This window comes from Trichomycterus rosablanca, chromosome 18, assembly GCF_030014385.1.
Source record: "Trichomycterus rosablanca isolate fTriRos1 chromosome 18, fTriRos1.hap1, whole genome shotgun sequence".
Taxonomy (NCBI): Eukaryota; Metazoa; Chordata; class Actinopteri; order Siluriformes; family Trichomycteridae; genus Trichomycterus; species Trichomycterus rosablanca.
In genome coordinates this window covers 5,961,516-6,090,936 of record NC_086005.1, presented here as the reverse complement: position 1 = coordinate 6,090,936, position 129,421 = coordinate 5,961,516, and the positions used below count along the sequence as shown (strand labels likewise).

The following is a 129,421-nucleotide window of genomic DNA, read 5'->3' as shown; positions in this document are numbered from 1 at the left end:
GCCTTAATTCAATCCAGACTTTTATTTGACCTCCCTGGTCAGAAATGCAGTCTCTCCAGTAATTGTGTCATGTTTTCTGTATCAGCTTACATAGCCATGTGCTGGGTTCATGTGTAGCTGAAATATTTTTACCATGACCTAAAGTCATTTCCAGTTATTTATCCTGGAGATAAAACCCAAATAATAAATACATGTAATCAATTAAACAGGGCAGAATACATAAAACAGAAAACTTTTCTTTTATATTCCACATGTTGTTTATGTAAATCAGGGTGTTTATTGCTTTACTGGGCTAGTTCTAAACCTTTGCACATTTCTGTTTACAACTGTTTTTGCCGTTATTGAGGAAAATAAAAAGGAACAGAACAGATATTTAAAAAAAAGTATTTTAATGTCTTATAAAATAAATTAAAATATACATGAAAATTAAAATAAATCATATATGAAAAGTAGATACACCCAATAAACTTAAACTAAATAACACAACTTATTTCTACATTCTACATTCAAATTAACAGATAATCTTCCAGATCCACTTCTCATTTTTGCTGTCAATTTATAACTTACAACCAAATCAAATGTTTTAATGATAAAAAAAGATATTTATTTATTATAATTATATCTTATTTTGATTCCTATTTTAGTTCTAGATGTACTGTTTTTTGAACATTATTTTTCTTACTTTTCCATCCTGTATTTTAGGCTTCACCACAGCAGATCATTTTGGTCCACATACCTGATTTAGTGTAGTTACACAGGATGTCCCTCCTGATGCAACCCTTCATATTTTTATCTGGGCTTGGGATCGGCACTTTCAAGTGCATTTTCAAGTGTACTTTCAAGTGCACCTTTCAATGGCTAGGTTGTTCGGCCATCCCCTTTAGACATAGTCAATCATGTCTGTGTAGATGACTGGCCACTAGCACTGCTGAGATTGAAACCGCATATCTCAGCAATAGTGGGCTAGCCAATTTTACCACTGCACCACCACGGTACCCAATATGATTCACTGGAGTAAATGTATGTACTACGTACTACAGTAACTGGTATACAGCAGGACGTAGTCTGTTCTACTGTCTTTTAAAACTAAGATTCCCAGTCCAAATAGCAAGTGTCATACTTAAGACTCTGTTACTGTCTTCATGTTTGTTTTCAATTCAAATATACAGATTAAGACTGTGAAACACCAACACTATTCCTATTTTTATACATTCAATTCTTTGGGTTTTGAACAAATATTTATATACTTAAATAAGGAAAAATGCAGAAACCATGGCTAAGCTAGATGTGTCATTGAGTTAAAAGATCTGTTCTATATTAGTTTAGATCTGATCTGGTCTACATTATTTTAGTCATATCACATGACTTGTTTATTCCGTTACTCTCTCTTAATCTCTCTCTCTCTCTCTCTCTTTCTCTCTCTCACTTTTGGACCCTCCTTTTCACTTTTTAATTCGTTCTTCCTTAGTTTTGCTTCCATCTGATTTCCAGAAGAAATACAGAAGGCTCCCACATGTGTAATAGTGGGAGAGAGAGTGAGAGAGAGACAGTGAAAGAGAGAGAAAGAAGGAAAAGGAGAAAGTGGGGATAGGGGTATGCAAGATAGAGAAGTCATATGCTGTTGGGCAGAAAGACTTTGGTAGAGGAGAACTAAATTACATTTTTTATCCAGTAAAACATGGCATTTTGTCTCTTCCTCAGCCTGCTTTTAGGTGAGTACAAAGCATGTTTGTTTGGACCTCTTGGTTAGCTAGAGAGCATGTGTGTGTTAACATAAGAAAAAGAAAAAAAGACAAATGTATAATTTTGTAGCTTTTTTTACAATTTGATCATCTGAATATTTTCTTTGCCCTTGCCTACATCCAGCTGTTTATTGTGAAGGTGTAATAACATATAGATGCCACAAATACTTTGAAAAAGGTGTCAGTAATTTTACCCTATTGCCACAATGTTCAAAGGTTTGATATATTTAGATTAGAACAGCTTCAGTAAGATATACATTCATATAATTACATTTACATGATTTGAGTTTTAGACACTGAAATGCTTTATATTGTTTTTAAAAATCAATTTTAACACCAAACCTTACACACATTTTAGTGTATAAAGTTAAGTTTATAATTTTTTAAATTTTTAATTAAGATTTAATTAATTAAGTTTTTGTTCTTCTGTGGCAGTACTGTTTCACTGTGAGCAAACAAATACCATAATACATGTTGTGTACTGTGAAATCATAGTATAGGATATACTGAATATATTTTTTCCAAACTATTTTCTTTTCTGTTGCAGTGGCAGTAAAAGCAAAGACTTTGCCGGGCTCATGCAGTTTTCAGGGAAGTACTTGTGACTATATAGCAGATTCAGCCTCCCTCAGTTGGACTATCGATCCCAATAGTAAGGAGCAAACTGAATACTAGAAATAAAACGATTACACATTGAATCCCTAACTGATTCTGGAGAAACAAGAAACCTCAAATTGCTTCAAAATATTGTGTCTCCAGATGCTCTTAAGTGACACAGTAGAAAAGCATTTGTCCTACTTTTGCAAATGTTCGGGGTTTACACTGCAACAGCCATAGTGCATTCTGAGCCTTTTTAAATGTTTAGGAGAATATATGACTGGCTCTTCTCTCTGTATGAAAATGGCATTTATTTTTATTCGGTCTACACCTCTTTATGAATTAATTATCATTTAATTCTGCTTGTCTAGGGAAAGTTTAATTTCTTGCAGCTGTTTATTGTTTACTGCTACAAGCTTAAATGCTTCTGCATTGTACTAAACAGGAAATAAATATGATGATTGAGACCATAAAGGCTGGCTAAAGAAAACATTTAACCAGACTATGTACATTCCAGTGGTTACATTCTAGTGTGTGATTCTTGTTTTGAGCTAGACCAACATTTTCACAAGATTTAACACTAACGATCCGAGATGTTAATCAGTCAAGACATCTTTAATACTTGCTTTTTTACTTTTCTTTATTAAAAGTGTTGATGGTTTGTACCAAATATTTACAATCATGTATTTCATTACAATACATAAAAAGAGTAACATAATCAGAATACAATTTAAAAAGTCATATGCACACATACAGTTGAAGTCATAAGTTGTGCATACACTTGTAAAGAACATAAATTGCATGACAGACTTGGGATTGTTTCTCGGGATTTCACTGTTTGGCTACAACTGATGACATACTGGAAGTTAAACTGCAAATCAAACAGTTTCAGTCTTGTAAATATTTAAATACAAGCAATTCCTGCTATTATTAAGTTGTTATAAAATGAGATCACATACTTTTACAGTAATGTTGATGTAAGAAAATGTGTGTTTATTTATAGAAACCAAACATCTCAGAAGCAAACACTGAACACCAAACTTGGCTGTTCAACTACAACCAGAATAAGAAGAAAAAGTCAGTGTCTTTATATGTTTTTTCTCCTTTTTCTTTCCTGAGAGCATTATATCACAGTGGAGGCAGATATGCAGGGAAAGGATGAAAAGGCCGTTTTGTTGGGTCCAGATGTGGAGCAGCAGGACTGGAGCTGTCTTAGGCTGGTTTATCAGCTCAGCGGAAGTGCTTCATTACATATTCACACCCGTTCTGAAGGAGAGAGTTTTGACCACACGCTGTGGTCAGCCAATACCCCCTCTGATAGTTGGATCTTTGCAAGTATAGACCTAAAGAACTCAACAGAACCATACAAGGTAAGAGAGGTACAATATCTTTTTGTGTTTTAATGTCAGGTAAGCACTCCTTTTTGCTATTCTCCAGACAGATTTTTTTCTTCTTTTTAGCACTGGATTTTTCTTAAACCATGACACATTGTTCTGTAGACATTTAAAGGTGACTGCTTGTTTTGTTTTAGAATACATGCGATTTAGGCTGGCCTAAATCAAACCTGTCTGTGTTCAGTTGAAGATAAATTGAAACTGTACTGACTTTAAACATAGCTCATCTTCATAATGTTATTTTTAATTAGTAACATGTTGCTAAATGGTTGCTATGGTGTTGACAAATGGTTGCTGTGGTATTCTAGGTGGTTGGCAGAGTGTTGCTAAGTAGTTGCTGTGGTATTTCAGGTGGTTGGTAGAGTGTTGCTTAGTTGATACAGATTTCTAGGTAGTAGGTGGGGTGTTGCTAGGTTGTTGCTAAGATATTTCATGTGGTTGCTAGGTTTTTGCTATAGGGTTTCTGTGGTATTACATGGGGTTAATAGGGTGTTTTTAGTTGGTTGCTATATACAAAAGGCAGTTGGTAGTGCAAATATATTTTATATATTACATTAAATTACAATGTGTCCTAAACCTGAACTAAAATTAAAAATATTAATTAATATTAATAATTAATAGTTTTTGTTTTAAAGGTTTTTGTTCATCAACTATATTTACGTAACATTGTCAGTGTTCTTCTGTTCATTTGTTTGTGGCTTGATGACATAATTGTGCCAGAAGTTATGTTTCTGTGTTTTATGTGTTATTTGTGTTCTTGTTGTGTATAAAAATGTGTCTTTATGCTTTGCAGCTTGTTATTGAGGGCAGACCAGGATCAGCTAAAGGCAGTAGTGTGTCAATATTTGAGATCAACATTTCAGATCAATACTGCATAGGTTAGAAGCTTTTACACCAATTCAATTTGTACTGTAAAATCTGTATGTATGGTTGCCAAGTCTGCACAATAACAAAACAGCCAATCAAAATGTCCAAACTGATAACAAAACCAAAACAACTTTCATGAATACATTATTCTTTTCCTGCCCCCCAGACTGTGATTTTGAGGACACTAATCTGTGTGGCTACACTAACCAGTGGAACGGCAATGTCAACTGGTACGTGGGAAGAGGAGCTCCAATCAACCCTGCCAACAGCGATGGGCCAGGTAAATGTGTATAAACATTCTAAAATCTTTTTATTTAACCTTGCATTTTATGACCATTGAATACGTTTACCTTTTCACTCAGGGCTTAATAACCAGTTCTCTGCCCACTGTACTTTCTATTTGCTACACAGTTAAGAATGTTAACTAGCTATACTTTTAATCCATGATGAAATGTAATGTATTTTTTTCTAGAAAGTCTTCCTTACTGACCAAAAAATGCTTTAAATTTCAGGTCATTACATGTATGTAGATTCAATCCACTCAAAGAATCTCAAGGAGGTGGCCAAATTGATGTCTCCTATGACCACTGTGCCCATGATGGGCTGCTTGAGTTTTCAGTACCAACAGGACCATGCAGAGGGTCACCTGTTCTCAGTGTACAGCAGGGACCAGGTCGGTCAGTACAAAGAGTTGTGGAGAGCCAGTGAGCCTGAGAGTAACCAGGTAGAGGTGGAAGCAAAAACTAAGGTGTGGATTCCTGTTCAAGCTGCTTTGAGAGCCCCCTACCCTATACAGGTAAGCCTCTCTGCAGTAACCCACCATATTGCATTTTTATTGCTTTTAGCACAGCTAGTGTTGGGTTTTGTTAGTACTTTTACTTGCACCTTCATGCCACTTGCCATAGTACACTGGAAGCATATTAAATAACAAAACAAAAAGTGGTTTTAGTTTTAACTTTTAACGTTTGACTGTCTACACAAGTGAAGAATTTAAACATATACCCAACTGAGTTTGTCTGAGAACTGTGATTTGTTTAAAAGATACATTTTAATGGTGTACTTGTTTTGTTTGTCAGGTGGTATTCGAAGCATCATTCAATAGTCCAAGAGGGGGCCGGGTTTTACTTGATGATATTTCCTTCTCTTCTGAGCTCTGCAGTAAAGAAACAGGTGCTGTCTGGGTTTTCATGTTATATAAATGTATGTATGTAATTATTGTAAAGTGACCTTTGGTAAAGGGGCTATAATTTTGAAACATTATTATTATTATTATTATTATTAGTAGTAGTAGTAGTAGTAGTAGTAGTCATGGCAGCAGTAGTAATAGTAATTATATCTGGTTTACAGAGCCCACAATCGATCCAGTGGTGGCAAACTGTAACTTTGAGCTGGGCTTTTGCCAGTACACTCAGAAAGGGACCAACAGTGAACTGTGGAAAAGAGTTTCAGTCCGTCCCAACATCTACAGAGCAGGAGACCATACAACAGGGAGAGGTAACATAGTTTTCCTTAAACACTAGGTCCTAGAGTGTGTAAATGTGTGGGTCTGTTGTGCCTTGAGAAGTGTAAATTCATTTTATTATTCATATTATTATTATTGTTATTATCATCATCATTAATGTAATTATTGTTATAAGTAATTGTTTGTAGTCTGTACTATACTACTAAAACATAAAAAAAAAACCTTGAGGAAAATAGCAAATGAGATTAAGGTCCCTGAATTACACATCTGGGTTCGAATTCCCAGTTGTGGTATTGGCTGTGTCTGAGGGGGGTATGGCTAAGATGGCCCCGTGATTGACTGGCGTCCTGTCCGTGCTGTGTTACTGCACTGTGCCCAGTAATTGGACCCGCAGCAATCATGACCAGGATAAAGTGGTGGTAAAACATGGAAATGAATGAAAATGAAAAAATACCCATAATAATACTAACAACTTAATCCAAAATTAAGGAATAGCTAATATTTACTTATTTCCTTTAAAACAGGCTTTTTCTTGTTGGCAAATTCCTGCTTTGCATTGCAGTCTGGCTACATCAGTCGACTTTATGGGCCTCCACTTCCTGACAACCAGAAGTACTGCTTAAAGTTCTTCTACTCTCTCAGAGGTTTCAGCAAAACAGATCAGACGTTATCTGTTTATCTGTATGATAAAGCTGAAACAAAACAAGAGAAAATATGGACACAGAGTGACAGTAACAGAGATGTCTGGATACAAGTAGAACTCACAATCCAGAGTCAACATACATCCCAGGTATGACTGTTTAATGCTTGTGGAATTATCCTGTGTGCTTAAGTTTTCATTGTTGTTAAGGACTAAAATGCAGCTTTAAGTTTTACCCAATAAATCCATGCTTTCCTTTTATAGTGATTATCTTATCTATATAACATACTGTATTTTTAAAGAGTTGTGTTTACTGTTTAAATCCAGACAGCTTGAAACATTACAGATCAGCAGTGGACTGAAATACATCTGCCATCACTTAATTTTCTTTTGTTTCTAGCGGTGCCATATAACATCTGTATGCAAGATGCACAGCCCCGTATGTTCTTGCAGGATTTGTGATAAATGAGCAAGGAGTATGATAGGAAAAATAGGAAATGCCAATAGAATGCTGTTTGTCAGCTGGGGAACAACTGGCAGCAACAGGGTCTAAAGCTTGTCATGCAACACAACCAAAAATGACAAATAGTAAAGAAATGTAGGCCACACACCCCCATGTATCACAGGCCACAAACAGCCCACAGGCCACAGGTTAGGAATCCCTGTCCTAGCGTAATGAGGCAAACATTAGGGCAAATTAGGGCTACGGAATGTAGATAAAGGTGAAAAATTAAGTCTAGAACAGAAGTGGGACCCCATACTGCAATTTTCAAGAACTAAATGAATCTGATCTTAATTCATGCTGAACAATTTGACAATAAAGCAATTAATAACAAACCTGTGTTTTATTTTTATACCCTTGAAAGGTGGTGTTTATTAGTACATGTAAAAACTTTTGGAATTGTGTCTCTGCTGCCATTGATGACATTAGCCTCAGACTTGGAGATTGTGAGCAACAATTAGGTAAATATTTAAAATCTTTAAAATCTAAAAACAGTTGAAAGTGTTACTAGTTTTTTACCTCCCTGGTCTTGTTTGTTACAGGACCATCTCCATCTTTTTCTTCTTTCTGTGATTTTGAGAATGGGCTGTGTGGATACACTCAGGATGGAAAGAGTGACATAGCACATTGGGTTCTAAACAGAGGGCCAACACCAACCTCTTACACTGGACCTAAAGGAGATCACACAACTGGATTTGGTTTGTTGATCTTTATTTTTTCAGATTGTCCAAAGACATGACTTGTTAAAGAACTCAAATGTTAAAGAAATTGTTTAACAATGAAATCACTGTATTTCAAGCCCAATCACCCCAAATTGTTCAGTTTTTGCAGCTAGTTTGCAACCTTAGTTTTGCGCTAAAGCTCAATCACATTAAGCTATTTTATATCATGTTCAAGTAAACGGATTGTCAGATTGAAAGTATAGTGTGTGGTTTGATATTTTAGTTTAAATTGATACTAACATTTTCAGCTCTCTGGTACAATTACACTTTAAATGGGTGGCATTTTCTGTAACTTGAATGGTTGGAACACATTTAAACACATTTTAAAAATGACATATTTGACATTTGAAATGCTGGGTCAAAATATATACATTCTGATCAAGATATAATCAACACAACAATTTTATTCTGGCTTCCTGTCACTGTCTTTGAGGAGTTTTGCATGTTTTTCCCTGTGTATGTGTGGATTTAAATTGGATACTTTTTCTCTCATCTCCTAAAAACATGCAGCAGGTGAATTGGCTAAAGTAAACGGCCTTATGTAAGTAAGTGAATGTGCAAGTGTGTTGCTCCACGATGGTCCAGGGTGTGTTCTTGCCTTGAGTCTAGCTTTTCAGAGGGGAGCTAGATCTGCCATGACCCTGGCTGGAAGAAGCAGTAAGTAAAAATAAATGAATGAATGAATGAATTAGGATTTTATGTGTCTGTATCACTCTGAATTCATTTTCACTGTCAGTAAATCTGAACTGGGGTTGATTGAGTTTTTATATATGATGTGCATCATGTTGTTTCTAAATAACTTCAAAGTGCAGGCTGAACCATTCCTCCAGTACAAAACTAAGAAAATAAATGCCTGGCACCAAACATGCCATAACAATTAATGGACAGACAATGAGTCTAAATCAGGGACATCTTTTTGTTTGTTTTTATTAAGGTCATTATCTGTACATCGAAGCCTCCCAAATCCTGCCAGGTCAAAGAGCTCGGCTGGTGTCCATCCCCATTCGAGGTTTTAAAGGAGCTCAATGCCTGCTTTTCTTTTACCACATGTACGGCTCTGGTACAGGCCAGCTTAGTGTTCTGCTACATTCAGAGCTAGAAGATAAAGACAGGGTGCTGTGGGAGCGTAATGGAGAGCAGAGCATGTCCTGGCTAAGAGCATCACTGACCTACCAGTATGATCATTCACACCAAGTAAGTAAACCAACAAGTTAACTGATTGTATCCGTCATTATTAATGATTTTTAAATAATTTTTGTAAATGGCTGTTTTCTATTGATTTAGATTGTATTTGAAGCCACCCGAGGATCATCAGTTAAAAGTGATATTGCGATTGATGATATTATATTTCAAAAGGGACTCTGCGAAGGTATTAATGTGCACTGTGGAAATTTATATATATTAATTACATTGTGTAATCTGCTACAATTGCTAAAGTAATAAAGCCATGAAGTCAAATATTTTTCTGTTTATTTTTTTTCCACAGATGCTGTCTAACCCGACCAGCAGATGAAATTACACAATGTGCACTGCACATAAGCACACTTAATAAACCATACCTTGAAAAACGTATTATGAATAGCTAAAACAACTTCAAATGCACCTAATATTGTTACATAATCTCTTATTGCTTATATTTTCTTTCTGTATCAGAACTCATTTTGCACAATTCTTTAGCTCTTTGATTGAATAAAAATTAGTTTGCAGTTGAATTCCTGCTTTATACAGTTCATGATTGAGTAACGTGTGGACAGTGAAATCTGTAAACATGCCTTATAAATTGATACCGGTGGTTTTGCAAGTTTGGACGTTTATTTTTTTCAAATACTATTTAATTACATAAATAATCAATGTCATTCGGTTTTGCAGAATATTCTACATTATTTTGTGGTAATGAATGAGGATAAAATATATTAATCCCCGAAAGAAAATTATAAATCATATTGTAATACACAGTATAGAAGTAATAAAATAAAATACACATAAAACATAATGCATAAAACATAACATTTGTCAAATAGAAATATTCCCCACTATCCACCAGGCCCTGTAATGGATTGGCGTCCTGCCTGGGGAGTGTTACTGCATTGTGCCCCGTGATTCCGGGGAATCCAAATCCAAAGTTTTAAGGTATTTTTTTCCAATAAGGATGTATAGGAAACCTGTTAATGCGTTTCATGGTCCCGTGCATCTATTTTAGGCTATTGTAAAATAATGGGGTAGTTTTTGACACTCATACACTGAAAGAAATATATAATATACAAAAAACACTGAAATACAATTAAAAAAACAGTTAAATACAATAAACAATGCTTTTCACCTTTATTTCTTTATTGTTTTCTTATTGTTTTTAATCGTGAAAATGCTTGATCTTGGAATACTGCATTCCGTTCAGTAAAAGCGCATTCGCATGAGAAGCGGCAAAATCACTTTTGCGCTGACTGTGCCGCTATTTCTGATAGTGTGGCAGCGCACACGTGCTTAACGTGACTTATTGTACTAAAATGAGCGAGGAATTTCATTAATGAAGAGAACGTATGAGCGGTAATAATTAAGAGAGATTTAGTGTTCCTATGTCATTCTTTTAATACATCAAGCTTTTTTTTTTAATGATAAGCATTTTAGACTCTCTCGGAAAAGCTGATTCTTACCATTTCTTAGCACCATTTCCTGAGCTATAACACAAGTATAAAAGTGAAACAGGAGGAAAATCCAGCTAAACACAGATCAGATCAGATCAGCTTTCAGACTAAATTTGATGGTTATTGTTACACAAATTCAGATTCATTTCATATTCACACTTTGATGACATTTTACCGCACCGGTCAAGCCAAGTGCTAAATAAAACAGCAGTCGCTCCCACGTCGAGCTTAAAGTAAACGTCAAGTTTAAGGGTCTAAATTTCTCGACGAAGATCGTCGTTACTTTTGCTAAATTGATAAAGTCACTGTTGTCACATCATTTTAAAAAGAGAATGAATTTGGAAGCGCCTGGCACCCCCTACAGATGTAAAGTACAGTACAGTACAGAAGAGTAAAGTACAGTACAGTACAGAAGAGTACAGTACAGAAGAGTACAGTACAGTACAGAAGAGTAAAGTACAGTACAGTACAGAAGAGTAAAGTACAGTACAGTACAGTAGAGTACAGTACAGTACAGAAGAGTAAAGTACAGAAGAGTACAGTACAGAAGAGTACAGTACAGTACAGAAGAGTACAGTAGAGTACAGTACAGTACAGAAGAGTAAAGTACATTACAGTGCAGTACAGTACAGAAAAGTAAAGTACATTACAGTACAGTACAGTACAGTACAGAAGAGTAAAGTACAGTACAGAAGAGTAAAGTACAGTACAGAAGAGTAAAGTACATTACAGTACAGTACATAAGAGTAAAGTACAGTACAGTACAGAAGAGTACAGTACAGTACAGAAGAGTACAGTAAAGTACAGTACAGTACAGAAGAGTACAGTACATAAGAGTATAGTACAGTACATAAGAGTAAAGTACAGTACAGTACAGAAGAGTACAGTACAGAAGAGTACAGTACAGTACAGAAGAGTACAGTACATAAGAGTATAGTACAGTACATAAGAGTAAAGTACAGTACAGTACAGAAGAGTAAAGTACATTACAGTGCAGTACAGTACAGAAGAGTAAAGTACATTACAGTGCAGTACAGTACAGAAGAGTAAAGTACAGTACAGTACAGAAGAGTAAAGTACATTACAGTACAGAACAGTACAGTACAGAAGAGTAAAGTACATTACAGTAAATCTCTCTACCGCAGCCATCCACATGAAAATGAGTCACTTGGCGAGTCACGTGGTAAAGCTGAGCCAATCACAGCTGGACGTGTCTGCAGCAGCGGCGCGAAACGAAAGCTAGTAAACAAGAGGACTGAGAGACATGGCGCTGGAGGCTAAAAGAAAACGAATCAGTCATGTTTTATCTAACTCACAAACCTCCAACACTCAGTCCACTTTATCCTCTTTTAGACAGACCGATGTGGGAAATGAGTGCAGACCGCGCCTCGTGGAGGGATCTATTGTCCGCATCGCCATGGAAAACTTCCTGTAAGTTACTATCTAGCATGCTAATGTGTCAAGGTAGACGTTTGGTTTTTATCCTACCCGTTTTACGTTCATACCGTCTCGTGTTGACGGATTGGCTAGTGGGATTGCGTTCTGTGCTCTGATTGGCTAATAGTTTACATTACCCGCCGTGTTGAGTGACGTCGCGGGATTACTAAAGAGCCGGCCGTGTCGAAAAACGGGTGATGAAAAAAATACTTGCATAGGTGGAGATACAGAGTACATACATGAAAAAGACAATTTTTTTTACACTAAGTTTATGCAACATTTTCTAAACGATCTAAAGATTGATTATTAAGCAGTGTACATTTATTTGTAAACACATTTTGCTAATTTTGACTGATATATCTTATACTGAATGTGTGACATTAATGTGTGACATTATGGTTTATCTGTGTAATATTCAGTATTGATATGTGCAATATTCAGTATTGATATGTGCAATATTCAGTATTGATATGTGCAATATTCAGTATTGATATGTGCAATATTCAGTATTAATATGTGCAATGTTCAGTTTTTTCATATGTGCAATATTCATTTTTCACATGGGCAATTTATAATAACGTAAGCATTTTAATTATTTAATTGTGTGTATATAACTTTTTAACTTTAAAATTTTCTTCTTTTTTCTTTGTTTTAAGAGAGTAGAGTGTTTATTATTTTGACATAAATGGGTGCTACTGTAAAAAACTGCAATTTCCCTCTGGGATCAATAAAGTATTCTGATACTGTAACAGCATTGTTGCATATTTTTACATTTCATGTGTGCAAACTTTGCTAGAATGAATTAAATATGAATGCACACGCATACTTACACCAACATCTGGATAAGCAAAATGAAAATGTACATTTTTACCTATATGTAAACATCCTCTCCAAAATAAAACATTTAAAAATACAATACTGCATCCTTATATGTTTTGATGGTCATATTTGCATAAATCCAACAAGCACAAGTGGAGTCAAAGTTTTAAGAGTAAAGCTTGCTCTACTGTGGGCAGTCATCTGAGTTCTAGCAGCATCTAATGTATGGCAGCCTGTATTGTGGTGATTCTGGAGTTCATCTAAGCAGCCAGACACATTTTTCCGAGTATAAAATATATAATGCTGGTTAAAATAAAACAATGTGATGTTTATCAGGCAGGATTCACTATTGTTATCAAGTGCTTAAACCAAACAGATACTAATTATTAAAGTGCAATTAATCAGCAGTTTATTTAGAGACAAAGCTGTATACATTGCTAGATTTAAACTAGATTAAACAGTAAACAGTTTTAATACAGGTCGTCACACTGCAATCAGATTTTGGACTGACTTTTTCCAAATAATAATTTTAAAGTGTATGTGAGTAATTCGATTGTAAAGTCTGATTATTGTGTGTCTTTAAATGCACAATGTAAAACCCAATAGTAAAGGAAAACTGTATGAAACATCGTAATGTAGACAATACTGAGAAACTAAATAAATAGATTTTTTTTTTTTTTTTTAAGTAATTAGAAGATGTTTTAGCCAGGTAGCAAATTCTATCATATATCAGTGTACAGACATATATCAATATGCTTGCTTAATTTGATGATTGTTTGTTTGTTTGTTTGTTTGTTTATTAGGATTTTAACGTCATGTTTTACACTTTGGTTACATTCATGACAGGAACGATAGTTACTCATTACACAAGATTCATCAGTTCACAAGGTTATATCGAGCACAGTCATGGACAATTTTGTATTTCCAGTTCACCTCACTTGCACGTCTTTGGACTGTGGGAGGAAACCGGAGCACCCGGAGTAAACCCACGCAGACACGGGGAGAACATGCAAACTCCACACAGAAAGGACCCGGACCACCCCACCTGGGGATCAAACCCGGGACCTTCTTGCTGTGAGGCGACAGTGGCTTAATTTGATGAAATGTGATTGATAATTAATATTATACTACAGGAAGTGATTAAACCAGTGGAATTATGAATGGAACCTATTTTTTGTAATCAACCATTCACATAGACTTGTAATTATATAACAACTTACAGAACGCCTACGTCTATTTTCAAATATACAGTGTATCACAAAAGTGAGTACACCCCTCACATTTCTGCAAATATTTCATTATATCTTTTCATGGGACAACACTATAGACATGAAACTTGGATATAACTTAGAGTAGTCAGTGTACAGCTTGTATAGCAGTGTAGATTTACTGTCTTCTGAAAATAACTCAACACACAGCCATTAATGTCTAAATAGCTGGCAACATAAGTGAGTACACCCCACAGTGAACATGTCCAAATTGTGCCCAAATGTGTCGTTGTCCCTCCCTGGTGTCATGTGTCAAGGTCCCAGGTGTAAATGGGGAGCAGGGCTGTTAAATTTGGTGTTTTGGGTACAATTCTCTCATACTGGCCACTGGATATTCAACATGGCACCTCATGGCAAAGAACTCTCTGAGGATGTAAGAAATAGAATTGTTGCTCTCCACAAAGATGGCCTGGGCTATAAGAAGATTGCTAACACCCTGAAACTGAGCTACAGCATGGTGGCCAAGGTCATACAGCGGTTTTCCAGGACAGGTTCCACTCGGAACAGGCTTCGCCAGGGTCGACCAAAGAAGTTGAGTCCACGTGTTCGGCGTCATATCCAGAGGTTGGCTTTAAAAAATAGACACATGAGTGCTGCCAGCATTGCTGCAGAGGTTGAAGACGTGGGAGATCAGCCTGTCAGTGCTCAGACCATACGCCGCACACTGCATCAACTCGGTCTGCATGGTCGTCATCCCAGAAGGAAGCTGACGCACAAGAAAGCCCGCAAACAGTTTGCTGAAGACAAGCAGTCCAAGAACATGGATTACTGGAATGCCCTGTGGTCTGACGAGATCAAGATAAACTTGTTTGGCTCAGATGGTGTCCAGCATGTGTGGCGGCGCCCTGGTGAGAAGTACCAAGACAACTGTATCTTGCCTACAGTCAAGCATGGTGGTGGTAGCATCATGGTCTTGGGCTGCATGAGTGTTGCTGGCACTGGGGAGCTGCAGTTCATTGAGGGAAACATGAATTCCAACATGTACTGTGACATTCTGAAACAGAGCATGATCCCCTCCCTTCGAAAACTGGGCCTCATGGCAGTTTTCCAACAGGATAACGACCCCAAACACAACTTCCAAGATGACAACTGCCTTGCTGAGGAAGCTGAAGGTAAAGGTGATGGACTAAACCCAATTGAGCACCTGTGGCACATCCTCAAGTGGAAGGTGGAGGAGTTCAAGGTGTCTAACATCCACCAGCTCCGTGATGTAATCATGGAGGAGTGGAAGAGGATTCCAGTAGCAACCTGTGCAGCTCTGGTGAATTCCATGCCCAGGAGGGTTAAGGCAGTGCTGGATAATAATGGTGGTCACACAAAATATTGACACTTTGGGCACAATTTGGACATGTTCACTGTGGGGTGTACTCACTTATGCTGCCAGCCATTTAGACATTAATGGCTGTGTGTTGAGTTATTTTCAGAAGACAGTAAATCTACACTGCTATACAAGCTGTACACTGACTACTCTAAGTTATATCCAAGTTTCATGTCTATAGTGTTGTCCCATGAAAAGATATAATGAAATATTTGCAGAAATGTGAGGGGTGTACTCACTTTTGTGATACACTGTACGTTGTTGGTTTTTTTTACTCTTTTATTTATTGATTAAACTTATTGTGCTGTGACAGAAATCATCATTTCTTCATTCATCATTCTTGTGTCTCAAATTAAATAATAATTCTGTTACATTTTGTATCGGTCTGTTTATTTTTCAACAGCACATATGATCACTCAGAAGTTTTTCCTGGACCAAACCTGAACATGATCGTGGGAGCCAATGGCACTGGCAAGTCAAGCATAGTGTGTGCCATTTGTCTTGGCCTGGCAGGAAAAACAGCTGTCCTGGGCAGAGGTGACAAGGTAAGTGGAACCACTTTCATTTATCACAGCAAAAAGAAAAATAGCAGTGTTTTCTTCCTGTCCCTCAGTCTTCATCTCATTTTATCAGCTTTTCAGAGTATCTAACAGTAATGTACAATGATTGTTCAGTTTCAAATATTGCACTGTGTCTATGAATTTCTTAAATTGCTTGTTTGACTATTTGATGGGATTTTTACACTGGGATGCTCACGTGCAAAAATACAATTAAAAACAAATATGTTTAAATTTGTAATTACCTCCCAAGTATTTTGTCCATATTTACATTTATTTCTGAAAAATCATTTATATTGTTCAAATCCACAATTTTGTAAATGTTCTGGTTATCTCAGATTGCACATGGTCATATATTTAAATGTAAAAGAATCAGAGTAAAAACAGTGCACACATGCTCACAATCTTCATACACAGACTTACTCAGAATGTATATTTCCCTTTCTGATCAGCATCTTCCTTTGGCTGCTCACATTAGGGGTCCCACAGTGGCTCATTCGTCTCCATCCTGCCCTGTCATGAACATCCTCCTTAATATGCTTCATTATTATAAACCCAACCATTTAACCCAAACTGTTGAGCTTAATATGGGCCTCACTGGCACACCTATATGCTAAACATCATTTTAATTAAGTTACAATTTAAATGATTAAATGATTAAAATGATTGTAATTGGTTTCTCTTCTTTAGGTTGGGCTGTATATTAAGCGAGGCTGCACTAAGGGCTCAGTCGAAATTGAGCTGTAAGTATCTGTTCATACAGCTTTGTTCCTACTGTTAATTTAGACTTGAGTATTCATTATGCTTATTGTACTGTGTGCTTAGATACAAAGCAGCTGGAAACCTGGTGATCAACAGGGAGATTAATGTAGAAAATAACCAGAGTGTTTGGATGATCAATGGAAAACATGCAAGTCAGAAAAATGTTGAAGAAGCCGTGAAGGAGCTGCAAATTCAAGTTGGAAACTTGTGTCAGTTTCTGCCTCAGGTCGGTCACTGTGTCCTTACTTGTCAGTGTTTCGAAGAAGAATCTTGTTTACACTTGTCTTGACTTTATCTGGTGAATTGTTTGGTTTGGTTTTGGTTTTTGATGTGTTACTTCAAACAGAAGTAACAGAGTCATTTATAAGAATGCAGTCTAAAATCATGTTCTCATCAGACATGTTCTGGTATTAAATCACAAGTTTACAGACACTTGTGGGGAAGTTGTAGATCATGGCAGTATTGGGACTTCAATAATTTCTGCATATATACATTTCTGAATGATTTAATTAATACCACGTTGTCTAAAAAAATCTCATGACTTTAAGTGTAAATGCTTAATTTGATCCCAAAGTTTACTATATTCTGTATTTGTACAAACAGAAACATATTTACCTGATGGTATTAGAAGTAAATAATAACATTGATGTGTATAGGAAAAGGAAACATGGGAAAAGAAATGTTATGCTGTAAATTAGTGATTATCCCCACATGCCTTTTAGTGATTAACGTCTTAGTAACAAGTCACTTTGACTACACTCAACAGGAGAAGGTTGGTGAGTTTGCAAAGATGAGTAAGACTGAACTTCTTGAGGCCACTGAGAAGTCTGTTGGACCACCAGAAATGTATAACTTTCACTGTGATCTGAAGAACTGCCGCACCAAAGAGAGAGAGCTGGAGGTAATTTCATTATAATTATAATTTTTTACCATTACAAGTTATTAAAATTAAAGTTTTAACTTATTTATTGAAGGCATTTAAACTTGTATTTGTAAATAAAAAGACAAAAACCAATTACACAACTGTGTTCTGGTAGTAACACCAATCTTGTTTTGTTTTTGCAAGCTAAGACAGAATGTACTAGAGCTTACAGTTTGTGGTGTATTTCACAGAATCTGTGCAATGAAAAGGCAAAATTTCTGGAGAAAAACAAACAGAGGAACGAACGCAACAAGGCAGATGTGGAGCGGTATCATATGAGAAGAAGACACCTGGATAGGATCCAGATGCTGGAGAAAAAGAGGCCATGGGTGGTGAGTTTGTTTTAGATAAAGTTCGGTCAGGATGGTGATATTACTGTCAAACAAACTATGGAGGTCATTATAATCAATGATAATCAATAAATGAAACTAAAATTAAATGAAACATTTTTTTAATTAATCTGTCTGTTGCAAATTGGTGTTCTTACTCTGTACAGTTCTCTAGCTGCACTGTCAACTGGAATCAATACTGGGCAATTAATATAGCAACTTTCTCTTTTTGTGGTTTAGGAGTATGAGACAGCTCGAAAAGAACTGGAGGAAGTAAAGAAGCAGAGAGAGGACATGAAAAAGACAGTAAAGTCACTAAAGGAAGCACAAAATCCTCTGCTTAGAAAGATCCAATCTATAGAGAGTCAACTACAACCCATCGAGAATCAGATGAAGGACAAGGTGCGGAGGAAATATTTAATCTTTCCTGATAATTTAACTGCAGAATATCTACACTGGCGTTCACATACTCATAACCACCTTTGTTTTTCCCACAGACTGCTAAAATTAGAGAGGCATCACAGAAATGTAAACAGAAACAAGACCAACTGGATTTCAAGTACAAGGAGGTATGATGCTTGTTTTTGGCCTCAACCAAATCCTACGTTTACGTGTGGTACTATGCTGTAAACTGAGTATGATTTTCAAGCTTTATGTTGCACTATTCAGCTTAACAGTTCAGCAATATAACATTAGTTTCAATGCCTTGTAGTTTTATATAGCTGCATATACTGTGGTTTTGTTGGATTTTTTAAAAGGCTTATATGTTGAAGAGGTCTCTTTTAGGAGAGGTGTCACAGAACTTTGCTAATATAGGGCGTTTACCTGCCTGTGTCCCGAGCATAAATTTTCATAAATAAGTGTATATTCTGATAGGATATGATCATGTTTGTGTCTGTCTTGCACAAATATAAGAGAGTTCACATGTTGTGGGAGTAGAGACGCTCATAGACCATTATCCTAGATTTAAAATGCCATGTTCAGGGGTGTTGTGGGTTTTTTCATTTATATATTTATTTATCGCTCCTTTAGATTGATGACATCAAGCAGCAACTGAGCCTTAAGCGAACTGAGGAGGTGGACCGTCAGAAGCGCATTGAGAATACCCAGCTTATGATCCGGGACCTGCAGGCTGAGCTGGACAACATGGGCACCCAGGAGGATGTCACCCCCAAGATTGAAGCGGTTAATGCAGATCTCCGGAAGATCCAGGAAGAGAAATCCAGGCTAGACGGAGAACTGCAGGACCTTCGCCGGGATAAAGACGAGGCCATTGGAGAGTTAAAACGTACGATTTACAAAATGTTTTAACTAACAATGACTTGAGTGTGTATATTAGGAAGACAAAACTTTGTGCTTTCTCATGGGTCACAACCTACTTTTGTGATCAGCAAGCAATGAAATGTAGGCATAAAAGAAGGATGTGAAGGTTCCAATACGAACCTCAAACAACTTTATCTGACTCAATGCTGTGGACACAGAACGTCCATGTGTACATGAGGCACATTTAGCCTTACAAATGTTAAAATACAAATTTGGTTGCAGTTGCAATGTGTGGTTACGGTTACTGTGATACTGAGTGTGTACACATGCTCACTAATAATCTAAATAAACTCCAGTTCTGCATGTCATCTGTATATATAAAACTTTGCCCTGCCGTGTTTTAAAGGTCTGCAGAATCGTCTAAGCAGCCTAAACAACATGATGAACAGGAAGGAGGAAAAGCTGAGAAGCCATTATCGTGACACTCACACAGCCTTGCTATGGTTAAGAAAGAACCGTCATCTTTTTGAGGGAAATGTCTATGAGCCCATGATGCTGGTGGTAAGAGTTTAGCCACTGGATTTAATGTGAATTAGGGGTGTATAGTAAGACTTGTTTTATTTAGTCTTTGATTATGTTTTCTCCAGATCAACGTAAAAGATCCACGTCACGCCAAATATGTGGAGAGCCACGTTCCTATAAACGATCTGAGAGCATTTGTCTTTCAAAAGCAGACGGACATGGAGAAGTTCATGACAGAGGTCAGGCTTATAACTATATTATAGCAGGGTATTACTCTTACTTTTTTGTTTTTAGGATGGAACATTTTTAAAACGCATGTTCTATCTTCTCTAAGGTACGAGATGCGCAGAAGCTGAGAGTGAACAGTGTCATTGCACCCCCTCAGTCGTTTGCTAACAGGCCACCCATGCGGCCTTTAGACTCTCTTAGGTAAGCCACTTTTTTAATATTATGTAACAAAGTAATAATAATGTATGTGTGAGTTTTAAATACTAGGTCTGTGCATATTTAAAACATGACTCAACTTAAAAAATATATTATGTTTTCAAGTCTCTTATTTTATATTGTGCTCCATTCGCTGTGTGGCCCATAGCACCGCAGGGGATTAGAACCCTGGATCCCAGTGGTAGTGGGCTAAAGTAATTTATCACTCTGCCACCCAAGTGATCTAGAACTGCTTTCTAATGTTGATCAGTACCTCAAAATAACTTTTAAATAACTGCGGATATCAAAAGTGGGATCACACTTGAAATCAATTTATTTAGGTTTTGTTATCAAGTACCATTGTGTAAGAATTGTGTTTCTGTATTCATCAGTCTTTACATTTTATGCTAACAAGTTATATTAGTAATGTGTTTGAAAGTGTAATAAAACTTTTTAATTGTGATTAGGGACTCCTTCAGCTTTCATTTTAATCAGTGTGTTGCTTATATTACTGGTTCATACTGAAAACCCCAAACCTATTTTATGCATCTTTTTTGCAGGCGCTTTGGGTTTTTCTCTTACCTGAGAGAGCTGTTTGATGCACCAGAAGAAGTCATGAGTTACCTGTGCTACCAGTACAAAGTCAATGATGTTCCTGTGGGGACAGAGAGGACCAAGAACATGATTGAGACGGTTTGTTCACCTCATCAGCACACATTCATATACTTTAGGTTTAAACAACTGCTTGATATACCTCTGCGCCACCCATTTGCTATTAGATATCATACGAACTTGAAAGAATTTATAATAAATAAAGTTTTTTTGTGGCTCTAAACAGAAATGGTATTTCTGACTCCTAGGTTATAAGAGAGTCTCAGTTGAGGATGATCTACACTGCTGAGGAAAAGTATTCAGTGAAGAAGTCCACATATTCCAGTAAAACCATCTCCAGTAACTCTGCTCTGCGCCCCTCTCAGTTTCTCTCAATGGCAATTGATCCTGATGAAAGATGTCAACTTGAAGAACATCTGAGTGTGAGTATCTGCACATTAAGTGTTTTCACACTTTGATGTTTTTATCAGTCTTTGGTCTTACAATGATGTCCTGATACAGATTGTTTACATCAAGCTCCACGTAAAGCTGATCCACATGTAGTCCTGATACCCAAGCTGGAGAGCATTAAGTGCGATTTAACCCACAAAAATGTACAGATGTAGTCAAATGCAAACTGACAGGACTGACAAACTGGCATTTTACATACTACAACTCTTATACTGACACTTTTACCCTGTATTACATATTAAAAAACAGATTTTTATTCATAACTTCAATAGCATTTAAAGTATTCAGCATATTAATAACTTCAATAGCTTTTAAAATATTCATCAAATTGCTCCAAAACAAGTTGTATTTTATCAAGTGTAACCCACATTACATACTACAACTCTTATACTTGATAATACTCTTATATTAATAACTTCAATAGCTTCAACTGTGTAAAGTCTGCTGTAGTAGTCTAACTGACAAAAAGATTACGAACCACTGCCCTAAATTTCAAATGTGCTTACACACACACAGGAATAATGGGCCTGAGGTACAGAAGGGTGGGCCACATATAGGCAGTTCAGTGAGTATCCCTGTCTTCTGTGCTTCAGCTGTAGAATTTGCCTTTTTTGACTCCTTGAAGAATTGGAGAAGCCTTTATTCCTTTATGATTTCTCAAAATGTTGTACATAGACAGTAAGACCTGATAATATTGATGCTTTATTAGTCCACATTTACAAATGTCTTTTTACCACATGCTAACCATGCATCTTTAATTAGGCTGCCATATTTTGTATAACAAGTGATAACAAGCATCACCACGTTTTTTATACTTTATTTTTCAATTCGGATGGCACGGTGGCTCAGTGGTTAGCACAGCAAGAAGGTCCTGGGTTCGATATCCAGGTGGGGGCGGTCTGTGTGGAGTTTGTATGTTCTCCCCATGCAAGTGAGGTGAATTGCAGATGCAAAATTGTCCATGACTGTGTCTGACATTAAACTTGTGAACTGATGAACCTTGTGTAACAAGTAACTACCCTTTCTGTCATGAATTGTAAGAATTGAAAGTGTAAAACATGACTCTGAAATGACCAGGCATTCCAAGAGTTTTGGATTCTGTTTATATTTGTTGTTTTTTGTCTTATCTATCAGGACTAAACATTGATCAGGGATATCCCAATTCTAAACACACTAGTGCCAGTGTTGAGGCCTTTGCGATTATTTTTGTTATACACATACACTTTTTAATGCAGCCTGTCGTCTGCAACCTAAAACGATTCAAATTCATGTGTTTTGATTCTGCTTCTTTTCCCACTCAACCCCTCCTTATTGCTACCAGTGTCGGAGTAAAAATAACAGACCTAAACATGTGAAGGCATGTTTACTGTAACCTTTGACCTCTCCAGGCAGCTCGTCAGCAGGTTCAGAAAATCGACACTCGTATGAAAACCAATCAGGATGAGCAGGCCAAACTGGATCGCCGTGACAATGATCTTCGCGCCGAAAAGAAGCTTCTGTCTGAGCTGAAAGGCAAGAAGAGACAGCTGGAGCAGAAAATTATCACCAAGCAGGATAGGTATAACACACACACACACACACATGTATACACATCTGGATAATTCCCTCTTTTTCTGGATTTTCCCTATTTTCCAATTCCTGATTGTGAATCCACTGGTGCTTACACAACCCCCACTCTGACCAATAAGAGCCAGATCACCACTCGCCCTCTCCTACATGAGTCCAGTCTGCCAGTGTTGGGTTCCCACACAGAGGCGTTATTGCGTACATGTGCTTTCACAATTAACTGGAAGAGACCTCGTCCGACCTTTCCCTTTAAAACACGGCCAATTGTTTCAGACAAGAAATATTTACACCACTTTGCTCACAGAAAGATCAGTCTATCTGACAAGAAAATACAGTGTAATGTTTCTAAACCTGCCACAGACGGTTATCTTTGTTATGTAACGTGTATTTAGTGAGAGCAAGTCGAAGCCTAGTGGTTATGGTACTGGACAAGTAATCTGAAGGTTGCTAGTTCAAGCCCCAGCACTATCAGGTTGCTGGTATTGGGCACATGAGCAAGGCTCTTAACCTTTAATTGCTCAGACTGTATGCTGTCACTGTAATGTAAGTCGCTTTGGATAAAGGAGTCTGCTAAATGCCACAAATGTAAATGGTGAATGGATAGAGTAAAAATTTGTCTTGTGCCTCTTTAAGTTAAGCTCTGTGTAATTACATCATGTTTAAAATATGGGTTTAGTGTGAGGTTGTAACCACAGTCTAATGTTTGCTTCACTTTACACACCGTGTTGTATTTCTTGTAGCCTAAGGCAGATGAGACAAGGTGGGATCAACCTGCAGAAAGCTGAGGAAGAAGCTAATGTCAGAATCTCAGGTGTAAATGACAAGAAAGTGACTATAGTGGAGGAGTTTCTGCACTATATGAAGGTTTGTGTGCTGCCGGACCTCAATCTCTTTACAGTTTCAAGCCCTGAGCTGTTCTTTCATTTATGATGTGTGCTTGTATAGCAAAGAGCGAAGCTGAGCATGGAGAAAGTGTACCTGACCCTCGAGTCAGCAGGTCTCTCAGCTGAGAAAACCAAACTGGAGTCAGACTGCAGAGAAGGATCAGCTGAACTCAGGAGAGCAGAGGTCAGAGGTCACAGAGCTTACATTTTAAATTAGAAGTGTGAAGAACGCCACAGTGCTGTGATCCTCTTATACTGTAGTGGAAAACTTTAGACATAGTTAAACTGAACATTTTTTGCACGTTTTTGCTACAGCAAGCATTTACTGAGCTGGACCGGAGGAAGACAAGTCTGTTGGAGACGTGTAAGAAGTTGATGAGGAGAGCCAGTGAGATCTGCAACATGAACCCTGGAGAAACTGTAGTACCAGAGAATTTACACACGGTCAGAATCACACAGTTTGCCCACAGCTGTTCACACTAAATGTGTTTATATGTGCACCGGTAATCTGGTCAGTAACTGATGATATTATTTGAGTTCTCAAAATCTCAGTGTCTTTTTAAGGTTGTTTATGTTGTTTAGCCTGTGTAGAAAATGTCAACTGTTATCAGTTATTCTCAAATAGTCATGTGTGTAAAACCATCACAAAAACAATCACTATACACCACCTGAACACAAATGTTAGCAAATCATTGTTTAAAGAATGGTGGCACCCTGAGCCACTGGTTAGCAAGTAATGATATTATAACACACATTTAGTTTTGCAATGATATTATAAGTAAATGATCATATGTTTCTGTGCTTGTTTATTCCTAGGTTCATGTTTTTGTTTATTTGTTGTCTTTAATGTCAGGCTTTTAGTGAGCTGCCGGATACTCTGGAAGAGATTGATGACATGTTGAATGAGGAGAAAGCCAGAGCAGAAGGCTTTGCTGATCTCAGTGAAAGAGTATGATGCATTCACACTGCAGATATGTTGCACCAACACAGAAATTTAGGATGTCTTACACTTGCTTTGCACACTTTTATTCTGAGCTTTTTTAGTGTTTGGTATTTGTGATTTATCCGCTGATAAAGCAGTGTGTCTCCTGCCAGTGTAAAACCTGAACACAACACGTTAGTTTCTGTTTCATCAAATCACATTCATGCAGTATGGGCCCCAGACACTCGCATTAGGCAGACCTGAGATCCTCGAGCATATACAGGCTCAAACTGCCCAATAGTACTAAACTTGGAGTCAAAACTTAGGTTTAGAACCAAATGTGCAAGTGTGAAAAGGTTTACTATGGCTTAACTGATCACCAGACACTAAATCAGATACAGCAGGACACACCACAATTCATTCTTGTGCTGCTACAGGTGGTAGAGGAGTATAACCAAAGAGAGAGGGAAATAAGGGAGCTGGAGAATGAGCTGGAGGAAAAGACAAATGCTCTAAACACCTACAGACAGAACATCACTGAGGTCTGATGTTTATCCTAAACATTTAGACTCTTTTTTTCTTTTTCTTTTTGTGCTGTGGAGCACAGACTAATGCAGATGATTCACATCAATACTGATTTTTGTGAAACAGGCAAAGGAGCGGTGGCTGATCCCCCTGAAGCAGTTGGTAGAACAGATTAATGAAAAGTTCAGTGATTTCTTTCGCTCCATGAATTGTGCTGGGGAGGTTGACCTGCACTCTGAGAACGAGGTTAGTGCTCTTAAATCGTTCAGTTACAATTATCTGATACTGATCTCTAGTGATGGGCAAAGCCGAAACAGTGATTCAAGGCAGGTGGCCAAATCAGATGATTTTAGCCTAATAAAGCATCAGTTTGTCATATTACTTTTAAGTTTTAAGTTACTTTTAAGTTTAATCACTGACAGGTGAACCAGTGTCACGTGTAATGTACTGCTGATCTCAAATCTGTTTCAATAACTTGTTTAAATTACCCTGGTAAAATAAAAAGGATGCTGTATGATTTCTGATCTTACTTCCTTATAAAGGTTATCTCCAGTTTATTAAAGAAAATAATCTGATTGGTGATGTTAACTTGCATCATATTACAATTACTGATGCAGTTCCAAAAACACATGGCCAGTGTATCATTGTGTAAATCTGTGCACTGATGATTTATTTGGCTCAGACGCTGTACATTTAGTCTATGTGCTTTGGGATGCAGGAGGAGTACGATAAGTATGGGATCCGGATTCGGGTGAAATTCCGCAGCAGCACTCAGTTACATGAGCTTACTCCACATCATCAGAGTGGTGGTGAGCGCAGTGTGTCCACCATGCTCTACCTCATGGCCCTGCAGGAGCTCAACCGCTGCCCATTCAGAGTAGTTGATGAAATCAACCAGGTATGTCCTACACCTGCACTCGCTTTTCAGTATTCTTAATTAATCAGAACAATGCATTTCTGATGAAGTTAAACCCTTGGTTCAAAAGAAAAGGGTTCATAATTGAGCGCTGAAGCTCAGTGTGGCTGATTGTTTTACATGTGCATGTAAGTTTTGCACTGGAGCCTACAGTAAGTGTGTTTTATATAAAGTATATGTATTCGCTAAGCTTTGCAATACTATTTTAAATAAAAAGTCATTTAAAAGAGCAGCAGAATTTTTATTTTACACTGATGACTGGATCAATTCAAAAAAATTGTAAACATTAATTGAAGTACATTAATTTCCAACATAATAGAAAGCAGAAACAGTTCAGTTTACTGGGTCTGTTATTTTATAGCTGTTTAAAGGTTTGTTTTGGCACTGTGAACAGGGCATGGACCCGGTTAATGAGAGGAGAGTGTTTGACATTGTGGTGAAGACGGCTTGCAGTGGAAAAACCTCTCAGTATTTCTTCATCACTCCTAAGGTAAATTTAGATTTAGAGTGTAGAGCCTAATAATACATCTGTTATACAAGTGGTGTTTTCATATGACATTGTGTAACTCTGTGTGTGTGTGTGTGGTGTCTGTGTGTGTGTGTGTGTGTGTGTGTGTGTGTGTAGCTCCTGCAGGATTTAAAATATGCAGATGAGATGACTGTTCTTTGTGTCCATAATGGTCCCCACATGCTCCCACCAAACAAGTGGAACCACAAGGCCTTCATCAGACGAGTCAAACGCAGGAGCAACCAGTAATCCGTTTTTACAAGTTTTACAAATGTACACAACTTGTGTGTGTTCAGTTACGACAGAAATATCATAGTACAACATTTAAAAGCATTTTATGGTTTTATTTAGTGTTTACACAAATTAATTCAGCTCAGCATAGTTGAAGTGGTAAGAGTGGAGCTGTAATAATGTAGACACTGTACCTATTTTAAAGAATATTCTACTCTTTAGAGAATTCATTACTCTAGAAAGAACTCTCTGTACCAAGAATCACATTAGTAGCCAACTCTGCATACAGTAAATGTTCTGATGACCTTTCTAATATTATAGTGGCAGATTTTTCTCTCACAATTTTTCAAAGATCGTTTTGCCACTATTTATGACGTCCACGATACTCATGTTCCATTAATTATTTGTACAAATTTGCATTTGTAGAAAAGTGAGAAACTAAAAAAATGAGCAATTAATAAAGTTTGTTTTGTTTATGCCAACAAGAACGACTCCATTCTTTTGTCTGTGTGTTTATGACTGAGCTAATCTAGGTAACTGTCTGCAGGTGTAAATCACAAGTGAATTCATTTAGTCGAAACTTTTGGTCTCCTGACATTTTTGCTTCCCAATATAAGCGCTCATTTAAGTCTGTATTTTAATGACTGATGCCTAGTTTACACCACACGATTTCTGCCCTGATTTTCGCTTGCCGACAGGTCGCTAGATGCACCAACAAGGAGGCAGAGCGGCATTTACTCAGGGCTTGAACATCGCCTCTCAATCGCTATGTATGAACAGTTCAACAACTCGATCCGAGCAGCTCGCCGGATGCATTGGGTTGGGAGACCAGACAGACTTGTCTGAGATTCCTCCTGATGATGGATTGTGTAGGGTGTGACCCCCTATCGCCGATCAATAGTGTAGTGTAAAAACCACAGAGGCTAAAAGACTCCCGATTACAAGCGATCAAGTTGTGTAGTGTGAACTTAGCATAATTGACTAATAAAATTGGAATTGCTGTATTCTTATTAAAATTCATGTTGCAAGTCCACTACCTAACACTCATTTCATTTTCTTTTCATGTTTTACCACCATTTTATCCTGATCAGAGTCGCAGTGGGTCCAGTTTCCCCAGAAATCACTGGGTGCAATGCAGTAACATACACTGGAAAGGGCACCAATCCATCACAGGGCCTTGGTCATCATTCACCCTCTGTTACTACCAGTCATGTCTGTATGCAGATGCCACAGTGGCTGAACGCAGGACCTTCTTGCTGTGAGGCGACAGTGCTACCCATCGAGCCACCATGCCGCTTGGCCAGTAAACTGTCTAATACATTTCCCCTTGTCTAAGGTGTTTCTTTAATATGCTCTGGACACACCACCACCCTGATCAGAATAAAGTGGTCACTGAAAATAAGTAAAATCTTACACATGTAGCATTGTGTTGTTTGGCAAAGCAAAGTTCCATGTTGTTGGAACAAAATGGCAGGTATGAATTTATCCCCCGAACTAAACATTTTTAATTTATTTAGCCTTCACCAGCATCACAATATTATTTCGCTCTAGGTTGCAGTGGGTCCATAGCCGACCCCAGAAACATGCATGTTCACTTATGCTTAGGGGCAATTAACAGTAGCCAGTCCACATTCTACTTTGTAGATAAGAATAGGAATCAAACGTGGGGTCACTGAAACAGTCCGGTCATTTGTTGTTTACAAACACAACCAGATGAGCTCGTTAGATCTCTGTACTTAATTTTATTTACATGATACAATTTTGTAATGGAGGATAAGAAGATTAGATGAGCAATACATATAATAAATATAATAATGGTTGAGTTTTTCAAACTTGCAGAACTAAATCTTAAAAAGACAGACAGGTGTAAACAGAACGAGACTCCTACAGAACGAATACCTGCAGCCAGACTATTCAGGTATTCGACTAACCAGGTATTCACACAAACACTCAATACTCAGACGTCCCTTCACACCACAGTGGGGCAGTTAGAAATACCGTACAACTTTCAGCACCTGTGTTTAACATAACACGTGACACTCACTCCACATTACACACAGAAAATAGCAAATCACAAATAAAAAGCTAAATTTGTTAAAGAAGTGGGTTATTGATAAAAAAAAAGGATGTTTGCCAAATTCAAAACAAAATAATCCCTTAACATACTTAGTAATTTCACTAATCATGCAATATTCCCCTTTAAAAATTCAAAACAGCCCCGCAATCATGTTGATACCAATGTAACACCAGAATACAAAGCCGATCTGACACATGGAACTGCAAAATGTAAATGTTAACCAACCTGCATTCACAACACTCAAACATACTGAAAACAAAAAGCTTTAAAATGAACCTGTCCACTAATTACAGGGAAAAATACCTCACTCAGAAAACAAAACAGCCTGATACTTGAGAGTGGGAGGCCCAAGCAAAAAAGCCAAGCTTAAGTTGTAACGGTTAAAGTCTAAGTCCTTTGGAGCATTGCCTCGACCCACTTTAACATGAGCGTCCATTTTGTTTTCTTTTTTGTGCTACATGAGCCAGCCATGCACTGTTGCCCCTGCAGCGCTCAAAACAGGGCAATAACAGTCATCTGAAGTCCTGTAGGCTACAGCGTGTCCATCGTCTGCGGCGTTACGCGAGAAAAATGGGCAGTCACATTCACAATGTTTCAACAATCACAATCAGCCTTTAACACGACAATCAGGTCAAAGTCTTCCGGAGGAAAAACAGAAACAGAACCAGACAGATGCAGAGATGCAGGACTTATGGGTCTGTGTAACCCAGTGTAGCAGCCCCACCCTTTCCCTCTTTTAAATCCATGCACTGGCAAAAAAAATCCCCCAAACCATGTACTTAAAAAAACTAGTCCTTTAGATCGCAGGGTAAACGCGAGTCCTTTTCATATGATATCTCCCGGAATTGTGGGTTGAAGGTGAAAGCCAAAGGAAAAAAGGTGTTAGATTTATATTCTCTGGATCTTGTCAGCAACCACTACAGGATTCTCTTTGCGGATCCTGGCTGCAGCCTCAGCTTTGTAATCGTAGGGGCAGTTGTGCTTGTCTGAGTAACGGTGGAGTCCACAAAACAGGTTCCCACAGCGGCAATCAAACCCTGATGATAAACAGAGAAAAGAGACATTAGCATATTGAAATGTTTTAGTGATGCTAATCAGGGCTGTACGATGGTGTATTAAGGTCACTGTAAAAAAAAGTCTTGATTTTAAGAATAAAGTCAAAATCGTTTCAAGGACAAAGTTGAGGACGTTGAGGATTTGGTCCCTTAAGTCTGTGCTTCTCTAACCTGGCAAGCCTATGGCGGCCCTCGTATCAGACCATTTGGTCAAAATATTTTGACTTTATTCTCAAAATCGAAACTTATGCAACTTTATTCTGGAAATCATTTCGACTGTATTACTGAAATCAACTTGTATGGTGGAAAACAGTGGTCCTGATATGTCTTCGTAGGGCTGTACACTTGATTGATGTTTTATTTATGATTAACGGTTTTTATATTTTTACTACACAGTTAAACAATCTTTTAAAAAATCTTTTTTTCTGCCTCAGTTCCAGAAGCAAATATTTACTGAAAACTACTAAAACTACAGAATGTAAAGTTAGAGAGACAGCCTTACTTGTAACCAATGAAAAAAAACAAATCCAAAACAAAATAGCTGGATAATTTGGCTTAATATTAAAGTCTTTATTAAAGGATTTTCTGGACCACCCATGGGAAAAAAATGAATGGAGGGGGATAAAAAAAGTCAATTATTCTTATTAATTTATTTGGGATTTTTATACCATGTTATCAATTATTCTTAAAAAGTTTATTTGTATATCTATTTTATTATATGTTAATATCAAACATACAAAATGAAGAGACTAAATAAAGGTGAGAAATACTGAGCAGTGAAAATGAGCCATTGCTGTGCAATATCACTATAAATATAATAAGCGGTCTGGCTCACCTGTAAGGCCGACCTTCTTGCGACACATGAAGCATCTGTTTTTCTTAGGTTTGAAGGCTTCTGGAGCTTTGGCCTCCTCTGTGACTGCCGTGTTTGCAGAAGAAGAAGCAGTGGGCTGGGTAACAACTGCAGAGACAATAACAGGTATTAAATAATGATTTTCTGTTACACAAGTTGAACAGTTACTTGTAATCCAGCCAGTTTAACTACAGTTACCTAGTTTTATCATGTTAGATCAGATTAGATTTTAGTGACTTGGGTGCATTTAGACAGAGGCTCAATGTTTGTTTTTTGAACATTGTCTTTATATTATATTACCATGTTATTTATAAAAATAAAAATAAACAAGTTTATTGCACTGGCCTTTAATCATGCAGTAAATATTTCACTTTAATTATAGTAGTGAGGTAGCATCATGATTATAATTATAATATATATTATCGTATGGAAAACATTATCAACTGTTTTATGGTCTTCATTGGAAGGTCTCGGCCAGCCCGGCAGAAATCTTGGCAAATGGTTTCAAAAAACATATAATTCACCACAAGACATGAATGGAATGAGAAGTTCATGTCTTATAGTAAATTATATGCTGTTCTTTGTAAACATTTACAATATTTAATATTTTTGATATTTAACAGAAAAACAACATGACCTCTACATTCCATTCGAACTGTTGTTCTTTAATAATTCACCCAGCATTTTATACTGAGCTCATCTTAATCATGTAGCATCATATCACAGACATCTACTTAATTGTCCCTTTAAAAATAGTTTGACACTAACCAGGCTCAGGAATTTCTACTTTAGGCACTGCAACTTCCTCTTCACACGAAATACTCATCTCGGTCATCTGCTGCGTAACAGGAAGGGCTGCAGCGGCTCCACTTGATGACTCGGCTTCACTAACAGAATTATTTAAGCTAGCTTCAATGATCTGGATCGCAGAGGCCTCCGAGGTAGGACTACTGGTTACGCTGCTAGAACCTGAAACACAAAACAAAATTTGTAAACACTGCTGAAGTAGATCAATCACATGAAATGGAACAGAACAGGATGTTTCAGAGTAATCAAACTGAAATTATACAATTCAGAGATAGAATAAACAGATTCTTACCCATAGTGCTAAGAGGACTGACACCTCCATTCTGTCTCGATATGTGCTCTTTGTAACAAACCGAGCACATGCCATTAGTCCTAGGGTTTCCATAGAAGCCACAACCAGTGGCGCAGGGCATGGGTCCGGGGCTCTGGTTGGTTTCCTGGGCCATTTTTTCAATCTGCAGACAAATCACATAACCACAGGTTAACATGAGTACAAAAGACTGACCAACAACACATAAAACACAAGAACAAAATACATCATCGTGTTTTAAACAACATTAGTTGTGGTCAATATAGCAAAAAAATACCACACAGCAGTAGTTAATGTTAATGTCTTAATGTCTTCATTCAATTCTATACAGATCTTTTATCTTTTAAGATGGGGTCTGAATATTTCCAAATGCAATTATATCAACATTTTTGGACTTTATTCCAACTGAATTTTAAAAACATAATGGAGGTTTTGTTTAAAACAGCTTGATTTAAAGACCAGAAATATGCCATTAACCTTCATATTAACATCCAATCAGCTGCTTGTTGCTAAGACTATTACAGTGGATTTGTATACTCCCAAAATATCTTCAATATTTTCAGAATCATAACAATGAGTTGATAATGTCATATTATACTGCTCACCATTGAACATCTAAACTATTAAACGTTGGGACAGATTTGTCTGTACCAACACTACACTGATTGTGTAACAACCAGGTCACACAGGACACAGGCCGTTCCAAATCGTAAAGGGTTACGCAGATCTTAATCAGTGCTTTGGCATGTGTTTCACCGCACGCCTGGCACTGAATCAGCTCATTTACACCACACAGACCAAGCTGCATTTTTTACAGATGCCTTACACACAACTCAACAATTATACAAACCACTGCCTTCTATAAAAAACAATCTGACTATATTTAGATTTGGTGTTGGGTAACGACTTGTTTACCAATTACTACCACAGCAAACAGCGCTTTAATAATAATTACCCGTCATTGGTTGTTTACCAGGGATGAGAAAGAACTACTCTCAATGTTTTTACACATGATGTCTTGCCAGCAAGCGACAAAGGTGAGAACATTTGGCTGGAGGAATCTGAACATTCTGTGCAGCTGAGCCAATCAATCAAGTTTTAGTCAGACTGGCATTGTGTGTGGGGAAAAGGACTTAACACAGTTTTTGTGCCAAGATATTTAGTGCTTTCTGCTGTTTTATAGTCTGTTGAAAGGTACACACATTAATACACTTTAAATAAACAAATCAGAGCAGGGCAGGGTAGGATAGGCCCAGGTTTACAAATCTTTGAGAGAACATCAATGCAGTGCATTATTTTAATGTTTATTTTGGGAGGTGAGTTCTTTGTTTTTTTGAAACACACACAATGATGTAATTGGTCCAGTATTATTCTGGGTAGAAAGATTTTTTCTACCTAGTCTTTTGGGGGAAAATCAATTTAAAAGCAATTACCTTTACAGATTACAAACTAACCATTCCTCCTTGAAAGAAACAATGGTAATATTTGCAAACATCAGTCTTACAGTGTATCACAAAAGTGAGTACACCCGTCACATTTCTGCAAATATTTCATTATATCTTTTCATGGGACAACACTATAGACATGAAACTTGGATATAACTTAGAGTAGTCAGTGTACAGCTTGTATAGCAGTGTAGATTTACTGTCTTCTGAAAATAACTCAACACACAGCCATTAATGTCTAAATAGCTGGCAACATAAGTGAGTACACCCCACAGTGAACATGTCCAAATTGTGCCCAAATGTGTCGTTGTCCCTCCCTGGTGTCATGTGTCAAGGTCCCAGGTGTAAATGGGGAGCAGGGCTGTTAAATTTGGTGTTTTGGGTACAATTCTCTCATACTGGCCACTGGATATTCAACATGGCACCTCATGGCAAAGAACTCTCTGAGGATGTGAGAAATAGAATTGTTGCTCTCCACAAAGATGGCCTGGGCTATAAGAAGATTGCTAACACCCTGAAACTGAGCTACAGCATGGTGGCCAAGGTCATACAGCGGTTTTCCAGGACAGGTTCCACTCGGAACAGGCTTCGCCAGGGTCGACCAAAGAAGTCGAGTCCACGTGTTCGGCGTCATATCCAGAGGTTGGCTTTAAAAAATAGACACATGAGTGCTGCCAGCATTGCTGCAGAGGTTGAAGACATGGGAGGTCAGCCTGTCAGTGCTCAGACCATACGCCGCACACTGCATCAACTCGGTCTGCATGGTCGTCATCCCAGAAGGAAGCTGACGCACAAGAAAGCTCGCAAACAGTTTGCTGAAGACAAGCAGTCCAAGAACATGGATTACTGGAATGCCCTGTGGTCTGACGAGACCAAGATAAACTTGTTTGGCTCAGATGGTGTCCAGCATGTGTGGCGGCGCCCTGGTGAGAAGTACCAAGACAACTGTATCTTGCCTACAGTCAAGCATGGTGGTGGTAGCATCATGGTCTTGGGCTGCATGAGTGTTGCTGGCACTGGGGAGCTGCAGTTCATTGAGGGAAACATGAATTCCAACATGTACTGTGACATTCTGAAACAGAGCATGATCCCCTCCCTTCGAAAACTGGGCCTCATGGCAGTTTTCCAACAGGATAACGACCCCAAACACAACCTCCAAGATGACAACTGCCTTGCTGAGGAAGCTGAAGGTAAAGGTGATGGACTAAACCCAATTGAGCACCTGTGGCGCATCCTCAAGTGGAAGGTGGAGGAGTTCAAGGTGTCTAACATCCACCAGCTCCGTGATGTCATCATGGAGGAGTGGAAGAGGATTCCAGTAGCAACCTGTGCAGCTCTGGTGAATTCCATGCCCAGGAGGGTTAAGGCAGTGCTGGATAATAATGGTGGTCACACAAAATATTGACACTTTGGGCACAATTTGGACATGTTCACTGTGGGGTGTACTCACTTATGTTGCCAGCCATTTAGACATTAATGGCTGTGTGTTGAGTTATTTTCAGAAGACAGTAAATCTACACTGCTATACAAGTTGTACACTGACTACTCTAAGTTATATCCAAGTTTCATGTCTATAGTGTTGTCCCATGAAAAGATATAATAAAATATTTGCAGAAATGTGAGGGGTGTACTCACTTTTGTGATACACTGTATATGACTAACAGTTTTGAAATGTCAATGCTAAACAAACACAGTCCATCAGCTTGGCATTCACCAATACCAAGGCTCAACCACACATGGGTTTCATTATGATTTACAGGCTTTGTGAACTTGTTGAATTGGTTCACAAAGTCCAGTGACGTTTTTCCTTACAAATATGGCTCTTAAAATACAATAACAGGCTTTTGCATGAAGAACGACTGCATATTACCATTTAAGAAACTTCAACAATTTCACCTTTAGACCTGGGCTGCCTTGCATAGGGGGTAACGACTGCTGCCTTGTTTCAGTCAGTTAATATTTAGAAAGGTCCAGTGCTTTCCACCCACATGTTTTTCTTGAAAGAGGCGTCACAGGTTTTCTCCTGAAAGCCCCATCACGTGTAAGCCTGCTGACTGCAGCACACACTAACAGAGGACCTTAGATTTCTCCTGTCACATGGGTGTAATGTGACAACCTGCGCTTAAAAAACACACACACACACACACACACACACACCACACACACAGCCTCTCTAAACACTAAATTCCCTGGCTAGAGCTATTTTTATCCTTGGCTGATGCCTCGTCGTGACTTGGTTACATCAATATGCGAGTGTGTGTAGTGACCCCTCCCTCCTTTATGGAAAGCCTGCTGTTTATTTGGATACAAACCAAAATGGCGAAAATCAACCAGGTCTTTGGGTTCAGGAATTCTATGCTGTATAAGCATAGACAAATTGATTTCTGCTATTGGCCATACATGTTTTTAATTCAAATAAATAACTTATTTAAGACTGGAAGAGCAAAAACCAAACTGATAGGCAGACGGAAAACACGGTACAAAAATAGATTAGTGCTGTCTCATTCTCAAACAAGGGTGGCATCCCTATCTAGAGTTTCTCAATAGAGCAAATCAACATAGATTATTAATAAGCAAATTGTCAAATACAATTTATATTATTGACTTATAGTTAGCAAATGTCTGGGAGCAAATAATTGTTGTCTGGTTTAGCTTGGGACTAAGCTATTAACATGCACTGCTATTATATAACCTTACAGACAACAATCTCACAGACTGATGAACATCGACAATGTCCAATTCCATTGCATCTTATTAAGCAGCTGATTGAATGTCAGTTTACTATTACATCTGTACTTGATTTAATACTCAGTTTGGACTTTATCAATATTTCAGTCTTGCATTTCCATTAAAAAGCAATATTAAATCTATTGATACAGCACTGACATACTGACAATGTGTTGCAGTGGTATACTGTATTTATGGGAACAACGTCGCACAATTTTAAAGAATAAAAGTCACCAGTGGAAAAATATGTCAAACTTGATCTGCAGGGGATAGTAGAACCAAGTACTGGATCTAAACAAGCTTTAACTTTAAGACTAGAATAGCTGATTTTGTTTTAAAATGAGTTTCAATGATCTTGTAACTAAGTCCTAGAGTAAGGTTTTTAAGTTTACAAAAACATTAAAAATCTTTAGATACCAGTCATATCAGTGGATGCATTAAATGCGAGCTCCATACTACTGTTTTAACTGCTTATTTGGTTGAACATTGCTATGCATTTATTAATGTATTTATTAATGTTTATTTAGTACAGATTGACAACTGAAAACCGGACAATAACATTTAGTTTTTTTTTACTGAAAATAATCCACTGCAATATTGGTGATTGTTAGTTTTGCTTATCTATTAACAATAATAACCAACTTCTTTTGTACTCCACTTGCATGTCACACTGTATAGTCAGTACAATAAGTAAAAAGCTTACGCAACACCTATTTAAAGATGTAATTACCTCCCTAAACTTAACCCACCATGTTACCTTTAGCAACAACAACAAAGAACAAAGGTTTCCAGTGACTGGAGAACAGTCTTTGACTTGTTCGTTTGATTTGGGTTTTTTAAAGGCTCTTGGATAAGTTTCACCCCTGTTCCTAGTGTTTATTCGGAGATAACCTTCCTCACTGTGTTTTACTTGTGACCCAAGGCCCTAGAAACAGCTTTATGACCTTCTGTTGGGGTACTGTGCTGCTTATAAACACTTGTCTGCCCTACATTACTTGAAAGGCTCTAAGATATCAAGGAACAACCTTTATTAATGACAAAGTTTACATGTAAAGGATTACATGCTTACAATACATTTAAATGAGCCATTTAAAATACAATAAACATATTTTTGTAATACGTTAAACAGTCTTTAGTCATTGCATTAGCCTGGCAAGTCACAAACACAAGGAGGCCTCAGCCTCTTTGAATCCACTGAGTCATGCTAACCAGAGCAAATACAGGCTAACAATGCCTTCATGTCCTACAAGATTGCTCCAAAAAAGCCAAAAGAAAACAAAAATTAACAGCACATATCCATTAAAATGTCTTCGGTTCAGAACTTATCCATTATACGAAGGTAAATGTTGTAATATATGATTTATTCGGTCTGTACCAGCGACTGCTTTTGTCTTTTCTTTGTTTCACACTCTTCCTGTTTTTTTCTTTCATAAATAATGTCTCAACGAAACGAAGCAACCCGCATAAAAGGGAAAAAACACAAATTTAAAGCAATTTATCAGAATCCTGGGGAACAAAAGGCAGATTGTTTATATAGAGAGTATTTATGAGTGTTAAAAATAACCTTAACAAATAGCCACCACGTCAAGCCATGCATTTGATTGATACCTGATCTGTATTAGGTTGTAATGAAGCTGTTTGTCTAGTTTTAAAACGCTTATATTTTGAAAGTTATATACTGTAGTATTTCACATATATATTTTTAAATGAGTCAGTCATAAACACATTCATATGATGACCAGGCGATGTTTTTTTTTTCAGACTGAACAACCAACCACCGATGGGGAATTTCTCGTACTAATACTAGTTCGCATACTACCGTACTAAACAGTATTCTAATCTTAGTAACGACATCAAATTCTCACTTGTCTGACATTTACTATTTAGTACGTTAATATACGGATTTGGATCCAACCAAGGTTAGTACAAGCTGACCATATTTGGTTAGCACCGTTGCTAACTTGAGCTAAAGAGGAACTTCCACCTTTTTTCTCTCAACAGCAACACATTTCAGTTTGAATTCGTACTTTACTCAAACTAAAACGCGATAAATATCGAATAGTTTTTTGTTTCGCCATTTAAACCCCAGCATTTTCGCCCGAGATGGCAGACTATATGAGTGCGTTCCAAACCGCGTTTTATCTCACTACGTAATGCTACACATAACCCGCGCTATATCGACTATGTAGGCTCCCTATCTAGTACTTCAGTGTGCAATTCGGAACACACAAAAACTAGATGTTTTTCCTTTTTCTTCTTCGTTTTACTTACCTTTTTTCAAACAAAGCACCAGCAAAGAATGAAGTCGTAGTAGAAACTGAAATGAATGATAGAAATCCACAGTAGAGCTTATATTTCACTTGTTTTCACAGTTTGATGAGCAGCAGCAGCACATTATCCAGCTCACTCTTCTCTAATCTGCTGTCTGTCCTGACCAGTTTGTTGCTTTCTTTAGTGGAAGAGGCGTGGCGAGTGACGTCAGCGCAGAACCCCGGGCTCTGATTGGCGGATGATAAGGAGGGTGACGCATTTAGACTAAGGCGGATCACAATGTACCAGGGGGTTTACTGTACATAACAACACGCTTCGAGGAAATCAGCATACACACATGTTGCTACCTGATCATGGATTTCCACATTTGGATATTATTATTGTTATCATTATTATTGATATTATCAGTTCTAGCTTAGATGTTAATCAACTGGGCTACTTGACAGGTCACTGGTTCGAGCCCCAACACAGCCAAGTTGTCACTGTTGGGCTCTTAGACAAGGCCTCAATAACCCTCAGTACTTTGCACTATATTCGGTCACTATCGAAAGTCATTTTGGATAGTAGTGTCTGCTAAATGCTGTAAATGAGGGTCACCGTCCTTTTGGAATAAAACTTTGCAAGTCACTGCAGGTTTCAGTTTCTTCCCACTTGGAGTATATTTCAGGGTCTCTGTGTGGTGACAGTACGCCAAGTACCCAGCACCAGTCTACTACATACACTTACTCAGTGGAAGACTAAAAAGCATTGCACACACAGAAAGCCTACTGTTTATTTGGATAAAAACCAAAATGGCGAAATCAACCAGGCCTTTGGGTTCAGGAATTCTATGCTGTCTGAGCATACACAAGTAATTTTTGCTATTGGCAATACATTCTCAATAGATTAAATCAACATAATTATTAGTAACCAATGCAATTAATATTACTGACTTACAGTTAGTAAATGACTGGTTTAGCTTGGGACTAAGCAATTAACATGCATGGCTATTATATAACCTTACAAACAACAATCTCACAGACTGATGAACCTCGACAATGTCCAATTTCATTGTGTCTTATTAAGCAGCTGATTGAATGTCAGTTTACTATTACATTTGTACTTAATCTAATACTGTTTGGACTCTTATCACTATCTCAGTCTTGTCTTTCCATAAAATAGCGATTTTAAATCTATCGATACAACACTGACACACTGACTCTGAAAAACACAATTGCTTCTCTGCAACCATCCAATTTGTTTGCGGTGCACCACACAATTATAAAGAATAAAAGTTACTAGTGGGAAAATACATTAAATTGGATGTGTGTGTGATATCAGAACCGAGTACTGGATCTGAAATTTAAGGCTAGAATGGCTAAAAATAGTCTAAATAAACTTGTAACCTGGAAGACTGGAAAGTGTAGCACACACAGACACAATGAAAACATACCAATGTTCACACAGACTTCAGTGAAGGCAAGGATCCAGGTCACCAGCACCTTAGAGCTGTGCAGCACCCACATTACCATAAAAACAATCATATAAAAACTATACACACATTGGCTGGTTGGATTAAGCATCTTGCTGGGTCAGGGACTGGTCAGATATTGAAGCTACAATTTTTCCCCCACAGTGTTTAAAGGGTTGAGCTCAGGGCTCTGTGCAGGCCACTGCTCCACATCGATGGCTATGTCTTTCTGGACGTCACTTTGTGCACAGGGGCTCATTCATGTTAAAACATCTAAGTGCATCTGTAAAACAATTGTCCCAAAGGAAGCATATAATTTTTTTTTTATAATCTATTTTATTTATGAAAGTAATGGGTGTGGCTAAAACACCTGAAATCAGCAGTTAGGATGGATGTCCACATACTGCTGTCCATGAAGTGTATGGAGTTTCCTCATTTATGACATTAAAATTGACAGAGATAATTTCTCAACTAAACTTCCTACATGTTGCCCTTTGTCTAGACATCACTTCCTGTTTTCGCAATAATTTCCTGTCCTGCTCTAGTTTGAGATTTTAGTTAGTTCTTCACAATCTGTCAAGATGACTGGTCACTATTATTTTAAAAAGCTTAAGGCAAGACTACTTTGCTGGATAAAAGTCTGATATTAAGAACAGCAAGAGAGATCAGATTATACTTGTACCAAACTCATTCTATTCCGAATAAGAAAAATTAACATAGAATAATTAGGGTTTTGTTTCTTTCACTTTGACAGCTGTACCATGCAGTTTGTTCTGAAATTCCCTGTGTTATATATAGAAAGAGAATTTGAGATGAGACAGACTGTCCATACAAACACACTCATGAAAGAGCCCGTTCCCTGTCTGGTTCCTTTTTCACAATTACCCCAAACAGCATGTCTTCCTAGAATCCATTCACCAAAAACACCATAGATTTTAAGGTCTGTCTTAGGGGCAGATGAAAGGGGAAAACCAAGCAACCATTCAGGTTATGAACAGGGACTGTTATATATGCATACACTATACAGTGGTGTTAAAAAAAATAGCAGTCCAACATCATTAATCTGATAAATCACTGTTTTTAGTAGAAATGCTATTTCTACATAGCAAAAAAATGTACTTGAAAGTGTAGTAGAGTAATGAAAACAAAACAAACCCAACAATTAGGACATGCATGCCACTCATTCTGAGTAATCGAAGCATTGATTGAAAGTGGGTTGTTCAAAATAATAGCAGTGAGGAGTTCAATTGGTGAAGTCATTCTGCAGAAGAACGGGTGTCAATTTTGGCCCTTATTTAATTTAGTAGGGTGGCAAATGTTGCACAGGTTGGTCAAAGAATATTACCTTCTGAAATACTGGGTAAAATGGGTTGTTCCAGACATTGTTCTGATGAACAGCGTACTTTGATTAAAAAGTTGATTGTAGAGGGAAAAACATACAGAGAAGTGCAGTGAATTATAGGCTGCTCAACTAAAATGATCTAAAATGCCTTGAAGTGACAAAGAAAACCTGAAAGATGCGGAAGGAAGCGTGGAACTACTGTTCGAATAGATCGAAGAATAGCCAAAATGGCAAAGGCTTAGCCAATTATCACCTCCAGAAAGATCAAGGAACATCTGAAGTTACCAGTGAGTCTCTCTGGTATCCTTCCGTCTTCGGGAGACGATGGTGCAGCATCCGTTGCGGGTAAATTTTTATTTGCATTTTCTCGAGTGGCTGTACAAGCCAACCCTTGAGTGGCAGTCCCGGCTACAGTTGCCGCAGACAAATTGAGTCGCACGTTGTGGCTTTTTTGTCAGCAAGATGCTTGAACCTGTCCTCCTCTGCTTTCTGAGTACCCCGTCTAACAGCAAGTCGCCAGGCTGTACGGTCTTCAGTGCTGGATTCCCACGAACTAGGGTTGATGCCGCATAATTTCATGTCCCTCTTGCAGACATCTTTGAATCACAGTCGGGGGCGTCCAGTCAGCCGTGAACCCTCAGCCAGCTCACCATACAGAAGATCTTTGGGGATACGACCTGGATCCATTCTTCTAACGTGGCCAAGCCAACGGAGACGCTTCTCACAGAGGATGGCAAACATGCTGCTCGTGTTGGCGTGTTCCAGAACTTCTGTATCGGGTACTTTGTCCTGCCACTGTACACGCAGGATGCGTCGCAGGCACCTCAGGTGAAAGCTGTTTAGCTTCCTCTCATGCCTAGCGTAGGTTGTCCAAGTCTCACTACCATAGAGGAGTGTGCTTAACACGCAGGCCTGGTAGACACACAGCTTGGTTTTTACAGTAAGGTTGGAGTTTTGCTGTGAGTACAGCAGATGATTAAGTGAAGCCAATTTACCAGCAAGAACTCCTTGCAAAGTCCCGTTGTTAAGAAAAAGACACGTCCTGAATGGGTTACAATTTGCCAAGGAACACATTGACTGGTTCAAAGAGAAATGGCTTAACATTTTGTGGACCGATGAAAGCAAAATTGTTCTTTTTGGGTCTAGTGGCCGTAGACAGTATGTCAGACGACCCCCGAGCACTGAATTCAAGCCAAAGTTCACTGTGAAGACAGTCAAGCATGGTGGTACAAAATGATGATATGGGGATGTTTTTCATACCATGGTGTTACGCCTATTTATCGCATACGAGGGATCATGGATCAATTTAAATATATCAGAACACTTGAGGAGATCATGTTGCCCTATGTCGAAGAAGAAATGTCCTTAAAATGGATGTTTCAACATGACAATGACTCAAAACATCTTGATTGCAGACAAACAAGACTGAGGTAATAGAGTGGCCAGCCCAATCCCCTGACTTCAATCCCAGAGAGAACTTGTTGGCTGACGTCTGAAACACGTTTTTTTGAGGCAAAACCCAAAATTGCAGAAGAACTGTGGAATGTAGTCTAATCATCCTGGACTGAAATACCTGTTCAGAGGTGCCAGAAGTTGGTCGACTCCATGCAACACAGATCTCGGAAACAACTGTTATGCCACTTAATATTAGTTCAGTAATTTAAAGTAAAGTGAAAGCTCAAACATTTTTTCATGTTATAGATACATTTTTTGAGTTTTTAAAGAAAAATGCTGGCACTGCAATTTTTGCCTAATATTTTGCCTAAACAGCCTAATATTCATTTTTCTTAACTTTCTGTAAAGGATTAACACAAACTGGCTAAATTTTGTTAATGTTTTGAATTAGAATTGAAAGTGTATTTTTTTTTCAGTGCATTTGCATTTATGGAAATAAAAGTTATTCTAATGAATTTGTGCTTTATTCACTTTTTTAAAACCACTGCTATTTTTTTGAACACCACTGTACATGTGGACACTGCTCCTAATTATTAAATTTAAGTGTTTAAGCCACAAACACTTATAACAGGTGTCTAAAATGGAGATTATGTTAAAGTGGTGGACAGCTATGGTCAGTTATAAACAGCGAATAATTCAGCACTCAGGAAATATGACATAAACCTGCACCTGCCAGCAGAACAAGAACAAAAGAACTGGAAAATATCTTCAGATGTAAAGATTTGATCCCCAAACAAAAATCAGAATTGTTCAGACTGTGGTACTCTATGTGGTTCTTTCAACAGAAAGAATGTCAATGCCTTTGAACTTTGGTGCAGGAGATGAGCTGTGAGAGTAACTTGGACAGAAAAAAATAAAAATAAATTGATCCTTAAACCTCAGACCTAACATCTCACTCGAAGGCAGGCAACCAAACTGAAGTTCACACATTACCATTTCACAGAACCATTTCAGAGAAAAAGACAATCATGACTGGAAAAGTTGATAATAACAGAGAAAGAGGACGGTCAGCAAAACACCATCCATATGGCTACCAGGAGTCGGAAATGACTTGATGGCACTTCTAATCATCATAATTAAAGTGCTCCCATCTATATTTCCCTTTGTTAATTAACTGCATTGTTTCACAATCCTTAAGCAGATATTATGACTGTTGTCTGACTGGTTAAGATCTGCAGTTGAAAGTTAATGTCATCATGGAAGAGACCACTGAAACCAGACTGGAAATGCTTTATTATAATTATCAGCTGATTAGTTGATTAGTTGACCCTAAATCGCATAAATGGAAATTTTACACTAACTGTTAGGCTGGATTACTGAATGAATGAGTACTACTTTAAAACCATGCATGTGACTAAGCATAATAATAGCAGTCAGCTAACAGCATTGATATGTTAAATTCCCCACCTTTAATCAGGGCTTTCACTATTATTGTGTCATGATTAAAAGATAAAGGCTATTCATGTTAACAAAGGTTAGTCGTTATAGCAGGATGATTCAGCAGTTTTGTCCCAACTAATAAACCAGAGGCAATGAGCCTTACTTCCACAACAAGATGACCTTGTTTTATACAGTTAACAGTGAAAAGCATTGTTTGATCAATGTCATACATTATAAAAAATAAAACTATTAAGACTTTGATAACTACTACAGATGAATTTTTTGTTACTAAACAAAATTAAACAAATTTTGCTTCATTAATTTTAGGTGGATTTATGTTGTGACCTTCAAATATAGAAGCAGCCCAAGGAAAATTTGACTTAATATGACTGTCAAATGTTTTTTCAATCATTTGCAAGCTGAGGACACCAACTGTTATAGTAGTAAAAGAGGATTTTATTACCATTCTTGCTTAATATAACACTTCATCTAGCAAACCAGTGCAGAGATCTCAAGCTTTCAATCTCAGGTGATGCCATCAACCTGGCTGGGTATCCAGACACTATTGGCTGTGCTTGGAGGTTTGAGTGTTGAAGGTTTAACAGGCTTCACTGACACTGTAAAATTGTGATCTCGACTGTCTGGTCAAGACAACTGCACTAGTGGTAGGGTGTTTGAGGTGTTCATAGCGTGCCTCTCCGTATGTGTCTGTCTCTCTGTGTGACTTCTCACTGGCAGGTAAAAAGATGTAGCTGGAAAATGCATGCAGCAGGAAATTGCTGTAGGTGAACAATGATTAGAATATGAGAAATATGGGGAAAATAGAAAATCCACTTCAGCTGCTCAACAGGACAGGGTATCCATTGTTGGACATTGTGCTTATTAATGTAACAGACATTTTCAATAGGAGACGAGTCTGGATAGAATCTCAGCGTTTCTAATAGCAGATTTTTGCTCTCTATCAGAAGTGCTTCAACAAATCACAAAAAAGGCTTAGTGGAATCAAGAAAACATAAAATGCAGAAAGAAACATGATCACAACAAAGTTTGAAAGACCATTAGTTTATTTTTTTGTTTGTTTTCCACAGGATACCATGGAACCTTAAATTATATACAAAATCTGGAATGTAGAATAAATGCATACCAGTCCTCTTTTTGTTGCAGCTTCCAAAGAAACCAACATTAAAAAGAGTTGCTGTAATGAGTTATTGCTGGTCTTCAGAAACTAAGGTCACTAATTTCATGGCTAACTCAAACTGTTTAAAAACATATTTACATTTTGATTAGTAAACTTCAAAAAGTCAAAGAAATATTAGCGCTAAATAAATAGACAAACATGAGAGAATCTGAAAGACCAGTTGTTCTTTGATATGGCAAAATAATCTGGTTTCTTTTTTAACCTCAAATTGTCAGTACTAAAAATAAAAAGTGGGTCAATCACAGGTCTTCATTTGATTCATTCAGGATAAAATACGAACGCACAGTGCTCACAAAGACGATACATTGTTTTTACAGCGTCAGCAGTTGAGTAAAAACGCTCTACTGAGGAACTATTGAGAGTTGCAAGGCATGGTTCCATTCAGGTCAAGGTTTCAGTCCGAAACCAAATGTACTAATGGCTGAATCAGTTTTAAAACCAATTGTTTTGGACTGCTACTCATGAGCAGGTATGTGCTAGTGCCATTTTAAAACGTGCAAAAATAACAGTAATATGATTCTACATTAAAATCAGAACAAAATCATTTTAGATTTGTATCCAGGTACAACAAGCTTCAGTGTTCACTTCTTAATTCTGTTCCACTGATTGGCCTGTTGTACAGCAGTAAGTGAATAATAGAACTTAAATTCATACAGAGCTCTAAAACGATGGGTACATCCAAAAAATAATCGTCTAGGGTGTCCTCATGCAAGTAAATCACACAGTACAATCAACAATTAGTCATTCCTTATGTGTACATACAGACCTGTGTATAAAACAAGCAATGCTTCCTTTAACAGTTTTATCAAAGGTTAGAAACGATACTCTTCACTGTTTACATCTTTACAGTCAGTTCATCATTCTGCCATTGAAGCAAGTTGAGCTGAATCTGCTCACAGGAGAGAGTTAATAGCATCGACTCAGCGGGAAGGTTTTGGATCCGCTGATTTTACTGTTTAGAGAACAGGGTGGTGAGAACATAACATTCAGCATTACCATACGCTGACATCACTGCTGCAAAATATTCAAAATGCATTTCCTATCTTTTCTAAAAGGTTCACAATATAAAATGCTATCACAAAAGGTGGTACTAAAATCGTTCCTCTTTAAAAAAGAATGGAATCTGACAGGCCTTCTGAAAAATAAGATTTTTGCTATTGCTCTCTCAGTCACAGTTCCATAGCCAGTGACAGGCCACCAAATATGCTGCTTGGATCAGTGAGTATTGCTCAGGGTCGAAAGGATCATATCGACTTGATCGAGGCAGCTCAGGGTCTATTGGCACTTGTTTCTCCCCCTGCTGGTGCCCAACTCCCCAAAAGCAAAAGTTTACAATTTACACCCTAAATAAAGAAAAAGAAAAAGGAAATCACTTGATGATTAGGAAGATGATTTACAGAAAGGCAAACTATGCAAAGTCAGAAAGTGGTAAACAATTTCCAAATGTCAGCATGATTGATGGTTTAAAAGATTGACAGCGTTTGCTGTCCTGATTGGGGCAAAGTTCTCTTAGTTTACACTGCTCTATGCAACAAGAATCCAGACCGAATAACGGCTCAGGTTGCTTAAAGAAGGCAAATGCAGGTCAAGCTCAGCCCCCTGAGCCTAATGTGGTCCAAAATAGGCCCAGGGTATGCCAGAATATTCCCAAGAAGAACAAAACAGTGAGACAACATGCCACAGCGAGCTTGTAAAAGACCAAAACTCTTTAAGATGAGTTACACCTGGCAAGTGATGGGTCAACAAGCTCTGATTAGAGCACAACTGTCTCGGGATGGAACACACTGGTCTCAAAATGGGCTCTGGATGGACCATAACAGGCTTGACATGGACTGAAATGGGCAGAAGATGGGCTGAGAATAAACCTGAGATGGGCTTGTTTTTTCCAGCAATTTTACACCTCCCAATGATGGTCTATACATAAACTTCAGTTAAAGCACAAGCTCTAAACGTCCATGTGTATGTATCCAGGTCAGGAGAGCTGAAGGCCGGGCCACCTTGTCTACGACATAATCCACTGAAATAGGTTTGTTCTTCATCCTGTTTCAGTCCAAATACAACATGCTGAGATCTTTCTGCACTTCCTAGCAGCCAGTGTCCTAGTTAATGTCCCAAATGATGGTTTCTCTACAGACGAGGCAGAAAAGAAAAATCACTCTGGTTGTGAGGCGGGACAGGAACTATTTTCTACTGATGCTAAAGTGAGTAGAGGTTCTGCTGAAGTTCAGAAAACTAAAGTGGTGAATTATCTGTTCAGAACCTGAATCTCCCACCCAGGCCAAAAAAGGAACGCATGATTCCATTAAACGCACCAGTTCTACATTCATAATCCACACTGAGCACGTAGCATTGATTTCCTTCAAAATCCCCCACAGGTCAGAGAACTTTCTTAAATAAAAAGGAGAAAAAAATGAATCATGATTAAAAAAATAAAAACAAAGGCATACTGATGTGAACACACAGGGAGCCCTGCCCCCTAGTGGCCAGCTAATGTCCCTCTACTTGAATTCTATGATAAATGATTTTAAAAAGCAGTTTTTGATTAAAAAAAAGCACAGTTGTCTTGTCTGTACTGAACAGATTCTCCCACAGTGAAAACTTCTTTTGTTAATTTAGACAAACCAGCGTCCAGGCATCGTCCACGCAACACAGTGGTTATGTCCTGTTTTTCCAGACGCTCCGAGGTCCTCCCAAAAATCAGTTTAATCAAGTTCACATAAACCCGGCCCCTCCGTGTACAAAAATAAAGGTGTGAAAACGTAGATATATTCAGTTCTCTAAACTGCCATGTCTCTGATGATGATTAGATCCACAGTGCTAGGGAAGTTCTTCAGCAGGGACACAGCGTTTCCATGTTCAATATTAACAAAGTTGTATCCATTTGCCTGAAATGAGGATAAGATTGGTAAGTGAAAAGTCAAGTACACAGCATGAACATCAGAAAAAAACCTGAACTAATGACATGTATCAGAGATGAGGAAGTACCTGGATGATCTTGTCCCCTGGCTGAAGCAGTTTTGAAGCGGACCCCTCAGGCTGAACCCTTGTCACAAATATGCCCTACAAAACATTATAAAAACAAAACTATGAATTATGAGCCAGTACAAATACAGAGCACATCTGGAAAGATTCAGTCAGATTTAAAATGACTGGGAACCTTGTTAGGATTCATGCTTTCATGGACTCAATGGGGTACCAGAACATTTCAATACAAAAGGGTACAAAGGCATGTCCATTAGACGTGGTATTAGGGAATATAAACATTGAGCATATTTATAAATATTTAGGTTCAAATGTTTGTGTTTCTTGGGCATAAATGTACATAAACAATGTTGTACTTCACATGAGTATTTAAATGGTTAGAACTAATTAACTAAAAAACTAACTAAAAAAAAATAGTGTCACTTACATTATCATCAGGTTGGAACGGATTTCCCCGTCCTCCTACTCCGCCTGATATGCTGAAGCCCAGCTCTGGATTCTTTTCAATCTTTACGTGCATCTGAAAACATCAGGCAAGAAACATATGCTTTGTAATTTCAAATATGTTCAACTTCAGACAGTGGTATCATCTCTGCTAATGTACAGAACTGCATCCCAGCAATGTTTTCATTTTAAATGCATTAAGGTGTAATGAGGTAATGAGGTGGGGGTGAAATTGGTTGCCACCAAGCCATCACTGTTTGGGAGGCAGGACAAGCTGTCAGCAACATCTGTGACTTATGCTTTAGGGAAGTAAAAGTCGTATTAACTAAAAACAGTGGCTCTTGATTGTAAGGTTGCTGGTTGGAGCAGCATCACCCCCAAGTTGCCACTGTTGGACCCCTAAGTAAAGCCCTCAAGCAAAAGCTCTCATTTGCTTGGGCTGTGTTCAGTCACAACTGTAAGTTACTTTGGATAAAAGCTTCTAATAAAATCTGTCATGTGATTTTACTGCCAATTATAAAAGCTTAAAAGGTCCTGGGTTCGATTCTCAGGTAGAGTGGTCCAGGTCCTTTCTGTGTGGTGTTTGCATGTTCTCCCAGTGTCTGTGTGGGTTTCCTCTGGGAGCTTCAGTTTCCTCCCACAGTCCAAACATGTGAATTCAGGTTAATTGGAGCTACTAAAAGTCCCCCTAGATACATGTGCGTGTGTGTGATGTATTGGCAACCTGTCCATGGTATTTCCTGCTTTTCACCCAGTGAATGTACCCAACCCTGAACAGAACGAAGTGATTTCATCCAGATCATAATTTCTTTTCTCTGTTTAGATAAAGACTGATGCAGCTATAGACAGGGGTCACAACACCACTATGGTAACCGATGATCTAACTCCGTTACCCACCTCGTGTGACAGAGTTTCATGAGGGTGGCGGGGTGGGCCTGGGGGCTGCTGGGACACTTTGAGCATCAGGTAGTCGATGAGTTGCTCTCGGGAGGGGTGGCGCGCCATCTGAACTTGGGCACAGTTCATTTGAGATCGGAGTGGAGGAGCAGCACACATCTGGCCGTTCATCAGAGGCACCTAAATACACCACAAAGGAGTGTTACATCCCAAATCTGACCATCAATTCATATAACCCTGATACTGAAGTGCTGTGCTGTTCATTTTATTGGGCAGAATGCTTAAACAGATACACCACAAACACTCCATTACAATGCTTTGTGCTGCTGTCAGTGCTTTAACATGTAACAGCCAACAGCCAGAGTTTATCTGGAGGCTTGTGCACACTGATGCAGAACAGGATCATAATCTAGCAAATGTTCTTTATGCTCATTAAGTGATGCTATCAGACATGTGGATGCGCCGAATGGAAATAAAAACACAAACTTGTTTGGAAACCAAACAAGTCAAACCCAGTAAATAGATCAACATGCATTATTGTTAGAATAACTTGAATATATTACAAAACCAAAACATGCAGCTTCGAGTCTCGAGTCTTATCCTTTAAATGAATGGGCTCGGCATTAGTCCAAAGAGGCCAATAAACTATTTTCGAGCTGGTAAAATATATGACCTGGCTCTCCATTGAAGTGGACTAACTGCTAAAGCCTCTGACTCATCCTGTCTCTAAGGAGCCATATTAGCATTCACCTCAGTCTGCCTCAGGGCTCTGTGTTAATTCATTTAACTAAATTGTTTTCTTTCAGCGTGTATAATAATGGCAGCCCTTATATAGACGAAAAAATTCAAAAAATCAATCTGAGCAGTTTTTCAAGCCTGGTGTGGTAATAGTAATCAAAAGTTTCATTATTTGCTTTTACAATTAAGTAAACTGCCAATAGAGCATTAAATGTTTCTAAGGTCACAAAACTAATCCTGAAAGCTAAAATGATCATCCTGATTATTTTGTTTTTAATTGCTATGAGTGCGTTCTCTTTATTAATTATCTGTTTTTCTGCAAGTTTTATTTTGCACTGTAATACAGCCTGACCATAGATTTGATGGACATCCCATTCCAGAACCAGTTAGATTTTGGAGTGTGTATGTAGAAATGCGTACCAATTCAGTCAAAATTGCATTTGTGAGGTCAGAGACAGCTGTAGAATGAAAAGACCCGCCTCACACTTGATGTTCCAATTCACCATGAGGTGCTTACCAACAAGCACACTTACAATAATTTTATAGAATTTAAAAGCTGTGAAACAAATATTAATACATTCATTGCTGCAGATTCACAAATAATGGTTTCAAATTTCAGTTAAAACAAATCTATTTTTTAATGAATTTAAGTTTGTTTAAAAATATACCACATTATTTCCTTTCCAAAATATCACATGACGATAAAAACTCTTACATTTTTAAATGATTAAGCTCATGTATTCCATGCTGATTCAGCAAATGACACCAAATGTGCAATGGGCAGCTTAACAAGCTACTGAAGCTCTGTGAAATAAACGAAAATACTGAATTGTGCATTGCAGTACATTGGAACACCGATACTGGGAAGTAGTTGTGATGTAGTTGCACTGACTGACAGCAGGGGGCAGAAGGAACTACGTAAAGCTCTTTATGTGCTGTGATTCAGGAGAACTGTTCAGGCTTCTGCTGTTGATGGGAGTTTGTTTGGATTTAACATATTACACATTATTAAATGCAGTTCTGATGAGGGGCTGTCACAGTAGCGAAATGTGTGAACCTCTGGATAAAAAATTCACTTTATTATAACTTTACTGCAACAATAATGCAACACCTGGCATATGCCTGACAACATACGTATACTGTAAATGTATTAACAATGATTTTATGTACAGAGCTTTGGCACACATTACACATGCAGGAGTTTTTACAGCCCTACCAACAGCTATCTAAATACTAGACTTATATTTTCTTTATGTTTATATTCATATGGATGAATAACACAAGTTACTTTTTATACATAGTTTTTATTCAATTTATATAACTGCAAGGAGCTGGAAGCCATGAGGAGACTCTGCTCACAAAAAAATACAGATTGGCTGTAATCTATTTTAATTCCATTCTAACCTAGCTTCTATAATGTTGCTAATTAATTAGTCCTAATTAATCACCGCTGGAGCCCCGGTTCTCTGGGTCAGTATAGTTCGTCTGTCAGTGCCGACAGCGCTGGGATGAAAAAGCTAATGTGCTATAAATAGTCTGTGCAGAGATCTGATACACTAGATGGCCAAAAGCTCTCCAAATATCCCATCCAAATGTATTCTTAAAATCATTAATAATGAATCTACGTGTGCCAAGGCATATGCTTGTAGCATTTGCCAATTATCTCAGATAACCATGCTTTATTTTAATTGTAGCTGAATGAAACCAAATGTTTTCCCAGAAAATACTTTACAGAAAAGTGGCTGTTATAACAACGAAAGGGGTTCAGTTTCACATAGTAATATTTTGGTTTTAGAACAAGAAGTTCATGTGGGTGTGAAATGTTGACATGCTTCTAAACTTGTTGGATAAATAAAGCTGCACTTAAAAGCGTTTTCAAAATTCAGGTTCCATTAGTTTACAGAAAACAGTTGAATTGTTCTTCTAAATTCTTACTTCCTTATTCTTGTATCTCAAACATGAAACTTTAACCCGGGTAAACCAGGGAATATAATCTTTCCTGAAGAGATGCCAGAGTACCTTAGGCCTTTATCTATATCTGTTTAGACTGATTACAATGCTGGATGTATCCGATGACCTAGTGCTTCAGCAGACAGTACTTTAATTCTTTAACTAGATTAAATCAGATCAATGACATTAAAGCGTTCTCAATCTTGTAGTCAGATATTTTTAACTTACTTTTCTGTGCGGGTCAATGGGGTAGCCCTGCTGTCCATAAGGACTAAAGCCCTCATCCTGAAAACACAGTTAAAACAGAAGTTTGCACCATCATCCATTTGTGGTAGCCAAAAGCTAATAATGGTCTTTTCATTCTAAACAATAGTTGTATATATAAAAATCCATTAAAAACAGATTACAAAGCATCTGGTAATCAGCTGTAGGAAGGTACTAGCCCTTCAATATCATTGAGCTAACATATGCCTTAGATTGGCTAGTGTTTGCTTATTTTATTTATTTATTTAGTTGTTTTACACCTGCTTACACCATGGTTATATTGATTAATTTATTTTTCAAGACAAGAATCCAGCCTATGGCACTGGCAGGCGTCAAACTCTCAGTCTGTGTTGGTTACTTAAAGAAATGAAATAGGTCTAAGATCAGAGGTACATCAAAGAGTTTAGGCAGAGTGAAAGTATAGAAGGAGTGAAAGTGTAGACGAGTTGGGATGTAAACAGAGCTGGATATCAGGCACATTGCAAGAGCTGTGGTTAGAAAGGAACTTTCTCTGCTGGCGATGGTTTCACTACATTCATGTCATTTTAAGCTACAGCTGTCATTAATTTACACACCCCTTGTAAGACACATAAATCATCACAGCCGGACCAGAACAGAGAATGTCCCTTTGAAAGAGTGAAACACAGGATAAGTCTCAGTGATGCTGTACTCACGCTGGGCCCGTGGGCTCCAAACTTGCGTCCGTCTACAGAGCTAAAAGACAGAGAACTCTGGCTGCCATTGAGTGTGGCCAAAGACCGAGACAGGGTAGTCTGAGCAGAAAACATGACACACACCAATACACATGCATTTAATGGACTTTACAGTGAGCATGCATCACTAATGTGGACAGCTAAAACATGCAGGTGGTTCATAAACACGGTGTTAGTATAGTATAATACAATGTGGGTTAATTAGATGAACATGCAGAACAGTTAACATGATAATGCATTCAGGAATATGTAATGAGATTTGCCAAAGAAAACGTACAGCTTTACGTCCATGTAAAAAAAAAATGGCCAGACTGTGCAAAAATAAAAGACAGTAAGCAAAACAAAGTATAAGAACTAAAAGTAGATCTATTTGTGATGTTCTCATTTTTGCTATTTATAAAGTGTATAGACACTATATGGTCTGAAAATGCCTTTAATAACTGGATTGTATTCTTCTGTTCTATTGTATTTTAGCATCGTTTTCGAGAAGTTTTACTATACATATACCCAAAAGTATGTGGACACATACCAATAAACTAGCTGGACATCCCTTTCCAAAACCACAAGCATAAGTATAGTGTTGGCCCCCAGTTAGTGGATGTCACAGCCTACTGGGTTATTCTGGGTTGGCTTTCCACTACATTTTAAGTTTGTGTGTAGAAATTTGTGCCCATGAGGTAAGAGCATCTGTGCGGTCAATCACTGATGCTGGACAAAAAGGTTTGGCCTGTAATTGATAATTGTTGTCTTTATTAACCTCGCTTTGTGCATGAAGGCACAGTCAAATCTGAGCCTTCCTCAAACTGTTGCAACAACGTTGAAAGCATAAATACAATTTCAATAATTTTTATACAGTAAAAGTGTCATTGAAACACCTAAACTCAGCAATTAAGAGGGGTGTCCACATACTTCTGGTCATAGTGTATATTCATTAGGTTGGTTTGACAGCTTATGGCAGCATTGACATGATGTACAGTGTTTTACACGAAAAGACATTTCATACATAACAGCATGTAAATAAACTGTCAGTACTGTCAGCCAATAATGTGTATTAATTTCAAGCTTGCCGCTCAGTGGCACAGCCAGCAGAAAGCGGTTTTGTTTTGCCACATATCATGTCAAAGGCGTAAATACTGCAGTGAGCCGCATAACACTTATCACGTAAACGCACTCTAATACGCTTTTAAATCAACTCTGACAGTGGACAGGAATACGCAGAGGAACTTTGACTGGCCTGTGACTTTGCAGACCCGTACACAGAAGGTTTGATACACTGTGCTGTGACACATTCACCTCATCACTAGTATTAAATTATCCATTATCTGAGCTACAGTAGCTCCTCTGTTGGTCTGTACCAGACACCATAGCCTTCACGAGTCTTGGCCGCCCAAGTGTTAGAAATCACAAACATTAAAATATATCTAAAAGCATTGCAGTACTCACCATCTTTTCCAGTTTCTTGGCTTCGATGTGCCTCATGACCTGGTCTCTCCAGTCAGCTGGCACCCTCCCCCCTCCACCTGAAGGTCCGTCCAGCAGCGAGTGCTCTGACTTTACCCTGATGTTGGGCCTTTTGCCAGGGCTGCCTTGCTGGTAGTTGAAGTCGCTGACTGACATGGTCCGCTCTGGAAGCTCATGGGGAGGAGGCCGGGCACTGTGTGGGCGTGGGGGGTTGCCCTCATCCACACTGTAGGTGCGAGCTGACAGTGGTCTCTGGAGGTTCTGGCTCATCTGAATAGGGCCTCGGGGCATGCTGTGAATGTCTCTGTAGCTTACATATTCACCTTCAGGGCCTGGCATGCGGCGAGGTTCTGGCATGCCTAGGGAAGCATTGGATGAGGCGCTACTCTGCCTCTGCAGGGTGCTGCGTTGGGTACCTGGGGGCAACATACGCTCCATGGCCCACATGTCAGGTTGTTTAGGTGGGCCACGCTGCTGAGGCGGGTGCGGGTAGGGTGGTGCATTGTTGCGGTTGGAGTAGTTGGTGTTGGCAAATGAGTGCTGAGGAGGGTGGTAGGGTTGGTCTGGGGGCACTGGGGTACGCTGACACCACATATTATCCTTAGGCACAGAGCTGTTTGAGTACTGGACGTTATACTGGGGCGGGGGGCCAGCAGGGTAGCGCATGCCTGGATTTCTGGAGCAAGATAGCAGGTCAGATGATGAGGCTGATGAACCAGGGTGGACCTGGAGTGGATGATCATTGAGCAGAGAGGCTGATTTGGATCTTACAATGCTCTGGCACTGTGGACCAGGTACAGGTGCTGTACCCGCACCTACTACTGAATCATACGGCGGAATCTCGCCCCCCATGGAGTAAAGTTTCATGCCACCGGTTTCCATGTTGCTGATGCTTTGAGACTTCATCACAGAAGGAGGAGGGTATCTTTTCTCAGGCGACAGCTCCTCCGTGCTGCGAGATAGAGACACATCGCTGGAGGTCATGGCCATCCGGATGGGCTCAAAATGTTCACCGGGTATTGCTTTCCCATTCTGGTTCTCATTATTAAGGTTTTCCACAGACAGAGTGGCATTATTGTTGAGTCCAGGCTCCTCAGTCGAGGTGCCCTTGCATTTCCCTGTTCTCTCGTAAGCCACGTTCATGTTGATCTGATCCCATTTGCTGTACTGCTCAGTCACACCATTGTTGATGTCCTTCTCTATGAGTGCCAGTCTCTCCTCCATAGACAGTTCATAGCCAGCCATCTTGCTGGCTTGGCTGTCAAAGCTGCGCTGGCCCTTCAGGACAGCTTGCAGTGAGGTTTCAGAGCCATTGCAGTTCTGAAGCAGAGAACTGGTCTCCTTAAACTGGTTCAGGTTCTCATCTTCATGTCTAGTACAAAAAACAAAGCAGGTTAAGACCATTAAAATGCCGCAAAAATGCAGTGATGGTCACTAGATTAACACTTTATTTTTTGGCTGATATGTGTTGTAAGATGTTAGTGACAGATTTTACTGTTGTGCTGAATTCCAGTTCAATTTAATGTTCCAAAAATGCTTAAAAACATGTCTATATGTACACAGAGATGTAACATTGCGAGATTCTACATCTGTCTTTGGCTCTTAGCAAGCGTGTAGCCCCCTCCATATAACACATAAACAAAATATTAACAAAATAATCTAAATCTTATAATAAAATGAATATTCTTTTAAATTTTTGTGAGCCACAATTGTCGGTCGTCCTTCATGTAGTACTTTTTACAGCCTACTTTTGCTAAGATAACGGTATACCATAGAACACAGTCCCACTGAAAGTTGGGTGCCTGAGTTTGCGGACAGCAGATCCTAGACATCAGAGGCTTTTCTTATCCAGAACACTTTCTAAACAACTGCTGGTTATGTAGCCTGAGCGATTATGTTACCCGAGTACGTTACCTGGATACTGTCCTTTCCAAAAAATAGTATAGAAGTTAAAATCTGAATTAACCTGGTCTTGGGGATGAGAGGCATCTTGGTCTCTCTCTCAGGAGTGCAAAGTGAGTTGTCCTGACTGCTGTCCGTAGTTAAGGACACAGAGTCAGACATGCGAGACGGTGAAGAGCAGTTACTGTTGTTCTGGTTGCTGTTAGCTACTGTCTCATCCAGCAGTGAATCAGCATCTTTGTCATCTGGATAGAAAAAGATGGGAAACAGCATACTTAGTGGTCGATGTTTGTTTTATTAAAGAAATCATGGATTTATGTAGTAAAAACATTACAGAATTGGACCAGCCTGTTAGCACAGCTGGGGATTCGAACCCTGGATCTCAGTAATAGCAGGCTAGCCTAAATTACCACTGCCCCACTCAAGTGTCTTGGACTATTAATAAGCAGGTTAAGGATAAAAGCCCTGCCAGTGCCAAGCCATTACTGATGGGCACTTAAGCATGGTCCTTAACCCCAGTTGCTTGGGTAGTATACTGGAAGATATGCAGGTCAGATAAAAGTGTCTGTCAAACGCCTAAATGTAAAGAAATGTTCTTAAAATGACAATATGTTTTGCCCCTAAAACAAAGTATTTATATTAGGTTTTAGTATTTATATTAGGTCTTTAAAAAAAATTTAATAGCATTGCTCTGAATGTTTTTTTTGTAAATGTATCGAAATCGTGCATGGTCTCTTTAATGAAAGGTTTGGTGATGCAATGATGCACACTGTATAGCACTGAACATAAGGTAAGGTTTACATTCATTAGGTAATTTTACATTACATATGAGGTACATTCTTCTTCAATCAAGCCTGACTGCAATTTTAAAAACTGCAATAAATAAACAAGAAGCCCAAAACCAGCTGATATGTTCATCAGCTGTAGGAATTGTAGGAATACTTCAGACTTAGAATAGTTCAGACGGGTCAATAAGATTACCTTTTTTATCCTTGCCGAGGGCCACCACTTTAGGCTGGTTGATGGAAATCTCGATCAGAGGGGGTCTCATCTCTGCAATCTTCATCTCGTCTTCCTCAGATGATAGCTCTTCTGACTCCTAAGGGGGCACGGACAATTTAACATTATTAGAATGTACACACACACACAACCACACACACTTACTTCACCTAATCTATAATAATTAAATGAACTGTATACGTATATGTAGGACTGCACTGGCCAAGAATTAACCTTGGAATGCTTTTGGAACTGCAGATAAATGATCTTCATTAACTAAATAAATAGTAATAGATGTAGAGTGACAGTGGTAGCTCAGTGGGTAGAGATCGGGGTTATCAATCAAATCCCGGATCTGCTGAGCATCCACTGTTGTGCCCTTGAGCAAAGCCCTTAACCCTCACGACTCCAGGGGTGCTGTACAATAGCTGACCCTGCTCTGACCCCAGCTTCCAAACAAGCCTAGATATACAGAAAAAACAAACAAATGCATTCTATTCTATATAATTCTATTCTATACTATTCTGTGCTATACTATTTTGTTCTATAGCATTTTCTATTCCAATACAATTAATTTCCATTCCAAGTCTAACATTGCAACAAAACGCATACAATAATGTAAATAATTTCATAACCTAAGCAAACCACATCAATAACACTAGGAAGGAGCACCTCGAGTGTGTCCTCGTGGTTGACTGTGGTTCTACTATCGTCCGAGCTCTTAAGAGGAATCCTCTCTGTGTCACTGTTATCCGTAGTATCCCTTGGTTCGGATGAAGTGGAGTTTTGGTCACTGTTCACTGTTACTTTGGACTCCAGCTCAAGTGCTTTGCCATTGGCGCAAGGAGCTTCAATCACCTGGTAAACCCAGCACAGGCAATAGTAGGATTCAGCTTATGAAGCTTAAGAAACTTTCAGATAATAAAAACATGTGACAGTTTAAATACCAGTTAATGATTGATTTCTAATGAACTATTTCTATTGAATTATTTGTGACATTCACTGTGATTTTTATATTATTCCTGAAATCACTATTCAAGAACATTTGATATTAATCAAATAACAGTTAAAACGTGCCACTGGTTTTCTTTTGCTAAATAAGATCGTACACCAGTGAGCCTTAACATCAGGACCTCTTATCTGATATGCTGTCAAAACAGCTCTAATCCAGGTCATGAACACATTACCAGCAGGTCCTCACAGCCTGATCAACATGTGAACTACGAGTAACTACCATCAGCCCAACATTTACTAGATCCCTGCAAATGTTGCTATTCATACTTCTAGGTAAATACTACTTTGTCTTAAAGCAACACACAACTTTATTGTGGGTCTTCTGAAAACCTAATTGGGTCAAAGATAAAAATAAAGCATCATATATTAATAATTTGCTGGTGCAGAAAGTTTAGTAGTGTTTAACTGGCAGGGCTTCTTATTTCATTTTAGGTAATTGTGATAAACTAGTGCCTTCTCTGAGCCCATATAGAGAGAGATTAACTGGACTCATTAACAAACCTGAAACATGTTTGATACTACATTGGGTTAGATGATGCAGTGCCAGAAAGAAGCCCTTGTTACTGCATCATCTTGTCCATGTAACCAGTAACAAACTTCAGTCAAGATTTAAGGTGTTTATAACATGATGTAAGAAGTAGAGTACCTATTGCTTCTGTACAGTAGCCTTGCTATAAAAAAAACAATTACTGACCGATTCGTTATTGTAGACTAAGATTTCCCATTAAAGCTCACCTTGACTCCCACACTCTGCACCCCAATGTGGTTCCTCTCGCAGGGCGTCTCATCCCCCGACTCGTCTTCCTTGAGCCGATGAGCCACTGACTGTGCTGTCTTAACCATGTTCTTTAGCTCATCAGGATACGGTGTGGGGTATCGCTTCAGGTGTCCTTCCTGAAGACATATGGAGGAAAAAAAACAAACCATTAACAGGATGTGTATGTCAGAGTCTCATCGTAATTACTGGCATGAGATTTTGTCAGCATCCTACATCGGAAATCTGAGCTAAAATACTACTGTCTTATTTTGGAGTCATCTTTTAGCACCACAGAAATCGCTCATTCAGCATGTAGTCAACTAGTTTCAGAGAATTCACAGCATTTGCTTGTTTCCTAGTGTGTTAAGTAACGATAAGGCTGAAACACCTGAACTCTATAATTAGGAGGGGTTAGAATATTTATTTTGTTTTCATCAACTGCTTTATCCTGGTCAGGGTGACAGCGGGTCCGGCTCCACCGGGAAACACTGGGTGCAACCAAAGGACTTTGGCCAAGCAAACATAAGACATAACCATTGGTAATGCTGAGTGGGCTGCATAATAGACCACTGAAACACCAGAGCGTTTAGCTTTATATATTTAAATATATATTTATTGCTAATTGCCGGATGGTTACTTACGACTGGCACCAACTTAACCAGTTTTTTAAATGTTCAAGTAAACTTTCGATTTTTAAAAATAGCTACAACTAGAACTCAAAGCTGGTTCCTGTTTGTGCCAGCACTTCCTTTTATTTTACAATGAAAACAAGCCATTTAAAGTAGATAAAGAAAATAAAAAGGTGCTGAGTAATGCCATAGTATTTTCAAATGTACTCTTTCAGGCTTATTGAACAAAGCGAGAAAATCAGACGAGGCATGAATAAACTTCAGCTGGAACTAAATCAGTTCCTAATTAATATTGTTGGGAATTGGAGTGTTCAATAAATTCTGCAGAAGGCTGGAGTTGCCTCCAACAGTCAGTCTAACAGTTAAGGTTGAACCAGTTAAACATATCACCTGGAACCTCTGCCAAAAGGCTGGTCTTGTAGGAACTGGCACCAAAACAGAGCTGGCACATATTCCCTGGCACTTTAGCATTCAGTATTCTGCAACCTGTATGTGCCTGACCTTGAACTGTTATTGAAGTCTGGTGACACGCATGTTTTAGCGTGTACACATTAGACCTTAATGAGAGGAAAAGCTTCAGGCAAAGTGTATGAAAAGGTGGAGGAGGAAGAAAGAGTACTGCATCATGTACAAAGAGGAAGCTCAAACACAAAGAACGAGTGAGGAGAGCAAAGCACAAAGAGTAGAAAGATGAAGAAAGGTAGAAGTCTGAGCTAAAATTCTGCAGAAGGAGGAACTGACCCGATTAGGAGCCTCTCTCTCATCCTTGTCTTCATCACACTCAAACGCCACTTGTGCCCGCTGCTTACGCTGCTCCTCCCACAGGGTTGGGTTAAAGCTCTCGCTGTCTGAATTATGTGCGTCTGAGAAAGAAACAAGCCAGAGAGAATGGAGGTCAAACTTAACAACTAGTGGACAAACTTGTTATAAAAATGTGTTTCATTTCCTTTCAATTATAGGCAATCCTATTAATTCAAACTAATTATACCAGCACATCACAGGCCAATTTATTACTGCCTGTGCCACACTTGATTATTACAAATCGCATTATTTACAAACACAACTTATTAAAACCTGTTTTAAAAGGGCGAATCAGTGCTGACATTTAAAACTGGTGAGTATGAATCTCAGCTCTGCTATCGGTCGACGAGCTGCTTACACCGTCATAAATTGAGGGCCGAAGGGGATTCCTCATAACTGCTTCAATTATGACCTCTGCTGGCTGGTCAATGGTGCCTGCACAGAGCCAGGGGCCAATGGAGATCAATGTGACTCTGTGCGTGATACAGATATCCATATGAACCCACTAGTGCAGGTAAAAAGAAGCGATCGGCTACTACATATGTGTTGGAGGGGGAGTGTGTTAGTCACGACCCTCCTTGATCAGGAGTGGAGGTCTGCAGCAGTAGAGGTAAAATACGATCGGTAATTGGATCCTGATGAAAATGGATCCTGGTAAAATGGTCATTTACAAATGCATTTTCTTAAAACATAATCAATATTAGAACAAACCTGGTTACACACTAAGCAGTATCTAGTATGTGGTTTGTGACACAACCAGGAGCTTGTAAACAATGTGCATGAGAAAATATCACCATGAACATGTCAGTTCTGAGAGAATTTGTGTTTTGGAATTAAATAAATATCTGTAGTAACAGAGCTACAAAGCTTTGCAGGGAGTACACTAAAGATAAACATGGTGCTGTAACACATGAGAAAAAAAGTTCTCCACCTCCAGGAGAACTGAAAAACATTTCTTTTCAAGACTTGGCACATTAGCGTGTGTGGTGGATTAAACCTTGATGGTGTTGAAGTGGATTTTGGAAAAAAAACTATGGTACTATAAAATGCATGGCCACGCTCGATTTTAGCACTGTTTACACAGATGCATATATTGTTACAAACATTGTGATTGGCCTTACAAAACTGAATCAAATGCTACTAGTATACATGAACTACATGCAACATGTTCTATCACGCTGTAATTCATCAAAAAAAAAGCACTCAGGTTAAATGCTTTTGTTCCCAGTATCACTTTGCCTCCCACACATTCAGTAGCTTTGTGTAGAACAATTCTGAAACCCAATCCTCCAAACTAGAGACCTTTATTAGCAGTAACATTTGTTTTTCTGAGCCGTGCTAAGCAGAGTTACTAGGAAACAGGTTTCAAAATTTCAGTTTCTCTTACTGTGGAATTCCGTGAAGCTGGTCTGTGTCTGAACGTTGTGCTCAGCAACAATAAATGGTTTGTACTTTCAGGATAAAAGATAAAAAAGCCACAGGGCCTGCCACGTCAGAGATAGTACCTACACTAAACCACACTACACTAGAATGAGTATGTTTAAAATGCTTTTTTTTCCTCCTATACACACCATTTCCGACCTTGGAAAACAATCAAATATAACAAAATCGGTTTCCATTTTTGATTGTGAGCATGGAAAAACAGCTTTAAGAAAAACTTGAAACTTTAAATGTGTTTAATCTTAGCATACAATTATATACAATCAAAGTTCATTCATATGTTTACTTTAGAACCGAACCAAGTCTGAATCAGTCCAGACTAGTTCAAACTGACAGCAGGAAACTTGGAATAAAACCTAATGGTTAAGCTGAAGCCAGTTATCAGCTTTATCAGTTTTTACTGCTTCTTTCCTTAGAGCATTAGCCATTAAAAGGTAGAAACCCTTCTGGTTAATGCTTTAGGAAATCTTATGGCACTTTCTAATACAGACTACACAAAGAAAACTGTGCTTTGCTTGAGCATAGTATGCTGTTATTTAGATTGTAGCTTTGTACACACGGCCAATTATTTTAAATAGTCAAGAAGTACTAGCTAATCACAATTTGCACTATTATGTAAATGGATCTAAACATGTGTGTATCAGGCAGACCAATTTGGGGTGGGAGGTACACTATATGGCCAAAAGTATTCAGACACCTGACCATGAGCTTGTTGGACTACTTATTTCAAAAATGGTATTAAATAAGAGTGACCTCTATGTGACCATTTCACCTATAACAACAGCCATTCTTTTGAGAAGGCTTTTTACAAGACTTTGAAGTATGCCTGTGGGGCTGGTATCATGAGTTTTTAAACCAAGCTTTTCTTCATGTTTTTATAGAGCTTGCTGAGAGCACAGGGCACAGAAAAGGGCCTTTCATACATTTACATTTTCAGCATTTAGCAGACGCTTTTATCCAAAGCAACTTACAGTAGTGTGACGGTATACATTCTGAGCAATTGAAGGTTAAGGGCCTTTCTCAAAAGTCCAACAGTAGCAACCTGGCAGTGGTGGGGCTTAAACCAGCAACCTTCTGATTACTAGTCCAGTACCTAACCGCTAGGCTACAACTGCCCTAAATTTCCTAAACAGTTGCTGCAAAGTTGGAAGTATATCATTTCCTTTATTTAACAGACTTATTACACCTGTTAGCAACTGTTGTGTCTGAAACACATTAATTTAAAAATTAGAAGGGCTGTCTCAATACTTTCCATATAATGTATGTTGGGAATCACACTGGATGAAAGCTTACATCACTACTGAAAAGCAGACTCCGTCTCTCAAGTGCTTTGGATTGGTTGTTTTGGTCGGAAGCTGCATGCAGGCTGAAATCCTTTATTAACACTGAACAATAACACTAAACCTGAGTTTACAAAGCTGAATACTCACATTCCTCGGTTCGACTCTGCTGTGGAAACATGTAATTGGTGAGTACAGTTTTGTGTGTCTCTGGATCCTCCTCTTTCTGCAGTGGGATGAGTGGTTTGGACTGTGGGAAGACAAAAAACACCTTAGCATTAAGATCTTCCACATAAATTCTATTAGCAGAAGTCTGGAAGACAGATAATAGTGCAAGAGCAGTGTCAGGTCGCTGGTTCAAGCCCCAGCACCAGCAAGTCATAACTGTAGGTCACTTTAGGTAAAAGTGTCCGTTAAGTGGCATAAATGCCATAAAACAAGCAGTCACACTTCACCCGGCTGTGAGTAACTGGCTCTTTTTGAGTATGGAAGTAAATGTTATGGCCAGCAGAGTCAGTATATTGGGGACCATTAATATGTACAGAGTAACTCTCTGTGTTATTAAACATCTAAAGCAGTGGCAGCTTCACTGGAATGGAGTAGTTAAGCATTAACATTCAGTGTAAGCAATAACAGAAGCTGGCAAAAGAAAACCTGCATAACTACACACTGTGCCACCATGTAAATCACTAACGCATCCCAACATGGGAGTCATTTCAGGACAGTGGCAGCTCAGTGCATAGAGTTTTAGGCTTTTATTCAAAAGGTTGTAGGTTTAAATTCTGAGCAGTAGGGACATTAATTCTTAAAATATTTTTACTGTACCGTACACATGTATAGGCATTACATTCTACCCTATATGTACAGGAATTCTATTCTATTCTAGAGTAGTTTTACAGGGAAATTATGCTCTGAAAACAAAACTAAACTCCACTTTCAGAGAAATCAGACTTGAAAGAGCAATGCTATGTTTCATCCCCCTACTGTGCCAAATGAGCCTTACACTTCCCCTTGAGAAAAACTTGTGTGTTCCTTCCACACTGGCGGCACAGCTGGGATGTTCCAGGGATAAGTATCAGATGTGCTTTAATTAGCAGAGTATTCTCTCGCTCTCTCTAATAGGTGATTTTAACGGCTGCTGTATATATGATGTATATGAGATCATATTCAACATCATCACAGCAGCTGCAGAAGTGAATTCTGGACATCAATATATTGAATGCATGGATTACCTATATGATCTGTGTTTGTTTTCGCTAAATGTAGGTACAATTTATTGTATGTCACTGCACTGAACTGCACTGCATCGTATGGAGTCTTATTATGGTGTGTTTTAAAGAAATCACAGATGACGTAATAATGTAAACGACAACTTCATTACTAATCATTTCACTCAGTTTTATGCTTTTATAGCTCAAACACCTGGGATTTGGGGCTTTATCCAAAATCGCATACTGATTTCTACGCAATGTTACAAAACTAAGAATATCTGGTGTACTAAACTGACAACTTATTTATCATGGGTATGGGATGATGGTTAATGTTTACTAGGTTGCTTATACACTAAACTTGTCTTTGAAGCCTGAAATCTCCAATGCTTTAACCATTATCAAACAGACAAAGAAACAGGTCAGTGACAAGTACTGCAAAGTTTGAGAGGAAAGTTTGGAAAAAGTCCCAGTTGTAGTTTACACACTGCTAGTTGATAGTATTGCATCTACATGATGGGTTTAGGTCAGAGCAATGGGCATGTTGTTACCAACATACAGCTACAGTGTCTAGTGAGGAGACATTGTTCTGGTGCACTTTAAACTTCGTATTTATTCTGTGACCGATTTCTGGGATTCTAAGAGCTGCAGGTTGTGTCAGTTTATTCTTACCTGGTTTTCCGACAGCCACATAGCAGTAATTTCATTCAGCTTGGTGAAACTGTAGGGAAGACTCCTCAGCCTGATCAAAAGAGATACAAAATAGGTTTTTAAAAAAATCTAACCATAAATATTTTTACTTCACTTATCAGTCACTGACTGTGCAACATTCATCTGTATTAATCAGGTAAAAGACACCTTTGTTTAAAATCTTCAATTAAAACACTGTGATTGTACCTTATAGCTTTGTATGCATGTACATTACTCATGCACAATCCAAAACATAGTACTGAGTATGGTAATGCCAGTGCTTTACCAAGTGAAGGGAAAAAATGCTACTCCACTTATTCACGTTGGCACGTGTATCAGCTGGTATCAGCAAATCATTAAGTATTACACTGTAAATTAATGTTAAGACTAAAATGAATGTTACTTGACTTGTAGAGAAAACAGGAACAGGTGGGTGTTGAGTTATGCAGTGTATATACAGTCATTATGAAATGCCCGGAAGCAGATATGAACAAAAAAGTTTTAGTTTCAGTTTCAGTATTCTTTAACTATAATAATCCTGTTCCAAAGCCCAACAAGTCATAACCTGAAGTGCAAGAGTATAGGATGTCAAGGTTTACTGCAGAACGATTCATGCAAAGACAAGTTTTATAAACACATTAAAGACACTACAGGCTGTAGTCTTAGGTTGTGCACTTAATTTCATTAAAGAATAAAACAAAGATGGGAGATTTTTGCAGGAATGTTTATGTATGATGAGTGGACCAGTGGCTTACTTGTTGTCGCTGAGATTGATGACCTTAAGATTCTGCATGTCACCCATCTCTACAGGCAAAGTCTCCATCTTATTGGTGTGCAGGAACAGTACAGTAACATTCTTCAAGCAGCCCATCTGTTACACACACACACACAACACAGTTATTGTGCCAGAGGAAATGGCAATCCCCTTAAAAGCTTCAATCTGGAGGCATTGAGCAAATCATAGAACCAATATGGTGTTGTTTCAAACGCATCAGGAGGAAAGAGGACAGAAAAGCCAACTCAACTCCATGAGTTAAAATGAACAGCAATGGTTCCATATACAAAAAACCTAACAAATAAATACAAATAAAATAAAGGCTTGTGTACATTTTAATAATAGTATATGTGTTAATATGGGAGATATGTGAAGACGTGTGAGTATTTAGCTGCCTTACTACTGAAAACTCTTTAATTTGATAAACAGCAAGGCTCTCTGATTCAGGTATGAGACTGCCAACCTTCCCCTTTGTATTAAAATAAATGATGAATTAGTGATATTTCGTATGTGAACCCTTAAATTTACATGCTGATGAAGTGTTGCTTGCAGTGCATCAATAGTAAGTAAATGCAACTTTGATGTGTGTTAGACAGATGTGTGTATGTAAGTCAGATGCTGCATTTCGAACCTCTGGGGGCAGCTGAGTGAGGAAGTTGTGGTCTGCAGCAAAGGTGCGCAGGTTCACACATTTTCCAATTGCAGCAGGCAAAGTCTCAATCTCATTAAAGCTACAGTCCAGCTCGTCCAGCGCTGTAAGCCTAGAGAGAGCAAAAAAAGGGTTATGGCAAGATACTACAGGTCTTACTAAATCTGGATCCCATATTACCTCTTAATTTGGCTATAAAGTGTGAGTGTTTCCCAACTCAAATTAAAAAACAAAAACAAAAAAAACACTAGACGTAGACAGCAAGCTAAAGGTTTGTCAGCTTTCCCCACCACATATGTTGGCACCCAGAAAAACATACTTTATTGCTTATAATTTTAACCATTCATTTCAAATATTAACAAAAGTACAATGATTGAAAAAAAGTATAAAAATGTGCCACGATTATTGGTACTCCCAAATTATTTATTTATTATTTATTAGGATTTTAACGTCATGCTCTACAAACCTTGGCCGCATTCATGACAGGACATCAATTCACAAGTTCAATGTCAAACACAGTCATGGACAATATCGTATCTCCAGTTCACCTCACTTGCACGTCTTTGGACTGTGAGAGGAAACCGGAAGACACGGGGAGAACATGCAAACTCCACACAGAAAGGACCCGGACCGCCCCACCTGGGGATCAAACCCAGGACCTTCTTGCTGTGAGGCGACAGTGCTACCCAGCGAGCCACCAGCCCTCTTATTGGCACTCCTACAAATTCTTACGAGTGAAATCTAACAGAAGAATCTTTGCATTAATATTTTAAGTATAACGGTGGAATTAGAAGCAATTAGAATGATTGCCTACTGCAGCGCTAGCAAGGCAGAGAAACAGAGAAAATGTGCCATCCTATGACTGCGCCAGTGGAAGTTATTAAGCTCTTCAGTATGACCTGCTCGACTACCAGTGTTTGTTTAAATGGATAGCACAGCAGCATACTTGAATTAATGCACTTTTTAGCAATAAGTATGCCCGAAAGAGCCAAATCCATCAGCTAAATGGGGTCTGCATTGTGACCAAAACAAAAAAAAATCTTTCCACTTAAATGTATTTATTTATATTAGTTTCACACACTTATTTAACAGATTAAACAGAACTTTTTGCACAGAGTGAAAGAAGGCAGAGCCATCAGAATGGCAGATGGAAGTCTGGTTGAGAGGACACAGCAGGACGAACAAATGAAATAAAAGATTAAACGTATTTACAGTAGGCTTAAAACTCCCAGCTGAAATCAAACAGTCCAGTATTCATAATCCCATAAAAACAATCCTTAATCCAAAATAAGCCAGCCTAGCATGATGGCTAACTGACATGATTAAGAATAATTACAGTTGATCTGAGGAATGTTTAGGGGAGAGGGCACTTTCCACTTTCATATATCTCATCCACAAACACAAACTGGATTTTTCCTCTCACGTCTAATCACTTTGAGTCCTTAATAATTGGAGCGTTTCTGTTCCCAGACTGGTTGCAGTGCCAGTGTCTGCTAAGCACCATTTGTGTGTGTCAGAGAGGTGGACTGGCCAACAGATGCAATGTAACACCCACATTTTCTATTTGGACAGACAGAATGCATAATCAGATGCATAATCTGACATGCTGACCTGCTGTGGATTGCAGATGTTCTCAGACAGAACAAAGACGTTAGAACAGAGTGTACTGTGATGAAGTGCAGTGTAGAGTTAAAGGTTGTCCCTCTTTTACCCTTTATGTCAGTGGACTTACTCAACAAGCTTAACAGTGAAGTCCCTCAGGTACACTACATAAATAATGCAAAAACATTATTATTTTTATCCTAAAATACCACTCATAGCACTGTGTTCACAAATAAAATGGCAAGCAAATCTAATACTCGGTAGGACACCTGTTGCTCTCAAAACAACCCGAATTGATTGTGTCATGAATTCCAAAAGTTGCCGTTAAATGATGTTCCAGAAGGGTCTGGTACCTGCTGACTTGATTTCAACGTTTCAACTGCAGGAGATTCAGATCTTAAAGTGAACTGTTTTTGGAATCAGTTCAAAATGATGCTTCCAACCATGGCGCATGGCAGTCATTTTAAAATAGACACATCTGAACCACTTTTATCTCCTCTAATTTCATCAAGAAGGTATTTCCACCCACAGAACTGCCGCTTGCAGAGTGTTTTCGACCCCTTTCAGTGTAAACGTCAGAGAATGATGTGTTTATAAAAAATTTATTTTTAAACCAGTCAGTCTAGCACTAACAACCACGCCAGGTCATGTGTATCAGTCACTTGGATCGCATTCTGATGTCCAAAGTAAACGTTAAAGCCTTTGACACGTATCTGCATGATTACATGCACTGCATGGCTGTTACATGACTGGCGGATTATATTGGATAATTATATGACTGAGCAGGTTTATAGGTGTCAATTTACTACACATCCTATTGACTACCATTACAGCAGCTGAGGACACCGACTCTGCCGCCACTGATTGGGGATATTGTAGGGGGTGGATTGATCACATGTCTCTCTAAATGCGATATTGCAGTCTGAGAGACCTTATCCCTATTGTTTGTAAGACTTATTTTGAAGATTCAGCCTATTTTTGAACTTGGACTGCTTACCGAAGCTGGACCTGTTGCTTTGCCCATTGTTTGGATGAAATTCATACGGTGATTAAACAAGACTGGAATTTGGAAAATCAGTGCATGTACCCTGTACTTGTTTTAAGCTCAATTCATAACAAAATTTCACAATTACTTTCCTCTAACAGAAACACAGTTAAAATCACAGCTGGCCACACAAGCCTAGTTTAACCAGATCATCTGGTAAATTTAAAAAACCCAACGTGGCTTAAGCAGATGGTTTAATCGTACTGACGTGTGGTCAGTTTTAGTTTCCTGCTCCGTCTATATGAGCTATACCTGACTCAGACTGTAAATGAATTGCCGCTCTCTTTATCGAGTTATTGTGAAGAATCTGAATGAACAAGCCTATTGAAACGTAGGCAGTGATTAGTCAAAGCTCCTAAGAGGTCAGCTCGGAACAGCACCCACTCACCCTCCTATCGACTCTGGCAGACACACAAGCTGGTTCTCATCCACCTTCAGAGCCGTCAATTTCTTCAGAGAGCCTGTTGAGAGAAAAAAGAAAGAATCCTTCAGGAAGCAGTTGGCACTGGCAGATATCGACCAGGGCAGCATGTGGGGGTTTGTCTAGAGTTATACCTTCATCCCCTGCAGTCAATACAATAAATTATGCACTGCTGCAATCAATACATGTATGAGATTAAAGAACATTTAAAGAAGTGAAATCCCAAGCCTATCATAAGTCCAGGCAGCTGGGACAAGATAATTTTTTTCCCTAATACTGTATTCTGGAGAACAGGTTACTCAGTAGGGTGCTGATAGATGGATTACTTGTGTTTGTTCTTTCTTTCAATCATCCAGAGAAAAGCTCTGCTAATTATTTTGCGTTGAGTTGAGATTGAGATGTATCATAATAATGCTGAACATAAAAAAGGGAACATACAGTTACACACAAATAAAATTACATGCATTTTGCTCAGCTTTTTTTGCACTATTTGCATGGACTATTTGCATAGGATGTAAGGGGAACTGCTTCCAATTTTTTATAGTTAGCATTCTAAATAAAGAGCATAAAAAGCATTTTCATATAGTCTAGAAGTACTACATGGGAAAACAAGAAGGAGCATTAGTAAAATGTATTGAATGCTTATTTTTGATGGGCAACTTTAAAAAGAAAGTGGGAAGGCCAGCATCTAGGTCATGTTACTGTGCTATATTAATAAGAAGGTTTAAACATCAAACACTTTTTAGTTGTCCCACTTGGAAGCTCAAAATAATACATTAAGATATAAATAGAACTATACAGTAATCCCTCGCTATATCGCGCTTCGACTTTTGCGGCTTCACTCTATCGCAGATTTTATGTGCAAGCATGTCTAAATATAAATCGCGGATTATTCGCTGGTTCGCGGATTTCTGCAGACAAGGGGTGTGTTCGAAAAGCTAGGGAGCTCTCTACATAGACGCATTTCACGTCATCCTGTGCGCTTCCGATAAGGAGGCTGTTCCAAATCCTTCAACATTTCAACTTTATTTTCACTCAAAAACGAGTGAGCATCTGACGCTGCCTTAGTGATCAAGGCAATCCCAGAATTCATTGCGGGTCGGGTGCTCTTCTCTCACAGAAAAATAAACATGGCTGACGGTGCGGACAAACGAATGGAGTTCTTTTCAAACGTAAATAAAATATTACTGATTTTTAACTTGTATAAACTTGTCCCGAGTGTTTTTATTTGCAAGTTCGTGCTTGTCAGGAAATGTAACCGTAATCGGTACATGAAGGGAGATGTTATATTGACATGTTAGCGTGCTGTGCTACCTCAATCCATTGGTTTTAATGACAAGATGCTAAATGCTAAACCCGATGGAATCGGGTTATGAAAATAACCATATAAACACATGGTTTTTACTTCGCGGATTTTCACCTTTCGCAGGGGGTTCTGGAACGCAACCCCCGCGATCGAGGAGGGATTACTGTATTCATTTTCTATCCATAAATAATACAATACCTGATGTAGCAAAATTACTTGATCGGGTTAATGTAGCTATGCCTAGCAATTTTATAGAGCTAGTTTCATTGCTGAAAACTGATCACAAATCACTCATTCCGCAGCCCTAATTGAAAGCTGTTTGCAATTTCTGTTTATGCTTTTTGTATTTATAGTGCGATCATTTACATTATTAACAAATGCTTTTAAACAAAGTGATTTGGAATTACAATGCAACGCAAGCATTTAAGGGCTATGTCCAGGGGTCCAACAGTGAAAACTTGAACCAGTGTGTGTGTGTGTGTGTGTGTGAGAGAGAGAGAGAGAGATTCAAGAGAGAGTGTTTATTGCACCTATAGAGCTGGGTATCTGTGTAAGAGCGTTGTTGGAGAGAAGAAGGTCCTGCAGGTTCTCACAGCCAGAGATCTGCTCATCCACTGTCTCCAGGTTGTTCTTAGATACGTCCAAGTACTTGAGCTGCTTAAGCACCCCCAACATCTGCAACACAGAATCACATATTACTCAGGTGCTTAACAGACGTACAGAAATGCAGAACCGCTGCTCTTAACCAGGAGCACACACTCCATGACCTTGTTTTAATTCTCTCAGAGGACATTTTGCTCCTCCCCTTATTGTGTTCTCCACTCTCAGATCATGCAGTGTAAATCATCCAGTACTAACAGGGAATGTGACCAGTTACAACTCATATCACCAGGGAATAACTATGTGTGTGTTTGTTACATGCTAACCTTATAACTGCTTAATTAATCTCAGCCAGCACAAGCTGCTCTCTCGAGTGGTGTTAAGAAGCTTAATCAAATGTGCTAATACAAGAGGGAAATGAAATTCCACCGACGCAGGAACACATGGCCGGCAGCATTGTGATGGGCACATGCACAGACTAAGCCAGCTTTGTGCAGGACTGGCTGGACACCGGAGGCTGGATGTAACACATGGCTTTTGACAGTCGGCAGATCAGTCAAACAGAGTGTTTAGTGTTTAAAGCTGTGAGCTTTGTGTTTCCAGTACCGTGCTAATCCTAATTCTGCAATTACGGGCAATTTGGCTAAGTGCAAGAAGCAGTGGGATAATACTTTAATTATTACCCATTGAAAACAAGCTGGTAATTGGAAAGAAAAGCCTGTTTAATCGAGATAGAACTAGAACTTTATTTGGAATTAGTGGAATGTGGCTATTTAATCTTTTTGATCATCAAATGCCTTTGAAACATTAAAGTGGTCAGTGAAATTCGCATCTTTGTGTATGGTGTGGGCAGTTATAGCTTAGTGGTTAAGGTACTGGACTAGTGATCAGAAGGTTGCCGGTTCAAGCCCCACCATTGCCAGATTGTTACTGTTGGGTCCTTGAACGAGACCCTTAACCCTTAATTGCTTAGATTGTATACCGTCACAACTGTAAATGTAAATGTAAATAGTGTTACATGAACCCAGCCATTGAGGTTTGGGGGATGGGGGCACATCAGTTTACGGTCCCAGATCAAATATGCTGTGAAATGATCTGCTGGGGCTAGCTAACAGCACCTCTTACATCATTCTCTCTCATTCTCATTCTCATTCTAATCTTAAACAATTTTAATTGCATAATTACTTTACTTTGAGTTTTAATTTAGGTGCAAGAGAGAAAGGGCAAAAGAGGAAAAAGTGTGATAACTGCTGCTGTGTTAAAGTTGCAGGATAATCTGTTAAGGAAGAAGAAGAATGGGGAAGTACTATAAAACTGCTTCCTTACCGGCGGTAAAACTGTCAGCTTGTTCCCATCCATCCACAGCTCCTTGATTCCTGTAAGCTGCTCCAAAACCTCAGGCTAGAGAGAGTGATTACAAAACAACAAATGAAAATGAGAGAAAGAGAGAGAACGAGAAAGAGAGAATTGCAGTAAGCAATATTCCTGCTAAATGTTCCTTTCAACACCAAATTTTGGTGATTCACTATTAAGTTACACACTGTGTTGTGTGTCCAACATAACAAATGGAAGACGGAAAACTGAAGTCGTTTTGTGTCGGTATGTTGTCGGACCACATGTAAAACTCTACACATGTGGTTCTCTGCCTAACATTCTTTTAATAAACATATTTGGATTTCGCATTATGTTCCTGTATAAATATTAAACTCTGCTTACAACCTTAAAATAACCTGAATGATGTGAGGAAAAGCTCTAATACACCAACTGCATTCTTAATAATTATCATTAGAATGTATAGCTAGCCCTTGTAACGAACTGTTTGCTACCAGCTACTGTTAAAAATTTACATTCTGATGCTGAATCGGTTCCTGTACAGCTTACTTTGACATTTTAGCCATTTTCATTAGGTCACACTTTTTTACTGCATAAAGATGTATTGTATGTATGTATATGATGAATGTATATAGGGCGCTATACGCTTGTCAGTTAACGGTTGCCTAATGACAACAGGCAAACAGGCAAAATTTGCATCCCTAGTTATTACTAAGGAGCTAACATGGAGAAGGACTTTAGCTCTTTTTGGATGCTTGCACACAAGACCAGATAGAACTCTGCAACATGTGCAACTGGGTTTCTAATAGTGATTTAGTCACTAATCTAGTTTTATGTGTTTTGTGTGTTTTGTGTGTGTTGTGTGTGTTGTGTGTGTTGTGTGTGTGTGTGTGTGTGTGTGTGTGTGTGTGTGTGTGTGTGTGTGTGTGTGTGTGTGTGTGAGAGAGAGAGAGAGAGAGAGAGAGAGAGAGAGAGAGAGAGAGAGAGAGAGAGAGAGAGAGAGAGAGAGAGATTTCAAGGAAAAAAGACACTTGCCACTTCAGTGAACTCATTGCTTCCCAGGTCCAGTCGTTCCAGCTGCATCAGCTTATGCATGCTTCTGTAAAAAAACACAAATACACAGTGCAGTGTTTACAAGTAACATCACAAATAGAAATGAGAACTTTATTTATAGACTGAACTCTGAGCCCAGTGACAAGCGGTAAAAACCGAGCTGCAAATGTGTGTGACGCTCCGGGTAGAGCAATGGCAAGATAGGGGCCACTGCCTTAATCTATAGGAAACAATGGCACAGCCAGCACAAAGTGGTTTTGCAGCATATCATGTGAATGCAGCCTTAGACAAAGGGGACCACAGGACAAAAATCCATCCTACCAAGTCAATAAAGACATTAATAACTCAACAGTAGAATCCTGTTTGTCTGGCCTCATGCAGTATTGATCTCAACTCCGAGTTCTTAATCCTGATTCATGATTTTTCTTCCTAAAACAGATTCCTAATGTGGGCTTCTGAAAACACAGACACACTTTCATACGGCCATAATCCAGCCACTGTGAGTGACAGACTAATGTAAGATGAATTATTTATAACATAATGCAAGCTTGAGCATTAATCATCTTCAGTGGTCTAGTTTATAATCTTACATACACCATACGGCCAAATGTACATAAAAACCCTTCCTAATTTTGTCCTTTCTGAACGAAATCCTCACACAGCTCATGCTTCTGTAAACACACTAAAAGATATGACAGAAATTAAGCACTACGTTTGGCGGACTCAAACAAACTAACTTGACGTGTTTCTGTAGGGGCTACAGTGTTAACAGGAGAGCATGTTGGATTTAAAAAATAGCTTTAGTAGCTTGCCGTTCATCAGGGCATGAATTCCACTGACACGCCCGTCTGTATCAAATAAACATTGTGTTTATCAGACTGAATATCAGCACTAATCATATTTAGTTACCAGTCTATCCTTACACACAGACACGGAGAACAATGACCCAGAAAAAACCTAAACAAAGACATTCAAAAGATCAATAACAAATGGTGATGTACTTTCTGTTAAGCCTTTTACAGAATTGTTTAACATTGAGCTTTTAATACTAATAATGATTCTTTCACTCCGAGAACTGCTGAACCAGACACATGGAATGGAATGTCATCCATCACCAATTTTCCCAGAGTGGAATTCACACACAATGTGAACAGTCACAGAACGATGAGCTGGGGGTTAAAAGTTATCACACCAACCTAAAGTGTTTTTGTATGGAAAGCTCCTCATGGGCCAATTCACTCTAGTTCACTCCAACTCACTCAACCACACTCCGATTCACTTTCAAGCCATACAAAACCAAACCGATCTTCCAGTAACAGATTTGGAAAAACAAAATGAACAGACTGCTTTCTTCACCTTGAAGTAACAAATGAAATAAAGGTCGTTCCAGCTGCTTCACACAAGTTTTCAGCTTTTTTTGAGCTGAATTTTGAGTTTAGCTAAATTCCAAATGACCTCCTGTGAACCTGCGGTTACTAGTCCAGTACTGCCAATAAAACGGGACTGTTTTATTTCCATTAAAGTTTTCATATTTGGGTTTTTCTAATAAACGGATGTTTAGGTGGTGTATGGTAAATTACGTTGTGATCCAGGGTTTGAATCCCCAGCGGTGTTAGCGACAGGTCGTGTGACGACATACAGACATGATTGGCTATGCCATGGGAGGCACTGGGTGCCTGAGGCCCCATGATGGTTTGGTGTCCTGTCTGGGATGTGTAACTGCACTGTGCCTAGGGATTCCGGGGAAACCAGACCCCAAAATAAAAGCCACTCATGTCATGTCACTACACTCAAAGGGACATCTGTAAAGAGCGACATTTACAGTCGCATAGCAGGTGCTCACGTAGACAAGTCCTGGTCTGCTATAGTCGGGTTTGTGCATGTTGACATGAGACCTTGCCACTTGGTTGCAGGCTAATTTGCGTGATGAGAACCAGCTCCGTCACATCCTGAAGTTGTGGTCTGGCATGAAGTCAAAAGCCAAGTGAGCTTCAATTATACGTTAGAAACAGAAAGCGGCGTGCTACTGTGTGCCAGTCAGCTGATCATGCCACCCACTGACTTAAGTGATGAGGAACTCATAAGCCATGCAATTCGAACAGGATACAAGGAGCTAAACAGCCCCAGGTCTGAGCTCAGGGTACATACAGGGCTAAATAAGAACCACCAGGGGGAAATTCACAAGAGTTTCATGATTATAAAACATGCTCAGTCTGAAGAGCAGTCTGTGGATCTGGTGGAACATGCACAGCTCAGTAAGAGCTTTCCCACTGCAAAGAGCAATACTGTGAGAATCTATCAAGACAATGAAGATTCCAGATGCTGGGAGCTAAGTTGGCACAGTAGTAAATTACACTAGCCCATGCTCGAGAGTTTTAGTCTCAGGTCTGGTATCAGCTGGACAGGCGCCTACATGGACAATGATTGGTTTGTCCGGGGAAGAATCTTAGAGATTCCTCATAACTGCCGCAGTGATGACCTCTGCTGACTAGTCGATGGCACCTGCATACAGATGGGGGATAATAGAGATCAGTGCACGACTCTCAGTGTGCTATGTGGATCTCCATATGATCCCACTTTGTGCCGGTGAAGCGGTGGGCTATTGCACACATGGAGGGGGCATGTGTTACTCACAGCCCTCCTAGGTCATGAGTGGAGGTCAGCAGCAGCAGAAGTAAAATACAATCAGGTAATCGGATATATCCATATTGGGAGAAAAACTGGGTGGGTGGGGACTGAAGTGGAAATTCATTAAAAAAACAAAAAAAGATTCCAGATGCTAAAACATGAAGTGCATTTCAAATTATTTGTCAGTCAACAAAGTTTTTTAGCGATCCATCTTACAGTTCCATCTCATCTTATTTTATGTAGCTGATGATTAAGTAGGATGGCATGGTGGTGCTGCTTTTACAGCTTACTATGCAGTTGTATTACAGCTTGATATCCACTGGTTTATTCTGATCAGAACGAGGAAAACGAAGTTTGAAGCACACACATGTACGTCTGAACGAACCCACTCGAGCGCACACACAGGGTCCTGATACGATGTAACAGTAAACCCAGAACAGGATTATAAAAGCTGGCACAGCAAGTACATGCAGTACATCTTATGTAACGTTTGGAAACATGAGACGGGGTAAAGAGGGGTGAGAGGGGAGACGATAAGAAAGTGAGTCATTCAGAGTTTCTGTCACTGTCAAAATGAAATGAAAAGCAATAGGGGGGCTTCTAGTTTGATTTATTTTTTATTATAGCACGTTAGCAGCAGTGCTCAACTTACTTGGGCAGCATCTTTATCTGGTTCTCCCGGAGCTCCAGGATCTGCAGTTTGGTTAGCCTGCCAAAAACAAACCAAAAAAATTGTAAAATAAACAAAACTGTAGGCTTGGAAATAACATTAATAATGTACTCTTAGTGTGTTCTTATTTAAAGGGAATGTTATGATCTGTTTGTACATTGCTGTGAAAAAGTATTTGCCCCCTTCTCAGTTTCTTCTATTTTTGCTAATTTGTCCCATTTGAATGTTTCAAATCTTTTAAATAATATTATCATGGTGATGAGACAGGTGTTGTAAAAAAAACTCTATCTTAAATAAATTGAAGGATTATATAAAAGCTGGATTTTGTGTTTACTTGTGTTGGTTTTGCCTTGTATTAAAGTTAGTTGGAAGATCTAAAACAGTCAAATGTAACAAATTCGTAACAATAGAAGAAATTGGAAGAATAGAAGAAGGGGCACATACATTCACATCACTAAATGTCCCTTTGTTTTTTAAGATGAATTGATAACATTTCCTATTTCAGCATTTACACTGCATATTAGAGAAACTGGTTTATATTCTCTCTTGGTCGGGTTGCCATGGCTCGGCACAGTCGCTTTGTGAGCTGAATCATTTGTTACAGTCCTTATCTTAATCTGTTGGTCAGGCCTGAAAAATATCATCAGTCTTACTGAGAAGTCATGAGTACATTCCAGCACGGTTACACAGTGTCTCAATTCAGTATCCAAATGTTTCCTGATTTACACAAACAAGTACTATGTGTGAACACTACAGGAACATTAGCTCACCGAGTACTCGATTAAAGTACACCTAATCTGGTACATACAGCTGCGTTTAAATATTACTGATTGCAAGGGTAAATGATTGATTTTATAAACTACACTTAACATGCGGCTAGACTGTGTGGGTTATTAAAAGTGACTTCATAAAACCCCAAATGAACAGATATTATCTGGGTGGTGGATGCTTCTCAGTAGTGCAGTGACACTAACATGGTAAAAACATGATGTGTTGTACTCATATGTGCTACTGGGATTTTTAGGAGAGAATAGTCCTCCAACCAAAATTTTAAAAAAAGCCAAAAGCATCCTGTGATCAGAAAGTGACCACTGATACAAGACTGGAGAAAGATTAACACCCATTAAGCATAAATAAAATAGCTCTAGTTTCTAACTTTACACCTACAACCTGTGCTAACAGGAAATGTGTTCTTTACAGTCCTTTGTATTTCTGTAGTTTCACCCACACAGCAGTTTGCTGTGCGCGATTCCCAGTTCGACCTTCTGTCCATCAGACACAATCAGTTATGTCTGTAGAGCACCTGAATGGTTCAGTGGGTCTCAGTGGTGGTAAATAAGCGTGTTAAGACTTCTCATTTTAATAAGCATGTCCAAAAGCTGGATCAATTCAGATCAAACAGTAAGCAGTGCATACAACATAAAAAAGTAAACATTCACACACTCTCTAATCATCACCACTTTATCCTGGTGCTGAGTGTCAGTATCCGGGTCCCATCTTTTTTGAATGGTGCTGATCGTTTGGTGAAACAAAGACATACGTGGTGCTGACGCAGAGTGAGAGTGGATGTCTAATCTTACTATCAGTGTTTATGTTCTCCAGATGAGTGAGGTTTCTATAAACAGACGGGGTTTCTGGTGAACTGTATGGCTCATTTTTCTGGCCTTGTGATAAAACGTTGATGATCGGATGCATTTTAAACATTGACTAACAATCACATTAGCTTAACAAAAAACTAATTCTATTATGAACTTATTACTTAGAATTTTAAATCAGTAAAATCATTCTGTTATACATAAAAATTATACCACCTAGTAACAGCAGACAGATTAAATAGTTTATTAAAGTAGTGCACTTCTCAAGAGATCATCACTGCTGACTCACTATGTTACATATTTTTCCTAGACTTAGGGTCTGTCTGAAAACCTAGTGAGCTGCCTTGCTGCCCACTGCCTACCTAGAGAGAGGATTCTAATAAGACATGGAACTTATACGGCAGAATATTTAAACACACTACTCAGACAGCAATTACATCAGTGACTGTCCCCAGCTTACTGAGCTAACACAGTTAGCCTTAGGCCATTCAAAACAATGGGGCGACACAACCCAATAGCACCTAATCAGCTAACATATCCCCTTCTCCCCATTGGATGCTACCTCATTATTTTGTCAGATTATCACTTAGAATAAGGCGTCTCAGTAAGCAGCATTTCAAGGTATCTAAGAATGTAGACATGCCTTTTTCTCTGGTACGTGTAGGATGACATAAAATGTGGAGAGCTCACTAGGTTTTCAGACAGACCCATATATCTGATGTCTGTCTGTGTTGTCTAGTATGTCTACCTGTTGTCCTATGGGCACTTGCCTTTATGTTTGCACATCAAAGCCTACAGAAATGCAATCTCGTTCAGCTCTGCTCTACTTGTTGTATGACAAATGACAAAGTTCACTTTGACTATGAAATGGACCTTTGCAGGTGTATAATATCCCCACAGAAGTCTCAGGTTACATTTTAGATTAATATATCATAATATACATACTGTACATTATATACAGCAAATAAAAAAGGCTTGAGGTGAGCTAACATTTGGATTAGCATAATATAAGCTTAACAATCACAGGTAAAAGTTAAGTGGATGCATTTTCTAGCCTCTTTTTATTAGCAGTATGTGATCATTATCATCATCATCGTGAACAACTGTGAACTTATGTAGATAAAATTAGCCCACAGTTAAAAATCTAAGAGCCATTTCTGATAGCTTAGCTTTTTATCGGTAGCTTAAATTTGACATAGCAGCCTTTATTAGGTGTTGTGATCATCTAATGATGTCCGTCAGCTATGATTGGCTCAAAATAACTCTTTGATCATAAGTCACTCATTGATTAATGCAGAAATACATAGCTGTGCGGATCTGAAGAAGAGATCCCTCCATAGACGTTTCTAGAAAATAAAAGGATCTAGATGCACACTGGTTGAAAGGCTGGAGTAGGCAGGGCCATTTTTGTTAACTGTTGTGTTTTTGATTGGCAGGTTGGCCAGTAAGGAAGCCAGCCAGCTTCCGACACAGACAAATTTGTGTACACAGAGGCCCCTCGGAAGCTCCTGAGAAGCTCTGGATCATCTTACTGATTGACTGATTTAACTGTTAATGAATTAAGAGTGTTAAGTGTAAGTTCCTGACCTGCCGAAGCTCGCAGGCAGAAACTCCAGGAAGGCGTCATTCAGGTAAAGCTGGGTTAGACTAAGGAGCTGCGTAAAACCTTCTGGGAGCCTGAAAAACAAAACACATGTACAGCAATCAAACAGAATCCAGTCCATCTGAGCCAGAATACAAACAGTGTTTCTACTGGAAACATTGGACGCAAGGCAGGAATGTCAGTACATCACAGGGTTTCGGCCATTCCCAACCCCCCCTCAGACAAAGCCAATCGTGTACGGGTAGACGTCCAGCTGGCCGATAAATAGTGGTGGGCTAATGCAATAGACCGCAAATTATGCTGTTAAAACCTCTTGTATGTATCAAAAAATATTTTTCTCTGTTTACTGGATCTTCCTAAATAACATTTACACAGTTTCCTCATATGCAGATTTAAACAAGCAGACAAACTCCACACCGACACTAAACAGCTTTACAGGTTGTGATCTTATTGAATAATAGTTTTAAATAATATATGATCTAATTATTTAAATAATATAAAAGGATTTTAAAGTTTTTCTCTTCTGGTTAGGTTTGTACCCAGTTGTAGAGCATGCATACTGAGGGTGGGTGAGGGGCGAGTCTCAAATCAGTGAGACAGAAACAGCTCTGTAGCACCGCTCTCAATTCAAATCAATTGTCACCTATAACCAGTGAATTTAAATGACACTTCACGGACGACATAAACCAAACAAGGACTTCTTTGTGAGTTAACCAGTTAATCATTAATATCCTTGCAATAAAGAAGCTGTATTAGCAGCAGTGATAAAGTACAAGTGGAGTAACCGTGCATTTACGCTGGCAGTAAAGCAACACAACAAAGCAGCCAGAAGTCGTTTATTTTCAATAACAATGAGCATTTAATATAACTGTCTTACTGCCACTGTATAAACAAAAGTGTATGGGGTGCAACTTCAAAGCAGACAAAAAGTCTGCATGAAAAGTTCACAAAGATTGCATTACAACGAAATATTGCGTGCGTTCTGCTCACTGCAATGATGGGTGCATGTTTGCACTTACAGCAAGGCCACCCCCCTTCCCACTTTCCAAACATAGCCAATTATGTCTGTATGTACACACCGACCGGCTCATAGCACTACTGGGGAGCTAGAAAATGATTCTGACACGTATCATGTGAATGCAGCCTAACAAACACTTTTTCTTAGTGATGAAACTTTGAGACTAATCAGTTCAATAATTCCTCCTCAAAACACTAGATCTGGGCACTTGCGTGGTGCAGAGGTAAAACACACCAGCCCACCAACTGCTGAGATCTCGAGCCCAGCCCTCCGGGAGCCTACACAGACTCATGATTGGCTGGATTGGGGAGGGACAATGGCTGAAACTTGTGCAAGTGCGACCACTGATGACCAGGATCATGGATCACAAATGGCATGAATACTGGCACGGCCCCTTGACAGGTTAAAAGAACTGATTAGCAGCATGCTTGTTACAGGGGGTGTGTGACAGCATCGACCCCCCTCGATCGGGGGTGGCAACAGTGAAGAGAGAGATCTGCTACAATTAAACAATTATGGTGCTAAAGTAGAAAAAGTGCTTGATCCTAAAAAGGTTTAGTTTGAGTACAATATGGGTCTTAACACCGGCTCTGTGGGATGTGTACACAATCATAAACAGATATCGTCCAAACAGATTATTGTCTGGGAAGAAATAGTGAAAGTGTGTTGATCTGAGGTGTGGAAGAAACTTACTTAGAAATAGGATTCACACTTGCTTCAACAATGGCCAGGACTTTACAGTTCTTAATGTTTTCTGGAAACTCCTGTATACCTGAAATGCACAAAAACAACACAATGCTGTTAATATTGTTTCTAAAAGGCTGTAAGGTCAAAATTTCAGCAAGTTTTAAAAAGTTAAAGGTGCATCAGCAATACTCTGCACATTTCCTCTTTCATAGACCGCAGGTTATTTTGCACTAAATTTAAATGTATGGTAACATCCTCCTAACACACAAAATACCCCTGCAGCAAGTCACCACAGTTGTGATATATGCAAAATCATACACAATCTGCCCTGTAAGGAAAACTTAGTAATAGGCTAAACTCCATCTGCTTTTCACTGCTGAGTGTTTTGCTAGTTAAAGATACAAATGGGCGGTGAGGTGTGTGTGTGTGTGTGTGTGTTGGGGGGTGGGGGTACAGACAGAGACACAGATAGATAGACGCACTGATTTTTTATCATCACTGTGGTTTGCTTGAAACAGTCCAGTGACGTTCCAGCCATTGCACCCCGTGCACCCACAAACACCTTCCAAGAAAACAGCAGCTGATTACCGGAGAAAAGACACATGCGGTGCGCATACGCTTGTGAGAAAGAGAACGGGAGGCTTTCTACAGCTATACATCACTAGATCAGAGGGGAGGCCTCTAATGCAGCTTCTTCACCTCCCAGTTCATTCCATCAAACTCCCAGAGCGTCTGGAACATACTTAACATGCTAAAACAGGGTCTGTATCTGAAATTTATGGATAAACCTGAATAAACTGGCGGAGATAGGAGCAAGCGCAGATGCTTTCAGACGGTTATAGTGCATGAACCAATCATGCCATGAACGTCCTACCATGCTTTACGGAATGTATAAATATGTGTTCAGTGTTTTGACAGACAAATGTAATTTGTAAGTTATGTAATTCGTGCATAGGTGTATGTGTAGTGATCATTGCACGTGGCACATTTCGATACGGATTCTGTACCAGGCTATTGGATAGATAAAAAACCCCTAACACCTAACATTTCAATGCTTAACCCCTCATATATTTTTTTTTTTTAGCAAAAAAGGACTGGTGTCCTGGTTGATAAATGAGGAGTGTGATTAAAAACACGGGTGAGAAGCAGAACGGTTTTACTTACTGTTTTTGCTGACATCGAGCTCCCTGAGATTGACGAGATTAGCGATGGCCGGAGGCAGGACGGCGAGGTCATTGTCCGGTAGACTCAGTCGATGCAGTAATTGGCAGTTGAACAGTTGCTGTGGAAAGGAAATGATGGAGGAGATCAAAGAAAAGAAAGAAAGTTAGCTGCTGACTAGTTAACTGCTCATACAAACTTTAAAGGTTCAGAAATAAAATGATGCTGTGAAAGACTAACAATAAATCAGCTCAGGGACAACACCACTCCAGTGTGCTCACCAAGTTTCAGGTTATAAGCTATATGGTCAAAAATATGGGAACACCTGACCATGGGCTATTAGATATGCCAAGCTAACATTATGGGTATTAAGCTCCACCCTCCTGTGACCATTCAGTCAAAAGAGCATCTGTAAATATCATGGAACAGAAAGCGAGGTAAACAGCCGGCTGCCAGTGTAAAGGCAGCTGGAGTTGCAAGCATACTTTAGGAAGCTCCTCGATCTGGTTGGCATCAAGATAAAGCTCCTCCAGAGTCTTCTCAAAGCTGAAGATCTCCTTGGGCACCTGTTCCAGGCTGCAGTGACTGTAGTCGAGAAAGGTGACTGTCTCTTCTTCACCCCGCAGACATCGGCACGGCACCAACCGCACAAACAAACTCCGCTTAGAGCTCATCCTCACACGTGGACACACATACACACACACACACACACACACACACACACACACACACACACACACACACACACACCACCGGCTCCTCAGACACTATAAGAAACAGGGAGAGAAAAAAAGAGAGAGTGAGTCAGTGACTACATCCAGACTGGTCATTTTTATTTACATTTGAGCCATCCTAGTCAGAAACTTGGGCAAGATCTACAATAATCAATCATGCAGGGTAGCCTAATCATAATTGCCTTTCTGGATGACAGTCAACAAATGTGACTTAAATTGGTGTTATAGGTTTAAGTAAACCTGTAACAAGTACACAAAAGCATTTACACGAAATAATATGCTTCTAACTTGATTAAGATTTAGGAAATATCATTCCCTGATCCAGCATGGTTGTGCCCCAGACATGGTTTGATAAGTTTGGTGTGGGGAAGCTCCAGTGGCCTGCACACAGCCCAGACCTCACAGACATTAAAAACCTTTGAGATGAATGAGACCATCAACTGCAAACCAAGCCTCAGCATCCATCAGTGCCTGACCTATCTTTTGACTGAATGTCTGACAGATGAACAGAGGAAGCTACATTAGATGGTAATTAGATAGAGAATTAATGTCTTGTGCCAAGTGTTTCCTGGTGGAACTGGACCAACCACGACCCTGACCAGGACAAAGCAGCTGATGAAGATAAAATAAAATGAGACAAAACTGTTTTTTGTTGGGATTAGGAACTGCAGTGGTTTTGCTGAATAAGAATGTAAACTGGCACATGCGCACTGAGGGTGGGTGACTCTAAAACCAGCAGTCTAAACCTTTGCTTTAGCTTCACTCTCAGTTCAAATCAAGCTTCAGCTGTTAGAAATGTGTGTAAATTCTATAAATGCACCACTTGTTCATTAAGGTTGGCAGGGATCACATCAATCTACATTCAGATGACTGTTAAGATCAACATCCTGACTAACGTGACTCGAAGCTGAAGATAATCACCTCATATCTGTTTACCTGGCTCTGAAAAGTGCTGGCTGAAGCATTTATGTGCCTACATTGTATGTGACATTATAGCGCAGCACACACCCATGTCCACACAGATACACACTGCTTGTCAACTCTGAGTAAACAATGCACACCGCTTTGCACAGGAAAGCTAAATACAAAAGCCTGTAAGAGCTGCACATCACTCTGCCACGTAATTTCCAATGTCGATGGGTTTAATCATTAAGCACAAGGTGACGTAAACAGCACATTCCATTCTCCTGCTAGGACAAACAACCTGAGGTGGGACTCGCAACAAAGGTCATTAACAGGTAGTGAACACGTCACTGTAAAAAAAAAAATCTATAGTATAATTCAGAAAGCAAGCAGGCGTCGCTCCAAATCACAAGTTCGGGTGTTTTAGCTACACCCATTCATAACAGGTTTGTACACACATACTTTTGAATGTAGTGTGCATCAAAAGGCAAAGACACAACTCTTTAAACTGGGTAGTTTGCCTATTCCAACAGACAACCATTAAATCTTTATACACAATGGTATGGCCGGGTGGCTCGGTGGGTAGCACTGTCACCTCACAGCAAGAGGGTCCTGGGTTAGATTCCTAGGTGGAGCTGTCTGAGCTCTTTCTGTGTGGAGTTTGCATGTTCTCCCCGTGTCTGTGTGTGTTTCCTCCAGAAGCTCCAGCTTCCTCCCACAGTCCAAAGGTGAACTAGAGTTACAAAATTGCCTGTGACGGTGTTTGACATTAAACTTGAACTGATGAATCATGTGCAACTACCTGTCCTATCATAAACAGAACCAAAGTGTAAAACGTTACCTTAAAAGCGCAGTAAACAAACAATGTAACGAAGCGTGTTACTATTCTTAAATCCCAATCTTCAAGGAAGTACAATGTGTAGTCAGTCGAATGTCCTGTATGATTTGCCTGAAACGAATCCCAGATCTTACAGAATAAGAAGACACGTGGAATCACAGTTATATGATATACAGCTGAGTCCATGTGAATAATGGCTTCCGAAATGACTGTGCAGCATTATTTGCGAGAGGTGCGAGAGAAGGCGGCTAGTTCCTCTTCAAATCAATCCAGTTCTCACTCATTATTATACCAGAACACATTGAGCCAGAGCTCGGCTGGGAAACTACTGGGCTGTGAGCAGAAGCCCGGTTGTGAATCCAGTGTTTATTTGCATCGGCTTCCTCACACAAAAGGCAACACGTAAGAGAAGAAAGAAAGAAAAGAAGGGAATTGACCTGACTGTTTTATGTAATCTTTTCCGGTGACTCAGTGAGAAATGTGAGTAGAAAAAATCTGAATGAGTTGTTTTCCCCTCCTACACATTAACAGAAAGGACTGTACATGCAAAAATACCAACAATGAGGTAATAAATAGCAGCTAACAAACCACTAACAAAGCTTCATAGATGTTCTTTTAATGCCCTGCTGCTGTACTTCCTTTATTAGTAGATATGAATTACTATCCTCTAGGCCACCCAGGATGGATAGGTCCTGTTGAGTCTGGTTCCTCACAAGGTTTCTTGCTTTTGAATATTTAGGGAGATTTTTTGCCACCGTTGCTCTCAGATCGTTCATCAGGGTTTATTGGTTCTGGATTCTGTACAGCTATTTTGAGACAATGTCCACAGTAAAAAAAAAACGCTATGCAAATACATCTGACTTGACAAATGAGGCAATGTTTTCATTTCATTTCCTTATCAGAATTGCGAATGGATCCAGGTCTATTTGGAATCACTGGGCTCATTATAACATCCTGGACAGGGCGCCGATGTTCGCTATCAACCTTGTTTAAAATCTACGGTCTGAATCCTGAATTGATTCTGCTCACAGTGTTTATGTTCATCTTACTGTTCTACATTACAGCCACATTCACTGTTAAGCAACAGTTAAGCAATAAAACGTGTGTGGATATAAAACTCACTGATGTATTAGACATTAACGGGACTCGAGATGCTTATCGGTTAATAGTTATCCGTTGACTAATGATAAAAGTTTCAGCATTTTTTGCAGACTCTTTTATCCAAAGTGACTTTCAGTTGTGGAAGTATACGATCTAAGCAATTCAGGGTCAAGGGCCCAACAGTAGCAACCTGGCAGTGGTGGGGCTTGAATTGCCAACCTTTTGATTACTTGCCCAGTACTCTAACCACTAAGCTACAACTGCCCATAAAAAAGTTTAAAAACTTGCATCCGTAATTTAAACAGCATCAGGTGAACTACAATCGAGTTTTAGACACATCTTTAAATCAAACAGGCTGCACCTGACCACCACAGCAAAGCAGCAAAGAGTCTGAATACATTTGTGAATAAAAGATTTCAGTTTTTAATTTTATTTCTACAAAACTAGTTAATTAAGTGTAGACTTGTGCAGGTATTTCTAAAGTAATAAGAGCAACAGAACAAGAAAGGATCCAGGAAAAAGTCCAGGATCCAGGTCTGAATGCTTTCTGTATCCAGTGGACTGACAGACAGACAGATAAGAGCAGGTACAGAGCCTAGAACTACTACATACGTCTCTGAGAATATGCTGCAAATATGCCTGCAATATTTTAGGTTCTTTATGATGAAGAGAAACATCAGCATGGTTTCTCTCCAGCAGGTGCAGCGGCAAGTGCCAATTTCTTCGAATCATTTTATGCAGAAAACAATGGCACAAAACATCTAACATTCACAAAAAAAGGATTATTGCAGGATATAACATCATGTCATGCTGCACTTGTGTTTCAGGTTATGCACATCTTTGCACTAGACCACACTTCCTCAGTCACACACACACAGATCAGACCTTTTCCTGTCACCTCGAACAGACACCTGATCAGACGTCACGGTTTGAAGATTTCCGTACAAACGATGAAAGCAACCACAGAGTGAAGACCTGATGTGTATCACTTCTGCATCTCTGCACCACAGACAGATTTTTGTCTGTCTGTAACTAACACAGTGATACATTCGACAGCGTTTCTCAAAATTTTTTATTAACCAGGTTGCAACAGTTTCCAAACGCTTACAAGCTGATTTCAAACAGATGAAATTCAGTGTAGAAGCGGATTGGAATCAGATACAGAGCTTTAAGTGCGGTCAGGTCAATTCTGACTGCTGACAAACCATATCAATAATGTTTTTACAAAAGATCCTGTCTACTGTTTGGGTCTCTTGGCTTCTTAATGGCTCGTTCATTGTTCCTCTAATTGTATCCGTCCATCTTTTTAAATGAATTGGTTCTTCTTACAATGTGTCCAAAATAAAACAGCATAGTTTGGATTGAGGATTCATTTTTGTGTTAGGGTGTATGAAAATTAAAAGTTCTGATCTTAGGCATGTATATTTTTCAGCTAAGCATGAATGAACTGGTTCTGCTAGACAAGAGACTTTTATCTACAAGTTTATCTACAAGTTACAACTTTCAGTCTCATCTTAAGCAGAACAAAAGCAGAAACTTTGCTCAAGGCTTAAAATACGTAGGCAACACAAAATCTTTTCCTAGGTTTACTTTGTTCAGCTGTCTATTACAGAAAGAACGTTTCCATAATAACAAATATAAATCACAAAGGCTTACATTTATATAGACTTATCATAAAGTTAACAAAAAACACACAAAAAAGCAGCTCAGTGACACTGTTAAGCATTTCATTATGAGCTGATGGACATTGTTTTGCTATTTAATTTTTTTCTTCCCTTTCCATCTTCACCACTGACCATCTACCAACTGCCCCCTGGTTTGAGGGGCAACTAAGAATCTCTTACATAAAGATCAGAGAAGATCCAGGCTTTTCTTATGAGCTCCTCTCTGACGTTTTCTCTCAAGGTTTTTTCCTTTGAGAAACATATTGCAGTCTTCACAGACGTCAAGTGCTCACTGTGCTGCAGGTTTAAGACCAGTGTGTTTGAAAACCTCTTGTAACACACACACACACACACACACACACACACACACACACACACACACACACACACACACACACACACACACACACACACACACAGAGTTAGTGGGAGCTGTGCGCTCTGTGTGGGAGAATTCTTCCCTCTCCGTGTCCAGATACATTTTCCATCAGAAGGCCCATGAGCCATTGGGTTACTGCTATTGCCATAGTAACAGCAGGCCTGGCATTAGGAAAGTAATCAGTGTTAAAATCCTTCCTGAGAACAAGTACATGGTTCACAAAGCTGCCAACACAGCCGGGAAGACGCATCTTTACCTCTTGGTAACTAGAATGGAAAACTCAGTGGTGACAAAGTGTGAAGAAACACTGATAAAAAAAAAGATCCGACCCAGGTAACAAGCTCATGTTTTGCTTAGTACATTTTATAGCAATGATTTGGCTCTGTTTATGCGGTCACAATAAATGATTCAGTTTTTTTATTTTTATTGCCACAGCAGATCATTCTGATCCTTATACTTGGTTTGGAACATTTTTACATCACATGCCCTTCTTGGCACAACCCTCCTTATTTGTATCCGGCACTGAGAGCACACCTACAGATGCACATCGTAATGGCTGTGGGGTTCATCCAATTGGTGAACATAGCCAATCATGTCGGTGTAGTCACCGATTCTGCTGAAAGCACCAGAGATTTAAACCCTGGATCTCAAAAACAGTGGGCTAATGTGTTTTACTACTGCGCCCCAAAAAAACTAAAGTAATATTAATCACACTAAGAAAACTGTACAATCAACACATTTATTAAAACTCCCTTGTTTGGGCTTTTATGGAATAAAAGAACCAAACCAGATGAGTAAAAGGAAGTTAAAACCGGAATTCTGAGAATGCTAAACTTTTATAAACAGCCACACATTTTGCTCTGTAAGGAGAAGGAAGCAGAAAATACAGTCCTGAAATGTGGTGCACTGAACTGGACACATTACATTAGCATTCCTGCTGAGGAGGATCAAGAGAGTATGAAGGCTCTCCGGGGATGTTGGGCTGCTTGGTTATTGGTTCACCCATTTCTTACACTAGTGGATCGGTGCAAAAATCAATTACAGACCAGCCACTGTGTGTGGTTACGCAAATCAACTAAGATTTTGCATTTTTTTTTAAATGATTTAGTCACTGTTCTTGCATTTATGCAGAGAAATAGATGGACTACAGTCAGTAATTGTAGAACTACAAAGTGCTTCTATATAGTATATATATTATATATGAATACAATATACATGTACAATATATGTGATATTTTACATATTATGTATACATATATGCTATTGTACCTTGTAATGCACTTACATTGGTGGTGGGGTGATGGAATAAAAACTGTGTAATAAAGATTATTTTATAGATTACTGTTATAGAGTTGATTGGTTTGTTATAAGGTCTGGTTGTTATTGAAGAGTCTGACAGCTGCTGGAATGAAGGACCTGCGGTAGCGCTCCTTCCTACACAGAGGGTGGAGGAGTCTCGATCTGGCTAATCTTTAATTGAACAGCATGTACACAATGTCAGGAATAAAGAAGAACATGGCGTGCAGAGAAAATCAAAAATTGAAGGCGGGATGTGGCCAGATTGCATAGCATTGCTTGTTTTCCCATAACCACACGGCCTATACTCCCTTATTCCACTCATATGTTTCACTCGTACAACAACTTGCCAACAGTAAGAGTTTTTCTCTCATTTTATTTTCATCAGCCGCTTTATCCTGATCAGGGTCATGGCAGGTCCTGTTCCACCTGTTCCACAAACATTGAGCGCAGGACAAGAATAGGCAGCAATCAATCAAAGGGTCATTGTAATCACCAATTCACCCTCAACATAGCCAATCATGTCTATGTAGATGCCCGGCCGACTGATAGCACCACTGAAATTTGAACCTGAATCTTCATGGTGTTGGGCTAGCAAAATTGACTACTGCATTTCCTGAGTACCCCTTGTTTTTCACAACAATAGGATTTCAACAATAGGTCTCCCCTTTCTCGCAACTTCATACTTGCACCACCCCAACCTGTACCAAGAAGAGCCACAGACTACCCAGCCCCCCCATAGACTGTCAGGCTACGAGCATACAGTCACCGCAAAAATAAGTCTATTGAAGTAGCTACTGCTGTGCAATCTCCCAACAATGCAAGTCCAATAATCAATCAATCATATTAGCACAGCTAACATTATACACCCTGCTGCTCTTTAGAGCTCTTTTTGGCTATCACCTGGTGGTCATCAGATCATTCAAAACAGAAAATGCTTCTTGATGAACAGAATTGTAAACCTGCTTTAAATCTTGAAACGTTTTTTTTTTTTTTTATATATTCTGTGGCATTTGGGAGTTTTGTGACTTCAGTGCTTGCTGTTTTTTATAGACCCCTGTACTCTGCAGAATTACTGCCACAGAAGACCCAGTTCTGGCTCTGCCAAGCCAGACGAGCTGAAATGCGAGCGGTTCTTTCAGCGTGGTAGTTATTTTTAGAGCGCACTGGCTCAGTTAACATGGCGGAGTGGGATTTTAATATGAAGTGAATCCAGTGAAGAGCTGTTAGATCCAGAGTCGTGGTGTTAGAGGAATTTAGGAGTGATGTGGAAACTAGAGAATTGGGCCAAGCTATGATAGGGACTGCAGCAAAACGGGGAAATATAAAAAACAAAACATTCCAGATAAAGAACATGAGAACAGATAGAGAACAGATAGAGAACAGATAGAGAACAGTTAGAGAACAGATAGAGAACAGATAGAGAACAGTTAGAGAACATATAGAGAACATATAGAGAACATGCAGGCTGAAGCGAAAGCATGAGGTGATTCCAGAGTAGAGCCTGAAGCTTTACAAACAGTCTGGTGGAATGGAAAGTTCATCTGAGTGATAAAAAACAGCTGATTCTGGGCTTTTATTGTTCCACAAATGTAATAAACAGCTAAAGCGAAAAATGCAGGTCAATCTGGCAGGTAATGAACTGCACCGACCTGCTAAACCGAAGCACCAGAGAGTAACAAAACACTGAAGTATTGTTCAAGTTCTGCTATTTTTACACTAAAGGAAGTGAAAAACAAAAATCTAAATGAATAAACCTGATACATTAAATAAGCAATATGGAAATAATTCTGTGGAAAACCCCACATTTACACAAGCTTCCATTTAAGCCAAACAGTCCATGTCCTAACATACAGTAGATCCAGAAAGTATTCAGAATAAATAAGTTTGGTTTTTACCTCATGCTTAACTACATTGTGGATTTGATTTTTAATGTACATACACCGATCAGCCATAACAATAAAACCACCTCCTTGTTTCTACACTCACTGTTCATTTTATCAGCTCCACTTACCATATAGAAGCACTTCGTAGGTCTACAATTACTGACTGTAGTCCATCTGTTTCTCTACATACTTTTTTACCCTGCTTTCATTCTGTGAAAATTCTCAATGGTCAGGACCCCCACAGGACCACCACAGAGCAGGTATTATTTAGGTGGTGGATCATTCTCAGCACTGTAGTGACACTGACATGGTGGTGGTGTGTTAGTGTGTGTTGTGCTGGTATGAGTGGATCAGACACAGCAGCGCTGCTGGAGTTTTTAAATACCGTGTCCACTCACTGTCCACTCTATTAGACACTCCTACTTAGTTGATCCACCTTGTAGATGTAAAGTCAGAGACGATCGCTCATCTATTGCTGCTGTTTGAGTCGGTCATCTTCTAGACCTTCATCAGTGGTCACAGGACGCTGCCTACGGGGCGCTATTGGCTGGATATTTTTGGTTGGTGGACTATTCTCAGTCCAGCAGTGACAGTGAGGTGTTTAAAAACTCCATCAGTGCTGCTGTGTCTGATCCACTCATACCAGCACAACACACACTAACACACCACCACCATGTCAGTGTCACTGCAGTGCTGAGAATGATCCACCACCTAAATATTACCTGCTCTGTGGTGGTCCTGTGGGGGTCCTGACTATTTAAGAACAGGGTGAAAGCAGTCTAAAAAAGTATGTAGAGTGTGTGTAGAAACAAGGACATAATGTTATGGCTGATCGGTGTATTTGCTATTTTACTCATCCGTCTACACTTACTCACCCATATTGAGTTCATTTGCATAACAGTGTAAACATTTTCACTGAACTATTTTTTAAGGTTTAATCGAGGCTAAGGCCATGTCTCACTCCTTACTTTAAATGCACATTTATGCACTCCAGCCAGAGTCGACATCTCCCCATTACTTAGGATTAGAGTTATAAATAATGCAATAATGCATTTAAATGCCTCATTTTCAGTCACTATTGTCCAGAAAACTATTTGTAAAAAAAAGAAGTGGTAATTAACAGGTATTACAGACCGCTCGTCTAATGTCAGAATGAGAAATGGCCCGGGTCAGACACCTGTCGTGAGTTTAGCATACACTGTGGGTCAGGTGTTAGCACGTCAGGTTTCGGTCTTACTCTGTCTAGCCAGAAGGTAAGAGGATGAGTAAGTCGTTGTGAGGGCAGCAGGCTTGGTGTTTGTTCATCATCTTCCTTTCACTGATAACAGCGTTCAGCTCTGGCGTGTAACCAGCAAAGTCTTAATTAATTAGCTAGTGGATGCAGGAGTCTAAGTGATACGCTGTAGAGGTGAATTTATTCCTACTCATTCATTTTACACCCTTCCTCCAAGCATTTTCCTTACAGACTGTGAGAACAGATAAAAAGTGTAACATTCCGTCACAAAACAAATCCACTATTTTTTACTGAACGTTATGGTCAACGGGACGTTTGGTGACCGATGTTTTTTTCTGTTCATTTTTTTCCTTTTCTGTAGGTGCAAGGCTAACATTGCTAACAGAAAATAATCTCTTATTTATTTACATACATATTAAAATGTCTGTAAATAAATGAACACACTTTTGTAACTTTATTGAGTAAAAGTCCACCACACAGTTGAACACATTTGTAAGGGCAGTTGGACAACCCCATCAGAAAAACAATTAAAAGGATACATGTTGGTCATGTTTACACCAGTACTGTTTACAACACCCCCCCGGCCCTACAACTCAAAGTTTGCAATTACAGACAGCTAAAGTGTGTACATGCAAACTGGTCTCCCGAGTTCGTTATTTTTTAATTACAGGACAGTTTGATGGCTCTTGTGTACACTGAGCACACCCACAAGAGTTTAAACACAGAAGCATAGAACCATATAACTTAAAAACAGCTGACTTACCTCCCTTAGGCACAGCCGATTACTTGTGCCTGTTAGACTCCCAGCCAAGTCGAAAGCAACACGTTCAGATCTTGAGCTCTTACTTTCTGGTGGTAAGATTGTGTATTAGACCTTCACCCAAGTGCCTTTTTATTTATAATCCGTCACTTTCGCTGGTTTTGATACTGGTTCTGTGTCACTGGCTTTTTTTACCATTATTTACCATTTTTAAATGGTGCTCTTTCTTTCCAGCTCAAAAGACTTTGTATTTAGTAGAATAAATACCAAGGTACATCGATCTGGCTGCAAATTACCCTAATTAAGCATAAGTGCTTACGTGTAGTTTGTTTTCCCTCTTATATAATTTACTTTATTTAGGCATCTACAGGCTTGCTTCAAACAACATCTCACTGTACTTGTACACTGACAATAAAGATATCTTATCTTATCGTATAGCATCTTAATAGGACTTGCTTCTTGTTTCTAAGGAATTACTACATTGAGAGGTAAAGGGGGGGGGGGGGATTCAGGGGAGGTCCTTTTAGAAAAAGTTAATGCACACCTGCCATCCAATCAGAAATTAGCATTTTAATGTGCCGGGTATAAAACTATTCAGGCATTTACAAAAAAATGCTTAAAAGCAAGAATGTTTATGACTTTATGCCCTGATGGCTGGATCCAGTGCTTTGGCTGACTGACTGTATTTGTGGTGAGAATTTGTGTACCCTTTATTTTACCCATCTATTTGTTTGAGATCAGACTACACGTCTTAGGATATGTGTGAAGATATCCAGAGCGCTTGCAGTATTTCTTCATCATGATATTCAGTATTGCATCAGCATAAAGGCATGTTATGCTCTCTGTTTAAGGGAGAGGCAAAAACAACATGGCTGCTGGTATCGGTATCGAGGGCAGAAAAACCTGCTCGTCTGGTTCTCTCGCCCCTTAGTTTTGGTTCTCACCATTCGACTCAAAACTCAGTGGTCTTGAGGGAGCAGGAGAAACAAAAGGCTTTGTTGTCCTGAAGATGTGGATCCAAAACGAGGTCAAGTGATGTGATATTCCCGTACAGAGCCGCTCGGCGTCGTATTCTCTCGGTGAGACTGCATTAGCAAGCTGACGAGAGAAACATTAATGCGACTAAATGAGCTCTCTTTTATTTGCTTGCTCACACCTCGGCCTTGTTCTACCTGAATGGGTCTCCACACCCGGATGCTTGACGGTGAGGCACAAATAGTTGCCTGGCTGGTTTCCAGTTTGGAAGGAATTTGATTTGGTTCAAATAGAGTTCAGTGTGAAACAGCGTGAATTGCTTTTAAACAAACACATGAAACTTTACAGTCATCACCGTTGAGAAAGCGGCTCTGCTAAACGTGAATCAGTTTTATAAATGGTTGCGTCAAAAGGCAGAATTTACCGGTCTATATGATCAGCATGGTCTGATGAACACCATACTACTAAACCTGGCAGTGCACTGATGCAAAAAATTAGGTTTCTAAGAGTCGAGAGGTCCCCAACTGCGCTGGACTTTAGACAAACAGGACCAACAACTGGGTTCTCTGGTGAAAAGACATCAAGCCGAGTAAATAGGACTCAAGTTATGAAACCAGTGTCACTCAAAGACTCATAAGATTATAAAGCAGGCTTATAATAAAATCGGAAGATTAAAGCATGTGCCCGGGTCACATGTAAACTGACCGGTTCACTAGCGGCCAAAGCTGCAGAAAGACGAGACCCGAGTTTCAATTACAGCAAGCACACCAATGCAAAGCAACAGAGGAGCTGCAGTTAGTAATTGTATAGCCACAATGTTTATTAATAAAAAGCTTATAAAATACCTAATGAATGTACATGCCAGACAGGTGTACCTACTAAAGTGCATAGAGAGTGTATATCAAAAACTGAATTGCAGCATTTCAGCTAAAATATGCAAAGACGGTTTTGAATAAATGATAACATTTGTTTCTCTTTGTTCACCTTGTGAAATTTGCTGAGAAAACCCCATCATTACATCTGCATGCGAGCACTAGCATTTTTTCCCTCGTCTCTTTGTTAATAATAAATGTGTCGCTGTATTTCAATCTGCTTTCATTCCAGTTCAAAACAGCTTGATTAGACTCACACTGAGACAGATCAATTAAAAAGCGAGACTGAGGAGGGCTGAGGAAAAATAAGGAGAACTTAGCATTGGCTGCTACAAGCTTGATTAGATAGAAGAGATTAGGCTGAAGACATGATAAGAAGAGGAAAAAAAAAAAAACGTCTGATGTACAAGAGTTTTGTTGTCGCAACGCTGGCACAACACTCAATTCTTCAGGGAAGAAAGAGAACTTTAATGGCTTATGAAAACCGTGATGGAGTGAGGTGGGGTGTGGGACTGAATGCTTTATTTGATTGAGAGAGATCAGATCGTTTTTTATTTATAGAGGACATAGTGCACAAAGTCACTGTGTAATTTACACACTGTAAACGATCAGATCGAAGCTCCACACCCGGGTCTTAAATATCATTCCTTCATGGCTAAGGACTCACTGAACTGTCCTGAACTGTAGAGAATTAAAGCATCTTTATCTGTTTCAGACAGGATGCACAACTGGACTCACAAACTTGTAACATAAAACCGATCCTGTGACCTCGATAACGGCGCCAAGTTCACACTGTAGTCCGTCTTATCATTGCATTACTCCTTTTTCACGACTATCAGAGGATTCTCACAGCGGGTGCTCGGGTGACACAGAGGTTAAATCATAGCTAGCCCACTGTCAGTCGGTCGGGCGTCTAAACAAATCCCTGTGATAGACTGTCATGCCTCATCCAAAATGGCCCTGCTCAGTAAAGAAAATGAACAAAAATCCAACACGACCAAGCATGAAAGCTCTAGTAACAAACCAGACCCACTCAAGTCAACAAAATAGGTAACAATTCAATGCAGACACACAAACCAACATAGAATGTAACTGAGGTACGCAATTGGTGGCTGAGCAGTTTAGCTATTGGGCTATTAAAGCGGTACAGCGGCCAAATATGCTAAATTCAGGGTTTAAATCTCAGCGGTGCTATCAGCTGGTTGAGCGTCTATACAGACATGACTGGCTATGTCTGGGTGGGGGGATTGGGGGTTGGTAGGTGCACTTGTCAATGAGCTCTCAGTGCTGATCCCAGCCCATTCTATTACCAGCAGCGTGTCTCTTACCATGAGCTCATGGCTTCTGAAACGCTCTTCCAACACACTGATGTCACTAAACCCTGAACTGAACCTGCTGCTGGTGTCATTTACATAAATTATAGTAGAGAAAAACAAACAGAACATACAAAAGTGGCACAGAGGCAGACCTGAAGTCCATTTCTATCTGGGACGGAGGTCAGACAGTCCGACTTGTGTGTGCTAGGGTTAAAGCGGATGTATGTCAGAGTGTAGCTGTAGGTGTGTGTGTGTGTGGCTTTGATTTATGCTAGCAGGATAAAGCGAGATAGGGAGTCAGACTGAATAGTTGTGGTAGGATGTGTTTGGCTAAGTCTTTAATCTATTCAGCTTGGATTAGAGGATGAAACTGAGCTCTGAACAGTGTGTGTGTGTGTGTGTGTGTGTGTGTGTGTGTGTGTGTGTGTGTGTGTGTGTGTGTGTGATGTATACATGCCAGAGGTTGAAAGAGATACACTCCATTAGGATTAGGCAAAGGTGAGAGTGAGTGATGTAGGAGTGACACTGAGCTCTACTTTGCTGTCTGGTTTGGAGGAACTAACCATGTTCTCAGACACAGGAATATAAACATTTCCAGACAGAAATGTGTGTAGGACACCTGCATACACATACAGCCTACACATGAAGGAACTCCATATAAGCAGGATGTTCTTGGTGGGAAGCGGTGAGGGTGGGAGGAGTCGTAACTGGTCGTGTCTGAGAGACTGAGAGAGCTTATAGTCCAGATTTAGCAGCATATGATTTCCACCTTTTTGGACGCTCAAAGAAGCTTTAAGGGGAAGAACATTTTCATGTGATGATGTGAAAGCAGCGCTGCATCAGTGGCTACACGCTCAACCAAAAACATTTTTATATATACAAATTTATATTTATATACAAGATATTTTATTTTTTAATTTTGTATTTTTTTTTAATTTTCATTTTATACCACCACTTTATTCTGAGAAGAGTTAATCAAGGTAGGTCAGGTTTCCCCAGAATCACTGGGCACAATGCAGCAACACATATACTATACCCTGAAGTGCTGCTATGCCATCCCAGCCTCCATATACAAGATATTCAACACCACATTCCACACAAGAAATTGTGCGCAGACGCCCAGTCAAACAAAATAAAGATCAGCTGATTTTATAGCCATTGCGTAAGATTTGGCATCGTGTCTCTGCCGATCATATTTGATGATCAGATGAACATGAAGGCAGAGCTTCTGCTGTGGAAACGGATCATTATCAGCTCTTCCTGCTCTTAGCTAAACCTGTGCCAAGCAAACCTGTGCACAGGTGGCTGAACAGCCTAATCAGTGGACGGTGCACTCGTCAGCGCTGGGCACAAGCCTGGATTAAAAAGGAGGGCGGCGTCAGAAATGGCATCAGGTGTAAAAACCTTTCAATATTATGGCCAAAGAAGAGCATCTAACCTCTAGTTTAAAGAAATAGAAAGATATATGACTTGCATCTTAAAATAAGCATTTAGGGATTAGAATTGGAACACAAGTGCTGTTTCAAAAAAGAGAAACGCATTAAAGCCATTTAAATAAACAAGTGATGAGACTACATAGACAATTTAATAAAGTGGTTAACATGTAAAGGTCAAGTACTTTTCTGATCTGCACACACGCAAACTTTCACTGAAATATTTATTAATTCAGACAGCTAATGATGTTAGTCATCATCAATCTTCATTTCCATTTAAATGTGCTCATTAGTACAGCCACTGTACCTCATTAGCCTTCTTCAGGCCTTCAAAATACTTGGGACTGAAGAGGCCCAGCAAGCGTGCGCACACACGCACACACACACACACACACACACACACACACACACACACACACACACACACACACACACACACACACACACACACACACACACAGACTAATTGAGAAGATGGCGTACAGTGTCCTGTTCTCCAAACAAAGTGTAAGATAGCCGTCACACTGTATAATTAATGCAAGGTGCTGAGATACAAGATATCCAAACAACACATGCATTACCCATAAGGCCAGATGTTATATGTCCAACTGTCACGTACCAGAGTGATCAACACTAAAATAAGATTAAACTGGACTGACTAGGAGTGATGAAACTAAAGCGAGTTGAACAGACAGGCGCTTTTATAATGTTCAGAATATATAATGTTTAAGATATGGACAGTAAAGTTACACTTGTAATTTACTGTTCGCTACCAAATGTTTAAAATCTACATTCTGAAGGCTGAACTGGTTCTGCTCACTGTGTTTATGTTCATCGTACTGATGACACTGTTACTGTTTTCCACAGTATAAAGTCTAACTTGTTGATATGATTTAGTTTGTTTTAGATTAATTTCACGTCATACTAGCTCCTGTGGCTACTTACATGATACACACTTGGTTCTTTAGGGGAAAAAAAGTTGATTTACAGTTCAAAGATGTAAAAATGTAAAATGCATTCTGTCCTGCAACAGTTCAAAGATGTAAAAATGTAAAATGCATTCTGTCCTGAGACACACCAGCCAATGTGTTTAATTTCTACATAAGTGATTTACTGGGTAACAAGCTTTAATAGGAGTAAGTATGATTTCTTAGTACTTATATTGCATTGTTAGTAACTCGTGGCATGAGAGGTTGTGTGTAATTTTATTGTATGGTGCAACTGTTTGTTTCTTTATGCATAGGACAAACTCTTAAATCTAAGCTTGATATGTTGATGGCGTTTGAATTTTGGTTAAAACTAATTGCCAAAATTTGCATCCCTAAAGTATACTTTAACATTTTTGTATGTTGCAGCTGCTTACAAATAAAAGTTTGTCATTGGCGAGAAGCATTAAAAATAAGACCTTAACTTTCACTCACTTTTCACTAGGATCTTATAAAACAACATTAATTAAAAAAACACACATTTCTGTTGCTGACTAAATTCAATTTATCTGTCTCGTTTATTCGGACAAGGTGCTATCGGAAAACAGCGAAAAATAATAGCTGAGCTGCAAAACTACACCCAACAGTTAACTACATGTGTCAGAGCCCTTTCATTCAAATGCATTCAAATAAGCAGAAAATAACAAGAAGTCAAGGTCATTGTGTACTGACTGGCAGGAAGTTTTAAACAACCCATAACCAGGAACTAAGGCACCATAAATAAGACGATGAGGGTTTCTATAGCTGCTCTGTGTTAAACAAACTACTCGATCTAGACTGTTTTCTAATCCCAAGCTATACTGTATAAGCTCTAGTGTTGTGCACCTTGTGTTAGATTAAAGAACAAATGTACTTTACTGTCACTAAAGTAAAATGGCCAAATACACTGTGAACCTGCAGTCCATGATCTGAAACAGGCACTAGAGACCTGATGCCACATCAATCCACAACAACCTGCAGCAATTTTATCCATGATGGTGATGTGAAAAGAGTAAAAGGTCAAAATGCTGAACATGTTGTACACTATTCCCATGTGTCCTTGCTGTTAAGGGCTTATCAGGACAGTAAATGAGTCCTCTCAGACATTGATACTGAGCCCAGGAAGCTCCCGCTGAGGGCAGCCATATTGTACTGGAGGAAGTGAGAGACCCTGTCGTGAGAGACGCTCTCAGTGGAAGCAGAGACTGAGCGAGAGACGGAGAGAAAGTGAAGATGAAGCTGGCAAAAATAAAGCGAAGCCAATCGTGCCAAAACATTCATTTCAAACTGAAAAACACAAAACTCTCCGGCTTTGCTTCAGCCGAACAGCAGATACGGACACGAGCAACATGGAAAAAGCACAGATCCTACTTGTGTCTGTCCAGATGTACCAGGACAATAACCAAAAGTCCTCTAATGTAAGTCAAACGCCAGGCGTCAGGGTGAAGAGGGCTCAGGAGAAATGGATTTAGAGGAGAAAATACAGAAGCAAGTGCTTGCGGAACAGGTACTGAGAAATGTCTCAAGTCTCAGTACAACATAAACACTTCCACCGTGCACTCAAGACTCCTTTCATCTCGAGCCGGATAGAGCAAAGTAGCTGCGCCTGTCACTTTATTTTCCGATGCAAAGTGCCAGCACCTATAAACATTCCCAACGTCAGACAAAACGTCTGGTTTGTTTTGACTGCTGGGGTACGATTTAAAACTACCTAACAAGCTAATGATGTTTACAGTGGAACTATATTGTCTTGTAACACATTTTATATTGACATAAACTCATTGAAAACACATTTTTGTGGACTAAGAAATCATATAGCACCTTTACAGCTAATTTCAGGTAAATTAGATATTCTGTAAATTAACAAAGCAGCTGGGATGTTCAACCACTAGAAGTCGCAATCAATGTAACCCACACAGGCTTATTATAGAGGCAGTGAGAGCACAGTGGTTAGGCTTCAGGCCTTTGGTCTCATGACTAAAAATCAGATGGTTCAGGGTTTGAATCCTGGTTCCACCTAGCAGCCACCGTTGGCCCCTGAGCAAGCATATTAACCCTTTCTGTTCAACCATGTGCTCCGACCTCAGCTTCCAAACAAGCACATATGTGCAAAGAAAAGAACTGAGCAGTACTGTATACATGTACATGATAAACACATATATCATTCTCATTCATTCACTTGTCATGTTAAGAAGAGGTGTAGAGGAGTTACTTTGCTCAAGTATAGTTTAAACCTATGCATTTGTCATTTTGTGTGTCTTGTGAATTTATGTTTTGACAAGTTATAGGCTATGTTAATGTACTTAAACAAAAGCTAAACCTCACAGTGTGGGTATTAACAGCTGACTGCAGCGCTGCCTATAGTGTGTAGATTTGCAGCATGAGATGCTCAGTTGTATAAAAAAGAACTTGGTTTGTATCAGACACGATTTCTATAAGATCCATGCAGCTAAAAAACAATGCAACTCTTTTTAATCCCATGTAGTATATACAATACTTGGCCGAAAGTATGTGGACACCTGACCATGAGCTTGTTGGACATCCCATTTTATAAACAAATGAAACCTCTGGCTTCTCACAAGACTTTGAAGTATGATGTTGGTCAAGAAAGCCTCAATTAATGTTCTGGTTCATTCCAAGGCTGTTCAGTAAGGTTAAGGTCAGGCCTCTGGCGTTTCTTTAAACCAAGCTTTTCTTCATGTCATTATAGACCTTGTTTTGCGTGCTGGGGCACAGTCATGCTGGATCAGGAAAGAGCCTTCCATAAGCTGCTGCTGCAAAAATGGAAGCATTTAATTTCCTTTATATATAAGATTTGTTACACCTGTTAGCAATTGTTGTGGTCAGAGTACGTTTGTTCATATAGTATATTTATACTTTAAAACTGCTGTTTCTTATCACAGATCCTTACAGATACAACAACCTGCAAATGATTCACCAAGGTCCTGAACTGCTCTTCAAACCTACTGTATTATAATCAATACTGTACACAGCCTGTTTCTTTAAGAGAGTAAAACCCCAGCCAGCCACACACAAGTATGTATGAACATTTATTTATTCAAGTCAAACTGAATGACTTGCATACTGAACTTTTCTCCCTAATGCTATTTGGCTGTCATGTTGTTAGTAAACATGAATATTGTGATACATCTTGAGAACTGTAAATACATCTACTGAGTAAAGCACTAATTTTAATTTGTTATTGTTAAGTGCTGAATGAAGCTAATTTGAAGAGTTTTTAGCTCCGTCATTACAATACAAGCTTCCAAGTCTGTGCACCTGGTACTCAATCAGGAAAGCTGTCTGGTTAATATTCAACAGCGCTGAATAAGCTGCCAGAGGAAAAGACAAAATCTGGATCTGCAGCCTGGCTCTGAAAGCTAGAAGCCACCTGTAATTGATGGCTTTGCAGAAAGCCATCAGTCCCTGTGGGCTCCTGATTCACCATCTACACCGCTGATCCACAGATCGCTCTTTTGCTAAACGCTCTGTTATTTTTTTATAAAATGTCAAGGTGCGGTTTTCTGAACAGGAAATGAGAGGCAAAGAAATGAATTTCACATAGAGGATTTTGAGGGTTTTGGCTGTTTTATTTTACTTTTTACAATGCTTACATAGATTTTAACATCATCTCTAATGGCATCACTAGCTGAGAAAATCTCACAAGAAAACATCATTCCTCCGGATCAGAAAGTCCTTTAGTTCCTGCCTTCTAATAATCTCTGTCATCACTGGTCAGCAGTGTTTGTAAAGATGTCATTAGCTTCATGTCTCAGCCCTTACAGAGGTTTGCATGCTTCTATTAGAAGGATTAGAAAGTGTGTAGGAATTTGTGACAATAAACACAAAACAAGTCAGTGTGGGTTTATCACAGATCCTTACAAATACAAAAATCTGCAAATGATTCATCAAGGTCCTGAACTGCTCTTTAAACCTACTGTAATATGATCAATACTGTATACAGCCTGTCTCTCTAAGAGATTAAAACCCACAGCCGGCCACACGATTAAGTATGAACATTTATTTATTCAAGTCAAACTGAATGACTTGCATACTGATTTGGGGGAGGCTCTAGTGGCACAGAGATAAAACCGGCTAGCCCACCACTCTCAATTTCAAATCTCAGCTCTGCTATCGGCCAAGTGGGCATCCACACAAACATCACTGGCTATGGAGTGGCACCAAGTGCGGGGTATTATTGCCCAGTCAAACCAGGTCTGTCGCAACACTCACCAGGATAAATTAAAGAAAAAATGTCTTTAGTTTCTCGTGCACCCTCCTCACACTAATGTCTTTGTGCTGGACCTTTTCCCTCTTAGTCTTTATAGAATGCAATTGCTATTGCTCTCATACAGTGCTGAGAGGATTCAATAGTGGCAGGTATTGAGTAATTACTAGGGGAGGCCATCTAGCCGAGCAGTATAAAAGACCAGTTTTGATTGCATCTACCTCCTAAACCTGCACATTTTTGCTTTCATATTCAAACTCCTAGATGCAAAATATGACACTTACAATGTGGTCTTAACGGCAGCAGATATTGGATTGGCAAATCAAAGGCCAGTCTGGAAGGCAGTGACTCACTCGAGTCAACCTGCTGACCACACACACCCTGTTTAAAAGTCTGCCATCTGCCTAAATGAAATCCTAAAAGGACTCACAGTTGGAGGCTAAAAGAGAAGACAGTGAATGCCAGACATTACAAAAAGAGAAGCAACTGATGCCAGAAAAGGACCATGGAAAACACCAAACAGCACAGTGCAAGAGGAAACTGTTAGGGATGCTCGCAGAACATCGGGCTATTCATGACGTCTCATCACTTTAGAAAGTGGAGTGTGAACCGCTCTTCAGTTTTAGTGAGCAGGATCTAAGAGCAGACTCTAAAGCGTGGTTACATTCAGGACAGGTCTTTGTTGCTAAGTTTGAGTGCAGCGAACAAACTGGTGCCAACACGTTTAAAAGATCCCTGAAGATTCTCAGCCAACACTTCCAGCAAACAAGACTGACTGTGTTTATGTAAAGTGCTTCAGGCCTGGCAGCTTTGCAGACCTGCTAACCATTAATGAATTGATCATCTAAGCCTTTAAGACGCTTTGCCACATCACTTGCTAGACACACAAACACCACCACACTGTAAGCCAAGTTTAGCAGGTCTGCAAATATAGCCAGTGGGTAACATTGTCTGCCAGAACCTGAAACCTTTTACCCATGACATTTTGTCCATAAGGGGTACTCAACATTTTTCATGCATGCTTCACAAGTAACATTTCTCCTTCTAAAATACTAAACATAATTATCAATGTAATATTTTGCTAAATTTACAATTTTTTCAAGAAAATACTAAAGAAAATGCTAATTAATTTGTTTATCAACAAAGTGTGAGAACTACTGAGCAGAGCTGTCGGGCCAAAATCAGTGACCAGCCAATTCCCAATATCCTAAAGCACACGCTATAAGTGCTATTAAAGAAAACAAAGAACTCAGCATCTCCAATATATTACACATGAACTTATTTTAACATCGCTTTATATAAACAGCATCTGCTGATTGGTGTAAACATAAACTCAAATAAAAAATTTAAAAATGTATCAGTCCACACATCCCCATCCACTTAGTGTTAAATGTAAAAAATAAAAAATAAACGGAATCACATTGAAATGAAGTGTGATTTAAATGGGACACTATGATCTTATTGGTTAACAACATTTGGGTAAAAAAAAAACGGCAAATTACGCAACCCTAGCACAGAAGAGCTTTGATCTTCAACATTCAATTAGAAAAATGTTTTTACACTGATACATTAACACTTTAACTTGCAAGACGAGTGTAAATCCATGCAGGAGCAACTGCAGAGCTGAAATTTGCAATCTGACTTACAATCATTACTGAATACAATAAAAGCATTTTCAGAGTTAAGGACCTCTCTCAGGGGCCCAACAGTGGGAACTTGGCAGAAACCTTCAGTGGGAACCTTCTGACTATTAGTCCAGTACCTTAACTGCTGAGCTACCACCACCACTGGCAGAAATCATCAGCTATATATGACTGATTAGATGTAAGACTGTAATCCTTCTCTATGAGTCACTTTGTTTGCTGTGGCTGCAACTAAAGCCAAGGACAAACAGTGTTACTGATATTGCTGTTCCCAAAATGGGTGTCATTTACAGCACATAACGTATCTTGCACAGGAATATTAACAGCAGAGAGTCAGTTAGGGGCACAGACTGTTTCTGAGTTTAGAAAAGACTCATGTTAATATTGTAATAAATATTATTACAGGAAAGCCACAAAACTACTGAGTTTTCTACTGTACAGTATATCAGGTACCTGGAGTCAGAAAAGTTTGCAATATACATTTTTTTAATAAATCAAATGTTAAAAATAAATTTTATGACATAAAACGTACATACACTGTCTGTGCCAGTGTGTCAGAATGGTTAAATGAATATGTGTGAATGAAATGTGTGTGTGGGCAGCCCTTAATGTTGCTGCAGGTACTGAATGGACTGTGTGGCCCGGGGCTAATATAGTTTGATCATTTTTAGAGACTTAATAATAATAACAATATTATAGGGATCTAGACTAATGCTATCCCCCAATTATAACTACGCTATATCCACTGAAGATTAATGAAGGGTTGTTATTCAGTTCCCGATGGTTTAATCATGATATAACCCAACTTTAGGTTCTACAGACTAGCTGTAGGTTTTAAAATCAGCAATATTATAAAGTGGTTGAATAATTGTGACATAGAAGTATTAACACAATTCTTCTGTTCTAAAATACATTATTCATTTGTTCATTTGCTGCATCACTCCGTTGATAAAGTCTTCACATGAACGAATGAATCTAGCTCTGCAGAAAGGTTTAGAGTAATACATTAAAATCTGTGAATATTAGACTTTTTAGGTGAGTGCAGTTTGTGCTTGTCAGCCTCTCACGGATGTACAATGCTGACTGCAAAAGTGATGGAGTTCATGTTCTATCTCTGGGGCACAAACAGGAAACAATATTGTGAGCAATGAGATCAGAGGTTAAAGCAACCTTCAAACCACAGTGCCAAAACATGACTGCTTTAGAGAAGGCTTTCCTGATCTCTCAGCTGGGTTGCTTGCTGATGTACACCTGACAATAATCCTGCTCCTCCTGCTTTAAAATCAAGCACCTTTATCTTTTCCTTATTTTGACCTTGTCTGGACCAGCAATTGAAAAAATGTGGTCCAGATGGACAAGACTTGCAGGATGGAAGGACGGAGTGTGTGGGCGAGCAAGCTAAGTGTCTGCAATCCTAAAAAAATATAATCAGCTGAGCACACCTGGTAGGAAAGCTGCACAGCACAGAAGAGTTCTACACTGTTCTGCACTTCTAGAAACACAATAAATGTTTGATAGGGAGTTATTAATTACTATCGAAACTTAAAATTAAATAAATGACAAATGACAGCCACACCCGAGTGAATTCTTACAAGTATATTCCTTACTGCTTTTCCATTAAGTATTATTCAAAAACAAACTAAATAAAAATCTTTGGCCAGGATCTCAACATGAACGGAATGCACCGAGACGCACTATGCAAACACAAAACGCTACAGCATGTTTTTCTCCTGTTCAAATCTGGAGATCTCCAGATCATGTACTCCTAGTCATGACCACTTCAACATGAAGAGCAGGATTATTGAACTTTCTCCATGAGCTCTAGTTACATAGCCAGTCTATTGTTTCTGGCCCCACTCTCGGTTTGCAGCACTTTGCAAAACAGCCGGCAGAAAAGAGAAACAACACAGAGTGCAAAAGTTTAAGAATCTATTACAAATGATGACCCAACCGCACAGTAAAAGTGTATTTTGCTTTATACTGAAAGAGGTAGCAGTGCCCAAGTCTCACACACAGTCTCAACTACCATTAAAGTCCACTGTTATCATCATAAGGCAGGATCCCACAGACCTGAAACTGATCATTAGGGATCCATCTGTACTATTATTACACCACAATAGGCCCCAGAGGCTAAAAAAGAAAAGAACAATAAACAGCATCATTACCTGGTCATTTAGGATTCTGGTCTCAGGATTCCACTTAGTAGCAGAAGGGACATTTAATCACAAGGGTACTTTATCTGCAGGAAAAAACAAAATGGAACATTATAGTCTGATGTGCTTAAGCTAAACAGCAGCTTGTTTTGAATTTATGTGGCAAAATTATTAGCACAGGCTTGGAACCAGCACTAACGGTGCACTGATGTGTGTCATCAGTATCAAAAGCCTCCAAAAAGAAAGACTTTGCTCTACACATCCAAGGTTGCATCAAGCTCGCCCCACTAAGTGACGCAGTTCTGATGAAACTGCATCAGAACTTGGCTTGTTCTGTCGTCCGTCTGGCTGTTGTCTGTCTGTCAGTGTAAATTCTTGGTCATGTCAAACCTGCTCTGACTAGAAACAACGTTCGAGTTGGAGAAAGGCCGAGACGCGAGGCGTAGTTACACAGCAGCAATGCCACTGGTTTATATCATACGGTCACTCACTTCTGCTCCAGTTCCTCTTAGCCCATTTTATCTGGATCACTTGTTTATAATTTGCTGCCTGAACACACACACACACACACACACACACACACACAATGTCTATTGTAAAAATAACTATATAAATAAATTCGACTTAAGACAGACAATAATAAAGTTTCCACGCTATTAAAGACACCAGTTGATAAAACAATATTCCATGGCATTAAACTCTTAAACCTGGAAGTGAAATTTCTGCGGGGGCCCTTGATGATTAGGGTAAAGGGGTGTGGAAAAAGAGCTACAGTCAACAATGGCATACTCACAAAGACAGGTGTAGCTCATCAAATGGCCAGTGAATGCAAGTACAATACAGGTGTGCCTACTAAGTGGTTGACGAGAGCATTTACCCCACCCCCACCACCCCATTATCATATCACTTAGCAAAGACGTTCCTGTGTTTTGGTTCAGAGAAGGCGACTGACAGTATCAAAACCTGGCTGTGTTAATAATTCAGCAGCACTAAGTGTAAACATGCTGTGCTTCTACACTACCATCGAACTTCTACACATCCTGTCACATGTCGTTCATGGGTGAATCAAATCATATCGAAGAACAACAAAGCCATGACAAGCGATTCCAGGATGAGAAAGCTTGCTGTGCTTTGCTTCTGTCTATATCATATACACAATCTGTCTCATCTCTGCAGCAAACAGGTTTGGTTTAATCAAGTGCTAAAAACCAAGTATCAAAGCAGCACCGCCTCACGTAGAAAACAACAGCACAGTCGGAGCAAAAATGTTCCACCTCGCTATCCTGTGAACGCAGCATTATTGTGATTAGTCAATTTTTGTTGTAGCACTTTATTTGATTTTATGCTTTTCACATAGGCAACATTGTTTTTTATGTTTATGTATTTATAGAGAAGACCAGTTTAGCTCACTTAAAAATAAATATGTATTCAACAAAAAAAGACATGTGCATTTGCTATTGTGTTCAATGTGTTAAACATAAATGATATAATTTTTTATAATTTTAAGATAATTTATGATTTCTGAATCTCTTGTGATATTCTGTGTAATAGTATTGAACATCTACACAAAGTGTTATCAGGAGTATTTGTGTTTTTAATCCTCTCACACAAGTTTCCTACATTGCAGCATCAATTAAAAAAAAACTATTTGGAGCTCAACATGTTCAGCACAATAGCATATTAGAGTAACTGTTAAAGTTTTTACTGTATATGGATCGAGTTAAAAAACAAAGCGAAAATGAACTACAGCACATTTCAGGACCAGAAACATAAAGCAGCATTACCGCAGTACAGAAAAGAGAGAGGAAGATTCAGCAGAGGCTCTCAACAACAACAACATAGATCTTCTATTTTAATGGAAACATTCCATACCAGTTACACACGCCTACACACGGAAACACGCGCACACACACAATCATTCCTGAAGTAATTAGTCTTAGGGATATTCCCTTACCAGAGCCCTATTGTACAGCAGAATAGAGGTTAGATGGGAAATATTGGAAATCCACTCCACACAATACAAGGTGGGAGAGCCGATTTAACTAGATTCAGCTTTTCATTTTAAGTCTTAGTTCACCTGTAAGTTCAATTATTTCACAAAAGAAAAACATACCCACCAATGCACTGGTGAGAAACCCAACACATGAACTAAGAGTACGACTGTAGGCTGTTATAATTAGAGATAGAAAGTGATCACATTTCAGAATAAACTTAATGTGAGAGCACTTTAAATAATTCAAGACAATCTTCTTCTTTCAGCTGCTCCCGTCAGGGGTCACCACAGCGGATCATCCGTCTTCATCTCGCACGGTCATGAATATCGCTCTCCGTCACCCCAACCACCTGCATGTCCTCCCACACCACTTCCAAAAACCTCCTCGACATTCCTGTCCTCTTGCTGCCTGGCAGCTCCATCCTCAGCACCCTTCTTCTGATAAAACTCTCATCCCTCATCTGCACATGCCCAAACCATCTCAATCTGTCCTTCCTAACGCTGTCTCCAAAACATCTTACATGCACCAACCCTCTAATAAACTTGTTCTTAATCTTGTCATTCCACGTCCACAGTGTCTTCAATTAAATAAATGAAGTTGGTGTAAGTAAACAGATTTATTTACACGATTGGTTGTTATGAACCGAATACCACTAATGAACTTGGGTCAAACTATATGAAAGATTTAACATTCCACATTTCATTGCAGGTTTTACATAATATAATGAGAAGTTAAATAAAATGCTTTTAAAACACAAAACGTAGAAATGTCCGAACATGCCGGGTAACCACAGTGCTCTTACCCAGCTAATGGCTGATCTGAGTAGTCAGTTTAAAATGGCACTTGCAGTACAGTGGTACAAGACTAAAACTTATTAGTCATCATGCTTATGCTCAACATACACCGATCAGGCATAACATTTTGACCACCTTCCTAATATTGTGTTGGTCCCCTTTTTGCTGCCAAAACAGTCCTGACCTGTCGAGGCATGGAGTGCGACACCTTTCTATCAGAACCAGCATTAACTTCCTCACCAATTTGAGCTACAGTAGCTCGTCTGTTGGATCGGTCCACACGGGCCAGCCTTCACTCCCCATGTGCCTCAATGAGCCTTGGCCGCCCATGACCCTGTCGCCGGTTTACCACTGTTCCTTCCTTAGACAACTTTTAATAGATACTGACCACTGCACACCGGGAACACCCCACAAGAGCTGCAGTTTTGGAGATGCTCTGATCCAGTCGTCCAGCGATCACAATCTGGCCCTCGTCAAACTCGCTAAAATTCTCACGCTCGCCCATTTTTCCTGCTTCTAACATCAACTTTGAGGATAAAATGTTTCACTTTCTGCCTAATATATCCCACCCACTAACAGGTGCCGTGATGAAGAGATAATCAGTGTTATTCACTTTACCTCTCAGTGGTCATAATGTTATGCTTCGCCGGTGTATGTAACTGACTTAAACAAAAATAAATGCATAAAGCACCTTTTAACGTAAAACAGAAAACACACAAATACAAAACAGCCAAAAACACAGTTTATATAAGACGGTGTTATGGTAAATGCCTATTACTTACATCTTGCATGTGTAAACTGTTTTTGCTGTCGCTGCAATACTAGACTAAGAGAATGACAGACATTCGCATTTACAACCCATAACAAAAAGCAAAACAGGCAAATCAGAGGGGGGTAAACAGCTCGTTACAGCTCGGTTTATTTAATCTGAAAGCCTGTAACTTTATAATAAGGACTTCAGAATTTAGAGGATACTCACTACTTAGGGTTAGGGATGGGCATTCAGATTAAGTACTCAACAGAGAAAACAAGTCACATCACCTCTCATCCCCTCAAATAAATGTTTTTTTTTTTTTTTTTTTTTTTTTGCTAATCACATTATTTGGTTGCCAAATTTCTCTTTATTTAGCTTTACACTATAATTCTGACTGGTGCACTTGCTCATGTTAATAATAAATTGTTCAGGCCTGAATGCAAGTCGCTCTGTCGAACCCTGCATCACAGTGACAAAGCACAGAGATGAAGGTTTGATAAACAATAGAAAATGTTTACATAATTCATGCCACTTTATTAGGAACACTCTACTACCAGGTACAATTCATTTTGCTCTTAAAGCAGTCTCAGTTGTTTGGGACGTGGATTCCAGAAGGTGCTGGAAACTCTACTTTGATGTTCTGGACCAGGTTACCAAGCCTGCATCACACACCATCCTGTGTAAACTCTAGAGCACCCATTGTTGCAGGTAACGCACATCTATTTATATACAGGGAAATTAGGACTGTAGAATTAAAGTGTGGCCGCACCTACATGTGTTGAAGGCCACAAATGCTGCACAGGCTGTCGGTCACAAACCGTTGAGCTAGAAGCTCTACAGACCACCCCTCATAGCAACAACAATCCCGCTATGATCAAAGTCCCTGAGATCCAAGTTTTTTGTATGTGAACATTAACTGAATTGCTCGACCTGTGCACGTGTGATTTTTTTTTGCATCGTGCTGCTGCCACATAATTCAAGTGCACAACAGACTCCACAGACATCATCAATGGTCCACACTCACCTGCATTACAAAAATGTATTTGCTAAAGGTGGATAATTGCACACAGGTAATCAAGTATTTCAGCCTGTTTCACTAGCTAAAACAAATGTGAAAGCAAAAATCAGTATGTAACAGAATTTTGTGGAAGTAAGCTTTTCCAGCTGATTGAGATTTGTCACTGCAGAGATGAGATAGATGGTAGATGTAGAAAGTAAGGATTAGTAACAGTGAGGATGAGCCCACAAAGTAATGTTAATCCTGCTAAACCTTCTTCCTTATCCTATTATCTCTATTCTTCTCTCACTGAAACCATTTTCTGGGCCACTGATCAAAAACGATCAATGGCCCATTCACACATACCTTTAAAAATACTGTAAATACAGCCAGTGGTTAAGCTAAGAGCACACTGATCACTAAATGATTTTAAACAACTCCATGGGAACCTTTTCGTTTAAATTGGAACATGCTAATCCGATACTGACTATTAAACCATGGTTGTACCATCATTCTAAAACTTTAATTCTTTTGGTTTCCACATCTAATCTAATGTGGATTTCTAGTTTGGATCAAAGTTCAATTGAATAAACTATTTACAACCCCGATTTAGCTTAGAAGTCAATGATCTTACATTTTAACCTCAAGAAATTTCTGATCATTCTTCCATTTAAACTTGTGAGAGTGAGTGATCAGTAGCCGTACATTGTAGATCCCTTAAAACCAAACTGTAAAATCCTGATCCCAGTAGTGGGACAGGGGAAGTCCAAAGCCACAAACACAGATGGATAAAGAAACATCTGTGAACAATAAAACATCATCGGTTTGCTCTGCTTTATTTGCTCTGATGTGGCATTTAATAACCTCAAGGAATTGAAACAAGATGATAAAAGACTAAAAAAGATTGATGGTCCAAGTCACGATCGATCAGTCATAAGATCCTTTCACATTAGTCATAATTAAAACAAACGCAATACATGGTACATTCTGCCTTAGTAACCAGTCAGTCAACTGAGGACAAAAAAGAATAGTTAGCACCTGTATGGCACTGGGCCACAAAGTGTGTCTGTTCCATTAAGGTTGGAATATTCCACAAAATACTGTAAAATATGACACCTAGTAATATGACTTTAATGCCATAGAAACCAGCCAGTAAACGGAAGTAAGATTCTATTAATTCACCTGTTCAAACTGGAAAGCACCCAGCATCACACAGCAAACTCTCACACCTATAAAGTCTTTTCACAGACATTTCCCAAACAAAGGTGTATTAGTGGTATACAATTTAAGTGTACAATTATTTATTAAACAAATAATGTTTGTTATCAGTTTTTCTGATTCATCTGTCCTTACTGATGATTCATGCCAACAGTTTATTTTAATCCTAAAATGTTATTATTATACACACAAAGTACAGTTCAGTCAATACCATGAGCAAAACCTAAAAGATATTAAGCTTACTGAATATGGGAAGGATCCAAAACAAAGAAGTGCTGAGGAGGATTTATAGTGATGAATTTTTAGCATAAATCCCAAAGGCAAAACTGCATGTCAAGGAAAATGCCACAGTAGTAGAAAAAAACATGCAGTATTAATACTACAAACTTCCTACCAAAACATATGGTACTAATTCTGAGCTACCTTCCCTCTTTCAGAACAATTTCAGTTTTAAAATGCCTGTTACGCAGCCAGCACAGACAGTAATGCTGTGGTATATAGTGGATAGCCGAGCCATAACGTCCCATTTCTGAGTTCTATCACTAAAATTCACACATATAAAAGGCAAACATATAAATGTTAGGTAAGAACTCAACAAATATCACTACTAAACAATAAAATATAGTTCAAAGCAGAATATTGTTAACATACCCTGACTGATAATTACTGAAATACTGAAACGTAATGGGACAGTGTGTATTTTTAAAATCAATTTAATTAAGCCACTGTTTGATAACCTAGGAAACCATAGGCTTGTGGAAGCAGCCATTAATTATATATATATATAAATAATTGGACATATGGTAAATTGTTTTTTTGGTTGTTTTTAAATGTCACATCAAATACAAAAACATGAGATAAACATCCATTTCAATCTTTCAGTCTTACATAAAATTTATTTATAAACTTATTGAGACATTATGAATGTTTGTCCTGTTTGATTGATTAAACAAATGCATTTAAATGTGCAATTCTGATGAAAAATAAGATCCCTAGTTCTACAGTAACCAACCAGTCTGGTACCCTCAGCACTGCTCAGTGAAACAGGGTCTATCTTTCTCCTGGAGAAATCTTGCACTGCACATGATCTTACTCCGTACACACGGAATTCAGGTAATTACCAGACTGAACTGGGTTAAATCATGTGTGCATGTAAGCAGGACAAATCACTAAAACATGTAGGTTTACAATTCATTAGGATCAGGCTTAAGTAACACTGACTTGGTGTGTGATCATGTTATTCCACTTGTTCAGTTTGATCAACCTCAGCATCCCAGTGTAAACTGAATTTGCTCCTAAAGCACAAGACATTGGAACCTCGACTGGACCTAGAGCATAGTAACACACTAAATATGTTAACCATGTATTAATACTACTGCTCCTGTTTGATTCTGTTTAGTACAGCGGGATGCGGGTTGAAGAGCAGTAACTGACTAGACATACCGAACAAGGACGGAAAAGCTGGCTTATATTGTGGCACCACAACGCACCTTTAGGGTAAAAATCACTACAGAAATGTAATCTGGTCTTACCTTAATAAACAGGCTTCCAATGTGCGAGCGTTTCGACAAAACAAATAAATCCAGTCAGGTCAGAAGCATCACGGTGAATGGAGGGAGTCAGGTCGCCCTTCCAGCGGTGGTTAGCAGGCTAGGCTAAAAACGGATTAGCTTCAGCTAATGCATTCTTTTCACTCACAAAAGTTAAATATTAGGTCTCCCTAAAGTTTTCCTCAGAGCAGGAAATATCTGTTCAAACCCGAACCAAACTTTCAGAACTAAAAACCAATAACATAACTCCGGCTCGTCCGTTAAAATGATCTGGTTTTGATGACAATGAGTGAAAATTAGGAGCCGAAAGCACAACAGGCGAGGAAATACAAAAGCAAAAAAATGTCCACCAGCAGCACCACCAGTCTCCAATCTCGCAAATCCTGTTCGCCCGGATAACCTTAACGTAAACCGCGTCTTACTACTGAATTTAAAATAAAAGAGTATAAAAATAAAAACAGTGCAATGTCCACAGACACACCGGGGACGAGTTTGAATCGACTGATGGAGCAGCAGTGCGCAATTCGATGGCAGACACCAACACTGGGCAACAACAGAACAGAGGTGAGAAACAATGGCTCGAGTTCATTTACATGCGTAGGGCACTACACCATCTGTACAAAGTCACTATTTAAGACCCTACGTAGTGCTAAAACGTAGGAAGGATGGAGCTATTGAAAACACAGCCAAAGAAAAAAACCTGGTGGGCTCTGATTGGGTAGTGATTGATAGGCGTGTCAAATAAACAAATTAAATGCAACCATGGGCGGGTCTCTTTGTCGGTTGGATAGTTAACGCCTATAAAACACCTTCAGTTAAATACATGTAATTCAAATCAGACTCACACTGATATGTACAAAACCTGTTTACACTGATAAACTATGTGAACAGCTTCTTAATTATTACTTAATTATAAATTAGACCACACAAAAACAGATGTTGTTATTTTCATACACATCATATACGAATCCGGATCAACTGGCCGGTTTGGTGAATCGAGATAGTAACAGAAGAACTGTGAGTCGATTCCATAAGAGTCGGTTCCTTATTAGGTGCATCTTTTTGGAGCAGAGTCGACTCTAGATTGCCGAGTCAAATGCTGTCTAAACACATTGTACATGCATAATTGTACATAAAACAGCGACCACATGTTCTGTAAATGTCTAATAAAATCACTTAAATAATTATCTACTTAGAGTGTATCTTAAATTCATATAAAGTGATATCTGCTACATGTAAGATACTGCTAAATATACACTCACCAAGCACTGTATTAGGCATGCATATCTGTTAATGACTTTATAAGCTATCATAAAGATGATAGAACTTTTGGGTATACATTTACTAACTGTAGCCTAAATGTTGCTCTGTACACCTTATCACCCACTATACCCCATTTATTAATCGAAAGGAAATCCCATAGGCTAATTAAGCAAAACTTAAAAGTCCTAACAACACTGCTGCACCTGATACACTCACACCAGAACATCACACATTCATTACAGTGCTGAAAATGGTCCACCCAAACATCTGGTTCTACAACAGCACGTTTCAATTGATAAATAAGGTTTAGGGGGTGGTAAAGTGTAAAGAGCAACAGGTGGGCTACACCTGGCGATTGTACCACCACAACGTTAATCTTTATTGTAGGAATACCTTACAAAAGTTAATAAAAGTACATCCCAACAGATGTACTGTACCTATAAAGTGCTCGGTAAATGATTGTATTGGTATCTCGTCGCCACCTAGTGACATAAAATATTACTGACATTACCTTTAAAGCCGTGGAATTTCCTCATCCCTCACAAAATACCATCCACATCTAACAATTTAAACTACAAGTGCAAAAACAATTTATGTACAGTGAATTCAGAAAGTATTCAAACCACTGGATTTGATTTTGAGTGAATATAACTGCAATTCTTTACTCATCTAAATTTAGTAAAACAAATGGTTTTTAGTTTTTGTATTGTATTTTTAAGTCCACCCACTGGATTTTGAATTGGACATTAAGTTAAGAAAGGCACACACCTTTATCTATAGGGGCCAAACTAAACAACATTGTCAGGACGGTTTTGATTGTTAATTTATTTTCAACACCTCTGAAAACATGTTCACTTTGCCGTTATGGGTAATTACTGTAAACAAAAGGGTAAACATGAATATAATATCCATTCAAAATCAAATCCACAACAAGTGTTCAAAAATGTAGGGGCTAATAATACTTTCTGAATCCACTGTATACACTGTATACTCAATAAACTACTCAAATGCTAAAACTTGGTAATGTTGGTGAAGGCAAATGAGCTCTCTTTAAATTTTCAGGTAAACTTTTTCGACAACACTTGGAAAAGATGAAAAGCTATGAGGCCATAACAAACAGTGCTGGGTATTACAGTACATAAAAATAAACGTGAAGCAATAATGCAATGTAATGTTATTCAATTTCAAATCACTTGAACGCAGTCATAAAAAACAAAACATTCGCTTTTAATATGAAAGTTTACATTTATTATAAAAAATTACACAATGAATACTCAAAATAACAATAATTTTCTTTATAAATTCAGTTTATTTTCTGCACTTTTGGCTCACAATTGTTTTCAAGTATGTGACAACAGCCCTTACTGTCTTGTATTAATATTACAAATACATAATATTAATTTAGGGTATCCTGGTTAACTATCCAATACAATTAAAAGTAAAAACATTTTCAACTGGAAATAAACTTAAATATGACATTCCGTAACAAATTTAAGTGCACTACTTGCATTTACTTGATTTTAACATTTGCACACATGGATTTGAGCAGATTCTTCATAGTAGATCCTCGATCTGTGTCTCTGTCTCCCTGGTAGTGGGTGTTTTACAGCAAACATAGTGCTTTCTGTTCTGCCGAAGAAATGTAATTTTTATCATATTAGCCACAGAATATTGTTCCTTGTCTTGCCTTTTAGTCTTTTACATGTCATTTAGCAATCTCCACATAAAACTGTAGCCTCCGTTCTGCTGCTCTGACAAAAGTGCCCTATATATGTAGTGCTGCTGAGATGGCTGCTGGTGTGGTACTTTCAACAGTCCTTTCTAAATCGAATTAAACATCTTTGATGCTACAGTGAAAGTTAAACAATGTTTGGATTCGTCAGTCCTTTACACTGAAAGAAAGCATCCTGGCATGGCTCACGGCCCAAAAAAATTTTCAGCATGTCCATCCCATCCACTGAGCCTCCAGCCTCTAGGACCACTTTTCTGTACTCCTTACCCACCTGCAGGCAAAAGTAAAGCACATTTACACATTCATTTATATAGTGAATCTTACAAGAACATAGTTTTTGTTTAGAAACATACTTAATTTACTGTAAGGTAATCTAATATGAAGATTATTTCTATGACTATTATTGTAATCAGTTAAACATACAATTTTAAATGAATATTAAGCAGGTTTCAGCCTTTTGTCCATCATGTCTGGTGGACAAAACAACAAGTCTATGTAGGAGATAGAGATAGACAGCTTATTTAAGGTAGGAAAACACCTTTGGATTCATGATTCCCTCTTTCTTGAAGCGGCTGAAGAAGATATCCATGGAGTAGACTTCACTCCAGAGGTAACTGTAATATTGTCCATCATAGCCTCCTGCAAGATGACTGAAACTGGCAGTCATGTTTGTTCCTATAAAAAAGGCAAAAGCAGAGTCATATTCATAATGCTCGACGATAAAATCTGCGTGCCAATAGTCAGAATCTAACAATAAACTACTATTACTGCTACTGCTATTTCATACTGCCCTCTGTGTAAGTGAAAGGTTGTGTGGTGCCCCGCTATGAAGTTTGCTTTCTGTCCTTATGGCACTTTTCATAACTATCCTTTCACAACAAACGTATTTAGAATCATATGTTCTAATAAATCATTAATTTCCCCAACAATATTAGAAGTGTCACCAATCGGGTGGTTATAATGGTTGGTTAGTACTTGTTTATTACCTGGTGTGGCTGGGATTCCCAGGATTTCCTTACAGTGCTTGGCAAACTCAGCTGCAGTATCAGCAGTAGCCTTCGTATGGAGCACTTGATCTACTTTACTGAGGACTATCTGCCTGAGGTTCATTAACCCTGCAAAGTGAAAAGATCAAGCATAAGAAAAAGCAGTCAGACATTTATAATAAATTCACATCAGTATAAACTATTTAGCCAGGTGCATCTGGACACCCGTCCACAACCTTGCTGGAACACCCCATTTTAAAACTGTGGAATTAATATAGAGTTCAGCCCTTTTGCAGCCGTAACAGCTTCTAATCGTCTGGGAAGGTGTATAATAATGAAAAAACAATTGTACCAAACTTGTTAAACCACGTCTTTATGGGCATTGCACAGTAATGCTGGAACCGAAAATAACCCTCACAAAACTGGTCTCACAGATTTAAAAGCTTATTATTTAATATCATTGATTAGACATCAGTAAGCAATTGATGTTGCAAAAATACATCAGCAACCGAAAGGGATGTCCACATACCAATGGCCACACAGTTTGCTATTCCAAACCAAAGGTCATTGTTATAAAACATGTTTTTTTTTTTTTTTTTTTTACAGCTGGGGGCAATGAGGGGCATTTAACAGACACAACTGGCACAACTGAAGTGGTTAGTAAAAATAAATAAATGCATGTATATAGTATATAGGTTATACATATGTATAAAATTGACAAGAAATACAGTTAAATTCTTGCTTAGACTCATGTGTTCATCTAGAAGCTAAAACCAGACCAGTGTTTGCTGTTCTGGAGGCGATGAGTTTATCCAGCATGCCCTCAGGGATTTGGCTGCCATCTATATAGTGGCGAGACATCCTTCTCAACGGCTCCTTCTCCCACACCCAGTTTTCCAGCATCTGTGAGGGTACTTCAACAAAATCCGTCTCCACCAGCGTACCACTGAAGTCTGCATAGCGAGTCTGCACAACATGGATTAACAAAACACACTTAGATCTATGAGCTAAGACTCCCAAAGAGCTGTGATCATCTCTGGAGAGCATTAGGTAACGCACCCTGGAGCACAGTTCGTGCATGACGTGACCAAACTCATGGAAGAAAGTCTCCACCTCATGGTGCTGCAGCAAAGAGGGCCAGTTGCGTGTTGGCTTGGTGAAGTTGGCCACCATGGCAGCCACTGGGACTTTGCGGTTCCCATCGGGCCCAAGGCAGCCTGGCTGAAGGCCAAAGCACGCAGCATGGCTGTACTTCCCCTCTCTGAAAAATAAGCAGCAAATATCAGGTTAGTAAACTAAGACTAATTTAGTCTAATTACTTCTAATTTAGTAATTTAGTGTAATTTATCCTTCCATATTATTCTGGTGATTAGACCATGATATAAAAATGACCACAATACATCTACTGTTGCTCATTTCTCTGACACCAAACATCAAAAGATTTACCTTGGATGCAGGTCCAAATAAAACTGTCCTATTTCCTCATGAGTTGTGGAGTCCAGTACCATGTAGAGCTTTACACTCTCGTGCCACACATGTGGATTTTGGACCTCCATAAAGCGGAGACCCAGCAGGTCCTGGTAAATTCCAAGCAGACCCTCCGTTACCACCTCCAACGGGAAGTACTCGATTAGCTTGTCTTTATCGACTGCAAACTTCACCTGTTCCACCTGGTTCATGTAGTACGGCAAGTCCCACGCATTCAGCAATCCATCAAAGTTCAGGCCCCGCCTCTGACACTCGGCCTGTTTGAGTGACAGGAGATACTGTCGCTCCTTCATGCCCACTGGCTTTAGTTTTTCATAGAACTCATCTAACACACACAAAAAGAGGTATTGTTTATTTAATAAGCTGCAGGTTGCTCTATAACATTTCATTTCCTGTTGTAATGTTTAAGCATGCATTGTAATGTACTGTAATGTAATACAGATGCATCATAATCTGTGTGTGTCTTTTAAATCAGATTAAAATGTTTCACTAGCATTTTAATGTTTAATGTACATTACGGGCAGGTTACAGTCTTACAGGTTACAGGTTACAGTTGATAATCCCCAGACGATGTACTTAACTCATCCTAATTACCAGAATGCTTAACTGTACACACAACTACAACAGTCCTTAAAACAACCATTTTAAATCTGTAAGCAAAAGCAACAACAGTCCAAAAATCACTAATAATTTAGAATGTGGTCACAGTAACACCACACAATTACAATACAAATCATACTAGCATGCACCTTATACCCAATCTTAGAGTATAAACTGTACACAGTACTCTTGAATTCTGGTTCAGTGAATCCCAAGCATGTAGGTATAAGAGGACAGAACGGGTCAACACCTACCAAGAAAGCGAGCCACATTATTGAAATTCTTGGCCATGTTCATCTCCAGCACATAGTTAGCATGGTTGCTAAAGCCAAGAAGCTTAGCCATCTTTGCTCGCAACTCAATTAGCTGTTCAAGTATTTCTGTGTTCACCTGCAAACCAAGCAGAACAAAAAATTTATTCTGCACATTCTAACCCTCTTAATCTTGACGAACGTAAACAGGATCAACATCAAACTCTGTAGGTTTTATATTTCATATAATGAACATAATAATCGAGCAGGGAGTTGCTTTGCTTACACACTGTGATTCCTGAATGTACTTACAGCACCACACTGACAGAAAAAAGTTTAATAAAAGCAGTCAGATCACTACAAATGGTTTTACATTAGTACAAAGGCAAAAAGCAATGCAAAGTCTAAACTGAATTTCTGCTGCTTCTGCAATTTCGTTTTGTTTAAAGGATCAAAATGTAACATTATGATATTATAAATGTATTGAATTACTGAGCTAACACACGTTTGTATGAACAATAATGTTTTAATGTTTTGGATAACCAAATTAATTGTATTTTGTAAATATGAAAATATAAAATTTTGAATTAGATGCCAGCAACACACTCCAAAAAGTTGGCACAAGAGTAAAATAAGAGTAAAAAGTTTATCAAATATTCAAGCTGACCTTCGACAGCCTGTAGAAAGCATTTCATAAGAAACTTTCATGCTACTGCAATTAATATAGTCACATAGGCTCAGTAGTACTGACATTGAGTTCTTCATGCCAAAGACGAAAAGGACCATTAGACTGTTATCAGTAAAAGGCGGAAAAAGCCAATCTGTTGTTGTATGGGGGTGCATCACTGACCACAGCCTAAACTGCATATGTGTGAAGGTACCATTAACACAAAGGTGTATATTAGGATTTTAGAGAGACATGCTGAGAGACAAACATTTTTGCAATGTAGAACCAGGAGGGCTCACCAATGCCAACTGATAATTTCCCATACAGACAAAACCACATAAAAACAATAAGTTAGACTAAACACAACTATACTACAATCATCCAACAACTCTCACCTCTTGACACCGACTATGAAAGGCTTTCTCCATCTTTCTCCTGGTCTCTGGAACATGGCACCTCTTCATCAGGGGAAAATAGTGAGGGTATGACAGGGTAACCGTGTACTGCCCATCCGCAGTCCTCTCCAGTCCATTTAAGTAGCTATATGCAAGGCCACCTTTAGGGGACAGAAGGGCAAGTCTTACTCCAGATAAAACAGTGTCATTTTACTGTTCTTTCATTTATGTACATACTATTTTTTTTTACTTATTATAATACATTGTGGGGCGCTCAGGTGGCACAGCAGTCTATTATGCTAATCCAGCACTATGGTGCTATTGGCCGGCTAAACACAGACTTAACTGGCTATGCCAGGGGGGTGGGGTGGCCGAAGCCCTGTGATGGATTGGCCCCCCTGTCCAGGGTGTTCCTGCTTTGTGCACAGTGTTTCCCGGATAAAGCAAAATATTATATACGTATATATGAAATATTGTATATAAGATCCACTTACCTAGTTCCTCTGGAGAAAAGATTAGAATTGTATTGTCTTCATTTAAATTCTGGTTGAAAATAATTGACAGTTCACTTATTTGTTTGGAGAGTTTTTTGATCTCCTATGTGATGAAAGAATAAAAGACAATTGATTAAAATAGAGAATGCAAGACACAATTTAATAAACACAATATAATGCATATATAATTTTGTGCAGGTCCTGAAATTACATAATGATAATATGACCAATAAACAACACGTCCAAAATTGGGGGAAAAATGGAAAAAATAAGAAAGTTCACTTAATAGTAAAGCACAGCTGAGTGCCACTTGGAAAGCCAAAAATTGTCTGGCAGTATCCTTAATTTTATGCACCTTTCCTTAATGTTAAGCATTGAGTGTGGTTACAAGATTGTAACCCACTAATATTGTATATGTACATGTTTTATGTTAATTATTGTACCCAGCCATATTTTATGTTTAATCTTACCTCTTGTACTTCTGTAGAGAGATGCAGTCCATTCTGCCTACCCAGCTTGATTAACCTTTCCAAGAACCTCTTTGACTCAGGTAATAGGTCATTAGATTTTCTTTCCTATGAAAACAAAACATTAAATTATGCATTGCAGAAATGATCATAAATCATTCATGTCCTCCTAGTGTTTATCAGTAATCCCCCCAACACTCATGCATGAGATCAGTGAGAGGTCACATGCTTCTCTGAGACTGGTGACTACATCTGGACTGTTAATAACAACTTAATTAAAAGGGCAATAAATACCAAGTAATGAACACCATCACAGCCTAGATGAGCCAACAGAATAGAGGGTGTCTTATAACACACAATGTAGATGCAAAAATATTAATAACCATGACCCTGTTGCAACAGTTGACCCTGTTCTAAAAACCCAGTGTTATCTTACGGTGGGAAAACATTTGTCTGAATGGTGAGATGTAATCCAAGAACCATCAAAAACAGCTATGCAATAAAAGCTGCTGGAACATAAGTGACACTGTCCAGTCAAGCAAGTTTGACATCGCTATGGGCTTAGAAGCTGCTATGCTACATAAAAGCCCCTGCTCCTGCTTCTTCTGTTTCCATGTTATCAGCAACAAACCTAAGCCCAGCGTAAAGCCCTTGTACAAATTCTGTACAAGGGGTTTCTTTTTTCGCATGGCAGCCTTTAAGCCAGTGGTGATGTAAGGCTTGTTTGACTGTTGGCAGTGTCACCCATGTTACTGCAGCTTCGTATTTATAGCAGTTAAAAAATAGAAAATAGACAATTTTTTTCGAAGCTAAGGGTGACTTAAGGGACCACTGATCCATGTAATTCAATTGAATATTTAAGCTATCTGTTTTCACAGTAATTATGGATTTCTTGGTAAATCACATAACCCAAACTGTGTTTCAGTAGGCAGTACCTATACTTTACATTATTAGCAAACCCCATTAAAGATCAGTATTTTCCTCTATACAGTCTTTGTCTCTTTGGTCCATCTGTCTAGCCAAATCCCTGTAAATCATCCCACTTTTCCATCCTTTGACTGACATACATAATTTCAACAGATGTGAACTATGGCACAATTACACACTGTCCCCACACTGTACCAAAAGTGCACTATGTAACAATACTGACATTCAAATTAAACACTATGCAGACAATACACCATCACTCTGCTTTACCTGCAGAGCTTTGTGTCTCTGGAACACATCTGCTCTCATGCACATCTCCACATCAAACTCAGACAGCTTCTTGTCAGCCTCAGTGCTCGCTGATCGCACCTCTTTGCAAGGGGAGACATATTGAGGGAAATCCAGCATGTGTCGGGATCCTGTATGTCAAGAATTCATAAGCATTTAAATGCTCTCAAAATATAAAATATGGATTTGAAGAGTACTTTTAAAAGCAGTCGTTCATATAAAACTCATCAACTCACCTGCATAATCCAGTTTAGCATTTGCTAACACCTGCAGTGTGTTTTCATAACACACCTGGCTCACATCCACAGCAGCGACAGAGTCATACGCATTCTTTATTTTATGGATTAGCTTCTCTGTCCTTTGTCTAATCTGCTCCGGATTTAGATCCCATTTTAGATCAGTTCTGTTCTCGGCAGAGCTTGAACAGCTTTTAGATGAAATGTCCAGTCTATTCAGTATAGTCATTCTGAGCTTTGTGCTGTGCTGCAAAACTCTGAAAAACAGATAAGCATTTCTGCTATTTTTATATTTCACATTTTATTTGTAGTTACAGGTGAGGGTACAGGGACATTCTAGTTAAAAGGTGTAAAGGTAAAACTTAGGGGTTACAAGCTGAACCTCAAAAAATAAGACGATCTGTTAACTTCCCATCCCATTACACTGGCCAGTTAACAGTGGAGTTCACCCTGTTTGTATTTGATAAGTGCAGAGCCTGAGCACCTTTAAAGACTTAGTATGTGACTTAGGAGACCTAGCAAAAATTAATTCCGGCAAGCAACTAGGGTACAAACATTTTCTAACATCAGGGGAAAATTACATATTAACAAGGGTAAAAGTATGTGGACATGTAGGGTTGAGGTCAGGGTCACTGGTATTCCTCCCCACCAAACTCTTCAAACCATTTCCTTTTGGACCCAACATTGTGGTCAGACCCACAGTCATGCTGGAATAGAAAATAGTCTTCCTTAAACTAATGCTACAATGTTAAAAGCAGGTCATTTATTATATATTACAGTTAGCAATTGGTTTGGCTGAAATACCTGAACTCAGTAATTAGGAAGGGTGTTCACATACTTTTAGTCATATAGTTCATATTGATCTGGTGGCTGCAAGTGGCATGCCAAAACTCATTTGTGTCATTGTTTGTTTGTTTATTTGGATTTTAACATCATGTTTAACACTTTGGTTACATTCATGACAGGAACGGTAGTTACTCATTACACAAGATTCATCAGTTCACAAGTTTATATCAAAAACAGTCAGGGACAATTTAGTGTCTCCAATTCACCTCACCTGTACATCTTTGGACTGTGGGAGGAAACCGGAGCACCCGGAGCAAACCCACGCGGACACGGTGAGAACATGCAAACTCCACACAGAAAGGACCCAGACCGCCCCACCTGGGGATGGAACTCAGGACCTTCTTGCTGCGAGGCGACAATGCTACCCACTTAGCCACCGTGCCGCCCTTGTGTCATTGCTATGCTCCCCAATACTATGCTAAATTAATGCACAATTTGAATTTCTGAATGTAACATCTTGTTTTCATCTCAGTATGTTTAAATTTAGCAAATAAATAGTAATTGTGCTATAAAAGTTTGACCAAGCACGTCCAAGAATTTGCATAATAATGTACAACTTTTGTCCAAAATAAACTTTGAGTGTATTAAGGATATGTACACAAAAATAATAATTGTAGGCTCCATATAATTGCCGATGGATATAAATGGATGGATTGTAAATGGATTTTAGTGGCAGTTGTAGCCTAGCGGTTAAGGTACTGGACTAGTAAGCAGAAGGTTGCTGGTTCAAAGGTTGCTGAATAAAAAGTGTCTGCTAAATGTAAATGGGATGTCATAAAAGCTCCTGTATGTTTGACCATATATATACTCTGTATATATATATATATGTGTGTATGTGTGTGTATATATATATATATATATGTGTGTGTGTGTGTGTGTATATATATATACAGTATATATATATATGTGTGTGTGTGTGTGTGTGTGTATATATATATATATATATATATATATATATATATATATATATATATATATGTGTGTGTGTGTGTGTGTGTGTGTGTGTGTGTATATATATACAGTATATATACAGTATATATATATAAGGCACCTTTAATTAGTTGACAAATGAACACTTGATATTTGTAGGTGTAGAAACAAACACTGAAACCAAACCTTGCAGTTGCCTTCAATGTAAAAAGTGTCTTCTGATATATTAATCCTCATAAACTAGAAAAACCTTCAGAAAATAAAACTTCAAAGGCAAGAAACTTGAGCTGGAATTTTCCCTAATAAATCCACAACACAAACTGAAGGCGATAAGAGTGAAACTGTGGGTTTTAGAGCCGGTGTAGGAGTGAATAATGAAGCTGTAGGTGACATGTAGAAGAGCTCTCAGGCTCTCTGGAACTGAAGCTGCTGTTTAACTGCACTGAGAGATTCAGCGCTATGTGCCTATAAAAACCTTCAGTCATAATTTATATCTACAGTTTATTTTAGTGCCTCTCACTAGCAGGCTGGAGCGGTCCAGCTAACAATCAGTAATAAAAGCCGGCTTAACGCTACCTGATGCCGCATCGACTCACAGTCAGTGGTAGAAAATACATGGTGCACCCGTTACTTCATCCTGAGGTTCCACTGTAGAAAGCTTCCCCAGTTCAGCGTGACAGACTACTGGGTGCGTCTCAAATCGACTGCTTTTGGATACAGGCTTCTATGATTTATTCTATGCTTATTGTAAACACTTTTTCCAGAACATTCATTCAACTTTCTCGAGAATCACTTCATCGAGCTTTCAAAGAAAGCTTACCTTTGGTTTCCCTGTCCAAGCAGCAAAAGCTCAAAAAATATACTGACTTTCTCTTTCAACATCAATCGATAGGCTTAAAAAGGCTTTTTTGACTAAACGAGGCCCAAATTCCTTTGTAAAAACACATCCAAAGCAAGTGCTAGAATGCTACAAATGAGAGTGGAGTTCTATAATTACGCTCATAGTTGTGATGAAGTGTTGTGAAGAATATTTTAGGTCATAAGGTGTAACTCTATCCAACTTAACAACGGTATTACTCTTCAACGAGGGCGGCACAGTGGCTCAGTGGGTAGCACTGTCGCCTCACAGCAAGAGGGTCCTGGGTTCGATCCCCAGGTGGGGCGGTCCGGGTCCTTTCTGTGTGGAGTTTGCATGTTCTCCCCGTGTCTGCGTGGGTTTCCTCCGGGTGCTCCGGTTTCCTCCCACAGTCCAAAGACGTGCAAGTGAGGTGAATTGGAGATACAAAATTGTCCAGGCCTGTGTTTGATATAACCTTGTGAACTGATGACTCTTGTGTAGTGAGTAACTACCGTTCCTGTCATGAATGTAACCAAAGTGTAAAACATGACGGTAAAATCCCAATAAACAAACAAACTCTTCAATGTGATTAATCTTACTGAAGAGTATTACCTCTTAAATATTATCTGCAAAACCAAGCACTAAAAAGAAAACAAAAGCATACAAACAAATGCCATAAAAGCCCATACTGTAGATATCAAACATGATATTGGTTTTATTGTTTTATTAAAAGTGTTTGTGTCCATGTTTGTGTCATGGAGCAGTCCAGCTAACAATCAGTAGACCTAATAAAAGCTGGGTTAACGCTACCTGATGCCGCATCGACCCGCAACACGTCAACACTGTTTGAGTCGATGCAGCATCAGGTAGCGTTAACTCAGCTTTTATTAGGTCTACTGATTGTTAGCTGGACTGTTCCAGCCTGCAAGTGAGAGACACTAAAATAAACTGTAGAGATAAATTATGACCGGAGGTTTTTATAGACACATAGCGCTGAATCTTTCAGTGCTGTTAAACAAACAGAAACAAACTGGCATGTCTGTTACTTCACTGTCTGCACCAGGCTGCCAAATTGTTGGCTTTATAGGCATGTCATGTCCAGAATTTACATAATTAATGTCCTATTCTTTTTCAGTGTCTTACCAAGCTACAGTTTAAATTAGCTAGATTGTCTGATTAATCCATTTTTAGATTGTATTCATTTAATCCATTGTTCATTTTTAAACCAGTGGTCAAAGCTAAGAGGGTGGTTAATGTTTATTAGCAACCAGTGCTGTTATCTGATTTAACAACAGCTTTACAATTTTCAATCAATCAGCTGTTGAATAAAGTTGTTGTATGAAACTACCTTGTATAAAGTACAATAATAGAGCCCTCAGGTGGTGCAGCAGTAAACTTGTGTGTTTGAATCTCAGCCCTGCTACCGGCAGGCTGGGTGCCTATGAGGAAAATGATTGGCTCATCCAAAGGGTGGGAATGCCGGAGGGGATTCCTTCATGACTGCTGCCATTACGACCTCTGCTGGCTGTTTGATGGCGCCAGCACAGAGACAAGAGATAATGGAGATTGGTGTGTGACTCTTCATTCGTCTCGTGCCGGTGTTGGAGGTGAGGCCAGCAGCAGTAGAGAATATGAAATTGGAGGAAAGCTGGAGGAAAATAAAAAAGTGTCATACTAGTTTAAAAATGTACAAAGGTCGAATAATAGTTTGATGCAAGCATTTTATTTTTATCAGTGGAGTATAAAAAGCTCTTTTCAAATGGCAGTCTAATGTCCCAGGGGTGGACATTTCTGAATAATTTGTGGTTTCTAGGGCAGGGGTATCCTAGATGGTGGCCAA

At 38.9% G+C, this 129,421-nt stretch overlaps 5 protein-coding genes across 12 annotated transcripts; 2 read left to right on the top strand and 3 right to left on the bottom strand.

Moving 5' to 3' along the window:
* The first annotated feature begins 1,535 nt into the window (after window positions 1–1,535).
* On the top strand, window positions 1,536–9,576 carry mamdc2b (MAM domain containing 2b). Its single transcript, XM_063014423.1, has 14 exons — window positions 1,536–1,712; window positions 2,290–2,394; window positions 3,459–3,709; window positions 4,527–4,611; window positions 4,767–4,880; window positions 5,113–5,396; window positions 5,677–5,770; window positions 5,948–6,094; window positions 6,587–6,852; window positions 7,569–7,665; window positions 7,747–7,902; window positions 8,861–9,120; window positions 9,211–9,295; window positions 9,413–9,576. Exons 1-14 carry the CDS (start codon window positions 1,679–1,681, stop codon window positions 9,421–9,423), a joined length of 1,989 nt encoding a protein of 662 aa, XP_062870493.1. The 5' UTR covers window positions 1,536–1,678; the 3' UTR covers window positions 9,424–9,576.
* Window positions 9,577–11,831: 2,255 nt separating this feature from the next.
* Window positions 11,832–28,161, top strand: smc5 (structural maintenance of chromosomes 5). Its single transcript, XM_063014421.1, has 25 exons — window positions 11,832–11,999; window positions 15,814–15,955; window positions 16,658–16,710; window positions 16,793–16,955; window positions 17,496–17,630; window positions 17,843–17,983; window positions 18,221–18,382; window positions 18,478–18,549; window positions 19,013–19,268; window positions 19,650–19,804; window positions 19,891–20,004; window positions 20,100–20,194; window positions 20,749–20,881; window positions 21,049–21,222; window positions 22,639–22,808; window positions 23,557–23,680; window positions 23,762–23,884; window positions 24,016–24,144; window positions 24,554–24,649; window positions 25,060–25,164; window positions 25,274–25,393; window positions 25,866–26,045; window positions 26,458–26,553; window positions 26,689–26,816; window positions 27,894–28,161. Exons 1-25 carry the CDS (start codon window positions 11,833–11,835, stop codon window positions 28,135–28,137), a joined length of 3,477 nt encoding a protein of 1,158 aa, XP_062870491.1. The 5' UTR covers window position 11,832; the 3' UTR covers window positions 28,138–28,161.
* A 363-nt stretch (window positions 28,162–28,524) lies between these two features.
* On the bottom strand, window positions 28,525–38,484 carry zfand5b (zinc finger, AN1-type domain 5b). 4 transcript variants are annotated; one of them, XM_063014426.1, is made up of 5 exons: window positions 38,348–38,484; window positions 31,887–32,049; window positions 31,556–31,756; window positions 30,770–30,895; window positions 28,525–29,916 (listed from the first exon to the last, which is right to left on the bottom strand). In XM_063014426.1, exons 2-5 carry the CDS (start codon window positions 32,038–32,040, stop codon window positions 29,768–29,770), a joined length of 630 nt encoding a protein of 209 aa, XP_062870496.1. In that variant the 5' UTR covers window positions 32,041–32,049; window positions 38,348–38,484; the 3' UTR covers window positions 28,525–29,767. The 4 variants fall into 4 exon arrangements, with proteins under 4 accessions (XP_062870496.1, XP_062870497.1, XP_062870495.1 ...); XM_063014427.1 differs by lacking the exon at window positions 38,348–38,484 and adding an exon at window positions 35,338–36,458; XM_063014425.1 differs by lacking the exon at window positions 38,348–38,484 and adding an exon at window positions 35,246–36,456.
* A 6,536-nt stretch (window positions 38,485–45,020) lies between these two features.
* On the bottom strand, window positions 45,021–115,711 carry erbin (erbb2 interacting protein). 4 transcript variants are annotated; one of them, XM_063014515.1, is made up of 27 exons: window positions 115,156–115,711; window positions 107,879–107,952; window positions 83,972–84,253; window positions 83,490–83,607; window positions 82,332–82,410; window positions 80,605–80,694; window positions 77,405–77,461; window positions 74,107–74,170; window positions 73,066–73,140; window positions 71,670–71,814; window positions 69,801–69,873; window positions 66,748–66,877; window positions 66,097–66,212; window positions 65,324–65,393; window positions 63,594–63,693; window positions 60,664–60,785; window positions 59,272–59,430; window positions 58,195–58,380; window positions 57,505–57,622; window positions 56,588–56,768; window positions 54,604–55,993; window positions 53,122–53,220; window positions 52,412–52,468; window positions 49,496–49,675; window positions 48,582–48,674; window positions 48,158–48,232; window positions 45,021–48,057 (listed from the first exon to the last, which is right to left on the bottom strand). In XM_063014515.1, exons 3-27 carry the CDS (start codon window positions 84,158–84,160, stop codon window positions 47,950–47,952), a joined length of 4,074 nt encoding a protein of 1,357 aa, XP_062870585.1. In that variant the 5' UTR covers window positions 84,161–84,253; window positions 107,879–107,952; window positions 115,156–115,711; the 3' UTR covers window positions 45,021–47,949. The 4 variants fall into 4 exon arrangements, with proteins under 4 accessions (XP_062870585.1, XP_062870586.1, XP_062870587.1 ...); XM_063014516.1 differs by lacking the exon at window positions 115,156–115,711 and adding an exon at window positions 108,358–108,415; XM_063014517.1 differs by lacking the exon at window positions 53,122–53,220.
* A 1,994-nt stretch (window positions 115,712–117,705) lies between these two features.
* nln (neurolysin (metallopeptidase M3 family)) lies at window positions 117,706–127,374 on the bottom strand. 2 transcript variants are annotated; one of them, XM_063014520.1, is made up of 14 exons: window positions 127,320–127,374; window positions 124,968–125,224; window positions 124,714–124,862; window positions 123,520–123,624; window positions 123,050–123,152; window positions 122,556–122,716; window positions 121,497–121,632; window positions 120,816–120,967; window positions 120,601–120,731; window positions 120,214–120,415; window positions 119,934–120,120; window positions 119,155–119,283; window positions 118,707–118,843; window positions 117,706–118,439 (listed from the first exon to the last, which is right to left on the bottom strand). In XM_063014520.1, exons 1-14 carry the CDS (start codon window positions 127,358–127,360, stop codon window positions 118,296–118,298), a joined length of 2,034 nt encoding a protein of 677 aa, XP_062870590.1. In that variant the 5' UTR covers window positions 127,361–127,374; the 3' UTR covers window positions 117,706–118,295. The 2 variants fall into 2 exon arrangements, with proteins under 2 accessions (XP_062870590.1, XP_062870589.1); XM_063014519.1 differs by having other exon boundaries at window positions 120,601–120,967.
* Between the last annotated feature and the right edge of the window lie 2,047 nt (window positions 127,375–129,421).

Bases quoted from the DNA above. Each gene is read 5' to 3' on its own strand.
- mamdc2b (XM_063014423.1), top strand. From the start codon at position 1,679: ATGGCATTTTGTCTCTTCCTCAGCCTGCTTTTAG. The intron at 3,710-4,526 runs GTAAGAGAGGTA...TATGCTTTGCAG, and splicing joins ACTCAACAGAACCATACAAG to CTTGTTATTGAGGGCAGACC. The intron at 4,612-4,766 runs GTTAGAAGCTTT...CCTGCCCCCCAG, and splicing joins TTCAGATCAATACTGCATAG to ACTGTGATTTTGAGGACACT.
- smc5 (XM_063014421.1), top strand. From the start codon at position 11,833: ATGGCGCTGGAGGCTAAAAGAAAACGAATCAGTCATGTTTTATCTAAC. The intron at 18,383-18,477 runs GTGCGGAGGAAA...TTTTTCCCACAG, and splicing joins AGAATCAGATGAAGGACAAG to ACTGCTAAAATTAGAGAGGC. The intron at 18,550-19,012 runs GTATGATGCTTG...TCGCTCCTTTAG, and splicing joins TGGATTTCAAGTACAAGGAG to ATTGATGACATCAAGCAGCA.
- zfand5b (XM_063014424.1), bottom strand. From the start codon at position 32,082: ATGTTAACCTGTGGTTATGTGATTTGTCTGCAGATTGAAAAAATGGCC. The intron at 31,757-31,886 runs GTAAGAATCTGT...TTTGTGTTTCAG, and splicing joins CAGTCCTCTTAGCACTATGG to GTTCTAGCAGCGTAACCAGT. The intron at 30,896-31,555 runs GTTAGTGTCAAA...TTGTCTCTGCAG, and splicing joins AGTAGAAATTCCTGAGCCTG to TTGTTACCCAGCCCACTGCT.
- erbin (XM_063014515.1), bottom strand. From the start codon at position 84,160: ATGAGCTCTAAGCGGAGTTTGTTTGTGCGGTTGGTGCCGTGCCGATGT. The intron at 80,695-82,331 runs GTAAGTTTCTTC...TTTGTTTTTCAG, and splicing joins AGTGTGAATCCTATTTCTAA to GCTCCCAGAAGGTTTTACGC. The intron at 71,815-73,065 runs GTAAGGAAGCAG...TCTGTGTTGCAG, and splicing joins AGCTGACAGTTTTACCGCCG to ATGTTGGGGGTGCTTAAGCA.
- nln (XM_063014519.1), bottom strand. From the start codon at position 127,360: ATGTATTTTCTACCACTGACTGTGAGTCGATGCGGCATCAG. The intron at 119,284-119,933 runs GTCTGGTTTTAG...TTCACTTTGCAG, and splicing joins CTCCAGAACAGCAAACACTG to GGTTAATGAACCTCAGGCAG. The intron at 118,844-119,154 runs GTAATAAACAAG...CCTTTTTTATAG, and splicing joins GGGAATCCCAGCCACACCAG to GAACAAACATGACTGCCAGT.